The sequence below is a fragment of the Rhea pennata genome, unplaced genomic scaffold (assembly GCF_028389875.1).
Source record: "Rhea pennata isolate bPtePen1 unplaced genomic scaffold, bPtePen1.pri scaffold_23_2, whole genome shotgun sequence".
NCBI lineage: Eukaryota > Metazoa > Chordata > Aves > Rheiformes > Rheidae > Rhea > Rhea pennata.
In genome coordinates this window covers 1869598-2008565 of record NW_026907676.1, presented here as the reverse complement: position 1 = coordinate 2008565, position 138968 = coordinate 1869598, and positions in this window count along the sequence as shown.

Genomic DNA, 138968 nt, shown 5'->3' with positions numbered 1-138968 from the left:
TGCACAGCTTCCCTCGCAGGCAGATTCCCTCCTGGGACGCTTAGTTTTCTTGCCTTAGCGCCCTGCTTTGTTTGGAGGCTGTTTGCGGACAGCAGCACACACAGCGGGAAGGTGCGCGCTGGCCAGCTCCAAGTCTCGGCAGATAGAAGCGCAAGCGAGGCACCGGCTCGCAGTTTGTCCCGGGCATGGGAAGCAGCATGCTGCGTGCCCAGAAGACATCCCCCTGTATCCTGCCTGCCACGGGACTGTTTCTGAGCACGGAGGCACGCCTACAAGCCAGCTGAGATGGGCTTTGCCTAAGAGTGAGGGAAGTGTCGAGTGGAACAAGGGAGCTGCTGCACAGCTTCCCTCGCAGGCAGATTCCCTCCTGGGGAGCTTAGTTCTCTTGCCTTAGCGCCCTGCTTTGTTTGGAGGCTGTTTGCGGACAGCAGCACACACAGCGGGAAGGTGCGCGCTGGCCAGCTCCAAGTCTCGGCAGATAGAAGCGCAAGCGAGGCACCGGCTCGCAGTTTGTCCCGGGCATGGGAAGCAGCATGCTGCGTGCCCAGAACACATCTCGCACTGTCCTGCCTGCCACAGGGCTGTTTCTGAGCACGGAGGCACGCCTACAAGCCAGTTGAGATGGGCTTTGCCTAAGAGTGAGGGAAGTGTCGAGTGGAACAAGGGAACTGCTGCACAACTTCCCTCGCAGGCACATTCCCTCCTGGGACGCTAACTTCTCATGCCTTAGCGCCCTGCTTTGTTTGGAGGCTGTTTGCGGACAGCAGCACACACAGCGGGAAGGTGCGCGCTGGCCAGCTCCAAGTCTCGGCAGATAGAAGCGCAAGCGAGGCACCGGCTCGCAGTTTGTCCCGGGCATGGGAAGCAGCATGCTGCGTGCCCAGAAGACTTCCCCCTTTATCCTGCCTGCCACGGGACTCCTTCTGAGCACGGAGGCACGCCTACAAGCCAGCTGAGATGGGCTTTGCCTAAGAGTGAGGGAAGTGTCGAGTGGAACAAGGGAACTGCTGCACAGCTTCCCTCGCAGGCAGATTCCCTCCTGGGACGCTTAGTTTTCTTGCCTTAGCGCCCTGCTTTGTTTGGAGGCTGTTTGCGGACAGCAGCACACACAGCGGGAAGGTGCGCGCTGGCCAGCTCCAAGTCTCGGCAGATAGAAGCGCAAGCGAGGCACCGGCTCGCAGTTTGTCCCGGGCATGGGAAGCAGCATGCTGCGTGCCCAGAACACATCTCGCACTGTCCTGCCTGCCACAGGGCTGTTTCTGAGCACGGAGGCACACCTACAAGCAAGTTGAGATGGGCTTTGCCTAAGAGTGAGGGAAGTGTCGAGTGGAACAAGGGAACTGCTGCACAGCTTCCCTCGCAGGCAGATTCCCTCCTGGGACGCTTAGTTTTCTTGCCTTAGCGCCCTGCTTTGTTTGGAGGCTGTTTGCAGACAGCAGCACACACAGCGGGAAGGTGCGCTCTGATTGGCTCCAAGTCTCGGCAGATAGAAGCGCAAGCGAGGCACCGGCTCGCAGTTTGTCCCGAGCATGGGAAGCAGCATGCTGCGTGCCCAGAACACATCCCGCACTGTCCTGCCTGCCACAGGGCTGTTTCTGAGCACGGGGGCAAGCCTACAAGCAAGTTGAGATGGGCTTTGCCTAAGAGTGAGGGAAGTGTCGAGTGGAACAAGGGAACTGCTGCACACCTTCCCTCGCAGGCAGATTCCCTCCTGGGGCGCTTACTTCTCTTGCCTTACTGCCCTGCTTTGTTTGGAGGCTGTTTGCGGACAGCAGCACACACAGCGGGAAGGTGCGCTCTGATCGGCTCCAAGTCTCGGCAGATAGAAGCGCAAGCGAGGCACCGGCTCGCAGTTTGTCCCGGGCATGGGAAGCAGCATGCTGCGTGCCCAGAAGACATCCCCCTTTATCCTGCCTGCCACGGGACTGCTTCTGAGCACGGAGGCACGCCTACAAGCCAGTTGAGATGGGCTTTGCCTAAGAGTGAGGGAAGTGTCGAGTGGAACAAGGGAACTGCTGCACAGCTTCCCTCGCAGGCACATTCCCTCCTGGGACGCTTACTTCTCTTGCCTTACTGCCCTGCTTTGTTTGGAGGCTGTTTGCGGACAGCAGCACACACAGCGGGAAGGTGCGCTCTGATCGGCTCCAAGTCTCGGCAGATAGAAGCGCAAGCGAGGCACCGGCTCGCAGTTTGTCCCGGGCATGGGAAGCAGCATGCTGCGTGCCCAGAAGACATCCCCCTTTATCCTGCCTGCCACGGGACTGCTTCTGAGCACGGAGGCACGCCTACAAGCCAGCTGAGATGGGCTTTGCCTAAGAGTGAGGGAAGTGTCGAGTGGAACAAGGGAACTGCTGCACAGCTTCCCTCGCAGGCAGATTCCCTCCTGGGACGCTTAGTTTTCTTGCCTTAGCGCCCTGCTTTGTTTGGAGGCTGTTTGCGGACAGCAGCACACACAGCGGGAAGGTGCGCTCTGATCGGCTCCAAGTCTCGGCAGATAGAAGCGCAAGCGAGGCACCGGCTCGCAGTTTGTCCCGGGCATGGGAAGCAGCATGCTGCGTGCCCAGAACACATCTCGCACTGTCCTGCCTGCCACAGGGCTGTTTCTGAGCACGGAGGCACGCCTACAAGCAAGTTGAGATGCGCTTTGCCTAAGAGTCAGGGAAGTGTCGAGTGGAACAAGGGAACTGCTGCACAGCTTCCCTCGCAGGCAGATTCCCTCCTGGGACGCTTAGTTTTCTTGCCTTAGCGCCCTGCTTTGTTTGGAGGCTGTTTGCGGACAGCAGCACACACAGCGGGAAGGTGCGCGCTGGCCAGCTCCAAGTCTCGGCAGATAGAAGCGCAAGCGAGGCACTGGCTCACAGTTTGTCCCGGGCATGGGAAGCAGCATGCTGCGTGCCCAGAAGACATCCCCCTTTATCCTGCCTGCCACGGGACTGCTTCTGAGCACGGAGGCACGCCTACAAGCCAGCTGAGATGGGCTTTGCCTAAGAGTGAGGGAAGTGTCGAGTGGAACAAGGGAACTGCTGCACAGCTTCCCTCGCAGGCAGATTCCCTCCTGGGACGCTTAGTTTTCTTGCCTTAGCGCCCTGCTTTGTTTGGAGGCTGTTTGCGGACAGCAGCACACACAGCGGGAAGGTGCGCGCTGGCCAGCTCCAAGTCTCGGCAGATAGAAGCGCAAGCGAGGCACCGGCTCGCAGTTTGTCCCGGGCATGGGAAGCAGCATGCTGCGTGCCCTGAATACATCCCCCTGTATCCTGCCTGCCACGGGGCTGTTTCTGAGCACGGAGGCACGCCTACAAGCCAGCTGAGATGGGCTTTGCCTAAGAGTGAGGGAAGTGTCGAGTGGAACAAGGGAACTGCTGCACAGCTTCCCTCGCAGGCAGATTCCCTCCTGGGACGCTTAGTTTTCTTGCCTTAGCGCCCTGCTTTGTTTGGAGGCTGTTTGCGGACAGCAGCACACACAGCGGGAAGGTGCGCGCTGGCCAGCTCCAAGTCTCGGCAGATAGAAGCGCAAGCGAGGCACCGGCTCGCAGTTTGTCCCGGGCATGGGAAGCAGCATGCTGCGTGCCCAGAACACATCTCGCACTGTCCTGCCTGCCACAGGGCTGTTTCTGAGCACGGAGGCACGCCTACAAGCCAGTTGAGATGGGCTTTGCCTAAGAGTGAGGGAAGTGTCGAGTGGAACAAGGGAACTGCTGCACAACTTCCCTCGCAGGCACATTCCCTCCTGGGACGCTAACTTCTCATGCCTTAGCGCCCTGCTTTGTTTGGAGGCTGTTTGCGGACAGCAGCACACACAGCGGGAAGGTGCGCGCTGGCCAGCTCCAAGTCTCGGCAGATAGAAGCGCAAGCGAGGCACCGGCTCGCAGTTTGTCCCGGGCATGGGAAGCAGCATGCTGCGTGCCCAGAAGACTTCCCCCTTTATCCTGCCTGCCACGGGACTCCTTCTGAGCACGGAGGCACGCCTACAAGCCAGCTGAGATGGGCTTTGCCTAAGAGTGAGGGAAGTGTCGAGTGGAACAAGGGAACTGCTGCACAACTTCCCTCGCAGGCAGATTCCCTCCTGGGACGCTTAGTTTTCTTGCCTTAGCGCCCTGCTTTGTTTGGAGGCTGTTTGCGGACAGCAGCACACACAGCGGGAAGGTGCGCGCTGGCCAGCTCCAAGTCTCGGCAGATAGAAGCGCAAGCGAGGCACCGGCTCGCAGTTTGTCCCGGGCATGGGAAGCAGCATGCTGCGTGCCCAGAACACATCTCGCACTGTCCTGCCTGACACAGGGCTGTTTCTGAGCACGGAGGCACACCTACAAGCAAGTTGAGATGGGCTTTGCCTAAGAGTGAGGGAAGTGTCGAGTGGAACAAGGGAACTGCTGCACAGCTTCCCTCGCAGGCAGATTCCCTCCTGGGACGCTTAGTTTTCTTGCCTTAGCGCCCTGCTTTGTTTGGAGGCTGTTTGCAGACAGCAGCACACACAGCGGGAAGGTGCGCTCTGATTGGCTCCAAGTCTCGGCAGATAGAAGCGCAAGCGAGGCACCGGCTCGCAGTTTGTCCCGAGCATGGGAAGCAGCATGCTGCGTGCCCAGAACACATCCCGCACTGTCCTGCCTGCCACAGGGCTGTTTCTGAGCACGGGGGCAAGCCTACAAGCAAGTTGAGATGGGCTTTGCCTAAGAGTGAGGGAAGTGTCGAGTGGAACAAGGGAACTGCTGCACACCTTCCCTCGCAGGCAGATTCCCTCCTGGGGCGCTTACTTCTCTTGCCTTACTGCCCTGCTTTGTTTGGAGGCTGTTTGCGGACAGCAGCACACACAGCGGGAAGGTGCGCTCTGATCGGCTCCAAGTCTCGGCAGATAGAAGCGCAAGCGAGGCACCGGCTCGCAGTTTGTCCCGGGCATGGGAAGCAGCATGCTGCGTGCCCAGAAGACATCCCCCTTTATCCTGCCTGCCACGGGACTGCTTCTGAGCACGGAGGCACGCCTACAAGCCAGTTGAGATGGGCTTTGCCTAAGAGTGAGGGAAGTGTCGAGTGGAACAAGGGAACTGCTGCACAGCTTCCCTCGCAGGCACATTCCCTCCTGGGACGCTTACTTCTCTTGCCTTACTGCCCTGCTTTGTTTGGAGGCTGTTTGCGGACAGCAGCACACACAGCGGGGAGGTGCGCTCTGATCGGCTCCAAGTCTCGGCAGATAGAAGCGCAAGCGAGGCACCGGCTCGCAGTTTGTCCCGGGCATGGGAAGCAGCATGCTGCGTGCCCAGAAGACATCCCCCTTTATCCTGCCTGCCACGGGACTGCTTCTGAGCACGGAGGCACGCCTACAAGCCAGCTGAGATGGGCTTTGCCTAAGAGTGAGGGAAGTGTCGAGTGGAACAAGGGAACTGCTGCACAGCTTCCCTCGCAGGCAGATTCCCTCCTGGGACGCTTAGTTTTCTTGCCTTAGCGCCCTGCTTTGTTTGGAGGCTGTTTGCGGACAGCAGCACACACAGCGGGAAGGTGCGCTCTGATCGGCTCCAAGTCTCGGCAGATAGAAGCGCAAGCGAGGCACCGGCTCGCAGTTTGTCCCGGGCATGGGAAGCAGCATGCTGCGTGCCCAGAACACATCTCGCACTGTCCTGCCTGCCACAGGGCTGTTTCTGAGCACGGAGGCACGCCTACAAGCAAGTTGAGATGCGCTTTGCCTAAGAGTCAGGGAAGTGTCGAGTGGAACAAGGGAACTGCTGCACAGCTTCCCTCGCAGGCAGATTCCCTCCTGGGACGCTTAGTTTTCTTGCCTTAGCGCCCTGCTTTGTTTGGAGGCTGTTTGCGGACAGCAGCACACACAGCGGGAAGGTGCGCGCTGGCCAGCTCCAAGTCTCGGCAGATAGAAGCGCAAGCGAGGCACCGGCTCACAGTTTGTCCCGGGCATGGGAAGCAGCATGCTGCGTGCCCAGAAGACATCCCCCTTTATCCTGCCTGCCACGGGACTGCTTCTGAGCACGGAGGCACGCCTACAAGCCAGCTGAGATGGGCTTTGCCTAAGAGTGAGGGAAGTGTCGAGTGGAACAAGGGAACTGCTGCACAGCTTCCCTCGCAGGCAGATTCCCTCCTGGGACGCTTAGTTTTCTTGCCTTAGCGCCCTGCTTTGTTTGGAGGCTGTTTGCGGACAGCAGCACACACAGCGGGAAGGTGCGCGCTGGCCAGCTCCAAGTCTCGGCAGATAGAAGCGCAAGCGAGGCACCGGCTCGCAGTTTGTCCCGGGCATGGGAAGCAGCATGCTGCGTGCCCTGAATACATCCCCCTGTATCCTGCCTGCCACGGGACTGTTTCTGAGCACGGAGGCACGCCTACAAGCCAGCTGAGATGGGCTTTGCCTAAGAGTGAGGGAAGTGTCGAGTGGAACAAGGGAACTGCTGCACAGCTTCCCTCGCAGGCAGATTCCCTCCTGGGACGCTTAGTTTTCTTGCCTTAGCGCCCTGCTTTGTTTGGAGGCTGTTTGCGGACAGCAGCACACACAGCGGGAAGGTGCGCGCTGGCCAGCTCCAAGTCTCGGCAGATAGAAGCGCAAGCGAGGCACCGGCTCGCAGTTTGTCCCGGGCATGGGAAGCAGCATGCTGCGTGCCCAGAACACATCTCGCACTGTCCTGCCTGCCACAGGGCTGTTTCTGAGCACGGAGGCACACCTACAAGCAAGTTGAGATGGGCTTTGCCTAAGAGTGAGGCAAGTGTCGAGTGGAACAAGGGAACTGCTGCACAGCTTCCCTCGCAGGCAGATTCCCTCCTGGGGCGCTTACTTCTCTTGCCTTACTGCCCTGCTATGTTTGGAGGCTGTTTGCGGACAGCAGCACACACAGCGGGAAGGTGCGCGCTGGCCAGCTCCAAATCTCGGCAGATAGAAGCGCAAGCGAGGCACCGGCTCCCAGTTTGTCCCGGGCATGGGAAGCAGCATGCTGCGTGCCCAGAAGACATCCCCCTTTATCCTGCCTGCCACGGGACTGCTTCTGAGCACGGAGGCACGCCTACAAGCCAGCTGAGATGGGCTTTGCCTAAGAGTGAGGGAAGTGTCGAGTGGAACAAGGGAGCTGCTGCACAGCTTCCCTCGCAGGCAGATTCCCTCCTGGGGAGCTTAGTTTTCTTGCCTTAGCGCCCTGCTTTGTTTGGAGGCTGTTTGCGGACAGCAGCACACACAGCGGGAAGGTGCGCGCTGGCCAGCTCCAAGTCTCGGCAGATAGAAGCGCAAGCGAGGCACCGGCTCGCAGTTTGTCCCGGGCATGGGAAGCAGCATGCTGCGTGCCCAGAACACATCTCGCACTGTCCTGCCTGCCACAGGGCTGTTTCTGAGCACGGAGGCACGCCTACAAGCCAGTTGAGATGGGCTTTGCCTAAGAGTGAGGGAAGTGTCGAGTGGAACAAGGGAACTGCTGCACAACTTCCCTCGCAGGCACATTCCCTCCTGGGACGCTAACTTCTCATGCCTTAGCGCCCTGCTTTGTTTGGAGGCTGTTTGCGGACAGCAGCACACACAGCGGGAAGGTGCGCGCTGGCCAGCTCCAAGTCTCGGCAGATAGAAGCGCAAGCGAGGCACCGGCTCGCAGTTTGTCCCGGGCATGGGAAGCAGCATGCTGCGTGCCCAGAAGACTTCCCCCTTTATCCTGCCTGCCACGGGACTCCTTCTGAGCACGGAGGCACGCCTACAAGCCAGCTGAGATGGGCTTTGCCTAAGAGTGAGGGAAGTGTCGAGTGGAACAAGGGAACTGCTGCACAACTTCCCTCGCAGGCAGATTCCCTCCTGGGACGCTTAGTTTTCTTGCCTTAGCGCCCTGCTTTGTTTGGAGGCTGTTTGCGGACAGCAGCACACACAGCGGGAAGGTGCGCGCTGGCCAGCTCCAAGTCTCGGCAGATAGAAGCGCAAGCGAGGCACCGGCTCGCAGTTTGTCCCGGGCATGGGAAGCAGCATGCTGCGTGCCCAGAACACATCTCGCACTGTCCTGCCTGCCACAGGGCTGTTTCTGAGCACGGAGGCACACCTACAAGCAAGTTGAGATGCGCTTTGCCTAAGAGTGAGGGAAGTGTCGAGTGGAACAAGGGAACTGCTGCACAGCTTCCCTCGCAGGCAGATTCTCTCCTGGGACGCTTAGTTTTCTTGCCTTAGCGCCCTGCTTTGTTTGGAGGCTGTTTGCGGACAGCAGCACACACAGCGGGAAGGTGCGCGCTGGCCAGCTCCAAGTCTCGGCAGATAGAAGCGCAAGCGAGGCACCGGCTCCCAGTTTGTCCCGGGCATGGGAAGCAGCATGCTGCGTGCCCAGAACACATCTCGCACTGTCCTGCCTGCCACAGGGCTGTTTCTGAGCACGGAGGCACGCCTACAAGCAAGTTGAGATGGGCTTTGCCTAAGAGTGAGGGAAGTGTCGAGTGGAACAAGGGAACTGCTGCACAGCTTCCCTCGCAGGCAGATTCCCTCCTGGGGCGCTTACTTCTCTTGCCTTACTGCCCTGCTTTGTTTGGAGGCTGTTTGCGGACAGCAGCACACACAGCGGGAAGGTGCGCTCTGATTGGCTCCAAGTCTCGGCAGATAGAAGCGCAAGCGAGGCACCGGCTCGCAGTTTGTCCCGGGCATGGGAAGCAGCATGCTGCGTGCCCAGAAGACATCCCCCTTTATCCTGCCTGCCACGGGACTGCTTCTGAGCACGGAGGCACGCCTACAAGCCAGCTGAGATGGGCTTTGCCTAAGAGTGAGGGAAGTGTCGAGTGGAACAAGGGAGCTGCTGCACAGCTTCCCTCGCAGGCAGATTCCCTCCTGGGGAGCTTAGTTCTCTTGCCTTAGCGCCCTGCTTTGTTTGGAGGCTGTTTGCGGACAGCAGCACACACAGCGGGAAGGTGCGCGCTGGCCAGCTCCAAGTCTCGGCAGATAGAAGCGCAAGCGAGGCACCGGCTCGCAGTTTGTCCCGGGCATGGGAAGCAGCATGCTGCGTGCCCAGAACACATCTCGCACTGTCCTGCCTGCCACAGGGCTGTTTCTGAGCACGGAGGCACGCCTACAAGCCAGTTGAGATGGGCTTTGCCTAAGAGTGAGGGAAGTGTCGAGTGGAACAAGGGAACTGCTGCACAACTTCCCTCGCAGGCAGATTCCCTCCTGGGACGCTTAGTTCTCTTGCCTTAGCGCCCTGCTTTGTTTGGAGGCTGTTTGCGGACAGCAGCACACACAGCGGGAAGGTGCGCGCTGGCCAGCTCCAAGTCTCGGCAGATAGAAGCGCAAGCGAGGCACCGGCTCGCAGTTTGTCCCGGGCATGGGAAGCAGCATGCTGCGTGCCCAGAACACATCTCGCACTGTCCTGCCTGCCACAGGGCTGTTTCTGAGCACGGAGGCACGCCTACAAGCAAGTTGAGATGGGCTTTGCCTAAGAGTGAGGGAAGTGTCGAGTGGAACAAGGGAACTGCTGCACAGCTTCCCTCGCAGGCAGATTCCCTCCTGGGACGCTTAGTTTTCTTGCCTTAGCGCCCTGCTTTGTTTGGAGGCTGTTTGCGGACAGCAGCACACACAGCGGGAAGGTGCGCTCTGATTGGCTCCAAGTCTCGGCAGATAGAAGCGCAAGTGAGGCACCGGCTCGCAGTTTGTCCCGGGCATGGGAAGCAGCATGCTGCGTGCCCAGAAGACATCCCCCTTTATCCTGCCTGCCACGGGACTGCTTCTGAGCACGGAGGCACGCCTACAAGCCAGCTGAGATGGGCTTTGCCTAAGAGTGAGGGAAGTGTCGAGTGGAACAAGGGAACTGCTGCACAGCTTCCCTCGCAGGCAGATTCCCTCCTGGGACGCTTAGTTCTCTTGCCTTAGCGCCCTGCTTTGTTTGGAGGCTGTTTGCGGACAGCAGCACACACAGCGGGAAGGTGCGCGCTGGCCAGCTCCAAGTCTCGGCAGATAGAAGCGCAAGCGAGGCACCGGCTCCCAGTTTGTCCCGGGCATGGGAAGCAGCATGCTGCGTGCCCTGAATACATCCCCCTGTATCCTGCCTGCCACGGGACTGTTTCTGAGCACGGAGGCACTCCTACAAGCCAGCTGAGATGGGCTTTGCCTAAGAGTGAGGGAAGTGTCGAGTGGAACAAGGGAACTGCTGCACAGCTTCCCTCGCAGGCAGATTCCCTCCTGGGACGCTTAGTTTTCTTGCCTTAGCGCCCTGCTTTGTTTGGAGGCTGTTTGCGGACAGCAGCACACACAGCGGGAAGGTGCGCGCTGGCCAGCTCCAAGTCTCGGCAGATAGAAGCGCAAGCGAGGCACCGGCTCGCAGTTTGTCCCGGGCATGGGAAGCAGCATGCTGCGTGCCCAGAACACATCTCGCACTGTCCTGCCTGCCACAGGGCTGTTTCTGAGCACGGAGGCACACCTACAAGCAAGTTGAGATGGGCTTTGCCTAAGAGTGAGGGAAGTGTCGAGTGGAACAAGGGAACTGCTGCACAGCTTCCCTCGCAGGCAGATTCCCTCCTGGGGCGCTTACTTCTCTTGCCTTACTGCCCTGCTATGTTTGGAGGCTGTTTGCGGACAGCAGCACACACAGCGGGAAGGTGCGCGCTGGCCAGCTCCAAGTCTCGGCAGATAGAAGCGCAAGCGAGGCACCTGCTCGCAGTTTGTCCCGGGCATGGGAAGCAGCATGCTGCGTGCCCAGAACACATCTCGCACTGTCCTGCCTGCCACAGGGCTGTTTCTGAGCACGGAGGCACGCCTACAAGCAAGTTGAGATGCGCTTTGCCTAAGAGTCAGGGAAGTGTCGAGTGGAACAAGGGAACTGCTGCACAGCTTCCCTCGCAGGCAGATTCCCTCCTGGGACGCTTACTTCTCTTGCCTTACTGCCCTGCTTTGTTTGGAGGCTGTTTGCGGACAGCAGCACACACAGCGGGAAGGTGCGCTCTGATTGGCTCCAAGTCTCGGCAGATAGAAGCGCAAGCGAGGCACCGGCTCGCAGTTTGTCCCGGGCATGGGAAGCAGCATGCTGCGTGCCCAGAAGACATCCCCCTTTATCCTGCCTGCCACGGGACTGCTTCTGAGCACGGAGGCACGCCTACAAGCCAGCTGAGATGGGCTTTGCCTAAGAGTGAGGGAAGTGTCGAGTGGAACAAGGGAACTGCTGCACAGCTTCCCTCGCAGGCAGATTCCCTCCTGGGACGCTTAGTTCTCTTGCCTTAGCGCCCTGCTTTGTTTGGAGGCTGTTTGCGGACAGCAGCACACACAGCGGGAAGGTGCGCGCTGGCCAGCTCCAAGTCTCGGCAGATAGAAGCGCAAGCGAGGCACCGGCTCGCAGTTTGTCCCGGGCATGGGAAGCAGCATGCTGCGTGCCCTGAATACATCCCCCTGTATCCTGCCTGCCACGGGACTGTTTCTGAGCACGGAGGCACGCCTACAAGCCAGCTGAGATGGGCTTTGCCTAAGAGTGAGGGAAGTGTCGAGTGGAACAAGGGAACTGCTGCACAGCTTCCCTCGCAGGCAGATTCCCTCCTGGGACGCTTAGTTTTCTTGCCTTAGCGCCCTGCTTTGTTTGGAGGCTGTTTGCGGACAGCAGCACACACAGCGGGAAGGTGCGCGCTGGCCAGCTCCAAGTCTCGGCAGATAGAAGCGCAAGCGAGGCACCGGCTCGCAGTTTGTCCCGGGCATGGGAAGCAGCATGCTGCGTGCCCAGAAGACATCCCCCTTTATCCTGCCTGCCACGGGACTGCTTCTGAGCACGGAGGCACGCCTACAAGCCAGCTGAGATGGGCTTTGCCTAAGAGTGAGGGAAGTGTCGAGTGGAACAAGGGAACTGCTGCACAACTTCCCTCGCAGGCAGATTCCCTCCTGGGACGCTTAGTTTTCTTGCCTTAGCGCCCTGCTTTGTTTGGAGGCTGTTTGCGGACAGCAGCACACACAGCGGGAAGGTGCGCGCTGGCCAGCTCCAAGTCTCGGCAGATAGAAGCGCAAGCGAGGCACCGGCTCGCAGTTTGTCCCGGGCATGGGAAGCAGCATGCTGCGTGCCCAGAACACATCTCGCACTGTCCTGCCTGCCACAGGGCTGTTTCTGAGCACGGAGGCACGCCTACAAGCAAGTTGAGATGGGCTTTGCCTAAGAGTGAGGGAAGTGTCGAGTGGAACAAGGGAACTGCTGCACAGCTTCCCTCGCAGGCACATTCCCTCCTGGGGCGCTTACTTCTCTTGCCTTACTGCCCTGCTTTGTTTGGAGGCTGTTTGCGGACAGCAGCACACACAGCGGGGAGGTGCGCTCTGATCGGCTCCAAGTCTCGGCAGATAGAAGCGCAAGCGAGGCACCGGCTCGCAGTTTGTCCCGGGCATGGGAAGCAGCATGCTGCGTGCCCAGAAGACATCCCCCTTTATCCTGCCTGCCACGGGACTGCTTCTGAGCACGGAGGCACGCCTACAAGCCAGCTGAGATGGGCTTTGCCTAAGAGTGAGGGAAGTGTCGAGTGGAACAAGGGAGCTGCTGCACAGCTTCCCTCGCAGGCAGATTCCCTCCTGGGACGCTTAGTTTTCTTGCCTTAGCGCCCTGCTTTGTTTGGAGGCTGTTTGCGGACAGCAGCACACACAGCGGGAAGGTGCGCGCTGGCCAGCTCCAAGTCTCGGCAGATAGAAGCGCAAGCGAGGCACCGGCTCCCAGTTTGTCCCGGGCATGGGAAGCAGCATGCTGCGTGCCCAGAACACATCTCGCACTGTCCTGCCTGCCACAGGGCTGTTTCTGAGCACGGAGGCACGCCTACAAGCAAGTTGAGATGCGCTTTGCCTAAGAGTGAGGGAAGTGTCGAGTGGAACAAGGGAACTGCTGCACAGCTTCCCTCGCAGGCAGATTCCCTCCTGGGACGCTTAGTTTTCTTGCCTTAGCGCCCTGCTTTGTTTGGAGGCTGTTTGCGGACAGCAGCACACACAGCGGGAAGGTGCGCGCTGGCCAGCTCCAAGTCTCGGCAGATAGAAGCGCAAGCGAGGCACCGGCTCCCAGTTTGTCCCGGGCATGGGAAGCAGCATGCTGCGTGCCCAGAACACATCTCGCACTGTCCTGCCTGCCACAGGGCTGTTTCTGAGCACGGAGGCACGCCTACAAGCAAGTTGAGATGGGCTTTGCCTAAGAGTGAGGGAAGTGTCGAGTGGAACAAGGGAACTGCTGCACAGCTTCCCTCGCAGGCAGATTCCCTCCTGGGGCGCTTACTTCTCTTGCCTTACTGCCCTGCTTTGTTTGGAGGCTGTTTGCGGACAGCAGCACACACAGCGGGAAGGTGCGCTCTGATTGGCTCCAAGTCTCGGCAGATAGAAGCGCAAGCGAGGCACCGGCTCGCAGTTTGTCCCGGGCATGGGAAGCAGCATGCTGCGTGCCCAGAAGACATCCCCCTTTATCCTGCCTGCCACGGGACTGCTTCTGAGCACGGAGGCACGCCTACAAGCCAGCTGAGATGGGCTTTGCCTAAGAGTGAGGGAAGTGTCGAGTGGAACAAGGGAACTGCTGCACAGCTTCCCTCGCAGGCAGATTCCCTCCTGGGACGCTTAGTTTTCTTGCCTTAGCGCCCTGCTTTGTTTGGAGGCTGTTTGCGGACAGCAGCACACACAGCGGGAAGGTGCGCGCTGGCCAGCTCCAAGTCTCGGCAGATAGAAGCGCAAGCGAGGCACCGGCTCGCAGTTTGTCCCGGGCATGGGAAGCAGCATGCTGCGTGCCCTGAATACATCCCCCTGTATCCTGCCTGCCACGGGACTGTTTCTGAGCACGGAGGCACGCCTACAAGCCAGCTGAGATGGGCTTTGCCTAAGAGTCAGGGAAGTGTCGAGTGGAACAAGGGAACTGCTGCACAGCTTCCCTCGCAGGCAGATTCCCTCCTGGGGCGCTTACTTCTCTTGCCTTACTGCCCTGCTATGTTTGGAGGCTGTTTGCGGACAGCAGCACACACAGCGGGAAGGTGCGCGCTGGCCAGCTCCAAGTCTCGGCAGATAGAAGCGCAAGCGAGGCACCGGCTCGCAGTTTGTCCCGGGCATGGGAAGCAGCATGCTGCGTGCCCAGAAGACATCCCCCTTTATCCTGCCTGCCACGGGACTGCTTCTGAGCACGGAGGCACGCCTACAAGCCAGCTGAGATGGGCTTTGCCTAAGAGTGAGGGAAGTGTCGAGTGGAACAAGGGAGCTGCTGCACAGCTTCCCTCGCAGGCAGATTCCCTCCTGGGGAGCTTAGTTCTCTTGCCTTAGCGCCCTGCTTTGTTTGGAGGCTGTTTGCGGACAGCAGCACACACAGCGGGAAGGTGCGCGCTGGCCAGCTCCAAGTCTCGGCAGATAGAAGCGCAAGCGAGGCACCGGCTCGCAGTTTGTCCCGGGCATGGGAAGCAGCATGCTGCGTGCCCAGAACACATCTCGCACTGTCCTGCCTGCCACAGGGCTGTTTCTGAGCACGGAGGCACGCCTACAAGCCAGTTGAGATGGGCTTTGCCTAAGAGTGAGGGAAGTGTCGAGTGGAACAAGGGAACTGCTGCACAACTTCCCTCGCAGGCAGATTCCCTCCTGGGACGCTAACTTCTCATGCCTTAGCGCCCTGCTTTGTTTGGAGGCTGTTTGCGGACAGCAGCACACACAGCGGGAAGGTGCGCGCTGGCCAGCTCCAAGTCTCGGCAGATAGAAGCGCAAGCGAGGCACCGGCTCGCAGTTTGTCCCGGGCATGGGAAGCAGCATGCTGCGTGCCCAGAACACATCTCGCACTGTCCTGCCTGCCACAGGGCTGTTTCTGAGCACGGAGGCACGCCTACAAGCAAGTTGAGATGCGCTTTGCCTAAGAGTCAGGGAAGTGTCGAGTGGAACAAGGGAACTGCTGCACAGCTTCCCTCGCAGGCAGATTCCCTCCTGGGACGCTTAGTTTTCTTGCCTTAGCGCCCTGCTTTGTTTGGAGGCTGTTTGCGGACAGCAGCACACACAGCGGGAAGGTGCGCGCTGGCCAGCTCCAAGTCTCGGCAGATAGAAGCGCAAGCAAGGCACCGGCTCGCAGTTTGTCCCGGGCATGGGAAGCAGCATGCTGCGTGCCCAGAACACATCTCGCACTGTCCTGCCTGCCACAGGGCTGTTTCTGAGCACGGAGGCACACCTGCAAGCAAGTTGAGATGGGCTTTGCCTAAGAGTGAGGGAAGTGTCGAGTGGAACAAGGGAACTGCTGCACAACTTCCCTCGCAGGCAGATTCCCTCCTGGGGCACTTACTTCTCTTGCCTTAGTGCCCTGCTTTGTTTGGAGGCTGTTTGCAGACAGCAGCACACACAGCGGGAAGGTGCGCTCTGATCGGCTCCAAGTCTCGGCAGATAGACGCGCAAGCGAGGCACCGGCTCGCAGTTTGTCCCGGGCATGGGAAGCAGCATGCTGCGTGCCCAGAACACATCTCGCACTGTCCTGCCTGACACAGGGCTGTTTCTGAGCACGGGGGCACGCCTACAAGCAAGTTGAGATGGGCTTTGCCTAAGAGTGAGGGAAGTGTCGAGTGGAACAAGGGATGTGCTGCACACCTTCCCTCGCAGGCAGATTCCCTCCTGGGACACTAACTTCTCATGCCTTAGCGCCCTGCTTTGTTTGGAGGCTGTTTGCAGACAGCAGCACACACAGCGGGAAGGTGCGCGCTGGCCAGCTCCAAGTCTCGGCAGATAGAAGCGCAAGCGAGGCACCGGCTCGCAGTTTGTCCCGGGCATGGGAAGCAGCATGCTGCGTGCCCAGAACACATCTCGCACTGTCCTGCCTGCCACAGGGCTGTTTCTGAGCACGGAGGCACGCCTACAAGCAAGTTGAGATGCGCTTTGCCTAAGAGTCAGGGAAGTGTCGAGTGGAACAAGGGAACTGCTGCACAGCTTCCCTCGCAGGCACATTCCCTCCTGGGACGCTTAGTTTTCTTGCCTTAGCGCCCTGCTTTGTTTGGAGGCTGTTTGCGGACAGCAGCACACACAGCGGGAAGGTGCGCGCTGGCCAGCTCCAAGTCTCGGCAGATAGAAGCGCAAGCGAGGCACCGGCTCCCAGTTTGTCCCGGGCATGGGAAGCAGCATGCTGCGTGCCCAGAACACATCTCGCACTGTCCTGCCTGCCACAGGGCTGTTTCTGAGCACGGAGGCACGCCTACAAGCAAGTTGAGATGGGCTTTGCCTAAGAGTGAGGGAAGTGTCGAGTGGAACAAGGGAACTGCTGCACAGCTTCCCTCGCAGGCAGATTCCCTCCTGGGGCGCTTACTTCTCTTGCCTTACTGCCCTGCTTTGTTTGGAGGCTGTTTGCGGACAGCAGCACACACAGCGGGAAGGTGCGCTCTGATTGGCTCCAAGTCTCGGCAGATAGAAGCGCAAGCGAGGCACCGGCTCGCAGTTTGTCCCGGGCATGGGAAGCAGCATGCTGCGTGCCCAGAAGACATCCCCCTTTATCCTGCCTGCCACGGGACTGCTTCTGAGCACGGAGGCACGCCTACAAGCCAGCTGAGATGGGCTTTGCCTAAGAGTGAGGGAAGTGTCGAGTGGAACAAGGGAACTGCTGCACAGCTTCCCTCGCAGGCAGATTCCCTCCTGGGACGCTTAGTTTTCTTGCCTTAGCGCCCTGCTTTGTTTGGAGGCTGTTTGCGGACAGCAGCACACACAGCGGGAAGGTGCGCGCTGGCCAGCTCCAAGTCTCGGCAGATAGAAGCGCAAGCGAGGCACCGGCTCGCAGTTTGTCCCGGGCATGGGAAGCAGCATGCTGCGTGCCCTGAATACATCCCCCTGTATCCTGCCTGCCACGGGACTGTTTCTGAGCACGGAGGCACGCCTACAAGCCAGCTGAGATGGGCTTTGCCTAAGAGTCAGGGAAGTGTCGAGTGGAACAAGGGAACTGCTGCACAGCTTCCCTCGCAGGCAGATTCCCTCCTGGGGCGCTTACTTCTCTTGCCTTACTGCCCTGCTATGTTTGGAGGCTGTTTGCGGACAGCAGCACACACAGCGGGAAGGTGCGCGCTGGCCAGCTCCAAGTCTCGGCAGATAGAAGCGCAAGCGAGGCACCGGCTCGCAGTTTGTCCCGGGCATGGGAAGCAGCATGCTGCGTGCCCAGAAGACATCCCCCTTTATCCTGCCTGCCACGGGACTGCTTCTGAGCACGGAGGCACGCCTACAAGCCAGCTGAGATGGGCTTTGCCTAAGAGTGAGGGAAGTGTCGAGTGGAACAAGGGAACTGCTGCACAACTTCCCTCGCAGGCAGATTCCCTCCTGGGACGCTTAGTTTTCTTGCCTTAGCGCCCTGCTTTGTTTGGAGGCTGTTTGCGGACAGCAGCACACACAGCGGGAAGGTGCGCGCTGGCCAGCTCCAAGTCTCGGCAGATAGAAGCGCAAGCGAGGCACCGGCTCGCAGTTTGTCCCGGGCATGGGAAGCAGCATGCTGCGTGCCCAGAACACATCTCGCACTGTCCTGCCTGCCACAGGGCTGTTTCTGAGCACGGAGGCACGCCTACAAGCAAGTTGAGATGGGCTTTGCCTAAGAGTGAGGGAAGTGTCGAGTGGAACAAGGGAACTGCTGCACAGCTTCCCTCGCAGGCACATTCCCTCCTGGGACGCTTACTTCTCTTGCCTTACTGCCCTGCTTTGTTTGGAGGCTGTTTGCGGACAGCAGCACACACAGCGGGGAGGTGCGCTCTGATCGGCTCCAAGTCTCGGCAGATAGAAGCGCAAGCGAGGCACCGGCTCGCAGTTTGTCCCGGGCATGGGAAGCAGCATGCTGCGTGCCCAGAAGACATCCCCCTTTATCCTGCCTGCCACGGGACTGCTTCTGAGCACGGAGGCACGCCTACAAGCCAGCTGAGATGGGCTTTGCCTAAGAGTGAGGGAAGTGTCGAGTGGAACAAGGGAGCTGCTGCACAGCTTCCCTCGCAGGCAGATTCCCTCCTGGGACGCTTAGTTTTCTTGCCTTAGCGCCCTGCTTTGTTTGGAGGCTGTTTGCGGACAGCAGCACACACAGCGGGAAGGTGCGCGCTGGCCAGCTCCAAGTCTCGGCAGATAGAAGCGCAAGCGAGGCACCGGCTCCCAGTTTGTCCCGGGCATGGGAAGCAGCATGCTGCGTGCCCAGAACACATCTCGCACTGTCCTGCCTGCCACAGGGCTGTTTCTGAGCACGGAGGCACGCCTACAAGCAAGTTGAGATGCGCTTTGCCTAAGAGTGAGGGAAGTGTCGAGTGGAACAAGGGAACTGCTGCACAGCTTCCCTCGCAGGCAGATTCCCTCCTGGGACGCTTAGTTTTCTTGCCTTAGCGCCCTGCTTTGTTTGGAGGCTGTTTGCGGACAGCAGCACACACAGCGGGAAGGTGCGCGCTGGCCAGCTCCAAGTCTCGGCAGATAGAAGCGCAAGCGAGGCACCGGCTCCCAGTTTGTCCCGGGCATGGGAAGCAGCATGCTGCGTGCCCAGAACACATCTCGCACTGTCCTGCCTGCCACAGGGCTGTTTCTGAGCACGGAGGCACGCCTACAAGCAAGTTGAGATGGGCTTTGCCTAAGAGTGAGGGAAGTGTCGAGTGGAACAAGGGAACTGCTGCACAGCTTCCCTCGCAGGCAGATTCCCTCCTGGGGCGCTTACTTCTCTTGCCTTACTGCCCTGCTTTGTTTGGAGGCTGTTTGCGGACAGCAGCACACACAGCGGGAAGGTGCGCTCTGATTGGCTCCAAGTCTCGGCAGATAGAAGCGCAAGCGAGGCACCGGCTCGCAGTTTGTCCCGGGCATGGGAAGCAGCATGCTGCGTGCCCAGAAGACATCCCCCTTTATCCTGCCTGCCACGGGACTGCTTCTGAGCACGGAGGCACGCCTACAAGCCAGCTGAGATGGGCTTTGCCTAAGAGTGAGGGAAGTGTCGAGTGGAACAAGGGAACTGCTGCACAGCTTCCCTCGCAGGCAGATTCCCTCCTGGGACGCTTAGTTTTCTTGCCTTAGCGCCCTGCTTTGTTTGGAGGCTGTTTGCGGACAGCAGCACACACAGCGGGAAGGTGCGCGCTGGCCAGCTCCAAGTCTCGGCAGATAGAAGCGCAAGCGAGGCACCGGCTCGCAGTTTGTCCCGGGCATGGGAAGCAGCATGCTGCGTGCCCTGAATACATCCCCCTGTATCCTGCCTGCCACGGGACTGTTTCTGAGCACGGAGGCACGCCTACAAGCCAGCTGAGATGGGCTTTGCCTAAGAGTCAGGGAAGTGTCGAGTGGAACAAGGGAACTGCTGCACAGCTTCCCTCGCAGGCAGATTCCCTCCTGGGGCGCTTACTTCTCTTGCCTTACTGCCCTGCTATGTTTGGAGGCTGTTTGCGGACAGCAGCACACACAGCGGGAAGGTGCGCGCTGGCCAGCTCCAAGTCTCGGCAGATAGAAGCGCAAGCGAGGCACCGGCTCGCAGTTTGTCCCGGGCATGGGAAGCAGCATGCTGCGTGCCCAGAAGACATCCCCCTTTATCCTGCCTGCCACGGGACTGCTTCTGAGCACGGAGGCACGCCTACAAGCCAGCTGAGATGGGCTTTGCCTAAGAGTGAGGGAAGTGTCGAGTGGAACAAGGGAGCTGCTGCACAGCTTCCCTCGCAGGCAGATTCCCTCCTGGGGAGCTTAGTTCTCTTGCCTTAGCGCCCTGCTTTGTTTGGAGGCTGTTTGCGGACAGCAGCACACACAGCGGGAAGGTGCGCGCTGGCCAGCTCCAAGTCTCGGCAGATAGAAGCGCAAGCGAGGCACCGGCTCGCAGTTTGTCCCGGGCATGGGAAGCAGCATGCTGCGTGCCCAGAACACATCTCGCACTGTCCTGCCTGCCACAGGGCTGTTTCTGAGCACGGAGGCACGCCTACAAGCCAGTTGAGATGGGCTTTGCCTAAGAGTGAGGGAAGTGTCGAGTGGAACAAGGGAACTGCTGCACAACTTCCCTCGCAGGCAGATTCCCTCCTGGGACGCTAACTTCTCATGCCTTAGCGCCCTGCTTTGTTTGGAGGCTGTTTGCGGACAGCAGCACACACAGCGGGAAGGTGCGCGCTGGCCAGCTCCAAGTCTCGGCAGATAGAAGCGCAAGCGAGGCACCGGCTCGCAGTTTGTCCCGGGCATGGGAAGCAGCATGCTGCGTGCCCAGAACACATCTCGCACTGTCCTGCCTGCCACAGGGCTGTTTCTGAGCACGGAGGCACGCCTACAAGCAAGTTGAGATGCGCTTTGCCTAAGAGTCAGGGAAGTGTCGAGTGGAACAAGGGAACTGCTGCACAGCTTCCCTCGCAGGCAGATTCCCTCCTGGGACGCTTAGTTTTCTTGCCTTAGCGCCCTGCTTTGTTTGGAGGCTGTTTGCGGACAGCAGCACACACAGCGGGAAGGTGCGCGCTGGCCAGCTCCAAGTCTCGGCAGATAGAAGCGCAAGCGAGGCACCGGCTCGCAGTTTGTCCCGGGCATGGGAAGCAGCATGCTGCGTGCCCAGAACACATCTCGCACTGTCCTGCCTGCCACAGGGCTGTTTCTGAGCACGGAGGCACACCTGCAAGCAAGTTGAGATGGGCTTTGCCTAAGAGTGAGGGAAGTGTCGAGTGGAACAAGGGAACTGCTGCACAACTTCCCTCGCAGGCAGATTCCCTCCTGGGGCACTTACTTCTCTTGCCTTAGTGCCCTGCTTTGTTTGGAGGCTGTTTGCAGACAGCAGCACACACAGCGGGAAGGTGCGCTCTGATCGGCTCCAAGTCTCGGCAGATAGACGCGCAAGCGAGGCACCGGCTCGCAGTTTGTCCCGGGCATGGGAAGCAGCATGCTGCGTGCCCAGAACACATCTCGCACTGTCCTGCCTGACACAGGGCTGTTTCTGAGCACGGGGGCACGCCTACAAGCAAGTTGAGATGGGCTTTGCCTAAGAGTGAGGGAAGTGTCGAGTGGAACAAGGGATGTGCTGCACACCTTCCCTCGCAGGCAGATTCCCTCCTGGGACGCTAACTTCTCATGCCTTAGCGCCCTGCTTTGTTTGGAGGCTGTTTGCAGACAGCAGCACACACAGCGGGAAGGTGCGCGCTGGCCAGCTCCAAGTCTCGGCAGATAGAAGCGCAAGCGAGGCACCGGCTCGCAGTTTGTCCCGGGCATGGGAAGCAGCATGCTGCGTGCCCAGAACACATCTCGCACTGTCCTGCCTGCCACAGGGCTGTTTCTGAGCACGGAGGCACGCCTACAAGCAAGTTGAGATGCGCTTTGCCTAAGAGTCAGGGAAGTGTCGAGTGGAACAAGGGAACTGCTGCACAGCTTCCCTCGCAGGCAGATTCCCTCCTGGGACGCTTAGTTTTCTTGCCTTAGCGCCCTGCTTTGTTTGGAGGCTGTTTGCGGACAGCAGCACACACAGCGGGAAGGTGCGCGCTGGCCAGCTCCAAGTCTCGGCAGATAGAAGCGCAAGCGAGGCACCGGCTCCCAGTTTGTCCCGGGCATGGGAAGCAGCATGCTGCGTGCCCAGAACACATCTCGCACTGTCCTGCCTGCCACAGGGCTGTTTCTGAGCACGGAGGCACGCCTACAAGCAAGTTGAGATGGGCTTTGCCTAAGAGTGAGGGAAGTGTCGAGTGGAACAAGGGAACTGCTGCACAGCTTCCCTCGCAGGCAGATTCCCTCCTGGGGCGCTTACTTCTCTTGCCTTACTGCCCTGCTTTGTTTGGAGGCTGTTTGCGGACAGCAGCACACACAGCGGGAAGGTGCGCTCTGATTGGCTCCAAGTCTCGGCAGATAGAAGCGCAAGCGAGGCACCGGCTCGCAGTTTGTCCCGGGCATGGGAAGCAGCATGCTGCGTGCCCAGAAGACATCCCCCTTTATCCTGCCTGCCACGGGACTGCTTCTGAGCACGGAGGCACGCCTACAAGCCAGCTGAGATGGGCTTTGCCTAAGAGTGAGGGAAGTGTCGAGTGGAACAAGGGAACTGCTGCACAGCTTCCCTCGCAGGCAGATTCCCTCCTGGGACGCTTAGTTTTCTTGCCTTAGCGCCCTGCTTTGTTTGGAGGCTGTTTGCGGACAGCAGCACACACAGCGGGAAGGTGCGCGCTGGCCAGCTCCAAGTCTCGGCAGATAGAAGCGCAAGCGAGGCACCGGCTCGCAGTTTGTCCCGGGCATGGGAAGCAGCATGCTGCGTGCCCTGAATACATCCCCCTGTATCCTGCCTGCCACGGGACTGTTTCTGAGCACGGAGGCACGCCTACAAGCCAGCTGAGATGGGCTTTGCCTAAGAGTCAGGGAAGTGTCGAGTGGAACAAGGGAACTGCTGCACAGCTTCCCTCGCAGGCAGATTCCCTCCTGGGGCGCTTACTTCTCTTGCCTTACTGCCCTGCTATGTTTGGAGGCTGTTTGCGGACAGCAGCACACACAGCGGGAAGGTGCGCGCTGGCCAGCTCCAAGTCTCGGCAGATAGAAGCGCAAGCGAGGCACCGGCTCCCAGTTTGTCCCGGGCATGGGAAGCAGCATGCTGCGTGCCCAGAAGACATCCCCCTTTATCCTGCCTGCCACGGGACTGCTTCTGAGCACGGAGGCACGCCTACAAGCCAGCTGAGATGGGCTTTGCCTAAGAGTGAGGGAAGTGTCGAGTGGAACAAGGGAGCTGCTGCACAGCTTCCCTCGCAGGCAGATTCCCTCCTGGGGAGCTTAGTTCTCTTGCCTTAGCGCCCTGCTTTGTTTGGAGGCTGTTTGCGGACAGCAGCACACACAGCGGGAAGGTGCGCGCTGGCCAGCTCCAAGTCTCGGCAGATAGAAGCGCAAGCGAGGCACCGGCTCGCAGTTTGTCCCGGGCATGGGAAGCAGCATGCTGCGTGCCCAGAACACATCTCGCACTGTCCTGCCTGCCACAGGGCTGTTTCTGAGCACGGAGGCACGCCTACAAGCAAGTTGAGATGGGCTTTGCCTAAGAGTCAGGGAAGTGTCGAGTGGAACAAGGGAACTGCTGCACAGCTTCCCTCGCAGGCAGATTCCCTCCTGGGACGCTTAGTTTTCTTGCCTTAGCGCCCTGCTTTGTTTGGAGGCTGTTTGCGGACAGCAGCACACACAGCGGGAAGGTGCGCGCTGGCCAGCTCCAAGTCTCGGCAGATAGAAGCGCAAGCGAGGCACCGGCTCCCAGTTTGTCCCGGGCATGGGAAGCAGCATGCTGCGTGCCCAGAAGACATCCCCCTTTATCCTGCCTGCCACGGGACTGCTTCTGAGCACGGAGGCACGCCTACAAGCCAGCTGAGATGGGCTTTGCCTAAGAGTGAGGGAAGTGTCGAGTGGAACAAGGGAACTGCTGCACACCTTCCCTCGCAGGCAGATTCCCTCCTGGGACGCTAACTTCTCATGCCTTAGCGCCCTGCTTTGTTTGGAGGCTGTTTGCGGACAGCAGCACACACAGCGGGAAGGTGCGCGCTGGCCAGCTCCAAGTCTCGGCAGATAGAAGCGCAAGCGAGGCACCGGCTCGCAGTTTGTCCCGGGCATGGGAAGCAGCATGCTGCGTGCCCAGAACACATCTCGCACTGTCCTGCCTGCCACAGGGCTGTTTCTGAGCACGGAGGCACGCCTACAAGCAAGTTGAGATGGGCTTTGCCTAAGAGTGAGGGAAGTGTCGAGTGGAACAAGGGAACTGCTGCACAGCTTCCCTCGCAGGCACATTCCCTCCTGGGACGCTTACTTCTCTTGCCTTACTGCCCTGCTTTGTTTGGAGGCTGTTTGCGGACAGCAGCACACACAGCGGGGAGGTGCGCTCTGATCGGCTCCAAGTCTCGGCAGATAGAAGCGCAAGCGAGGCACCGGCTCGCAGTTTGTCCCGGGCATGGGAAGCAGCATGCTGCGTGCCCAGAAGACATCCCCCTTTATCCTGCCTGCCACGGGACTGCTTCTGAGCACGGAGGCACGCCTACAAGCCAGCTGAGATGGGCTTTGCCTAAGAGTGAGGGAAGTGTCGAGTGGAACAAGGGAGCTGCTGCACAGCTTCCCTCGCAGGCAGATTCCCTCCTGGGACGCTTAGTTTTCTTGCCTTAGCGCCCTGCTTTGTTTGGAGGCTGTTTGCGGACAGCAGCACACACAGCGGGAAGGTGCGCGCTGGCCAGCTCCAAGTCTCGGCAGATAGAAGCGCAAGCGAGGCACCGGCTCGCAGTTTGTCCCGGGCATGGGAAGCAGCATGCTGCGTGCCCAGAACACATCTCGCACTGTCCTGCCTGCCACAGGGCTGTTTCTGAGCACGGAGGCACGCCTACAAGCAAGTTGAGATGCGCTTTGCCTAAGAGTGAGGGAAGTGTCGAGTGGAACAAGGGAACTGCTGCACAGCTTCCCTCGCAGGCAGATTCCCTCCTGGGACGCTTAGTTTTCTTGCCTTAGCGCCCTGCTTTGTTTGGAGGCTGTTTGCGGACAGCAGCACACACAGCGGGAAGGTGCGCGCTGGCCAGCTCCAAGTCTCGGCAGATAGAAGCGCAAGCGAGGCACCGGCTCGCAGTTTGTCCCGGGCATGGGAAGCAGCATGCTGCGTGCCCAGAACACATCTCGCACTGTCCTGCCTGCCACAGGGCTGTTTCTGAGCACGGAGGCACGCCTACAAGCAAGTTGAGATGGGCTTTGCCTAAGAGTGAGGGAAGTGTCGAGTGGAACAAGGGAACTGCTGCACAGCTTCCCTCGCAGGCAGATTCCCTCCTGGGGCGCTTACTTCTCTTGCCTTACTGCCCTGCTTTGTTTGGAGGCTGTTTGCGGACAGCAGCACACACAGCGGGAAGGTGCGCGCTGGCCAGCTCCAAGTCTCGGCAGATAGAAGCGCAAGCGAGGCACCGGCTCGCAGTTTGTCCCGGGCATGGGAAGCAGCATGCTGCGTGCCCTGAATACATCCCCCTGTATCCTGCCTGCCACGGGACTGTTTCTGAGCACGGAGGCACGCCTACAAGCCAGCTGAGATGGGCTTTGCCTAAGAGTCAGGGAAGTGTCGAGTGGAACAAGGGAACTGCTGCACAGCTTCCCTCGCAGGCAGATTCCCTCCTGGGGCGCTTACTTCTCTTGCCTTACTGCCCTGCTATGTTTGGAGGCTGTTTGCGGACAGCAGCACACACAGCGGGAAGGTGCGCGCTGGCCAGCTCCAAGTCTCGGCAGATAGAAGCGCAAGCGAGGCACCGGCTCCCAGTTTGTCCCGGGCATGGGAAGCAGCATGCTGCGTGCCCAGAAGACATCCCCCTTTATCCTGCCTGCCACGGGACTGCTTCTGAGCACGGAGGCACGCCTACAAGCCAGCTGAGATGGGCTTTGCCTAAGAGTGAGGGAAGTGTCGAGTGGAACAAGGGAGCTGCTGCACAGCTTCCCTCGCAGGCAGATTCCCTCCTGGGGAGCTTAGTTCTCTTGCCTTAGCGCCCTGCTTTGTTTGGAGGCTGTTTGCGGACAGCAGCACACACAGCGGGAAGGTGCGCGCTGGCCAGCTCCAAGTCTCGGCAGATAGAAGCGCAAGCGAGGCACCGGCTCGCAGTTTGTCCCGGGCATGGGAAGCAGCATGCTGCGTGCCCAGAACACATCTCGCACTGTCCTGCCTGCCACAGGGCTGTTTCTGAGCACGGAGGCACGCCTACAAGCCAGTTGAGATGGGCTTTGCCTAAGAGTGAGGGAAGTGTCGAGTGGAACAAGGGAACTGCTGCACAACTTCCCTCGCAGGCAGATTCCCTCCTGGGACGCTAACTTCTCATGCCTTAGCGCCCTGCTTTGTTTGGAGGCTGTTTGCGGACAGCAGCACACACAGCGGGAAGGTGCGCGCTGGCCAGCTCCAAGTCTCGGCAGATAGAAGCGCAAGCGAGGCACCGGCTCGCAGTTTGTCCCGGGCATGGGAAGCAGCATGCTGCGTGCCCAGAACACATCTCGCACTGTCCTGCCTGCCACAGGGCTGTTTCTGAGCACGGAGGCACGCCTACAAGCAAGTTGAGATGCGCTTTGCCTAAGAGTCAGGGAAGTGTCGAGTGGAACAAGGGAACTGCTGCACAGCTTCCCTCGCAGGCAGATTCCCTCCTGGGACGCTTAGTTTTCTTGCCTTAGCGCCCTGCTTTGTTTGGAGGCTGTTTGCGGACAGCAGCACACACAGCGGGAAGGTGCGCGCTGGCCAGCTCCAAGTCTCGGCAGATAGAAGCGCAAGCGAGGCACCGGCTCGCAGTTTGTCCCGGGCATGGGAAGCAGCATGCTGCGTGCCCAGAACACATCTCGCACTGTCCTGCCTGCCACAGGGCTGTTTCTGAGCACGGAGGCACACCTGCAAGCAAGTTGAGATGGGCTTTGCCTAAGAGTGAGGGAAGTGTCGAGTGGAACAAGGGAACTGCTGCACAACTTCCCTCGCAGGCAGATTCCCTCCTGGGGCACTTACTTCTCTTGCCTTAGTGCCCTGCTTTGTTTGGAGGCTGTTTGCGGACAGCAGCACACACAGCGGGAAGGTGCGCTCTGATCGGCTCCAAGTCTCGGCAGATAGACGCGCAAGCGAGGCACCGGCTCGCAGTTTGTCCCGGGCATGGGAAGCAGCATGCTGCGTGCCCAGAACACATCTCGCACTGTCCTGCCTGACACAGGGCTGTTTCTGAGCACGGGGGCACGCCTACAAGCAAGTTGAGATGGGCTTTGCCTAAGAGTGAGGGAAGTGTCGAGTGGAACAAGGGATGTGCTGCACACCTTCCCTCGCAGGCAGATTCCCTCCTGGGACGCTAACTTCTCATGCCTTAGCGCCCTGCTTTGTTTGGAGGCTGTTTGCAGACAGCAGCACACACAGCGGGAAGGTGCGCGCTGGCCAGCTCCAAGTCTCGGCAGATAGAAGCGCAAGCGAGGCACCGGCTCGCAGTTTGTCCCGGGCATGGGAAGCAGCATGCTGCGTGCCCAGAACACATCTCGCACTGTCCTGCCTGCCACAGGGCTGTTTCTGAGCACGGAGGCACGCCTACAAGCAAGTTGAGATGCGCTTTGCCTAAGAGTCAGGGAAGTGTCGAGTGGAACAAGGGAACTGCTGCACAGCTTCCCTCGCAGGCAGATTCCCTCCTGGGACGCTTAGTTTTCTTGCCTTAGCGCCCTGCTTTGTTTGGAGGCTGTTTGCGGACAGCAGCACACACAGCGGGAAGGTGCGCGCTGGCCAGCTCCAAGTCTCGGCAGATAGAAGCGCAAGCGAGGCACCGGCTCCCAGTTTGTCCCGGGCATGGGAAGCAGCATGCTGCGTGCCCAGAACACATCTCGCACTGTCCTGCCTGCCACAGGGCTGTTTCTGAGCACGGAGGCACGCCTACAAGCAAGTTGAGATGGGCTTTGCCTAAGAGTGAGGGAAGTGTCGAGTGGAACAAGGGAACTGCTGCACAGCTTCCCTCGCAGGCAGATTCCCTCCTGGGGCGCTTACTTCTCTTGCCTTACTGCCCTGCTTTGTTTGGAGGCTGTTTGCGGACAGCAGCACACACAGCGGGAAGGTGCGCTCTGATTGGCTCCAAGTCTCGGCAGATAGAAGCGCAAGCGAGGCACCGGCTCGCAGTTTGTCCCGGGCATGGGAAGCAGCATGCTGCGTGCCCAGAAGACATCCCCCTTTATCCTGCCTGCCACGGGACTGCTTCTGAGCACGGAGGCACGCCTACAAGCCAGCTGAGATGGGCTTTGCCTAAGAGTGAGGGAAGTGTCGAGTGGAACAAGGGAACTGCTGCACAGCTTCCCTCGCATGCAGATTCCCTCCTGGGACGCTTAGTTTTCTTGCCTTAGCGCCCTGCTTTGTTTGGAGGCTGTTTGCGGACAGCAGCACACACAGCGGGAAGGTGCGCGCTGGCCAGCTCCAAGTCTCGGCAGATAGAAGCGCAAGCGAGGCACCGGCTCGCAGTTTGTCCCGGGCATGGGAAGCAGCATGCTGCGTGCCCTGAATACATCCCCCTGTATCCTGCCTGCCACGGGACTGTTTCTGAGCACGGAGGCACGCCTACAAGCCAGCTGAGATGGGCTTTGCCTAAGAGTCAGGGAAGTGTCGAGTGGAACAAGGGAACTGCTGCACAGCTTCCCTCGCAGGCAGATTCCCTCCTGGGGCGCTTACTTCTCTTGCCTTACTGCCCTGCTATGTTTGGAGGCTGTTTGCGGACAGCAGCACACACAGCGGGAAGGTGCGCGCTGGCCAGCTCCAAGTCTCGGCAGATAGAAGCGCAAGCGAGGCACCGGCTCGCAGTTTGTCCCGGGCATGGGAAGCAGCATGCTGCGTGCCCAGAAGACATCCCCCTTTATCCTGCCTGCCACGGGACTGCTTCTGAGCACGGAGGCACGCCTACAAGCCAGCTGAGATGGGCTTTGCCTAAGAGTGAGGGAAGTGTCGAGTGGAACAAGGGAACTGCTGCACAGCTTCCCTCGCAGGCAGATTCCCTCCTGGGACGCTTAGTTTTCTTGCCTTAGCGCCCTGCTTTGTTTGGAGGCTGTTTGCGGACAGCAGCACACACAGCGGGAAGGTGCGCGCTGGCCAGCTCCAAGTCTCGGCAGATAGAAGCGCAAGCGAGGCACCGGCTCGCAGTTTGTCCCGGGCATGGGAAGCAGCATGCTGCGTGCCCTGAATACATCCCCCTGTATCCTGCCTGCCACGGGACTGTTTCTGAGCACGGAGGCACGCCTACAAGCCAGCTGAGATGGGCTTTGCCTAAGAGTCAGGGAAGTGTCGAGTGGAACAAGGGAACTGCTGCACAGCTTCCCTCGCAGGCAGATTCCCTCCTGGGGCGCTTACTTCTCTTGCCTTACTGCCCTGCTATGTTTGGAGGCTGTTTGCGGACAGCAGCACACACAGCGGGAAGGTGCGCGCTGGCCAGCTCCAAGTCTCGGCAGATAGAAGCGCAAGCGAGGCACCGGCTCGCAGTTTGTCCCGGGCATGGGAAGCAGCATGCTGCGTGCCCAGAAGACATCCCCCTTTATCCTGCCTGCCACGGGACTGCTTCTGAGCACGGAGGCACGCCTACAAGCCAGCTGAGATGGGCTTTGCCTAAGAGTGAGGGAAGTGTCGAGTGGAACAAGGGAGCTGCTGCACAGCTTCCCTCGCAGGCAGATTCCCTCCTGGGGAGCTTAGTTCTCTTGCCTTAGCGCCCTGCTTTGTTTGGAGGCTGTTTGCGGACAGCAGCACACACAGCGGGAAGGTGCGCGCTGGCCAGCTCCAAGTCTCGGCAGATAGAAGCGCAAGCGAGGCACCGGCTCGCAGTTTGTCCCGGGCATGGGAAGCAGCATGCTGCGTGCCCAGAACACATCTCGCACTGTCCTGCCTGCCACAGGGCTGTTTCTGAGCACGGAGGCACGCCTACAAGCCAGTTGAGATGGGCTTTGCCTAAGAGTGAGGGAAGTGTCGAGTGGAACAAGGGAACTGCTGCACAACTTCCCTCGCAGGCAGATTCCCTCCTGGGACGCTAACTTCTCATGCCTTAGCGCCCTGCTTTGTTTGGAGGCTGTTTGCGGACAGCAGCACACACAGCGGGAAGGTGCGCGCTGGCCAGCTCCAAGTCTCGGCAGATAGAAGCGCAAGCGAGGCACCGGCTCGCAGTTTGTCCCGGGCATGGGAAGCAGCATGCTGCGTGCCCAGAACACATCTCGCACTGTCCTGCCTGCCACAGGGCTGTTTCTGAGCACGGAGGCACGCCTACAAGCAAGTTGAGATGCGCTTTGCCTAAGAGTCAGGGAAGTGTCGAGTGGAACAAGGGAACTGCTGCACAGCTTCCCTCGCAGGCAGATTCCCTCCTGGGACGCTTAGTTTTCTTGCCTTAGCGCCCTGCTTTGTTTGGAGGCTGTTTGCGGACAGCAGCACACACAGCGGGAAGGTGCGCGCTGGCCAGCTCCAAGTCTCGGCAGATAGAAGCGCAAGCGAGGCACCGGCTCGCAGTTTGTCCCGGGCATGGGAAGCAGCATGCTGCGTGCCCAGAACACATCTCGCACTGTCCTGCCTGCCACAGGGCTGTTTCTGAGCACGGAGGCACACCTGCAAGCAAGTTGAGATGGGCTTTGCCTAAGAGTGAGGGAAGTGTCGAGTGGAACAAGGGAACTGCTGCACAACTTCCCTCGCAGGCAGATTCCCTCCTGGGGCACTTACTTCTCTTGCCTTAGTGCCCTGCTTTGTTTGGAGGCTGTTTGCAGACAGCAGCACACACAGCGGGAAGGTGCGCTCTGATCGGCTCCAAGTCTCGGCAGATAGACGCGCAAGCGAGGCACCGGCTCGCAGTTTGTCCCGGGCATGGGAAGCAGCATGCTGCGTGCCCAGAACACATCTCGCACTGTCCTGCCTGACACAGGGCTGTTTCTGAGCACGGGGGCACGCCTACAAGCAAGTTGAGATGGGCTTTGCCTAAGAGTGAGGGAAGTGTCGAGTGGAACAAGGGATGTGCTGCACACCTTCCCTCGCAGGCAGATTCCCTCCTGGGACGCTAACTTCTCATGCCTTAGCGCCCTGCTTTGTTTGGAGGCTGTTTGCAGACAGCAGCACACACAGCGGGAAGGTGCGCGCTGGCCAGCTCCAAGTCTCGGCAGATAGAAGCGCAAGCGAGGCACCGGCTCGCAGTTTGTCCCGGGCATGGGAAGCAGCATGCTGCGTGCCCAGAACACATCTCGCACTGTCCTGCCTGCCACAGGGCTGTTTCTGAGCACGGAGGCACGCCTACAAGCAAGTTGAGATGCGCTTTGCCTAAGAGTCAGGGAAGTGTCGAGTGGAACAAGGGAACTGCTGCACAGCTTCCCTCGCAGGCAGATTCCCTCCTGGGACGCTTAGTTTTCTTGCCTTAGCGCCCTGCTTTGTTTGGAGGCTGTTTGCGGACAGCAGCACACACAGCGGGAAGGTGCGCGCTGGCCAGCTCCAAGTCTCGGCAGATAGAAGCGCAAGCGAGGCACCGGCTCCCAGTTTGTCCCGGGCATGGGAAGCAGCATGCTGCGTGCCCAGAACACATCTCGCACTGTCCTGCCTGCCACAGGGCTGTTTCTGAGCACGGAGGCACGCCTACAAGCAAGTTGAGATGGGCTTTGCCTAAGAGTGAGGGAAGTGTCGAGTGGAACAAGGGAACTGCTGCACAGCTTCCCTCGCAGGCAGATTCCCTCCTGGGGCGCTTACTTCTCTTGCCTTACTGCCCTGCTTTGTTTGGAGGCTGTTTGCGGACAGCAGCACACACAGCGGGAAGGTGCGCTCTGATTGGCTCCAAGTCTCGGCAGATAGAAGCGCAAGCGAGGCACCGGCTCGCAGTTTGTCCCGGGCATGGGAAGCAGCATGCTGCGTGCCCAGAAGACATCCCCCTTTATCCTGCCTGCCACGGGACTGCTTCTGAGCACGGAGGCACGCCTACAAGCCAGCTGAGATGGGCTTTGCCTAAGAGTGAGGGAAGTGTCGAGTGGAACAAGGGAACTGCTGCACAGCTTCCCTCGCAGGCAGATTCCCTCCTGGGACGCTTAGTTTTCTTGCCTTAGCGCCCTGCTTTGTTTGGAGGCTGTTTGCGGACAGCAGCACACACAGCGGGAAGGTGCGCGCTGGCCAGCTCCAAGTCTCGGCAGATAGAAGCGCAAGCGAGGCACCGGCTCGCAGTTTGTCCCGGGCATGGGAAGCAGCATGCTGCGTGCCCTGAATACATCCCCCTGTATCCTGCCTGCCACGGGACTGTTTCTGAGCACGGAGGCACGCCTACAAGCCAGCTGAGATGGGCTTTGCCTAAGAGTCAGGGAAGTGTCGAGTGGAACAAGGGAACTGCTGCACAGCTTCCCTCGCAGGCAGATTCCCTCCTGGGGCGCTTACTTCTCTTGCCTTACTGCCCTGCTATGTTTGGAGGCTGTTTGCGGACAGCAGCACACACAGCGGGAAGGTGCGCGCTGGCCAGCTCCAAGTCTCGGCAGATAGAAGCGCAAGCGAGGCACCGGCTCCCAGTTTGTCCCGGGCATGGGAAGCAGCATGCTGCGTGCCCAGAAGACATCCCCCTTTATCCTGCCTGCCACGGGACTGCTTCTGAGCACGGAGGCACGCCTACAAGCCAGCTGAGATGGGCTTTGCCTAAGAGTGAGGGAAGTGTCGAGTGGAACAAGGGAGCTGCTGCACAGCTTCCCTCGCAGGCAGATTCCCTCCTGGGGAGCTTAGTTCTCTTGCCTTAGCGCCCTGCTTTGTTTGGAGGCTGTTTGCGGACAGCAGCACACACAGCGGGAAGGTGCGCGCTGGCCAGCTCCAAGTCTCGGCAGATAGAAGCGCAAGCGAGGCACCGGCTCGCAGTTTGTCCCGGGCATGGGAAGCAGCATGCTGCGTGCCCAGAACACATCTCGCACTGTCCTGCCTGCCACAGGGCTGTTTCTGAGCACGGAGGCACGCCTACAAGCAAGTTGAGATGGGCTTTGCCTAAGAGTCAGGGAAGTGTCGAGTGGAACAAGGGAACTGCTGCACAGCTTCCCTCGCAGGCAGATTCCCTCCTGGGACGCTTAGTTTTCTTGCCTTAGCGCCCTGCTTTGTTTGGAGGCTGTTTGCGGACAGCAGCACACACAGCGGGAAGGTGCGCGCTGGCCAGCTCCAAGTCTCGGCAGATAGAAGCGCAAGCGAGGCACCGGCTCCCAGTTTGTCCCGGGCATGGGAAGCAGCATGCTGCGTGCCCAGAAGACATCCCCCTTTATCCTGCCTGCCACGGGACTGCTTCTGAGCACGGAGGCACGCCTACAAGCCAGCTGAGATGGGCTTTGCCTAAGAGTGAGGGAAGTGTCGAGTGGAACAAGGGAACTGCTGCACACCTTCCCTCGCAGGCAGATTCCCTCCTGGGACGCTAACTTCTCATGCCTTAGCGCCCTGCTTTGTTTGGAGGCTGTTTGCGGACAGCAGCACACACAGCGGGAAGGTGCGCGCTGGCCAGCTCCAAGTCTCGGCAGATAGAAGCGCAAGCGAGGCACCGGCTCGCAGTTTGTCCCGGGCATGGGAAGCAGCATGCTGCGTGCCCAGAACACATCTCGCACTGTCCTGCCTGCCACAGGGCTGTTTCTGAGCACGGAGGCACGCCTACAAGCAAGTTGAGATGGGCTTTGCCTAAGAGTGAGGGAAGTGTCGAGTGGAACAAGGGAACTGCTGCACAGCTTCCCTCGCAGGCACATTCCCTCCTGGGACGCTTACTTCTCTTGCCTTACTGCCCTGCTTTGTTTGGAGGCTGTTTGCGGACAGCAGCACACACAGCGGGGAGGTGCGCTCTGATCGGCTCCAAGTCTCGGCAGATAGAAGCGCAAGCGAGGCACCGGCTCGCAGTTTGTCCCGGGCATGGGAAGCAGCATGCTGCGTGCCCAGAAGACATCCCCCTTTATCCTGCCTGCCACGGGACTGCTTCTGAGCACGGAGGCACGCCTACAAGCCAGCTGAGATGGGCTTTGCCTAAGAGTGAGGGAAGTGTCGAGTGGAACAAGGGAGCTGCTGCACAGCTTCCCTCGCAGGCAGATTCCCTCCTGGGACGCTTAGTTTTCTTGCCTTAGCGCCCTGCTTTGTTTGGAGGCTGTTTGCGGACAGCAGCACACACAGCGGGAAGGTGCGCGCTGGCCAGCTCCAAGTCTCGGCAGATAGAAGCGCAAGCGAGGCACCGGCTCGCAGTTTGTCCCGGGCATGGGAAGCAGCATGCTGCGTGCCCAGAACACATCTCGCACTGTCCTGCCTGCCACAGGGCTGTTTCTGAGCACGGAGGCACGCCTACAAGCAAGTTGAGATGCGCTTTGCCTAAGAGTGAGGGAAGTGTCGAGTGGAACAAGGGAACTGCTGCACAGCTTCCCTCGCAGGCAGATTCCCTCCTGGGACGCTTAGTTTTCTTGCCTTAGCGCCCTGCTTTGTTTGGAGGCTGTTTGCGGACAGCAGCACACACAGCGGGAAGGTGCGCGCTGGCCAGCTCCAAGTCTCGGCAGATAGAAGCGCAAGCGAGGCACCGGCTCGCAGTTTGTCCCGGGCATGGGAAGCAGCATGCTGCGTGCCCAGAACACATCTCGCACTGTCCTGCCTGCCACAGGGCTGTTTCTGAGCACGGAGGCACGCCTACAAGCAAGTTGAGATGGGCTTTGCCTAAGAGTGAGGGAAGTGTCGAGTGGAACAAGGGAACTGCTGCACAGCTTCCCTCGCAGGCAGATTCCCTCCTGGGGCGCTTACTTCTCTTGCCTTACTGCCCTGCTTTGTTTGGAGGCTGTTTGCGGACAGCAGCACACACAGCGGGAAGGTGCGCGCTGGCCAGCTCCAAGTCTCGGCAGATAGAAGCGCAAGCGAGGCACCGGCTCGCAGTTTGTCCCGGGCATGGGAAGCAGCATGCTGCGTGCCCTGAATACATCCCCCTGTATCCTGCCTGCCACGGGACTGTTTCTGAGCACGGAGGCACGCCTACAAGCCAGCTGAGATGGGCTTTGCCTAAGAGTCAGGGAAGTGTCGAGTGGAACAAGGGAACTGCTGCACAGCTTCCCTCGCAGGCAGATTCCCTCCTGGGGCGCTTACTTCTCTTGCCTTACTGCCCTGCTATGTTTGGAGGCTGTTTGCGGACAGCAGCACACACAGCGGGAAGGTGCGCGCTGGCCAGCTCCAAGTCTCGGCAGATAGAAGCGCAAGCGAGGCACCGGCTCCCAGTTTGTCCCGGGCATGGGAAGCAGCATGCTGCGTGCCCAGAAGACATCCCCCTTTATCCTGCCTGCCACGGGACTGCTTCTGAGCACGGAGGCACGCCTACAAGCCAGCTGAGATGGGCTTTGCCTAAGAGTGAGGGAAGTGTCGAGTGGAACAAGGGAGCTGCTGCACAGCTTCCCTCGCAGGCAGATTCCCTCCTGGGGAGCTTAGTTCTCTTGCCTTAGCGCCCTGCTTTGTTTGGAGGCTGTTTGCGGACAGCAGCACACACAGCGGGAAGGTGCGCGCTGGCCAGCTCCAAGTCTCGGCAGATAGAAGCGCAAGCGAGGCACCGGCTCGCAGTTTGTCCCGGGCATGGGAAGCAGCATGCTGCGTGCCCAGAACACATCTCGCACTGTCCTGCCTGCCACAGGGCTGTTTCTGAGCACGGAGGCACGCCTACAAGCCAGTTGAGATGGGCTTTGCCTAAGAGTGAGGGAAGTGTCGAGTGGAACAAGGGAACTGCTGCACAACTTCCCTCGCAGGCAGATTCCCTCCTGGGACGCTAACTTCTCATGCCTTAGCGCCCTGCTTTGTTTGGAGGCTGTTTGCGGACAGCAGCACACACAGCGGGAAGGTGCGCGCTGGCCAGCTCCAAGTCTCGGCAGATAGAAGCGCAAGCGAGGCACCGGCTCGCAGTTTGTCCCGGGCATGGGAAGCAGCATGCTGCGTGCCCAGAACACATCTCGCACTGTCCTGCCTGCCACAGGGCTGTTTCTGAGCACGGAGGCACGCCTACAAGCAAGTTGAGATGCGCTTTGCCTAAGAGTCAGGGAAGTGTCGAGTGGAACAAGGGAACTGCTGCACAGCTTCCCTCGCAGGCAGATTCCCTCCTGGGACGCTTAGTTTTCTTGCCTTAGCGCCCTGCTTTGTTTGGAGGCTGTTTGCGGACAGCAGCACACACAGCGGGAAGGTGCGCGCTGGCCAGCTCCAAGTCTCGGCAGATAGAAGCGCAAGCGAGGCACCGGCTCGCAGTTTGTCCCGGGCATGGGAAGCAGCATGCTGCGTGCCCAGAACACATCTCGCACTGTCCTGCCTGCCACAGGGCTGTTTCTGAGCACGGAGGCACACCTGCAAGCAAGTTGAGATGGGCTTTGCCTAAGAGTGAGGGAAGTGTCGAGTGGAACAAGGGAACTGCTGCACAACTTCCCTCGCAGGCAGATTCCCTCCTGGGGCACTTACTTCTCTTGCCTTAGTGCCCTGCTTTGTTTGGAGGCTGTTTGCGGACAGCAGCACACACAGCGGGAAGGTGCGCTCTGATCGGCTCCAAGTCTCGGCAGATAGACGCGCAAGCGAGGCACCGGCTCGCAGTTTGTCCCGGGCATGGGAAGCAGCATGCTGCGTGCCCAGAACACATCTCGCACTGTCCTGCCTGACACAGGGCTGTTTCTGAGCACGGGGGCACGCCTACAAGCAAGTTGAGATGGGCTTTGCCTAAGAGTGAGGGAAGTGTCGAGTGGAACAAGGGATGTGCTGCACACCTTCCCTCGCAGGCAGATTCCCTCCTGGGACGCTAACTTCTCATGCCTTAGCGCCCTGCTTTGTTTGGAGGCTGTTTGCAGACAGCAGCACACACAGCGGGAAGGTGCGCGCTGGCCAGCTCCAAGTCTCGGCAGATAGAAGCGCAAGCGAGGCACCGGCTCGCAGTTTGTCCCGGGCATGGGAAGCAGCATGCTGCGTGCCCAGAACACATCTCGCACTGTCCTGCCTGCCACAGGGCTGTTTCTGAGCACGGAGGCACGCCTACAAGCAAGTTGAGATGCGCTTTGCCTAAGAGTCAGGGAAGTGTCGAGTGGAACAAGGGAACTGCTGCACAGCTTCCCTCGCAGGCAGATTCCCTCCTGGGACGCTTAGTTTTCTTGCCTTAGCGCCCTGCTTTGTTTGGAGGCTGTTTGCGGACAGCAGCACACACAGCGGGAAGGTGCGCGCTGGCCAGCTCCAAGTCTCGGCAGATAGAAGCGCAAGCGAGGCACCGGCTCCCAGTTTGTCCCGGGCATGGGAAGCAGCATGCTGCGTGCCCAGAACACATCTCGCACTGTCCTGCCTGCCACAGGGCTGTTTCTGAGCACGGAGGCACGCCTACAAGCAAGTTGAGATGGGCTTTGCCTAAGAGTGAGGGAAGTGTCGAGTGGAACAAGGGAACTGCTGCACAGCTTCCCTCGCAGGCAGATTCCCTCCTGGGGCGCTTACTTCTCTTGCCTTACTGCCCTGCTTTGTTTGGAGGCTGTTTGCGGACAGCAGCACACACAGCGGGAAGGTGCGCTCTGATTGGCTCCAAGTCTCGGCAGATAGAAGCGCAAGCGAGGCACCGGCTCGCAGTTTGTCCCGGGCATGGGAAGCAGCATGCTGCGTGCCCAGAAGACATCCCCCTTTATCCTGCCTGCCACGGGACTGCTTCTGAGCACGGAGGCACGCCTACAAGCCAGCTGAGATGGGCTTTGCCTAAGAGTGAGGGAAGTGTCGAGTGGAACAAGGGAACTGCTGCACAGCTTCCCTCGCATGCAGATTCCCTCCTGGGACGCTTAGTTTTCTTGCCTTAGCGCCCTGCTTTGTTTGGAGGCTGTTTGCGGACAGCAGCACACACAGCGGGAAGGTGCGCGCTGGCCAGCTCCAAGTCTCGGCAGATAGAAGCGCAAGCGAGGCACCGGCTCGCAGTTTGTCCCGGGCATGGGAAGCAGCATGCTGCGTGCCCTGAATACATCCCCCTGTATCCTGCCTGCCACGGGACTGTTTCTGAGCACGGAGGCACGCCTACAAGCCAGCTGAGATGGGCTTTGCCTAAGAGTCAGGGAAGTGTCGAGTGGAACAAGGGAACTGCTGCACAGCTTCCCTCGCAGGCAGATTCCCTCCTGGGGCGCTTACTTCTCTTGCCTTACTGCCCTGCTATGTTTGGAGGCTGTTTGCGGACAGCAGCACACACAGCGGGAAGGTGCGCGCTGGCCAGCTCCAAGTCTCGGCAGATAGAAGCGCAAGCGAGGCACCGGCTCGCAGTTTGTCCCGGGCATGGGAAGCAGCATGCTGCGTGCCCAGAATACATCCCCCTTTATCCTGCCTGCCACGGGACTGCTTCTGAGCACGGAGGCACGCCTACAAGCCAGCTGAGATGGGCTTTGCCTAAGAGTGAGGGAAGTGTCGAGTGGAACAAGGGAGCTGCTGCACAGCTTCCCTCGCAGGCAGATTCCCTCCTGGGGAGCTTAGTTCTCTTGCCTTAGCGCCCTGCTTTGTTTGGAGGCTGTTTGCGGACAGCAGCACACACAGCGGGAAGGTGCGCGCTGGCCAGCTCCAAGTCTCGGCAGATAGAAGCGCAAGCGAGGCACCGGCTCGCAGTTTGTCCCGGGCATGGGAAGCAGCATGCTGCGTGCCCAGAACACATCTCGCACTGTCCTGCCTGCCACAGGGCTGTTTCTGAGCACGGAGGCACGCCTACAAGCCAGTTGAGATGGGCTTTGCCTAAGAGTGAGGGAAGTGTCGAGTGGAACAAGGGAACTGCTGCACAGCTTCCCTCGCAGGCAGATTCCCTCCTGGGACGCTAACTTCTCATGCCTTAGCGCCCTGCTTTGTTTGGAGGCTGTTTGCGGACAGCAGCACACACAGCGGGAAGGTGCGCGCTGGCCAGCTCCAAGTCTCGGCAGATAGAAGCGCAAGCGAGGCACCGGCTCGCAGTTTGTCCCGGGCATGGGAAGCAGCATGCTGCGTGCCCAGAACACATCTCGCACTGTCCTGCCTGACACAGGGCTGTTTCTGAGCACGGAGGCACGCCTACAAGCAAGTTGAGATGCGCTTTGCCTAAGAGTCAGGGAAGTGTCGAGTGGAACAAGGGAACTGCTGCACAGCTTCCCTCGCAGGCAGATTCCCTCCTGGGACGCTTAGTTTTCTTGCCTTAGCGCCCTGCTTTGTTTGGAGGCTGTTTGCGGACAGCAGCACACACAGCGGGAAGGTGCGCGCTGGCCAGCTCCAAGTCTCGGCAGATAGAAGCGCAAGCGAGGCACCGGCTCGCAGTTTGTCCCGGGCATGGGAAGCAGCATGCTGCGTGCCCAGAACACATCTCGCACTGTCCTGCCTGCCACAGGGCTGTTTCTGAGCACGGAGGCACACCTGCAAGCAAGTTGAGATGGGCTTTGCCTAAGAGTGAGGGAAGTGTCGAGTGGAACAAGGGAACTGCTGCACAACTTCCCTCGCAGGCAGATTCCCTCCTGGGGCACTTACTTCTCTTGCCTTAGTGCCCTGCTATGTTTGGAGGCTGTTTGCGGACAGCAGCACACACAGCGGGAAGGTGCGCTCTGATCGGCTCCAAGTCTCGGCAGATAGACGCGCAAGCGAGGCACCGGCTCGCAGTTTGTCCCGGGCATGGGAAGCAGCATGCTGCGTGCCCAGAACACATCTCGCACTGTCCTGCCTGACACAGGGCTGTTTCTGAGCACGGAGGCACGCCTACAAGCAAGTTGAGATGGGCTTTGCCTAAGAGTGAGGGAAGTGTCGAGTGGAACAAGGGATGTGCTGCACACCTTCCCTCGCAGGCAGATTCCCTCCTGGGACGCTAACTTCTCATGCCTTAGCGCCCTGCTTTGTTTGGAGGCTGTTTGCAGACAGCAGCACACACAGCGGGAAGGTGCGCGCTGGCCAGCTCCAAGTCTCGGCAGATAGAAGCGCAAGCGAGGCACCGGCTCGCAGTTTGTCCCGGGCATGGGAAGCAGCATGCTGCGTGCCCAGAACACATCTCGCACTGTCCTGCCTGCCACAGGGCTGTTTCTGAGCACGGAGGCACACCTACAAGCAAGTTGAGATGGGCTTTGCCTAAGAGTCAGGGAAGTGTCGAGTGGGACAAGGGAACTGCTGCACAGCTACCCTCGCAGGCAGATTCCCTCCTGGGACGCTTAGTTCTCTTGCCTTAGCGCCCTGCTTTGTTTGGAGGCTGTTTGCGGACAGCAGCACACACAGCGGGAAGGGGCGCGCTGGCCAGCTCCAAGTCTCGGCAGATAGAAGCGCAAGCGAGGCACCGGCTCGCAGTTTGTCCCGGGCATGGGAAGCAGCATGCTGCGTGCCCAGAACACATCTCGCACTGTCCTGCCTGCCACAGGGCTGTTTCTGAGCACGGAGGCACGCCTACAAGCAAGTTGAGATGGGCTTTGCCTAAGAGTGAGGGAAGTGTCGAGTGGAACAAGGGAACTGCTGCACAGCTTCCCTCGCAGGCAGATTCCCTCCTGGGACGCTTAGTTTTCTTGCCTTAGCGCCCTGCTTTGTTTGGAGGCTGTTTGCGGACAGCAGCACACACAGCGGGAAGGTGCGCGCTGGCCAGCTCCAAGTCTCGGCAGATAGAAGCGCAAGCGAGGCACCGGCTCGCAGTTTGTCCCGGGCATGGGAAGCAGCATGCTGCGTGCCCAGAACACATCTCGCACTGTCCTGCCTGCCACAGGGCTGTTTCTGAGCACGGAGGCACACCTACAAGCAAGTTGAGATGGGCTTTGCCTAAGAGTGAGGGAAGTGTCGAGTGGAACAAGGGAACTGCTGCACAGCTTCCCTCGCAGGCAGATTCCCTCCTGGGGCGCTTACTTCTCTTGCCTTACTGCCCTGCTTTGTTTGGAGGCTGTTTGCGGACAGCAGCACACACAGCGGGAAGGTGCGCTCTGATCGGCTCCAAGTCTCGGCAGATAGAAGCGCAAGCGAGGCACCGGCTCACAGTTTGTCCCTGGCATGGGAAGCAGCATGCTGCGTGCCCAGAATACATCCCCCTGTATCCTGCCTGCCACGGACTGCTTCTGAGCACGGAGGCACGCCTACAAGCCAGCTGAGATGGGCTTTGCCTAAGAGTGAGGGAAGTGTCGAGTGGAACAAGGGAACTGCTGCACAGCTTCCCTCGCAGGCAGATTCCCTCCTGGGGCGCTTAGTTTTCTTGCCTTAGTGCCCTGCTTTGTTTGGAGGCTGTTTGCGGACAGCAGCACACACAGCGGGAAGGTGCGCTCTGATCGGCTCCAAGTCTCGGCAGATAGAAGTGCAAGCGAGGCACCGGCTCGCAGTTTGTCCCGGGCATGGGAAGCAGCATGCTGCGTGCCCAGAACACATCTCGCACTGTCCTGCCTGCCACAGGGCTGTTTCTGAGCACGGAGGCACACCTGCAAGCAAGTTGAGATGGGCTTTGCCTAAGAGTGAGGGAAGTGTCGAGTGGAACAAGGGAACTGCTGCACAACTTCCCTCGCAGGCAGATTCCCTCCTGGGGCGCTTACTTCTCTTGCCTTAGTGCCCTGCTTTGTTTGGAGGCTGTTTGCGGACAGCAGCACACACAGCGGGAAGGTGCGCTCTGATCGGCTCCAAGTCTCGGCAGATAGACGCGCAAGCGAGGCACCGGCTCGCAGTTTGTCCCGGGCATGGGAAGCAGCATGCTGCGTGCCCAGAACACATCTCGCACTGTCCTGCCTGACACAGGGCTGTTTCTGAGCACGGGGGCACGCCTACAAGCAAGTTGAGATGGGCTTTGCCTAAGAGTGAGGGAAGTGTCGAGTGGAACAAGGGATGTGCTGCACACCTTCCCTCGCAGGCAGATTCCCTCCTGGGACGCTAACTTCTCATGCCTTAGCGCCCTGCTTTGTTTGGAGGCTGTTTGCAGACAGCAGCACACACAGCGGGAAGGTGCGCGCTGGCCAGCTCCAAGTCTCGGCAGATAGAAGCGCAAGCGAGGCACCGGCTCGCAGTTTGTCCCGGGCATGGGAAGCAGCATGCTGCGTGCCCAGAACACATCTCGCACTGTCCTGCCTGACACAGGGCTGTTTCTGAGCACGGAGGCACGCCTACAAGCAAGTTGAGATGGGCTTTGCCTAAGAGTCAGGGAAGTGTCGAGTGGAACAAGGGAACTGCTGCACAGCTACCCTCGCAGGCAGATTCCCTCCTGGGACGCTTAGTTCTCTTGCCTTAGCGCCCTGCTTTGTTTGGAGGCTGTTTGCGGACAGCAGCACACACAGCGGGAAGGGGCGCGCTGGCCAGCTCCAAGTCTCGGCAGATAGAAGCGCAAGCGAGGCACCGGCTCGCAGTTTGTCCCGGGCATGGGAAGCAGCATGCTGCGTGCCCAGAACACATCTCGCACTGTCCTGCCTGCCACAGGGCTGTTTCTGAGCACGGGGGCAAGCCTACAAGCAAGTTGAGATGGGCTTTGCCTAAGAGTGAGGGAAGTGTCGAGTGGAACAAGGGAACTGCTGCACAACTTCACTCGCAGGCAGATTCCCTCCTGGGGCGCTTACTTCTCTTGCCTTACTGCCCTGCTTTGTTTGGAGGCTGTTTGCGGACAGCAGCACACACAGCGGGAAGGTGCGCTCTGATCGGCTCCAAGTCTCGGCAGATAGAAGCGCAAGCGAGGCACCGGCTCACAGTTTGTCCCTGGCATGGGAAGCAGCATGCTGCGTGCCCAGAATACATCCCCCTGTATCCTGCCTGCCACGGACTGCTTCTGAGCACGGAGGCACGCCTACAAGCCAGCTGAGATGGGCTTTGCCTAAGAGTGAGGGAAGTGTCGAGTGGAACAAGGGAACTGCTGCACAACTTCCCTCGCAGGCAGATTCCCTCCTGGGGCGCTTAGTTTTCTTGCCTTAGTGCCCTGCTTTGTTTGGAGGCTGTTTGCGGACAGCAGCACACACAGCGGGAAGGTGCGCTCTGATCGGCTCCAAGTCTCGGCAGATAGAAGCGCAAGCGAGGCACCGGCTCGCAGTTTGTCCCGGGCATGGGAAGCAGCATGCTGCGTGCCCAGAACACATCTCGCACTGTCCTGCCTGCCACAGGGCTGTTTCTGAGCACGGAGGCGCGCCTACAAGCAAGTTGAGATGGGCTTTGCCTAAGAGTGAGGGAAGTGTCGAGTGGAACAAGGGAACTGCTGCACAGCTTCCCTCGCAGGCAGATTCCCTCCTGGGACGCTTAGTTCTCCTGCCTTAGCGCCCTGCTTTGTTTGGAGGCTGTTTGCGGACAGCAGCACACACAGCGGGAAGGTGCGCTCTGATCGGCTCCAAGTCTCGGCAGATAGACGCGCAAGCGAGGCACCGGCTCGCAGTTTGTCCCGGGCATGGGAAGCAGCATGCTGCGTGCCCAGAACACATCTCGCACTGTCCTGCCTGCCACAGGGCTGTTTCTGAGCACGGAGGCACACCTGCAAGCAAGTTGAGATGGGCTTTGCCTTAGAGTGAGGGAAGTGTCGAGTGGAACAAGGGAACTGCTGCACAACTTCCCTCGCAGGCAGATTCCCTCCAGGGGCACTTACTTCTCTTGCCTTAGCGCCCTGCTTTGTTTGGAGGCTGTTTGCGGACAGCAGCACACACAGCGGGAAGGTGCGCTCTGATCGGCTCCAAGTCTCGGCAGATAGACGCGCAAGCGAGGCACCGGCTCGCAGTTTGTCCCGGGCATGGGAAGCAGCATGCTGCGTGCCCAGAACACATCTCGCACTGTCCTGCCTGACACAGGGCTGTTTCTGAGCACGGGGGCACGCCTACAAGCAAGTTGAGATGGGCTTTGCCTAAGAGTCAGGGAAGTGTCGAGTGGAACAAGGGATGTGCTGCACACCTTCCCTCGCAGGCAGATTCCCTCCTGGGACGCTAACTTCTCATGCCTTACTGCCCTGATTTGTTTGGAGGCTGTTTGCAGACAGCAGCACACACAGCGGGAAGGGGCGCGCTGGCCAGCTCCAAGTCTCGGCAGATAGAAGCGCAAGCGAGGCACCGGCTCGCAGTTTGTCCCGGGCATGGGAAGCAGCATGCTGCGTGCCCAGAACACATCTCGCACTGTCCTGCCTGCCACAGGGCTGTTTCTGAGCACGGAGGCACGCCTACAAGCAAGTTGAGATGGGCTTTGCCTAAGAGTCAGGGAAGTGTCGAGTGGAACAAGGGATGTGCTGCACAGCTTCCCTCGCAGGCAGATTCCCTCCTGGGGCGCTTAGTTTTCTTGCCTTAGTGCCCTGCTTTGTTTGGAGGCTGTTTGCGGACAGCAGCACACACAGCGGGAAGGGGCGCGCTGGCCAGCTCCAAGTCTCGGCAGATAGAAGCGCAAGCGAGGCACCTGCTCGCAGTTTGTCCCGGGCATGGGAAGCAGCATGCTGCGTGCCCAGAACACATCTCGCACTGTCCTGCCTGACACAGGGCTGTTTCTGAGCACGGAGGCACGCCTAGAAGCAAGTTGAGATGGGCTTTGCCTTAGAGTGAGGGAAGTGTCGAGTGGAACAAGGGATGTGCTGCACAGCTTCCCTCGCAGGCAGATTCCCTCCTGGGGCACTTAGTTCTCTTGCCTTAGTGCCCTGCTTTGTTTGGAGGCTGTTTGCGGACAGCAGCACACACAGCGGGAAGGTGCGCTCTGATCGGCTCCAAGTCTCGGCAGATAGAAGCGCAAGCGAGGCACCGGCTCACAGTTTGTCCCTGGCATGGGAAGCAGCATGCTGCGTGCCCAGAATACATCCCCCTGTATCCTGCCTGCCACGGACTGCTTCTGAGCACGGAGGCACGCCTACAAGCCAGCTGAGATGGGCTTTGCCTAAGAGTGAGGGAAGTGTCGAGTGGAACAAGGGAACTGCTGCACAACTTCCCTCGCAGGCAGATTCCCTCCTGGGACGCTAACTTCTCATGCCTTAGCGCCCTGCTTTGTTTGGAGGCTGTTTGCGGACAGCAGCACACACAGCGGGAAGGTGCGCTCTGATCGGCTCCAAGTCTCGGCAGATAGAAGCGCAAGCGAGGCACCGGCTCGCAGTTTGTCCCGGGCATGGGAAGCAGCATGCTGCGTGCCCAGAACACATCTCGCACTGTCCTGCCTGCCACAGGGCTGTTTCTGAGCACGGAGGCACACCTACAAGCAAGTTGAGATGGGCTTTGCTTAAGAGTGAGGGAAGTGTCGAGTGGAACAAGGGAACTGCTGCACAACTTCCCTCGCAGGCAGATTCCCTCCTGGGGAGCTTACTTCTCTTGCCTTACTGCCCTGCTTTGTTTGGAGGCTGTTTGCGGACAGCAGCACACACAGCGGGAAGGTGCGCTCTGATCGGCTCCAAGTCTCGGCAGATAGAAGCGCAAGCGAGGCACCGGCTCGCAGTTTGTCCCGGGCATGGGAAGCAGCATGCTGCGTGCCCAGAATACATCCCCCTTTATCCTGCCTGCCACGGACTGCTTCTGAGCACGGAGGCACGCCTACAAGCCAGCTGAGATGGGCTTTGCCTAAGAGTGAGGGAAGTGTCGAGTGGAACAAGGGAACTGCTGCACAACTTCCCTCGCAGGCAGATTCCCTCCTGGGGCGCTTAGTTTTCTTGCCTTAGTGCCCTGCTTTGTTTGGAGGCTGTTTGCGGACAGCAGCACACACAGCGGGAAGGTGCGCTCTGATTGGCTCCAAGTCTCGGCAGATAGAAGCGCAAGCGAGGCACCGGCTCGCAGTTTGTCCCGGGCATGGGAAGCAGCATGCTGCGTGCCCAGAACACATCTCGCACTGTCCTGCCTGCCACAGGGCTGTTTCTGAGCACGGAGGCACGCCTACAAGCAAGTTGAGATGGGCTTTGCCTAAGAGTGAGGGAAGTGTCGAGTGGAACAAGGGAACTGCTGCACAGCTTCCCTCGCAGGCAGATTCCCTCCTGGGAGGCTTAGTTTTCTTGCCTTAGCGCCCTGCTTTGTTTGGAGGCTGTTTGCGGACAGCAGCACACACAGCGGGAAGGTGCGCTCTGATCGGCTCCAAGTCTCGGCAGATAGAAGCGCAAGCGAGGCACCGGCTCGCAGTTTGTCCCGGGCATGGGAAGCAGCATGCTGCGTGCCCAGAACACATCTCGCACTGTCCTGCCTGCCACAGGGCTGTTTCTGAGCACGGAGGCACGCCTACAAGCAAGTTGAGATGGGCTTTGCCTAAGAGTGAGGGAAGTGTCGAGTGGAACAAGGGATGTGCTGCACACCTTCCCTCGCAGGCAGATTCCCTCCTGGGACGCTAACTTCTCATGCCTTAGCGCCCTGCTTTGTTTGGAGGCTGTTTGCGGACAGCAGCACACACAGCGGGAAGGTGCGCTCTGATCGGCTCCAAGTCTCGGCAGATAGAAGCGCAAGCGAGGCACCGGCTCGCAGTTTGTCCCGGGCATGGGAAGCAGCATGCTGCGTGCCCAGAACACATCTCGCACTGTCCTGCCTGCCACAGGGCTGTTTCTGAGCACGGAGGCACGCCTACAAGCAAGTTGAGATGGGCTTTGCCTAAGAGTGAGGGAAGTGTCGAGTGGAACAAGGGAACTGCTGCACAGCTTCCCTCGCAGGCAGATTCCCTCCTGGGAGGCTTAGTTTTCTTGCCTTAGCGCCCTGCTTTGTTTGGAGGCTGTTTGCGGACAGCAGCACACACAGCGGGAAGGTGCGCTCTGATCGGCTCCAAGTCTCGGCAGATAGAAGCGCAAGCGAGGCACCGGCTCGCAGTTTGTCCCGGGCATGGGAAGCAGCATGCTGCGTGCCCAGAACACATCTCGCACTGTCCTGCCTGCCACAGGGCTGTTTCTGAGCACGGAGGCACGCCTACAAGCAAGTTGAGATGGGCTTTGCCTAAGAGTGAGGGAAGTGTCGAGTGGAACAAGGGAACTGCTGCACAGCTTCCCTCGCAGGCAGATTCCCTCCTGGGACGCTTAGTTCTCCTGCCTTAGCGCCCTGTTTTGTTTGGAGGCTGTTTGCGGACAGCAGCACACACAGCGGGAAGGTGCGCTCTGATCGCCTCCAAGTCTCGGCAGATAGAAGCGCAAGCGAGGCACCGGCTCGCAGTTTGTCCCGGGCATGGGAAGCAGCATGCTGCGTGCCCAGAACACATCTCGCACTGTCCTGCCTGCCACAGGGCTGTTTCTGAGCACGGAGGCACGCCTACAAGCAAGTTGAGATGGGCTTTGCCTAAGAGTGAGGGAAGTGTCGAGTGGAACAAGGGAACTGCTGCACAGCTTCCCTCGCAGGCAGATTCCCTCCTGGGACGCTTAGTTTTCTTGCCTTAGCGCCCTGCTTTGTTTGGAGGCTGTTTGCGGACAGCAGCACACACAGCGGGAAGGTGCGCTCTGATCGGCTCCAAGTCTCGGCAGATAGAAGCGCAAGCGAGGCACCGGCTCGCAGTTTGTCCCGGGCATGGGAAGCAGCATGCTGCGTGCCCAGAACACATCTCGCACTGTCCTGCCTGCCACAGGGCTGTTTCTGAGCACGGAGGCACACCTGCAAGCAAGTTGAGATGGGCTTTGCCTTAGAGTGAGGGAAGTGTCGAGTGGAACAAGGGATGTGCTGCACACCTTCCCTCGCAGGCAGATTCCCTCCTGGGGCACTTAGTTCTCTTGCCTTAGTGCCCTGCTTTGTTTGGAGGCTGTTTGCGGACAGCAGCACACACAGCGGGAAGGTGCGCTCTGATCGGCTCCAAGTCTCGGCAGATAGAAGCGCAAGCGAGGCACCGGCTCACAGTTTGTCCCTGGCATGGGAAGCAGCATGCTGCGTGCCCAGAATACATCCCCCTGTATCCTGCCTGCCACGGACTGCTTCTGAGCACGGAGGCACGCCTACAAGCCAGCTGAGATGGGCTTTGCCTAAGAGTGAGGGAAGTGTCGAGTGGAACAAGGGAACTGCTGCACAACTTCCCTCGCAGGCAGATTCCCTCCAGGGGCACTTACTTCTCTTGCCTTAGCGCCCTGCTTTGTTTGGAGGCTGTTTGCGGACAGCAGCACACACAGCGGGAAGGTGCGCTCTGATCGGCTCCAAGTCTCGGCAGATAGACGCGCAAGCGAGGCACCGGCTCGCAGTTTGTCCCGGGCATGGGAAGCAGCATGCTGCGTGCCCAGAACACATCTCGCACTGTCCTGCCTGACACAGGGCTGTTTCTGAGCACGGGGGCACGCCTACAAGCAAGTTGAGATGGGCTTTGCCTAAGAGTGAGGGAAGTGTCGAGTGGAACAAGGGATGTGCTGCACACCTTCCCTCGCAGGCAGATTCCCTCCTGGGACGCTAACTTCTCATGCCTTACTGCCCTGCTTTGTTTGGAGGCTGTTTGCAGACAGCAGCACACACAGCAGGAAGGTGCGCGCTGGCCAGCTCCAAGTCTCGGCAGATAGAAGCGCAAGCGAGGCACCGGCTCGCAGTTTGTCCCGGGCATGGGAAGCAGCATGCTGCGTGCCCAGAACACATCTCGCACTGTCCTGCCTGCCACAGGGCTGTTTCTGAGCACGGAGGCACGCCTACAAGCAAGTTGAGATGGGCTTTGCCTAAGAGTGAGGGAAGTGTCGAGTGGAACAAGGGATGTGCTGCACAGCTTCCCTCGCAGGCAGATTCCCTCCTGGGGCGCTTAGTTTTCTTGCCTTAGCGCCCTGCTTTGTTTGGAGGCTGTTTGCGGACAGCAGCACACACAGCGGGAAGGTGCGCGCTGGCCAGCTCCAAGTCTCGGCAGATAGAAGCGCAAGCGAGGCACCTGCTCGCAGTTTGTCCTGGGCATGGGAAGCAGCATGCTGCGTGCCCAGAACACATCTCGCACTGTCCTGCCTGCCACAGGGCTGTTTCTGAGCATGGAGGCACGCCTACAAGCAAGTTGAGATGGGCTTTGCCTTAGAGTGAGGGAAGTGTCGAGTGGAACAAGGGAACTGCTGCACAGCTTCCCTCGCAGGCAGATTCCCTCCTGGGGCGCTTACTTCTCTTGCCTTAGTGCCCTGCTTTGTTTGGAGGCTGTTTGCGGACAGCAGCACACACAGCGGGAAGGTGCGCGCTGGCCAGCTCCAAGTCTCGGCAGATAGAAGCGCAAGCGAGGCACCGGCTCGCAGTTTGTCCCGGGCATGGGAAGCAGCATGCTGCGTGCCCAGAATACATCCCCCTGTATCCTGCCTGCCACGGGACTGCTTCTGAGCACGGAGGCACGCCTACAAGCCAGCTGAGATGGGCTTTGCCTAAGAGTGAGGGAAGTGTCGAGTGGAACAAGGGAACTGCTGCACAGCTTCCCTCGCAGGCAGATTCCCTCCTGGGACGCTTAGTTTTCTTGCCTTAGCGCCCTGCTTCATTTGGAGGCTGTTTGTGGACAGCAGCACACACAGCGGGAAGGTGCGCTCTGATCGGCTACAAGTCTCGGCAGATAGAAGCGCAAGCGAGGCACCGGCTCGCAGTTTGTCCCGGGCATGGGAAGCAGCATGCTGCGTGCCCAGAACACATCTCGCACTGTCCTGCCTGCCACAGGGCTGTTTCTGAGCACGGAGGCACGCCTACAAGCAAGTTGAGATGGGCTTTGCCTAAGAGTCAGGGAAGTGTCGAGTGGAACAAGGGAACTGCTGCACAGCTTCCCTCGCAGGCAGATTCCCTCCTGGGACGCTTAGTTTTCTTGCCTTAGCGCCCTGCTTTGTTTGGAGGCTGTTTGCGGACAGCAGCACACACAGCGGGAAGGTGCGCGCTGGCCAGCTCCAAGTCTCGGCAGATAGAAGCGCAAGCGAGGCACCTGCTCGCAGTTTGTCCCGAGCATGGGAAGCAGCATGCTGCGTGCCCAGAACACATCTCGCACTGTCCTGCCTGCCACAGGGCTGTTTCTGAGCACGGAGGCACGCCTACAAGCAAGTTGAGATGGGCTTTGCCTTAGAGTGAGGGAAGTGTCGAGTGGAACAAGGGATGTGCTGCACACCTTCCCTCGCAGGCAGATTCCCTCCTGGGACGCTTAGTTTTCTTGCTTTAGTGCCCTGCTTTGTTTGGAGGCTGTTTGCGGACAGCAGCACACACAGCGGGAAGGTGCGCGCTGGCCAGCTCCAAGTCTCGGCAGATAGAAGCGCAAGCGAGGCACCGGCTCGCAGTTTGTCCCGGGCATGGGAAGCAGCATGCTGCGTGCCCAGAACACATCTCGCACTGTCCTGCCTGCCACGGGGCTGTTTCTGAGCACGGGGGCACACCTACAAGCAAGTTGAGATGGGCTTTGCCTAAGAGTGAGGGAAGTGTCGAGTGGAACAAGGGAACTGCTGCACAGCTTCCCTCGCAGGCAGATTCCCTCCTGGGACGCTAACTTCTCATGCCTTAGCGCCCTGCTTCGTTTGGAGGCTGTTTGCGGACAGCAGCACACACAGCGGGAAGGTGCGCTCTGATCGGATCCAAGTCTCGGCAGATAGAAGCGCAAGCGAGGCACCGGCTCGCAGTTTGTCCCGGGCATGGGAAGCAGCATGCTGCGTGCCCAGAACACATCTCGCACTGTCCTGCCTGCCACAGGGCTGTTTCTGAGCACGGAGGCACGCCTACAAGCAAGTTGAGATGGGCTTTGCCTAAGAGTGAGGGAAGTGTCGAGTGGAACAAGGGATGTGCTGCACAGCTTCCCTCGCAGGCAGATTCCCTCCTGGGACGCTTAGTTTTCTTGCCTTAGCGCCCTGCTTTGTTTGGAGGCTGTTTGCGGACAGTAGCAAACACAGCGGGAAGGTGCGCTCTGATCGGCTCCAAGTCTCGGCAGATAGAAGCGCAAACGAGGCACCGGCTCGCAGTTTGTCCCGGGCATGGGAAGCAGCATGCTGCGTGCCCAGAACACATCTCGCACTGTCCTGCCTGCCACAGGGCTGTTTCTGAGCACGGAGGCACGCCTACAAGCAAGTTGAGATGGGCTTTGCCTAAGAGTCAGGGAAGTGTCGAGTGGAACAAGGGATGTGCTGCACAGCTTCCCTCGCAGGCAGATTCCCTCCTGGGACGCTTAGTTTTCTTGCTTTAGTGCCCTGCTTTGTTTGGAGGCTGTTTGCGGACAGCAGCACACACAGCGGGAAGGTGCGCGCTGGCCAGCTCCAAGTCTCGGCAGATAGAAGCGCAAGCGAGGCACCGGCTCGCAGTTTGTCCCGGGCATGGGAAGCAGCATGCTGCGTGCCCAGAACACATCTCGCACTGTCCTGCCTGCCACGGGGCTGTTTCTGAGCACGGGGGCACACCTACAAGCAAGTTGAGATGGGCTTTGCCTAAGAGTGAGGGAAGTGTCGAGTGGAACAAGGGAACTGCTGCACAGCTTCCCTCGCAGGCAGATTCCCTCCTGGGACGCTAACTTCTCATGCCTTAGCGCCCTGCTTCGTTTGGAGGCTGTTTGCGGACAGCAGCACACACAGCGGGAAGGTGCGCTCTGATCGGATCCAAGTCTCGGCAGATAGAAGCGCAAGCGAGGCACCGGCTCGCAGTTTGTCCCGGGCATGGGAAGCAGCATGCTGCGTGCCCAGAACACATCTCGCACTGTCCTGCCTGCCACAGGGCTGTTTCTGAGCACGGAGGCACGCCTACAAGCAAGTTGAGATGGGCTTTGCCTAAGAGTGAGGGAAGTGTCGAGTGGAACAAGGGATGTGCTGCACAGCTTCCCTCGCAGGCAGATTCCCTCCTGGGACGCTTAGTTTTCTTGCCTTAGCGCCCTGCTTTGTTTGGAGGCTGTTTGCGGACAGTAGCAAACACAGCGGGAAGGTGCGCTCTGATCGGCTCCAAGTCTCGGCAGATAGAAGCGCAAACGAGGCACCGGCTCGCAGTTTGTCCCGGGCATGGGAAGCAGCATGCTGCGTGCCCAGAACACATCTCGCACTGTCCTGCCTGCCACAGGGCTGTTTCTGAGCACGGAGGCACGCCTACAAGCAAGTTGAGATGGGCTTTGCCTAAGAGTCAGGGAAGTGTCGAGTGGAACAAGGGATGTGCTGCACAGCTTCCCTCGCAGGCAGATTCCCTCCTGGGACGCTAACTTCTCATGCCTTAGCGCCCTGCTTTGTTTGGAGGCTGTTTGCGGACAGCAGCACACACAGCGGGAAGGTGCGCTCTGATCGGCTCCAAGTCTCGGCAGATAGACGCGCAAGCGAGGCACCGGCTCGCAGTTTGTCCCGGGCATGGGAAGCAGCATGCTGCGTGCCCAGAACACATCTCGCACTGTCCTGCCTGCCACAGGGCTGTTTCTGAGCACGGAGGCACACCTGCAAGCAAGTTGAGATGGGCTTTGCCTAAGAGTGAGGGAAGTGTCGAGTGGAACAAGGGAACTGCTGCACAACTTCCCTCGCAGGCAGATTCCCTCCAGGGGCACTTACTTCTCTTGCCTTAGCGCCCTGCTTTGTTTGGAGGCTGTTTGCGGACAGCAGCACACACAGCGGGAAGGTGCGCTCTGATCGGCTCCAAGTCTCGGCAGATAGACGCGCAAGCGAGGCACCGGCTCGCAGTTTGTCCCGGGCATGGGAAGCAGCATGCTGCGTGCCCAGAACACATCTCGCACTGTCCTGCCTGACACAGGGCTGTTTCTGAGCACGGGGGCACGCCTACAAGCAAGTTGAGATGGGCTTTGCCTAAGAGTCAGGGAAGTGTCGAGTGGAACAAGGGATGTGCTGCACAGCTTCCCTCGCAGGCAGATTCCCTCCTGGGACGCTAACTTCTCATGCCTTAGCGCCCTGCTTTGTTTGGAGGCTGTTTGCAGACAGCAGCACACACAGCGGGAAGGGGCGCGCTGGCCAGCTCCAAGTCTCGGCAGATAGAAGCGCAAGCGAGGCACCGGCTCGCAGTTTGTCCCGGGCATGGGAAGCAGCATGCTGCATGCCCAGAACACATCTCGCACTGTCCTGCCTGACACAGGGCTGTTTCTGAGCACGGAGGCACGCCTACAAGCAAGTTGAGATGGGCTTTGCCTAAGAGTGAGGGAAGTGTCGAGTGGAACAAGGGATGTGCTGCACAGCTTCCCTCGCAGGCAGATTCCCTCCTGGGACGCTTAGTTTTCTTGCTTTAGTGCCCTGCTTTGTTTGGAGGCTGTTTGCGGACAGCAGCACACACAGCGGGAAGGGGCGCGCTGGCCAGCTCCAAGTCTCGGCAGATAGAAGCGCAAGCGAGGCACCGGCTCGCAGTTTGTCCCGGGCATGGGAAGCAGCATGCTGCGTGCCCAGAACACATCTCGCACTGTCCTGCCTGCCACGGGGCTGTTTCTGAGCACGGGGGCACACCTACAAGCAAGTTGAGATGGGCTTTGCCTAAGAGTGAGGGAAGTGTCGAGTGGAACAAGGGAACTGCTGCACAGCTTCCCTCGCAGGCAGATTCCCTCCTGGGACGCTAACTTCTCATGCCTTAGCGCCCTGCTTCGTTTGGAGGCTGTTTGCGGACAGCAGCACACACAGCGGGAAGGTGCGCTCTGATCGGATCCAAGTCTCGGCAGATAGAAGCGCAAGCGAGGCACCGGCTCGCAGTTTGTCCCGGGCATGGGAAGCAGCATGCTGCGTGCCCAGAACACATCTCGCACTGTCCTGCCTGCCACAGGGCTGTTTCTGAGCACGGGGGCACGCCTACAAGCAAGTTGAGATGGGCTTTGCCTAAGAGTCAGGGAAGTGTCGAGTGGAACAAGGGATGTGCTGCACACCTTCCCTCGCAGGCAGATTCCCTCCTGGGACGCTAACTTCTCATGCCTTAGCGCCCTGCTTTGTTTGGAGGCTGTTTGCAGACAGCAGCACACACAGCGGGAAGGGGCGCGCTGGCCAGCTCCAAGTCTCGGCAGATAGAAGCGCAAGCGAGGCACCGGCTCGCAGTTTGTCCCGGGCATGGGAAGCAGCATGCTGCGTGCCCAGAACACATCTCGCACTGTCCTGCCTGACACAGGGCTGTTTCTGAGCACGGAGGCACGCCTACAAGCAAGTTGAGATGGGCTTTGCCTAAGAGTCAGGGAAGTGTCGAGTGGAACAAGGGATGTGCTGCACAGCTTCCCTCGCAGGCAGATTCCCTCCTGGGACGCTTAGTTTTCTTGCTTTAGTGCCCTGCTTTGTTTGGAGGCTGTTTGCGGACAGCAGCACACACAGCGGGAAGGGGCGCGCTGGCCAGCTCCAAGTCTCGGCAGATAGAAGCGCAAGCGAGGCACCGGCTCGCAGTTTGTCCCGGGCATGGGAAGCAGCATGCTGCGTGCCCAGAACACATCTCGCACTGTCCTGCCTGCCACGGGGCTGTTTCTGAGCACGGGGGCACACCTACAAGCAAGTTGAGATGGGCTTTGCCTAAGAGTCAGGGAAGTGTCGAGTGGAACAAGGGAACTGCTGCACAGCTTCCCTCGCAGGCAGATTCCCTCCTGGGACGCTAACTTCTCATGCCTTAGCGCCCTGCTTCGTTTGGAGGCTGTTTGCGGACAGCAGCACACACAGCGGGAAGGTGCGCTCTGATCGGATCCAAGTCTCGGCAGATAGAAGCGCAAGCGAGGCACCGGCTCGCAGTTTGTCCCGGGCATGGGAAGCAGCATGCTGCATGCCCAGAACACATCTCGCACTGTCCTGCCTGCCACAGGGCTGTTTCTGAGCACGGAGGCACGCCTACAAGCAAGTTGAGATGGGCTTTGCCTAAGAGTGAGGGAAGTGTCGAGTGGAACAAGGGATGTGCTGCACAGCTTCCCTCGCAGGCAGATTCCCTCCTGGGACGCTTAGTTTTCTTGCCTTAGCGCCCTGCTTTGTTTGGAGGCTGTTTGCGGACAGTAGCAAACACAGCGGGAAGGTGCGCTCTGATCGGCTCCAAGTCTCGGCAGATAGAAGCGCAAACGAGGCACCGGCTCGCAGTTTGTCCCGGGCATGGGAAGCAGCATGCTGCGTGCCCAGAACACATCTCGCACTGTCCTGCCTGCCACAGGGCTGTTTCTGAGCACGGAGGCACGCCTACAAGCAAGTTGAGATGGGCTTTGCCTAAGAGTCAGGGAAGTGTCGAGTGGAACAAGGGATGTGCTGCACAGCTTCCCTCGCAGGCAGATTCCCTCCTGGGACGCTTAGTTTTCTTGCCTTAGCGCCCTGCTTTGTTTGGAGGCTGTTTGCGGACAGCAGCACACACAGCGGGAAGGTGCGCGCTGGCCAGCTCCAAGTCTCGGCAGATAGAAGCGCAAGCGAGGCACCGGCTCGCAGTTTGTCCCGGGCATGGGAAGCAGCATGCTGCGTGCCCAGAATACATCCCCCTGTATCCTGCCTGCCACGGGACTGTTTCTGAGCACGGAGGCACGCCTACAAGCCAGCTGAGATGGGCTTTGCCTAAGAGTGAGGGAAGTGTCGAGTGGAACAAGGGAACTGCTGCACAACTTCCCTCGCAGGCAGATTCCCTCCTGGGACGCTTAGTTTTCTTGCCTTAGCGCCCTGCTTCGTTTGGAGGCTGTTTGCGGACAGCAGCACACACAGCGGGAAGGTGCGCTCTGATCGGCTCCAAGTCTCGGCAGATAGAAGCGCAAGCGAGGCACCGGCTCGCAGTTTGTCCCGGGCATGGGAAGCAGCATGCTGCGTGCCCAGAACACATCTCGCACTGTCCTGCCTGCCACAGGGCTGTTTCTGAGCACGGAGGCACGCCTACAAGCAAGTTGAGATGGGCTTTGCCTAAGAGTGAGGGAAGTGTCGAGTGGAACAAGGGAACTGCTGCACAGCTTCCCTCGCAGGCAGATTCCCTCCTGGGACGCTTAGTTTTCTTGCCTTAGCGCCCTGCTTTGTTTGGAGGCTGTTTGCGGACAGCAGCACACACAGCGGGAAGGTGCGCGCTGGCCAGCTCCAAGTCTCGGCAGATAGAAGCGCAAGCGAGGCACCTGCTCGCAGTTTGTCCCGAGCATGGGAAGCAGCATGCTGCGTGCCCAGAACACATCTCGCACTGTCCTGCCTGCCACAGGGCTGTTTCTGAGCACGGAGGCACGCCTACAAGCAAGTTGAGATGGGCTTTGCCTTAGAGTGAGGGAAGTGTCGAGTGGAACAAGGGATGTGCTGCACAGCTTCCCTCGCAGGCAGATTCCCTCCTGGGACGCTTAGTTTTCTTGCTTTAGCGCCCTGCTTTGTTTGGAGGCTGTTTGCGGACAGCAGCACACACAGCGGGAAGGGGCGCGCTGGCCAGCTCCAAGTCTCGGCAGATAGAAGCGCAAGCGAGGCACCGGCTCGCAGTTTGTCCCGGGCATGGGAAGCAGCATGCTGCGTGCCCAGAACACATCTCGCACTGTCCTGCCTGCCACGGGGCTGTTTCTGAGCACGGGGGCACACCTACAAGCAAGTTGAGATGGGCTTTGCCTAAGAGTGAGGGAAGTGTCGAGTGGAACAAGGGAACTGCTGCACAGCTTCCCTCGCAGGCAGATTCCCTCCTGGGACGCTTAGTTTTCTTGCCTTAGCGCCCTGCTTTGTTTGGAGGCTGTTTGCGGACAGTAGCAAACACAGCGGGAAGGTGCGCTCTGATCGGCTCCAAGTCTCGGCAGATAGAAGCGCAAACGAGGCACCGGCTCGCAGTTTGTCCCGGGCATGGGAAGCAGCATGCTGCGTGCCCAGAACACATCTCGCACTGTCCTGCCTGCCACAGGGCTGTTTCTGAGCACGGAGGCACGCCTACAAGCAAGTTGAGATGGGCTTTGCCTAAGAGTCAGGGAAGTGTCGAGTGGAACAAGGGATGTGCTGCACAGCTTCCCTCGCAGGCAGATTCCCTCCTGGGACGCTTAGTTTTCTTGCCTTAGCGCCCTGCTTTGTTTGGAGGCTGTTTGCGGACAGCAGCACACACAGCGGGAAGGTGCGCGCTGGCCAGCTCCAAGTCTCGGCAGATAGAAGCGCAAGCGAGGCACCGGCTCGCAGTTTGTCCCGGGCATGGGAAGCAGCATGCTGCGTGCCCAGAATACATCCCCCTGTATCCTGCCTGCCACGGGACTGTTTCTGAGCACGGAGGCACGCCTACAAGCCAGCTGAGATGGGCTTTGCCTAAGAGTGAGGGAAGTGTCGAGTGGAACAAGGGAACTGCTGCACAACTTCCCTCGCAGGCAGATTCCCTCCTGGGACGCTTAGTTTTCTTGCCTTAGCGCCCTGCTTCGTTTGGAGGCTGTTTGCGGACAGCAGCACACACAGCGGGAAGGTGCGCTCTGATCGGCTCCAAGTCTCGGCAGATAGACGCGCAAGCGAGGCACCGGCTCGCAGTTTGTCCCGGGCATGGGAAGCAGCATGCTGCGTGCCCAGAACACATCTCGCACTGTCCTGCCTGACACAGGGCTGTTTCTGAGCACGGGGGCACGCCTACAAGCAAGTTGAGATGGGCTTTGCCTAAGAGTGAGGGAAGTGTCGAGTGGAACAAGGGATGTGCTGCACACCTTCCCTCGCAGGCAGATTCCCTCCTGGGACGCTAACTTCTCATGCCTTACTGCCCTGCTTTGTTTGGAGGCTGTTTGCAGACAGCAGCACACACAGCAGGAAGGTGCGCGCTGGCCAGCTCCAAGTCTCGGCAGATAGAAGCGCAAGCGAGGCACCGGCTCGCAGTTTGTCCCGGGCATGGGAAGCAGCATGCTGCGTGCCCAGAACACATCTCGCACTGTCCTGCCTGCCACAGGGCTGTTTCTGAGCACGGAGGCACGCCTACAAGCAAGTTGAGATGGGCTTTGCCTAAGAGTCAGGGAAGTGTCGAGTGGAACAAGGGATGTGCTGCACAGCTTCCCTCGCAGGCAGATTCCCTCCTGGGACGCTTAGTTTTCTTGCCTTAGCGCCCTGCTTTGTTTGGAGGCTGTTTGCGGACAGCAGCACACACAGCGGGAAGGTGCGCGCTGGCCAGCTCCAAGTCTCGGCAGATAGAAGCGCAAGCGAGGCACCGGCTCGCAGTTTGTCCCGGGCATGGGAAGCAGCATGCTGCGTGCCCAGAATACATCCCCCTGTATCCTGCCTGCCACGGGACTGTTTCTGAGCACGGAGGCACGCCTACAAGCCAGCTGAGATGGGCTTTGCCTAAGAGTGAGGGAAGTGTCGAGTGGAACAAGGGAACTGCTGCACAACTTCCCTCGCAGGCAGATTCCCTCCTGGGACGCTTAGTTTTCTTGCCTTAGCGCCCTGCTTCGTTTGGAGGCTGTTTGCGGACAGCAGCACACACAGCGGGAAGGTGCGCTCTGATCGGCTCCAAGTCTCGGCAGATAGAAGCGCAAGCGAGGCACCGGCTCGCAGTTTGTCCCGGGCATGGGAAGCAGCATGCTGCGTGCCCAGAACACATCTCGCACTGTCCTGCCTGCCACAGGGCTGTTTCTGAGCACGGAGGCACGCCTACAAGCAAGTTGAGATGGGCTTTGCCTAAGAGTCAGGGAAGTGTCGAGTGGAACAAGGGAACTGCTGCACAGCTTCCCTCGCAGGCAGATTCCCTCCTGGGACGCTTAGTTTTCTTGCCTTAGCGCCCTGCTTTGTTTGGAGGCTGTTTGCGGACAGCAGCACACACAGCGGGAAGGTGCGCGCTGGCCAGCTCCAAGTCTCGGCAGATAGAAGCGCAAGCGAGGCACCTGCTCGCAGTTTGTCCCGAGCATGGGAAGCAGCATGCTGCGTGCCCAGAACACATCTCGCACTGTCCTGCCTGCCACAGGGCTGTTTCTGAGCACGGAGGCACGCCTACAAGCAAGTTGAGATGGGCTTTGCCTTAGAGTGAGGGAAGTGTCGAGTGGAACAAGGGAACTGCTGCACAGCTTCCCTCGCAGGCAGATTCCCTCCTGGGACGCTTAGTTTTCTTGCTTTAGTGCCCTGCTTTGTTTGGAGGCTGTTTGCGGACAGCAGCACACACAGCGGGAAGGGGCGCGCTGGCCAGCTCCAAGTCTCGGCAGATAGAAGCGCAAGCGAGGCACCGGCTCGCAGTTTGTCCCGGGCATGGGAAGCAGCATGCTGCGTGCCCAGAACACATCTCGCACTGTCCTGCCTGCCACGGGGCTGTTTCTGAGCACGGGGGCACACCTACAAGCAAGTTGAGATGGGCTTTGCCTAAGAGTGAGGGAAGTGTCGAGTGGAACAAGGGAACTGCTGCACAGCTTCCCTCGCAGGCAGATTCCCTCCTGGGACGCTAACTTCTCATGCCTTAGCGCCCTGCTTCGTTTGGAGGCTGTTTGCGGACAGCAGCACACACAGCGGGAAGGTGCGCTCTGATCGGATCCAAGTCTCGGCAGATAGAAGCGCAAGCGAGGCACCGGCTCGCAGTTTGTCCCGGGCATGGGAAGCAGCATGCTGCGTGCCCAGAACACATCTCGCACTGTCCTGCCTGCCACAGGGCTGTTTCTGAGCACGGAGGCACGCCTACAAGCAAGTTGAGATGGGCTTTGCCTAAGAGTGAGGGAAGTGTCGAGTGGAACAAGGGATGTGCTGCACAGCTTCCCTCGCAGGCAGATTCCCTCCTGGGACGCTTAGTTTTCTTGCCTTAGCGCCCTGCTTTGTTTGGAGGCTGTTTGCGGACAGTAGCAAACACAGCGGGAAGGTGCGCTCTGATCGGCTCCAAGTCTCGGCAGATAGAAGCGCAAACGAGGCACCGGCTCGCAGTTTGTCCCGGGCATGGGAAGCAGCATGCTGCGTGCCCAGAACACATCTCGCACTGTCCTGCCTGCCACAGGGCTGTTTCTGAGCACGGAGGCACGCCTACAAGCAAGTTGAGATGGGCTTTGCCTAAGAGTCAGGGAAGTGTCGAGTGGAACAAGGGATGTGCTGCACAGCTTCCCTCGCAGGCAGATTCCCTCCTGGGACGCTTAGTTTTCTTGCCTTAGCGCCCTGCTTTGTTTGGAGGCTGTTTGCGGACAGCAGCACACACAGCGGGAAGGTGCGCGCTGGCCAGCTCCAAGTCTCGGCAGATAGAAGCGCAAGCGAGGCACCGGCTCGCAGTTTGTCCCGGGCATGGGAAGCAGCATGCTGCGTGCCCAGAATACATCCCCCTGTATCCTGCCTGCCACGGGACTGTTTCTGAGCACGGAGGCACGCCTACAAGCCAGCTGAGATGGGCTTTGCCTAAGAGTGAGGGAAGTGTCGAGTGGAACAAGGGAACTGCTGCACAACTTCCCTCGCAGGCAGATTCCCTCCTGGGACGCTTAGTTTTCTTGCCTTAGCGCCCTGCTTCGTTTGGAGGCTGTTTGCGGACAGCAGCACACACAGCGGGAAGGTGCGCTCTGATCGGCTCCAAGTCTCGGCAGATAGACGCGCAAGCGAGGCACCGGCTCGCAGTTTGTCCCGGGCATGGGAAGCAGCATGCTGCGTGCCCAGAACACATCTCGCACTGTCCTGCCTGACACAGGGCTGTTTCTGAGCACGGGGGCACGCCTACAAGCAAGTTGAGATGGGCTTTGCCTAAGAGTGAGGGAAGTGTCGAGTGGAACAAGGGATGTGCTGCACACCTTCCCTCGCAGGCAGATTCCCTCCTGGGACGCTAACTTCTCATGCCTTACTGCCCTGCTTTGTTTGGAGGCTGTTTGCAGACAGCAGCACACACAGCAGGAAGGTGCGCGCTGGCCAGCTCCAAGTCTCGGCAGATAGAAGCGCAAGCGAGGCACCGGCTCGCAGTTTGTCCCGGGCATGGGAAGCAGCATGCTGCGTGCCCAGAACACATCTCGCACTGTCCTGCCTGCCACAGGGCTGTTTCTGAGCACGGAGGCACGCCTACAAGCAAGTTGAGATGGGCTTTGCCTAAGAGTGAGGGAAGTGTCGAGTGGAACAAGGGATGTGCTGCACAGCTTCCCTCGCAGGCAGATTCCCTCCTGGGGCGCTTAGTTTTCTTGCCTTAGCGCCCTGCTTTGTTTGGAGGCTGTTTGCGGACAGCAGCACACACAGCGGGAAGGTGCGCGCTGGCCAGCTCCAAGTCTCGGCAGATAGAAGCGCAAGCGAGGCACCTGCTCGCAGTTTGTCCTGGGCATGGGAAGCAGCATGCTGCGTGCCCAGAACACATCTCGCACTGTCCTGCCTGCCACAGGGCTGTTTCTGAGCATGGAGGCACGCCTACAAGCAAGTTGAGATGGGCTTTGCCTTAGAGTGAGGGAAGTGTCGAGTGGAACAAGGGAACTGCTGCACAGCTTCCCTCGCAGGCAGATTCCCTCCTGGGGCGCTTAGTTCTCTTGCCTTAGTGCCCTGCTTTGTTTGGAGGCTGTTTGCGGACAGCAGCACACACAGCGGGAAGGTGCGCGCTGGCCAGCTCCAAGTCTCGGCAGATAGAAGCGCAAGCGAGGCACCGGCTCGCAGTTTGTCCCGGGCATGGGAAGCAGCATGCTGCGTGCCCAGAATACATCCCCCTGTATCCTGCCTGCCACGGGACTGCTTCTGAGCACGGAGGCACGCCTACAAGCCAGCTGAGATGGGCTTTGCCTAAGAGTGAGGGAAGTGTCGAGTGGAACAAGGGAACTGCTGCACAGCTTCCCTCGCAGGCAGATTCCCTCCTGGGACGCTTAGTTTTCTTGCCTTAGCGCCCTGCTTCATTTGGAGGCTGTTTGTGGACAGCAGCACACACAGCGGGAAGGTGCGCTCTGATCGGCTACAAGTCTCGGCAGATAGAAGCGCAAGCGAGGCACCGGCTCGCAGTTTGTCCCGGGCATGGGAAGCAGCATGCTGCGTGCCCAGAACACATCTCACACTGTCCTGCCTGCCACAGGGCTGTTTCTGAGCACGGAGGCACGCCTACAAGCAAGTTGAGATGGGCTTTGCCTAAGAGTCAGGGAAGTGTCGAGTGGAACAAGGGAACTGCTGCACAGCTTCCCTCGCAGGCAGATTCCCTCCTGGGACGCTTAGTTTTCTTGCCTTAGCGCCCTGCTTTGTTTGGAGGCTGTTTGCGGACAGCAGCACACACAGCGGGAAGGTGCGCGCTGGCCAGCTCCAAGTCTCGGCAGATAGAAGCGCAAGCGAGGCACCTGCTCGCAGTTTGTCCCGAGCATGGGAAGCAGCATGCTGCGTGCCCAGAACACATCTCGCACTGTCCTGCCTGCCACAGGGCTGTTTCTGAGCACGGAGGCACGCCTACAAGCAAGTTGAGATGGGCTTTGCCTTAGAGTGAGGGAAGTGTCGAGTGGAACAAGGGATGTGCTGCACAGCTTCCCTCGCAGGCAGATTCCCTCCTGGGACGCTTAGTTTTCTTGCTTTAGTGCCCTGCTTTGTTTGGAGGCTGTTTGCGGACAGCAGCACACACAGCGGGAAGGGGCGCGCTGGCCAGCTCCAAGTCTCGGCAGATAGAAGCGCAAGCGAGGCACCGGCTCGCAGTTTGTCCCGGGCATGGGAAGCAGCATGCTGCGTGCCCAGAACACATCTCGCACTGTCCTGCCTGCCACGGGGCTGTTTCTGAGCACGGGGGCACACCTACAAGCAAGTTGAGATGGGCTTTGCCTAAGAGTGAGGGAAGTGTCGAGTGGAACAAGGGAACTGCTGCACAGCTTCCCTCGCAGGCAGATTCCCTCCTGGGACGCTAACTTCTCATGCCTTAGCGCCCTGCTTCGTTTGGAGGCTGTTTGCGGACAGCAGCACACACAGCGGGAAGGTGCGCTCTGATCGGATCCAAGTCTCGGCAGATAGAAGCGCAAGCGAGGCACCGGCTCGCAGTTTGTCCCGGGCATGGGAAGCAGCATGCTGCGTGCCCAGAACACATCTCGCACTGTCCTGCCTGCCACAGGGCTGTTTCTGAGCACGGAGGCACGCCTACAAGCAAGTTGAGATGGGCTTTGCCTAAGAGTGAGGGAAGTGTCGAGTGGAACAAGGGATGTGCTGCACAGCTTCCCTCGCAGGCAGATTCCCTCCTGGGACGCTTAGTTTTCTTGCCTTAGCGCCCTGCTTTGTTTGGAGGCTGTTTGCGGACAGTAGCAAACACAGCGGGAAGGTGCGCTCTGATCGGCTCCAAGTCTCGGCAGATAGAAGCGCAAACGAGGCACCGGCTCGCAGTTTGTCCCGGGCATGGGAAGCAGCATGCTGCGTGCCCAGAACACATCTCGCACTGTCCTGCCTGCCACAGGGCTGTTTCTGAGCACGGAGGCACGCCTACAAGCAAGTTGAGATGGGCTTTGCCTAAGAGTCAGGGAAGTGTCGAGTGGAACAAGGGATGTGCTGCACAGCTTCCCTCGCAGGCAGATTCCCTCCTGGGACGCTAACTTCTCATGCCTTAGCGCCCTGCTTTGTTTGGAGGCTGTTTGCGGACAGCAGCACACACAGCGGGAAGGTGCGCTCTGATCGGCTCCAAGTCTCGGCAGATAGACGCGCAAGCGAGGCACCGGCTCGCAGTTTGTCCCGGGCATGGGAAGCAGCATGCTGCGTGCCCAGAACACATCTCGCACTGTCCTGCCTGCCACAGGGCTGTTTCTGAGCACGGAGGCACACCTGCAAGCAAGTTGAGATGGGCTTTGCCTAAGAGTGAGGGAAGTGTCGAGTGGAACAAGGGAACTGCTGCACAACTTCCCTCGCAGGCAGATTCCCTCCAGGGGCACTTACTTCTCTTGCCTTAGCGCCCTGCTTTGTTTGGAGGCTGTTTGCGGACAGCAGCACACACAGCGGGAAGGTGCGCTCTGATCGGCTCCAAGTCTCGGCAGATAGACGCGCAAGCGAGGCACCGGCTCGCAGTTTGTCCCGGGCATGGGAAGCAGCATGCTGCGTGCCCAGAACACATCTCGCACTGTCCTGCCTGACACAGGGCTGTTTCTGAGCACGGGGGCACGCCTACAAGCAAGTTGAGATGGGCTTTGCCTAAGAGTGAGGGAAGTGTCGAGTGGAACAAGGGATGTGCTGCACACCTTCCCTCGCAGGCAGATTCCCTCCTGGGACGCTTAGTTTTCTTGCCTTAGCGCCCTGCTTTGTTTGGAGGCTGTTTGCAGACAGCAGCACACACAGCGGGAAGGGGCGCGCTGGCCAGCTCCAAGTCTCGGCAGATAGAAGCGCAAGCGAGGCACCGGCTCGCAGTTTGTCCCGGGCATGGGAAGCAGCATGCTGCGTGCCCAGAACACATCTCGCACTGTCCTGCCTGACACAGGGCTGTTTCTGAGCACGGAGGCACGCCTACAAGCAAGTTGAGATGGGCTTTGCCTAAGAGTCAGGGAACTGTCGAGTGGAACAAGGGATGTGCTGCACAGCTTCCCTCGCAGGCAGATTCCCTCCTGGGACGCTTAGTTTTCTTGCTTTAGTGCCCTGCTTTGTTTGGAGGCTGTTTGCGGACAGCAGCACACACAGCGGGAAGGGGCGCGCTGGCCAGCTCCAAGTCTCGGCAGATAGAAGCGCAAGCGAGGCACCGGCTCGCAGTTTGTCCCGGGCATGGGAAGCAGCATGCTGCGTGCCCAGAACACATCTCGCACTGTCCTGCCTGCCACGGGGCTGTTTCTGAGCACGGGGGCACACCTACAAGCAAGTTGAGATGGGCTTTGCCTAAGAGTGAGGGAAGTGTCGAGTGGAACAAGGGAACTGCTGCACAGCTTCCCTCGCAGGCAGATTCCCTCCTGGGACGCTAACTTCTCATGCCTTAGCGCCCTGCTTCGTTTGGAGGCTGTTTGCGGACAGCAGCACACACAGCGGGAAGGTGCGCTCTGATCGGATCCAAGTCTCGGCAGATAGAAGCGCAAGCGAGGCACCGGCTCGCAGTTTGTCCCGGGCATGGGAAGCAGCATGCTGCGTGCCCAGAACACATCTCGCACTGTCCTGCCTGCCACAGGGCTGTTTCTGAGCACGGAGGCACGCCTACAAGCAAGTTGAGATGGGCTTTGCCTAAGAGTGAGGGAAGTGTCGAGTGGAACAAGGGATGTGCTGCACAGCTTCCCTCGCAGGCAGATTCCCTCCTGGGACGCTTAGTTTTCTTGCCTTAGCGCCCTGCTTTGTTTGGAGGCTGTTTGCGGACAGTAGCAAACACAGCGGGAAGGTGCGCTCTGATCGGCTCCAAGTCTCGGCAGATAGAAGCGCAAACGAGGCACCGGCTCGCAGTTTGTCCCGGGCATGGGAAGCAGCATGCTGCGTGCCCAGAACACATCTCGCACTGTCCTGCCTGCCACAGGGCTGTTTCTGAGCACGGAGGCACGCCTACAAGCAAGTTGAGATGGGCTTTGCCTAAGAGTCAGGGAAGTGTCGAGTGGAACAAGGGATGTGCTGCACAGCTTCCCTCGCAGGCAGATTCCCTCCTGGGACGCTTAGTTTTCTTGCCTTAGCGCCCTGCTTTGTTTGGAGGCTGTTTGCGGACAGCAGCACACACAGCGGGAAGGTGCGCGCTGGCCAGCTCCAAGTCTCGGCAGATAGAAGCGCAAGCGAGGCACCGGCTCGCAGTTTGTCCCGGGCATGGGAAGCAGCATGCTGCGTGCCCAGAATACATCCCCCTGTATCCTGCCTGCCACGGGACTGTTTCTGAGCACGGAGGCACGCCTACAAGCCAGCTGAGATGGGCTTTGCCTAAGAGTGAGGGAAGTGTCGAGTGGAACAAGGGAACTGCTGCACAACTTCCCTCGCAGGCAGATTCCCTCCTGGGACGCTTAGTTTTCTTGCCTTAGCGCCCTGCTTCGTTTGGAGGCTGTTTGCGGACAGCAGCACACACAGCGGGAAGGTGCGCTCTGATCGGCTCCAAGTCTCGGCAGATAGAAGCGCAAGCGAGGCACCGGCTCGCAGTTTGTCCCGGGCATGGGAAGCAGCATGCTGCGTGCCCAGAACACATCTCGCACTGTCCTGCCTGCCACAGGGCTGTTTCTGAGCACGGAGGCACGCCTACAAGCAAGTTGAGATGGGCTTTGCCTAAGAGTCAGGGAAGTGTCGAGTGGAACAAGGGAACTGCTGCACAGCTTCCCTCGCAGGCAGATTCCCTCCTGGGACGCTTAGTTTTCTTGCCTTAGCGCCCTGCTTTGTTTGGAGGCTGTTTGCGGACAGCAGCACACACAGCGGGAAGGGGCGCGCTGGCCAGCTCCAAGTCTCGGCAGATAGAAGCGCAAGCGAGGCACCGGCTCGCAGTTTGTCCCGGGCATGGGAAGCAGCATGCTGCGTGCCCAGAACACATCTCGCACTGTCCTGCCTGCCACGGGGCTGTTTCTGAGCACGGGGGCACACCTACAAGCAAGTTGAGATGGGCTTTGCCTAAGAGTGAGGGAAGTGTCGAGTGGAACAAGGGAACTGCTGCACAGCTTCCCTCGCAGGCAGATTCCCTCCTGGGACGCTAACTTCTCATGCCTTAGCGCCCTGCTTCGTTTGGAGGCTGTTTGCGGACAGCAGCACACACAGCGGGAAGGTGCGCTCTGATCGGATCCAAGTCTCGGCAGATAGAAGCGCAAGCGAGGCACCGGCTCGCAGTTTGTCCCGGGCATGGGAAGCAGCATGCTGCGTGCCCAGAACACATCTCGCACTGTCCTGCCTGCCACAGGGCTGTTTCTGAGCACGGAGGCACGCCTACAAGCAAGTTGAGATGGGCTTTGCCTAAGAGTGAGGGAAGTGTCGAGTGGAACAAGGGATGTGCTGCACAGCTTCCCTCGCAGGCAGATTCCCTCCTGGGACGCTTAGTTTTCTTGCCTTAGCGCCCTGCTTTGTTTGGAGGCTGTTTGCGGACAGTAGCAAACACAGCGGGAAGGTGCGCTCTGATCGGCTCCAAGTCTCGGCAGATAGAAGCGCAAACGAGGCACCGGCTCGCAGTTTGTCCCGGGCATGGGAAGCAGCATGCTGCGTGCCCAGAACACATCTCGCACTGTCCTGCCTGCCACAGGGCTGTTTCTGAGCACGGAGGCACGCCTACAAGCAAGTTGAGATGGGCTTTGCCTAAGAGTCAGGGAAGTGTCGAGTGGAACAAGGGATGTGCTGCACAGCTTCCCTCGCAGGCAGATTCCCTCCTGGGACGCTTAGTTTTCTTGCCTTAGCGCCCTGCTTTGTTTGGAGGCTGTTTGCGGACAGCAGCACACACAGCGGGAAGGTGCGCGCTGGCCAGCTCCAAGTCTCGGCAGATAGAAGCGCAAGCGAGGCACCGGCTCGCAGTTTGTCCCGGGCATGGGAAGCAGCATGCTGCGTGCCCAGAATACATCCCCCTGTATCCTGCCTGCCACGGGACTGTTTCTGAGCACGGAGGCACGCCTACAAGCCAGCTGAGATGGGCTTTGCCTAAGAGTGAGGGAAGTGTCGAGTGGAACAAGGGAACTGCTGCACAACTTCCCTCGCAGGCAGATTCCCTCCTGGGACGCTTAGTTTTCTTGCCTTAGCGCCCTGCTTCGTTTGGAGGCTGTTTGCGGACAGCAGCACACACAGCGGGAAGGTGCGCTCTGATCGGCTCCAAGTCTCGGCAGATAGAAGCGCAAGCGAGGCACCGGCTCGCAGTTTGTCCCGGGCATGGGAAGCAGCATGCTGCGTGCCCAGAACACATCTCGCACTGTCCTGCCTGCCACAGGGCTGTTTCTGAGCACGGAGGCACGCCTACAAGCAAGTTGAGATGGGCTTTGCCTAAGAGTCAGGGAAGTGTCGAGTGGAACAAGGGAACTGCTGCACACCTTCCCTCGCAGGCAGATTCCCTCCTGGGACGCTAACTTCTCATGCCTTAGCGCCCTGCTTTGTTTGGAGGCTGTTTGCGGACAGCAGCACACACAGCGGGAAGGTGCGCTCTGATCGGCTCCAAGTCTCGGCAGATAGACGCGCAAGCGAGGCACCGGCTCGCAGTTTGTCCCGGGCATGGGAAGCAGCATGCTGCGTGCCCAGAACACATCTCGCACTGTCCTGCCTGCCACAGGGCTGTTTCTGAGCACGGAGGCACACCTGCAAGCAAGTTGAGATGGGCTTTGCCTAAGAGTGAGGGAAGTGTCGAGTGGAACAAGGGAACTGCTGCACAACTTCCCTCGCAGGCAGATTCCCTCCAGGGGCACTTACTTCTCTTGCCTTAGCGCCCTGCTTTGTTTGGAGGCTGTTTGCAGACAGCAGCACACACAGCGGGAAGGTGCGCTCTGATCGGCTCCAAGTCTCGGCAGATAGACGCGCAAGCGAGGCACCGGCTCGCAGTTTGTCCCGGGCATGGGAAGCAGCATGCTGCGTGCCCAGAACACATCTCGCACTGTCCTGCCTGACACAGGGCTGTTTCTGAGCACGGGGGCACGCCTACAAGCAAGTTGAGATGGGCTTTGCCTAAGAGTCAGGGAAGTGTCGAGTGGAACAAGGGATGTGCTGCACACCTTCCCTCGCAGGCAGATTCCCTCCTGGGACGCTAACTTCTCATGCCTTAGCGCCCTGCTTTGTTTGGAGGCTGTTTGCAGACAGCAGCACACACAGCGGGAAGGGGCGCGCTGGCCAGCTCCAAGTCTCGGCAGATAGAAGCGCAAGCGAGGCACCGGCTCGCAGTTTGTCCCGGGCATGGGAAGCAGCATGCTGCGTGCCCAGAACACATCTCGCACTGTCCTGCCTGACACAGGGCTGTTTCTGAGCACGGAGGCACGCCTACAAGCAAGTTGAGATGGGCTTTGCCTAAGAGTCAGGGAAGTGTCGAGTGGAACAAGGGATGTGCTGCACAGCTTCCCTCGCAGGCAGATTCCCTCCTGGGACGCTTAGTTTTCTTGCTTTAGTGCCCTGCTTTGTTTGGAGGCTGTTTGCGGACAGCAGCACACACAGCGGGAAGGGGCGCGCTGGCCAGCTCCAAGTCTCGGCAGATAGAAGCGCAAGCGAGGCACCGGCTCGCAGTTTGTCCCGGGCATGGGAAGCAGCATGCTGCGTGCCCAGAACACATCTCGCACTGTCCTGCCTGCCACGGGGCTGTTTCTGAGCACGGGGGCACACCTACAAGCAAGTTGAGATGGGCTTTGCCTAAGAGTGAGGGAAGTGTCGAGTGGAACAAGGGAACTGCTGCACAGCTTCCCTCGCAGGCAGATTCCCTCCTGGGACGCTAACTTCTCATGCCTTAGCGCCCTGCTTCGTTTGGAGGCTGTTTGCGGACAGCAGCACACACAGCGGGAAGGTGCGCTCTGATCGGCTCCAAGTCTCGGCAGATAGAAGCGCAAGCGAGGCACCGGCTCGCAGTTTGTCCCGGGCATGGGAAGCAGCATGCTGCGTGCCCAGAACACATCTCGCACTGTCCTGCCTGCCACAGGGCTGTTTCTGAGCACGGAGGCACGCCTACAAGCAAGTTGAGATGGGCTTTGCCTAAGAGTGAGGGAAGTGTCGAGTGGAACAAGGGAACTGCTGCACAGCTTCCCTCGCAGGCAGATTCCCTCCTGGGACGCTTAGTTTTCTTGCCTTAGCGCCCTGCTTTGTTTGGAGGCTGTTTGCGGACAGCAGCACACACAGCGGGAAGGTGCGCTCTGATCGGCTCCAAGTCTCGGCAGATAGAAGCGCAAGCGAGGCACCGGCTCGCAGTTTGTCCCGGGCATGGGAAGCAGCATGCTGCGTGCCCAGAACACATCTCGCACTGTCCTGCCTGCCACAGGGCTGTTTCTGAGCACGGAGGCACGCCTACAAGCAAGTTGAGATGGGCTTTGCCTAAGAGTCAGGGAAGTGTCGAGTGGAACAAGGGAACTGCTGCACACCTTCCCTCGCAGGCAGATTCCCTCCTGGGACGCTAACTTCTCATGCCTTAGCGCCCTGCTTTGTTTGGAGGCTGTTTGCGGACAGCAGCACACACAGCGGGAAGGTGCGCTCTGATCGGCTCCAAGTCTCGGCAGATAGACGCGCAAGCGAGGCACCGGCTCGCAGTTTGTCCCGGGCATGGGAAGCAGCATGCTGCGTGCCCAGAACACATCTCGCACTGTCCTGCCTGCCACAGGGCTGTTTCTGAGCACGGAGGCACACCTGCAAGCAAGTTGAGATGGGCTTTGCCTAAGAGTGAGGGAAGTGTCGAGTGGAACAAGGGAACTGCTGCACAACTTCCCTCGCAGGCAGATTCCCTCCAGGGGCACTTACTTCTCTTGCCTTAGCGCCCTGCTTTGTTTGGAGGCTGTTTGCGGACAGCAGCACACACAGCGGGAAGGTGCGCTCTGATCGGCTCCAAGTCTCGGCAGATAGACGCGCAAGCGAGGCACCGGCTCGCAGTTTGTCCCGGGCATGGGAAGCAGCATGCTGCGTGCCCAGAACACATCTCGCACTGTCCTGCCTGACACAGGGCTGTTTCTGAGCACGGGGGCACGCCTACAAGCAAGTTGAGATGGGCTTTGCCTAAGAGTCAGGGAAGTGTCGAGTGGAACAAGGGATGTGCTGCACACCTTCCCTCGCAGGCAGATTCCCTCCTGGGACGCTAACTTCTCATGCCTTAGCGCCCTGCTTTGTTTGGAGGCTGTTTGCAGACAGCAGCACACACAGCGGGAAGGGGCGCGCTGGCCAGCTCCAAGTCTCGGCAGATAGAAGCGCAAGCGAGGCACCGGCTCGCAGTTTGTCCCGGGCATGGGAAGCAGCATGCTGCGTGCCCAGAACACATCTCGCACTGTCCTGCCTGACACAGGGCTGTTTCTGAGCACGGAGGCACGCCTACAAGCAAGTTGAGATGGGCTTTGCCTAAGAGTGAGGGAAGTGTCGAGTGGAACAAGGGATGTGCTGCACAGCTTCCCTCGCAGGCAGATTCCCTCCTGGGACGCTAACTTCTCATGCCTTAGCGCCCTGCTTTGTTTGGAGGCTGTTTGCGGACAGCAGCACACACAGCGGGAAGGGGCGCGCTGGCCAGCTCCAAGTCTCGGCAGATAGAAGCGCAAGCGAGGCACCGGCTCGCAGTTTGTCCCGGGCATGGGAAGCAGCATGCTGCGTGCCCAGAACACATCTCGCACTGTCCTGCCTGCCACAGGGCTGTTTCTGAGCACGGAGGCACGCCTACAAGCAAGTTGAGATGGGCTTTGCCTAAGAGTCAGGGAAGTGTCGAGTGGAACAAGGGATGTGCTGCACAGCTTCCCTCGCAGGCAGATTCCCTCCTGGGACGCTTAGTTTTCTTGCCTTAGCGCCCTGCTTTGTTTGGAGGCTGTTTGCGGACAGCAGCACACACAGCGGGAAGGTGCGCGCTGGCCAGCTCCAAGTCTCGGCAGATAGAAGCGCAAGCGAGGCACCGGCTCGCAGTTTGTCCCGGGCATGGGAAGCAGCATGCTGCGTGCCCAGAATACATCCCCCTGTATCCTGCCTGCCACGGGACTGTTTCTGAGCACGGAGGCACGCCTACAAGCCAGCTGAGATGGGCTTTGCCTAAGAGTGAGGGAAGTGTCGAGTGGAACAAGGGAACTGCTGCACAACTTCCCTCGCAGGCAGATTCCCTCCTGGGACGCTTAGTTTTCTTGCCTTAGCGCCCTGCTTCGTTTGGAGGCTGTTTGCGGACAGCAGCACACACAGCGGGAAGGTGCGCTCTGATCGGCTCCAAGTCTCGGCAGATAGAAGCGCAAGCGAGGCACCGGCTCGCAGTTTGTCCCGGGCATGGGAAGCAGCATGCTGCGTGCCCAGAACACATCTCGCACTGTCCTGCCTGCCACAGGGCTGTTTCTGAGCACGGAGGCACGCCTACAAGCAAGTTGAGATGGGCTTTGCCTAAGAGTCAGGGAAGTGTCGAGTGGAACAAGGGAACTGCTGCACACCTTCCCTCGCAGGCAGATTCCCTCCTGGGACGCTAACTTCTCATGCCTTAGCGCCCTGCTTTGTTTGGAGGCTGTTTGCGGACAGCAGCACACACAGCGGGAAGGTGCGCTCTGATCGGCTCCAAGTCTCGGCAGATAGACGCGCAAGCGAGGCACCGGCTCGCAGTTTGTCCCGGGCATGGGAAGCAGCATGCTGCGTGCCCAGAACACATCTCGCACTGTCCTGCCTGCCACAGGGCTGTTTCTGAGCACGGAGGCACACCTGCAAGCAAGTTGAGATGGGCTTTGCCTAAGAGTGAGGGAAGTGTCGAGTGGAACAAGGGAACTGCTGCACAACTTCCCTCGCAGGCAGATTCCCTCCAGGGGCACTTACTTCTCTTGCCTTAGCGCCCTGCTTTGTTTGGAGGCTGTTTGCAGACAGCAGCACACACAGCGGGAAGGTGCGCTCTGATCGGCTCCAAGTCTCGGCAGATAGACGCGCAAGCGAGGCACCGGCTCGCAGTTTGTCCCGGGCATGGGAAGCAGCATGCTGCGTGCCCAGAACACATCTCGCACTGTCCTGCCTGACACAGGGCTGTTTCTGAGCACGGGGGCACGCCTACAAGCAAGTTGAGATGGGCTTTGCCTAAGAGTCAGGGAAGTGTCGAGTGGAACAAGGGATGTGCTGCACACCTTCCCTCGCAGGCAGATTCCCTCCTGGGACGCTAACTTCTCATGCCTTAGCGCCCTGCTTTGTTTGGAGGCTGTTTGCAGACAGCAGCACACACAGCGGGAAGGGGCGCGCTGGCCAGCTCCAAGTCTCGGCAGATAGAAGCGCAAGCGAGGCACCGGCTCGCAGTTTGTCCCGGGCATGGGAAGCAGCATGCTGCGTGCCCAGAACACATCTCGCACTGTCCTGCCTGACACAGGGCTGTTTCTGAGCACGGAGGCACGCCTACAAGCAAGTTGAGATGGGCTTTGCCTAAGAGTCAGGGAAGTGTCGAGTGGAACAAGGGATGTGCTGCACAGCTTCCCTCGCAGGCAGATTCCCTCCTGTGACCCTTAGTTTTCTTGCTTTAGTGCCCTGCTTTGTTTGGAGGCTGTTTGCGGACAGCAGCACACACAGCGGGAAGGGGCGCGCTGGCCAGCTCCAAGTCTCGGCAGATAGAAGCGCAAGCGAGGCACCGGCTCGCAGTTTGTCCCGGGCATGGGAAGCAGCATGCTGCGTGCCCAGAACACATCTCGCACTGTCCTGCCTGCCACGGGGCTGTTTCTGAGCACGGGGGCACACCTACAAGCAAGTTGAGATGGGCTTTGCCTAAGAGTGAGGGAAGTGTCGAGTGGAACAAGGGATGTGCTGCACAGCTTCCCTCGCAGGCAGATTCCCTCCTGGGACGCTTAGTTTTCTTGCCTTAGCGCCCTGCTTTGTTTGGAGGCTGTTTGCGGACAGTAGCAAACACAGCGGGAAGGTGCGCTCTGATCGGCTCCAAGTCTCGGCAGATAGAAGCGCAAACGAGGCACCGGCTCGCAGTTTGTCCCGGGCATGGGAAGCAGCATGCTGCGTGCCCAGAACACATCTCGCACTGTCCTGCCTGCCACAGGGCTGTTTCTGAGCACGGAGGCACGCCTACAAGCAAGTTGAGATGGGCTTTGCCTAAGAGTCAGGGAAGTGTCGAGTGGAACAAGGGATGTGCTGCACAGCTTCCCTCGCAGGCAGATTCCCTCCTGGGACGCTTAGTTTTCTTGCCTTAGCGCCCTGCTTCGTTTGGAGGCTGTTTGCGGACAGCAGCACACACAGCGGGAAGGTGCGCTCTGATCGGCTCCAAGTCTCGGCAGATAGAAGCGCAAGCGAGGCACCGGCTCGCAGTTTGTCCCGGGCATGGGAAGCAGCATGCTGCGTGCCCAGAACACATCTCGCACTGTCCTGCCTGCCACAGGGCTGTTTCTGAGCACGGAGGCACGCCTACAAGCAAGTTGAGATGGGCTTTGCCTAAGAGTCAGGGAAGTGTCGAGTGGAACAAGGGAACTGCTGCACACCTTCCCTCGCAGGCAGATTCCCTCCTGGGACGCTAACTTCTCATGCCTTAGCGCCCTGCTTTGTTTGGAGGCTGTTTGCGGACAGCAGCACACACAGCGGGAAGGTGCGCTCTGATCGGCTCCAAGTCTCGGCAGATAGACGCGCAAGCGAGGCACCGGCTCGCAGTTTGTCCCGGGCATGGGAAGCAGCATGCTGCGTGCCCAGAACACATCTCGCACTGTCCTGCCTGCCACAGGGCTGTTTCTGAGCACGGAGGCACACCTGCAAGCAAGTTGAGATGGGCTTTGCCTAAGAGTGAGGGAAGTGTCGAGTGGAACAAGGGAACTGCTGCACAACTTCCCTCGCAGGCAGATTCCCTCCAGGGGCACTTACTTCTCTTGCCTTAGCGCCCTGCTTTGTTTGGAGGCTGTTTGCGGACAGCAGCACACACAGCGGGAAGGTGCGCTCTGATCGGCTCCAAGTCTCGGCAGATAGACGCGCAAGCGAGGCACCGGCTCGCAGTTTGTCCCGGGCATGGGAAGCAGCATGCTGCGTGCCCAGAACACATCTCGCACTGTCCTGCCTGACACAGGGCTGTTTCTGAGCACGGGGGCACGCCTACAAGCAAGTTGAGATGGGCTTTGCCTAAGAGTCAGGGAAGTGTCGAGTGGAACAAGGGATGTGCTGCACACCTTCCCTCGCAGGCAGATTCCCTCCTGGGACGCTAACTTCTCATGCCTTAGCGCCCTGCTTTGTTTGGAGGCTGTTTGCAGACAGCAGCACACACAGCGGGAAGGGGCGCGCTGGCCAGCTCCAAGTCTCGGCAGATAGAAGCGCAAGCGAGGCACCGGCTCGCAGTTTGTCCCGGGCATGGGAAGCAGCATGCTGCGTGCCCAGAACACATCTCGCACTGTCCTGCCTGACACAGGGCTGTTTCTGAGCACGGAGGCACGCCTACAAGCAAGTTGAGATGGGCTTTGCCTAAGAGTGAGGGAAGTGTCGAGTGGAACAAGGGATGTGCTGCACAGCTTCCCTCGCAGGCAGATTCCCTCCTGGGACGCTTAGTTTTCTTGCCTTAGCGCCCTGCTTTGTTTGGAGGCTGTTTGCGGACAGCAGCACACACAGCGGGAAGGGGCGCGCTGGCCAGCTCCAAGTCTCGGCAGATAGAAGCGCAAGCGAGGCACCGGCTCGCAGTTTGTCCCGGGCATGGGAAGCAGCATGCTGCGTGCCCAGAATACATCCCCCTGTATCCTGCCTGCCACGGGACTGTTTCTGAGCACGGAGGCACGCCTACAAGCCAGTTGAGATGGGCTTTGACTAAGAGTGAGGGAAGTGTCGAGTGGAACAAGGGAACTGCTGCACAGCTTCCCTCGCAGGCAGATTCCTTCCTGGGGCGCTTACTTCTCTTGCCTTAGCGCCCTGCTTTGTTTGGAGGCTGTTTGCGGACAGCAGCACACACAGCGGGAAGGTGCGCGCTGGCCAGCTCCAAGTCTCGGCAGATAGAAGCGCAAGCGAGGCACCGGCTCGCAGTTTGTCCCGGGCATGGGAAGCAGCATGCTGCGTGCCCAGAACACATCTCGCACTGTCCTGCCTGCCACAGGGCTGTTTCTGAGCACGGAGGCACGCCTACAAGCCAGCTGAGATGGGCTTTGCCTAAGAGTCAGGGAAGTGTCGAGTGGAACAAGGGAACTGCTGCACACCTTCCCTCGCAGGCAGATTCCCTCCTGGGACGCTTAGTTTTCTTGCCTTAGCGCCCTGCTTTGTTTGGAGGCTGTTGGCGGACAGCAGCACACACAGCGGGAAGGTGCGCGCTGGCCAGCTCCAAGTCTCGGCAGATAGAAGCGCAAGCGAGGCACCTGCTCGCAGTTTGTCCCGGGCATGGAAGCAGCATGCTGCGTGCCCAGAACACATCCCCCTGTATCCTGCCTGCCACGGGACTGTTTCTGAGCACGGAGGCACGCCTACAAGCCAGCTGAGATGGGCTTTGCCTAAGAGTGAGGGAAGTGTCGAGTGGAACAAGGGAACTGCTGCACAGCTTCCCTCGCAGGCAGATTCCCTCCTGGGACGCTTAGTTTTCTTGCCTTAGCGCCCTGCTTTGTTTGGAGGCTGTTTGCGGACAGCAGCACACACAGCGGGAAGGTGCGCGCTGGCCAGCTCCAAGTCTCGGCAGATAGAAGCGCAAGCGAGGCACCGGCTCGCAGTTTGTCCCGGGCATGGGAAGCAGCATGCTGCGTGCCCAGAACACATCTCGCACTGTCCTGCCTGCCACAGGGCTGTTTCTGAGCACGGAGGCACGCCTACAAGCAAGTTGAGATGGGCTTTGCCTAAGAGTGAGGGAAGTGTCGAGTGGAACAAGGGAACTGCTGCACAGCTTCCCTCGCAGGCAGATTCCCTCCTGGGACGCTTAGTTCTCCTGCCTTAGCGCCCTGTTTTGTTTGGAGGCTGTTTGCGGACAGCAGCACACACAGCGGGAAGGTGCGCTCTGATCGGCTCCAAGTCTCGGCAGATAGAAGCGCAAGCGAGGCACCGGCTCGCAGTTTGTCCCGGGCATGGGAAGCAGCATGCTGCGTGCCCAGAACACATCTCGCACTGTCCTGCCTGCCACAGGGCTGTTTCTGAGCACGGAGGCACACCTGCAAGCAAGTTGAGATGGGCTTTGCCTTAGAGTGAGGGAAGTGTCGAGTGGAACAAGGGATGTGCTGCACACCTTCCCTCGCAGGCAGATTCCCTCCTGGGGCACTTAGTTCTCTTGCCTTAGTGCCCTGCTTTGTTTGGAGGCTGTTTGCGGACAGCAGCACACACAGCGGGAAGGTGCGCTCTGATCGGCTCCAAGTCTCGGCAGATAGAAGCGCAAGCGAGGCACCGGCTCACAGTTTGTCCCTGGCATGGGAAGCAGCATGCTGCGTGCCCAGAATACATCCCCCTGTATCCTGCCTGCCACGGACTGCTTCTGAGCACGGAGGCACGCCTACAAGCCAGCTGAGATGGGCTTTGCCTAAGAGTGAGGGAAGTGTCGAGTGGAACAAGGGAACTGCTGCACAACTTCCCTCGCAGGCAGATTCCCTCCAGGGGCACTTACTTCTCTTGCCTTAGCGCCCTGCTTTGTTTGGAGGCTGTTTGCGGACAGCAGCACACACAGCGGGAAGGTGCGCTCTGATCGGCTCCAAGTCTCGGCAGATAGACGCGCAAGCGAGGCACCGGCTCGCAGTTTGTCCCGGGCATGGGAAGCAGCATGCTGCGTGCCCAGAACACATCTCGCACTGTCCTGCCTGACACAGGGCTGTTTCTGAGCACGGGGGCACGCCTACAAGCAAGTTGAGATGGGCTTTGCCTAAGAGTGAGGGAAGTGTCGAGTGGAACAAGGGATGTGCTGCACACCTTCCCTCGCAGGCAGATTCCCTCCTGGGACGCTAACTTCTCATGCCTTACTGCCCTGCTTTGTTTGGAGGCTGTTTGCAGACAGCAGCACACACAGCAGGAAGGTGCGCGCTGGCCAGCTCCAAGTCTCGGCAGATAGAAGCGCAAGCGAGGCACCGGCTCGCAGTTTGTCCCGGGCATGGGAAGCAGCATGCTGCGTGCCCAGAACACATCTCGCACTGTCCTGCCTGCCACAGGGCTGTTTCTGAGCACGGAGGCACGCCTACAAGCAAGTTGAGATGGGCTTTGCCTAAGAGTGAGGGAAGTGTCGAGTGGAACAAGGGATGTGCTGCACAGCTTCCCTCGCAGGCAGATTCCCTCCTGGGGCGCTTAGTTTTCTTGCCTTAGCGCCCTGCTTTGTTTGGAGGCTGTTTGCGGACAGCAGCACACACAGCGGGAAGGTGCGCGCTGGCCAGCTCCAAGTCTCGGCAGATAGAAGCGCAAGCGAGGCACCGGCTCGCAGTTTGTCCCGGGCATGGGAAGCAGCATGCTGCGTGCCCAGAATACATCCCCCTGTATCCTGCCTGCCACGGGACTGCTTCTGAGCACGGAGGCACGCCTACAAGCCAGCTGAGATGGGCTTTGCCTAAGAGTGAGGGAAGTGTCGAGTGGAACAAGGGAACTGCTGCACAGCTTCCCTCGCAGGCAGATTCCCTCCTGGGACGCTTAGTTTTCTTGCCTTAGCGCCCTGCTTCATTTGGAGGCTGTTTGTGGACAGCAGCACACACAGCGGGAAGGTGCGCTCTGATCGGCTCCAAGTCTCGGCAGATAGAAGCGCAAGCGAGGCACCGGCTCGCAGTTTGTCCCGGGCATGGGAAGCAGCATGCTGCGTGCCCAGAACACATCTCGCACTGTCCTGCCTGCCACAGGGCTGTTTCTGAGCACGGAGGCACGCCTACAAGCAAGTTGAGATGGGCTTTGCCTAAGAGTCAGGGAAGTGTCGAGTGGAACAAGGGAACTGCTGCACAGCTTCCCTCGCAGGCAGATTCCCTCCTGGGACGCTTAGTTTTCTTGCCTTAGCGCCCTGCTTTGTTTGGAGGCTGTTTGCGGACAGCAGCACACACAGCGGGAAGGTGCGCGCTGGCCAGCTCCAAGTCTCGGCAGATAGAAGCGCAAGCGAGGCACCTGCTCGCAGTTTGTCCCGAGCATGGGAAGCAGCATGCTGCGTGCCCAGAACACATCTCGCACTGTCCTGCCTGCCACAGGGCTGTTTCTGAGCACGGAGGCACGCCTACAAGCAAGTTGAGATGGGCTTTGCCTTAGAGTGAGGGAAGTGTCGAGTGGAACAAGGGATGTGCTGCACAGCTTCCCTCGCAGGCAGATTCCCTCCTGGGACGCTTAGTTTTCTTGCTTTAGTGCCCTGCTTTGTTTGGAGGCTGTTTGCGGACAGCAGCACACACAGCGGGAAGGGGCGCGCTGGCCAGCTCCAAGTCTCGGCAGATAGAAGCGCAAGCGAGGCACCGGCTCGCAGTTTGTCCCGGGCATGGGAAGCAGCATGCTGCGTGCCCAGAACACATCTCGCACTGTCCTGCCTGCCACGGGGCTGTTTCTGAGCACGGGGGCACACCTACAAGCAAGTTGAGATGGGCTTTGCCTAAGAGTGAGGGAAGTGTCGAGTGGAACAAGGGAACTGCTGCACACCTTCCCTCGCAGGCAGATTCCCTCCTGGGACGCTAACTTCTCATGCCTTAGCGCCCTGCTTTGTTTGGAGGCTGTTTGCGGACAGCAGCACACACAGCGGGAAGGTGCGCTCTGATCGGATCCAAGTCTCGGCAGATAGAAGCGCAAGCGAGGCACCGGCTCGCAGTTTGTCCCGGGCATGGGAAGCAGCATGCTGCGTGCCCAGAACACATCTCGCACTGTCCTGCCTGCCACAGGGCTGTTTCTGAGCACGGAGGCACGCCTACAAGCAAGTTGAGATGGGCTTTGCCTAAGAGTGAGGGAAGTGTCGAGTGGAACAAGGGATGTGCTGCACAGCTTCCCTCGCAGGCAGATTCCCTCCTGGGGCGCTTAGTTTTCTTGCCTTAGCGCCCTGCTTTGTTTGGAGGCTGTTTGCGGACAGTAGCAAACACAGCGGGAAGGTGCGCTCTGATCGGCTCCAAGTCTCGGCAGATAGAAGCGCAAACGAGGCACCGGCTCGCAGTTTGTCCCGGGCATGGGAAGCAGCATGCTGCGTGCCCAGAACACATCTCGCACTGTCCTGCCTGCCACAGGGCTGTTTCTGAGCACGGAGGCACGCCTACAAGCAAGTTGAGATGGGCTTTGCCTAAGAGTCAGGGAAGTGTCGAGTGGAACAAGGGATGTGCTGCACAGCTTCCCTCGCAGGCAGATTCCCTCCTGGGACGCTTAGTTTTCTTGCCTTAGCGCCCTGCTTTGTTTGGAGGCTGTTTGCGGACAGCAGCACACACAGCGGGAAGGTGCGCGCTGGCCAGCTCCAAGTCTCGGCAGATAGAAGCGCAAGCGAGGCACCGGCTCGCAGTTTGTCCCGGGCATGGGAAGCAGCATGCTGCGTGCCCAGAATACATCCCCCTGTATCCTGCCTGCCACGGGACTGTTTCTGAGCACGGAGGCACGCCTACAAGCCAGCTGAGATGGGCTTTGCCTAAGAGTGAGGGAAGTGTCGAGTGGAACAAGGGAACTGCTGCACAACTTCCCTCGCAGGCAGATTCCCTCCTGGGACGCTTAGTTTTCTTGCCTTAGCGCCCTGCTTCGTTTGGAGGCTGTTTGCGGACAGCAGCACACACAGCGGGAAGGTGCGCTCTGATCGGCTCCAAGTCTCGGCAGATAGAAGCGCAAGCGAGGCACCGGCTCGCAGTTTGTCCCGGGCATGGGAAGCAGCATGCTGCGTGCCCAGAACACATCTCGCACTGTCCTGCCTGCCACAGGGCTGTTTCTGAGCACGGAGGCACGCCTACAAGCAAGTTGAGATGGGCTTTGCCTAAGAGTCAGGGAAGTGTCGAGTGGAACAAGGGAACTGCTGCACACCTTCCCTCGCAGGCAGATTCCCTCCTGGGACGCTAACTTCTCATGCCTTAGCGCCCTGCTTTGTTTGGAGGCTGTTTGCGGACAGCAGCACACACAGCGGGAAGGTGCGCTCTGATCGGCTCCAAGTCTCGGCAGATAGACGTGCAAGCGAGGCACCGGCTCGCAGTTTGTCCCGGGCATGGGAAGCAGCATGCTGCGTGCCCAGAACACATCTCGCACTGTCCTGCCTGCCACGGGGCTGTTTCTGAGCACGGAGGCACACCTGCAAGCAAGTTGAGATGGGCTTTGCCTAAGAGTGAGGGAAGTGTCGAGTGGAACAAGGGAACTGCTGCACAACTTCCCTCGCAGGCAGATTCCCTCCAGGGGCACTTACTTCTCTTGCCTTAGCGCCCTGCTTTGTTTGGAGGCTGTTTGCGGACAGCAGCACACACAGCGGGAAGGTGCGCTCTGATCGGCTCCAAGTCTCGGCAGATAGACGCGCAAGCGAGGCACCGGCTCGCAGTTTGTCCCGGGCATGGGAAGCAGCATGCTGCGTGCCCAGAACACATCTCGCACTGTCCTGCCTGACACAGGGCTGTTTCTGAGCACGGGGGCACGCCTACAAGCAAGTTGAGATGGGCTTTGCCTAAGAGTGAGGGAAGTGTCGAGTGGAACAAGGGATGTGCTGCACACCTTCCCTCGCAGGCAGATTCCCTCCTGGGACGCTTAGTTTTCTTGCCTTAGCGCCCTGCTTTGTTTGGAGGCTGTTTGCGGACAGCAGCACACACAGCGGGAAGGGGCGCGCTGGCCAGCTCCAAGTCTCGGCAGATAGAAGCGCAAGCGAGGCACCGGCTCGCAGTTTGTCCCGGGCATGGGAAGCAGCATGCTGCGTGCCCAGAATACATCCCCCTGTATCCTGCCTGCCACGGGACTGTTTCTGAGCACGGAGGCACGCCTACAAGCCAGTTGAGATGGGCTTTGCCTAAGAGTCAGGGAAGTGTCGAGTGGAACAAGGGAACTGCTGCACAGCTTCCCTCGCAGGCAGATTCCTTCCTGGGGCGCTTACTTCTCTTGCCTTAGCGCCCTGCTTTGTTTGGAGGCTGTTTGCGGACAGCAGCACACACAGCGGGAAGGTGCGCGCTGGCCAGCTCCAAGTCTCGGCAGATAGAAGCGCAAGCGAGGCACCGGCTCGCAGTTTGTCCCGGGCATGGGAAGCAGCATGCTGCGTGCCCAGAACACATCTCGCACTGTCCTGCCTGCCACAGGGCTGTTTCTGAGCACGGAGGCACGCCTACAAGCCAGCTGAGATGGGCTTTGCCTAAGAGTCAGGGAAGTGTCGAGTGGAACAAGGGAACTGCTGCACACCTTCCCTCGCAGGCAGATTCCCTCCTGGGACGCTTAGTTTTCTTGCCTTAGCGCCCTGCTTTGTTTGGAGGCTGTTGGCGGACAGCAGCACACACAGCGGGAAGGTGCGCGCTGGCCAGCTCCAAGTCTCGGCAGATAGAAGCGCAAGCGAGGCACCTGCTCGCAGTTTGTCCCGGGCATGGGAAGCAGCATGCTGCGTGCCCAGAACACATCTCGCACTGTCCTGCCTGCCACAGGGCTGTTTCTGAGCACGGAGGCACGCCTACAAGCAAGTTGAGATGGGCTTTGCCTTAGAGTGAGGGAAGTGTCGAGTGGAACAAGGGATGTGCTGCACAGCTTCCCTCGCAGGCAGATTCCCTCCTGGGACGCTTAGTTTTCTTGCTTTAGTGCCCTGCTTTGTTTGGAGGCTGTTTGCGGACAGCAGCACACACAGCGGGAAGGTGCGCGCTGGCCAGCTCCAAGTCTCGGCAGATAGAAGCGCAAGCGAGGCACCGGCTCGCAGTTTGTCCCGGGCATGGGAAGCAGCATGCTGCGTGCCCAGAACACATCTCGCACTGTCCTGCCTGCCACGGGGCTGTTTCTGAGCACGGAGGCACGCCTACAAGCCAGCTGAGATGGGCTTTGCCTAAGAGTGAGGGAAGTGTCGAGTGGAACAAGGGAACTGCTGCACAGCTTCCCTCGCAGGCAGATTCCCTCCTGGGACGCTTAGTTTTCTTGCCTTAGCGCCCTGCTTTGTTTGGAGGCTGTTTGCGGACAGCAGCACACACAGCGGGAAGGTGCGCTCTGATCGGCTCCAAGTCTCGGCAGATAGAAGCGCAAGCGAGGCACCGGCTCACAGTTTGTCCCGGGCATGGAAGCAGCATGCTGCGTGCCCAGAATACATCCCCCTGTATCCTGCCTGCCACGGGACTGTTTCTGAGCATGGAGGCACGCCTACAAGCCAGCTGAGATGGGCTTTGCCTAAGAGTGAGGGAAGTGTCGAGTGGAACAAGGGAACTGCTGCACAGCTTCCCTCGCAGGCAGATTCCCTCCTGGGACGCTTAGTTTTCTTGCCTTAGCGCCCTGCTTTGTTTGGAGGCTGTTTGCGGACAGCAGCACACACAGCGGGAAGGTGCGCGCTGGCCAGCTCCAAGTCTCGGCAGATAGAAGCGCAAGCGAGGCACCGGCTCGCAGTTTGTCCCGGGCATGGGAAGCAGCATGCTGCGTGCCCAGAACACATCTCGCACTGTCCTGCCTGCCACAGGGCTGTTTCTGAGCACGGAGGCACGCCTACAAGCAAGTTGAGATGGGCTTTGCCTAAGAGTCAGGGAAGTGTCGAGTGGAACAAGGGAACTGCTGCACAGCTTCCCTCGCAGGCAGATTCCCTCCTGGGACGCTTAGTTCTCCTGCCTTAGCGCCCTGTTTTGTTTGGAGGCTGTTTGCGGACAGCAGCACACACAGCGGGAAGGTGCGCTCTGATCGGCTCCAAGTCTCGGCAGATAGAAGCGCAAGCGAGGCACCGGCTCGCAGTTTGTCCCGGGCATGGGAAGCAGCATGCTGCGTGCCCAGAACACATCTCGCACTGTCCTGCCTGCCACAGGGCTGTTTCTGAGCACGGAGGCACACCTGCAAGCAAGTTGAGATGGGCTTTGCCTTAGAGTGAGGGAAGTGTCGAGTGGAACAAGGGATGTGCTGCACACCTTCCCTCGCAGGCAGATTCCCTCCTGGGGCACTTAGTTCTCTTGCCTTAGTGCCCTGCTTTGTTTGGAGGCTGTTTGCGGACAGCAGCACACACAGCGGGAAGGTGCGCTCTGATCGGCTCCAAGTCTCGGCAGATAGAAGCGCAAGCGAGGCACCGGCTCACAGTTTGTCCCTGGCATGGGAAGCAGCATGCTGCGTGCCCAGAATACATCCCCCTGTATCCTGCCTGCCACGGACTGCTTCTGAGCACGGAGGCACGCCTACAAGCCAGCTGAGATGGGCTTTGCCTAAGAGTGAGGGAAGTGTCGAGTGGAACAAGGGAACTGCTGCACAACTTCCCTCGCAGGCAGATTCCCTCCAGGGGCACTTACTTCTCTTGCCTTAGCGCCCTGCTTTGTTTGGAGGCTGTTTGCGGACAGCAGCACACACAGCGGGAAGGTGCGCTCTGATCGGCTCCAAGTCTCGGCAGATAGACGCGCAAGCGAGGCACCGGCTCGCAGTTTGTCCCGGGCATGGGAAGCAGCATGCTGCGTGCCCAGAACACATCTCGCACTGTCCTGCCTGACACAGGGCTGTTTCTGAGCACGGGGGCACGCCTACAAGCAAGTTGAGATGGGCTTTGCCTAAGAGTGAGGGAAGTGTCGAGTGGAACAAGGGATGTGCTGCACACCTTCCCTCGCAGGCAGATTCCCTCCTGGGACGCTAACTTCTCATGCCTTACTGCCCTGCTTTGTTTGGAGGCTGTTTGCAGACAGCAGCACACACAGCGGGAAGGTGCGCGCTGGCCAGCTCCAAGTCTCGGCAGATAGAAGCGCAAGCGAGGCACCGGCTCGCAGTTTGTCCCGGGCATGGGAAGCAGCATGCTGCGTGCCCAGAACACATCTCGCACTGTCCTGCCTGCCACAGGGCTGTTTCTGAGCACGGAGGCACGCCTACAAGCAAGTTGAGATGGGCTTTGCCTAAGAGTGAGGGAAGTGTCGAGTGGAACAAGGGATGTGCTGCACAGCTTCCCTCGCAGGCAGATTCCCTCCTGGGGCGCTTAGTTTTCTTGCCTTAGCGCCCTGCTTTGTTTGGAGGCTGTTTGCGGACAGCAGCACACACAGCGGGAAGGTGCGCGCTGGCCAGCTCCAAGTCTCGGCAGATAGAAGCGCAAGCGAGGCACCTGCTCGCAGTTTGTCCTGGGCATGGGAAGCAGCATGCTGCGTGCCCAGAACACATCTCGCACTGTCCTGCCTGCCACAGGGCTGTTTCTGAGCATGGAGGCACGCCTACAAGCAAGTTGAGATGGGCTTTGCCTTAGAGTGAGGGAAGTGTCGAGTGGAACAAGGGAACTGCTGCACAGCTTCCCTCGCAGGCAGATTCCCTCCTGGGGCGCTTAGTTCTCTTGCCTTAGCGCCCTGCTTTGTTTGGAGGCTGTTTGCGGACAGCAGCACACACAGCGGGAAGGTGCGCGCTGGCCAGCTCCAAGTCTCGGCAGATAGAAGCGCAAGCGAGGCACCGGCTCGCAGTTTGTCCCGGGCATGGGAAGCAGCATGCTGCGTGCCCAGAATACATCCCCCTGTATCCTGCCTGCCACGGGACTGCTTCTGAGCACGGAGGCACGCCTACAAGCCAGCTGAGATGGGCTTTGCCTAAGAGTGAGGGAAGTGTCGAGTGGAACAAGGGAACTGCTGCACAGCTTCCCTCGCAGGCAGATTCCCTCCTGGGACGCTTAGTTTTCTTGCCTTAGCGCCCTGCTTCATTTGGAGGCTGTTTGTGGACAGCAGCACACACAGCGGGAAGGTGCGCTCTGATCGGCTCCAAGTCTCGGCAGATAGAAGCGCAAGCGAGGCACCGGCTCGCAGTTTGTCCCGGGCATGGGAAGCAGCATGCTGCGTGCCCAGAACACATCTCGCACTGTCCTGCCTGCCACAGGGCTGTTTCTGAGCACGGAGGCACGCCTACAAGCAAGTTGAGATGGGCTTTGCCTAAGAGTCAGGGAAGTGTCGAGTGGAACAAGGGAACTGCTGCACAGCTTCCCTCGCAGGCAGATTCCCTCCTGGGACGCTTAGTTTTCTTGCCTTAGCGCCCTGCTTTGTTTGGAGGCTGTTTGCGGACAGCAGCACACACAGCGGGAAGGTGCGCGCTGGCCAGCTCCAAGTCTCGGCAGATAGAAGCGCAAGCGAGGCACCTGCTCGCAGTTTGTCCCGAGCATGGGAAGCAGCATGCTGCGTGCCCAGAACACATCTCGCACTGTCCTGCCTGCCACAGGGCTGTTTCTGAGCACGGAGGCACGCCTACAAGCAAGTTGAGATGGGCTTTGCCTTAGAGTGAGGGAAGTGTCGAGTGGAACAAGGGATGTGCTGCACAGCTTCCCTCGCAGGCAGATTCCCTCCTGGGACGCTTAGTTTTCTTGCTTTAGTGCCCTGCTTTGTTTGGAGGCTGTTTGCGGACAGCAGCACACACAGCGGGAAGGGGCGCGCTGGCCAGCTCCAAGTCTCGGCAGATAGAAGCGCAAGCGAGGCACCGGCTCGCAGTTTGTCCCGGGCATGGGAAGCAGCATGCTGCGTGCCCAGAACACATCTCGCACTGTCCTGCCTGCCACGGGGCTGTTTCTGAGCACGGGGGCACACCTACAAGCAAGTTGAGATGGGCTTTGCCTAAGAGTGAGGGAAGTGTCGAGTGGAACAAGGGAACTGCTGCACAGCTTCCCTCGCAGGCAGATTCCCTCCTGGGACGCTAACTTCTCATGCCTTAGCGCCCTGCTTCGTTTGGAGGCTGTTTGCGGACAGCAGCACACACAGCGGGAAGGTGCGCTCTGATCGGATCCAAGTCTCGGCAGATAGAAGCGCAAGCGAGGCACCGGCTCGCAGTTTGTCCCGGGCATGGGAAGCAGCATGCTGCGTGCCCAGAACACATCTCGCACTGTCCTGCCTGCCACAGGGCTGTTTCTGAGCACGGAGGCACGCCTACAAGCAAGTTGAGATGGGCTTTGCCTAAGAGTGAGGGAAGTGTCGAGTGGAACAAGGGATGTGCTGCACAGCTTCCCTCGCAGGCAGATTCCCTCCTGGGACGCTTAGTTTTCTTGCCTTAGCGCCCTGCTTTGTTTGGAGGCTGTTTGCGGACAGTAGCAAACACAGCGGGAAGGTGCGCTCTGATCGGCTCCAAGTCTCGGCAGATAGAAGCGCAAACGAGGCACCGGCTCGCAGTTTGTCCCGGGCATGGGAAGCAGCATGCTGCGTGCCCAGAACACATCTCGCACTGTCCTGCCTGCCACAGGGCTGTTTCTGAGCACGGAGGCACGCCTACAAGCAAGTTGAGATGGGCTTTGCCTAAGAGTCAGGGAAGTGTCGAGTGGAACAAGGGATGTGCTGCACAGCTTCCCTCGCAGGCAGATTCCCTCCTGGGACGCTTAGTTTTCTTGCCTTAGCGCCCTGCTTTGTTTGGAGGCTGTTTGCGGACAGCAGCACACACAGCGGGAAGGTGCGCGCTGGCCAGCTCCAAGTCTCGGCAGATAGAAGCGCAAGCGAGGCACCGGCTCGCAGTTTGTCCCGGGCATGGGAAGCAGCATGCTGCGTGCCCAGAATACATCCCCCTGTATCCTGCCTGCCACGGGACTGTTTCTGAGCACGGAGGCACGCCTACAAGCCAGCTGAGATGGGCTTTGCCTAAGAGTGAGGGAAGTGTCGAGTGGAACAAGGGAACTGCTGCACAACTTCCCTCGCAGGCAGATTCCCTCCTGGGACGCTTAGTTTTCTTGCCTTAGCGCCCTGCTTCGTTTGGAGGCTGTTTGCGGACAGCAGCACACACAGCGGGAAGGTGCGCTCTGATCGGCTCCAAGTCTCGGCAGATAGAAGCGCAAGCGAGGCACCGGCTCGCAGTTTGTCCCGGGCATGGGAAGCAGCATGCTGCGTGCCCAGAACACATCTCGCACTGTCCTGCCTGCCACAGGGCTGTTTCTGAGCACGGAGGCACGCCTACAAGCAAGTTGAGATGGGCTTTGCCTAAGAGTCAGGGAAGTGTCGAGTGGAACAAGGGAACTGCTGCACACCTTCCCTCGCAGGCAGATTCCCTCCTGGGACGCTAACTTCTCATGCCTTAGCGCCCTGCTTTGTTTGGAGGCTGTTTGCGGACAGCAGCACACACAGCGGGAAGGTGCGCTCTGATCGGCTCCAAGTCTCGGCAGATAGACGCGCAAGCGAGGCACCGGCTCGCAGTTTGTCCCGGGCATGGGAAGCAGCATGCTGCGTGCCCAGAACACATCTCGCACTGTCCTGCCTGCCACGGGGCTGTTTCTGAGCACGGAGGCACACCTGCAAGCAAGTTGAGATGGGCTTTGCCTAAGAGTGAGGGAAGTGTCGAGTGGAACAAGGGAACTGCTGCACAACTTCCCTCGCAGGCAGATTCCCTCCAGGGGCACTTACTTCTCTTGCCTTAGCGCCCTGCTTTGTTTGGAGGCTGTTTGCGGACAGCAGCACACACAGCGGGAAGGTGCGCTCTGATCGGCTCCAAGTCTCGGCAGATAGACGCGCAAGCGAGGCACCGGCTCGCAGTTTGTCCCGGGCATGGGAAGCAGCATGCTGCGTGCCCAGAACACATCTCGCACTGTCCTGCCTGACACAGGGCTGTTTCTGAGCACGGGGGCACGCCTACAAGCAAGTTGAGATGGGCTTTGCCTAAGAGTCAGGGAAGTGTCGAGTGGAACAAGGGATGTGCTGCACACCTTCCCTCGCAGGCAGATTCCCTCCTGGGACGCTAACTTCTCATGCCTTAGCGCCCTGCTTTGTTTGGAGGCTGTTTGCAGACAGCAGCACACACAGCGGGAAGGTGCGCGCTGGCCAGCTCCAAGTCTCGGCAGATAGAAGCGCAAGCGAGGCACCGGCTCGCAGTTTGTCCCGGGCATGGGAAGCAGCATGCTGCGTGCCCAGAACACATCTCGCACTGTCCTGCCTGACACAGGGCTGTTTCTGAGCACGGAGGCACGCCTACAAGCAAGTTGAGATGGGCTTTGCCTAAGAGTGAGGGAAGTGTCGAGTGGAACAAGGGATGTGCTGCACAGCTTCCCTCGCAGGCAGATTCCCTCCTGGGACGCTTAGTTTTCTTGCCTTAGCGCCCTGCTTTGTTTGGAGGCTGTTTGCGGACAGCAGCACACACAGCGGGAAGGGGCGCGCTGGCCAGCTCCAAGTCTCGGCAGATAGAAGCGCAAGCGAGGCACCGGCTCGCAGTTTGTCCCGGGCATGGGAAGCAGCATGCTGCGTGCCCAGAACACATCTCGCACTGTCCTGCCTGCCACAGGGCTGTTTCTGAGCATGGAGGCACGCCTACAAGCAAGTTGAGATGGGCTTTGCCTTAGAGTGAGGGAAGTGTCGAGTGGAACAAGGGATGTGCTGCACAGCTTCCCTCGCAGGCACATTCCCTCCTGGGGCGCTTACTTCTCTTGCCTTACTGCCCTGCTTTGTTTGGAGGCTGTTTGCGGACAGCAGCACACACAGCGGGAAGGTGCGCGCTGGCCAGCTCCAAGTCTCGGCAGATAGAAGCGCAAGCGAGGCACCGGCTCGCAGTTTGTCCCGGGCATGGGAAGCAGCATGCTGCGTGCCCAGAATACATCCCCCTGTATCCTGCCTGCCACGGGACTGTTTCTGAGCACGGAGGCACGCCTACAAGCCAGTTGAGATGGGCTTTGACTAAGAGTGAGGGAAGTGTCGAGTGGAACAAGGGAACTGCTGCACAGCTTCCCTCGCAGGCAGATTCCTTCCTGGGGCGCTTACTTCTCTTGCCTTAGCGCCCTGCTTTGTTTGGAGGCTGTTTGCGGACAGCAGCACACACAGCGGGAAGGTGCGCGCTGGCCAGCTCCAAGTCTCGGCAGATAGAAGCGCAAGCGAGGCACCGGCTCGCAGTTTGTCCCGGGCATGGGAAGCAGCATGCTGCGTGCCCAGAACACATCTCGCACTGTCCTGCCTGCCACAGGGCTGTTTCTGAGCACGGAGGCACGCCTACAAGCCAGCTGAGATGGGCTTTGCCTAAGAGTCAGGGAAGTGTCGAGTGGAACAAGGGAACTGCTGCACACCTTCCCTCGCAGGCACATTCCCTCCTGGGACGCTTAGTTTTCTTGCCTTAGCGCCCTGCTTTGTTTGGAGGCTGTTTGCGGACAGCAGCACACACAGCGGGAAGGTGCGCGCTGGCCAGCTCCAAGTCTCAGCAGATAGAAGCGCAAGCGAGGCACCGGCTCGCAGTTTGTCCCGGGCATGGGAAGCAGCATGCTGCGTGCCCAGAATACATCCCCCTGTATCCTGCCTGCCACGGGACTGCTTCTGAGCACGGAGGCACGCCTACAAGCCAGCTGAGATGGGCTTTGCCTAAGAGTGAGGGAAGTGTCGAGTGGAACAAGGGAACTGCTGCACAACTTCCCTCGCAGGCAGATTCCCTCCTGGGACGCTTAGTTTTCTTGCCTTAGCGCCCTGCTTTGTTTGGAGGCTGTTGGCGGACAGCAGCACACACAGCGGGAAGGTGCGCGCTGGCCAGCTCCAAGTCTCGGCAGATAGAAGCGCAAGCGAGGCACCTGCTCGCAGTTTGTCCCGGGCATGGGAAGCAGCATGCTGCGTGCCCAGAACACATCTCGCACTGTCCTGCCTGCCACAGGGCTGTTTCTGAGCACGGAGGCACGCCTACAAGCAAGTTGAGATGGGCTTTGCCTTAGAGTGAGGGAAGTGTCGAGTGGAACAAGGGATGTGCTGCACAGCTTCCCTCGCAGGCAGATTCCCTCCTGGGACGCTTAGTTTTCTTGCTTTAGTGCCCTGCTTTGTTTGGAGGCTGTTTGCGGACAGCAGCACACACAGCGGGAAGGTGCGCGCTGGCCAGCTCCAAGTCTCGGCAGATAGAAGCGCAAGCGAGGCACCGGCTCGCAGTTTGTCCCGGGCATGGGAAGCAGCATGCTGCGTGCCCAGAACACATCTCGCACTGTCCTGCCTGCCACGGGGCTGTTTCTGAGCACGGAGGCACGCCTACAAGCCAGCTGAGATGGGCTTTGCCTAAGAGTGAGGGAAGTGTCGAGTGGAACAAGGGAACTGCTGCACAGCTTCCCTCGCAGGCAGATTCCCTCCTGGGACGCTTAGTTTTCTTGCCTTACTGCCCTGCTTTGTTTGGAGGCTGTTTGCGGACAGCAGCACACACAGCGGGAAGGTGCGCTCTGATCGGCTCCAAGTCTCGGCAGATAGAAGCGCAAGCGAGGCACCGGCTCACAGTTTGTCCCGGGCATGGAAGCAGCATGCTGCGTGCCCAGAATACATCCCCCTGTATCCTGCCTGCCACGGGACTGTTTCTGAGCATGGAGGCACGCCTACAAGCCAGCTGAGATGGGCTTTGCCTAAGAGTGAGGGAAGTGTCGAGTGGAACAAGGGAACTGCTGCACAGCTTCCCTCGCAGGCAGATTCCCTCCTGGGACGCTTAGTTTTCTTGCCTTAGCGCCCTGCTTTGTTTGGAGGCTGTTTGCGGACAGCAGCACACACAGCGGGAAGGTGCGCGCTGGCCAGCTCCAAGTCTCGGCAGATAGAAGCGCAAGCGAGGCACCGGCTCGCAGTTTGTCCCGGGCATGGGAAGCAGCATGCTGCGTGCCCAGAACACATCTCGCACTGTCCTGCCTGCCACAGGGCTGTTTCTGAGCACGGAGGCACGCCTACAAGCCAGCTGAGATGGGCTTTGCCTAAGAGTCAGGGAAGTGTCGAGTGGAACAAGGGAACTGCTGCACACCTTCCCTCGCAGGCACATTCCCTCCTGGGACGCTTAGTTTTCTTGCCTTAGCGCCCTGCTTTGTTTGGAGGCTGTTTGCGGACAGCAGCACACACAGCGGGAAGGTGCGCGCTGGCCAGCTCCAAGTCTCAGCAGATAGAAGCGCAAGCGAGGCACCGGCTCGCAGTTTGTCCCGGGCATGGGAAGCAGCATGCTGCGTGCCCAGAATACATCCCCCTGTATCCTGCCTGCCACGGGACTGCTTCTGAGCACGGAGGCACGCCTACAAGCCAGCTGAGATGGGCTTTGCCTAAGAGTGAGGGAAGTGTCGAGTGGAACAAGGGAACTGCTGCACAACTTCCCTCGCAGGCAGATTCCCTCCTGGGACGCTTAGTTTTCTTGCCTTAGCGCCCTGCTTTGTTTGGAGGCTGTTGGCGGACAGCAGCACACACAGCGGGAAGGTGCGCGCTGGCCAGCTCCAAGTCTCGGCAGATAGAAGCGCAAGCGAGGCACCTGCTCGCAGTTTGTCCCGGGCATGGGAAGCAGCATGCTGCGTGCCCAGAACACATCTCGCACTGTCCTGCCTGCCACAGGGCTGTTTCTGAGCACGGAGGCACGCCTACAAGCAAGTTGAGATGGGCTTTGCCTTAGAGTGAGGGAAGTGTCGAGTGGAACAAGGGATGTGCTGCACAGCTTCCCTCGCAGGCAGATTCCCTCCTGGGACGCTTAGTTTTCTTGCTTTAGTGCCCTGCTTTGTTTGGAGGCTGTTTGCGGACAGCAGCACACACAGCGGGAAGGTGCGCGCTGGCCAGCTCCAAGTCTCGGCAGATAGAAGCGCAAGCGAGGCACCGGCTCGCAGTTTGTCCCGGGCATGGGAAGCAGCATGCTGCGTGCCCAGAACACATCTCGCACTGTCCTGCCTGCCACGGGGCTGTTTCTGAGCACGGAGGCACGCCTACAAGCCAGCTGAGATGGGCTTTGCCTAAGAGTGAGGGAAGTGTCGAGTGGAACAAGGGAACTGCTGCACAGCTTCCCTCGCAGGCAGATTCCCTCCTGGGACGCTTAGTTTTCTTGCCTTACTGCCCTGCTTTGTTTGGAGGCTGTTTGCGGACAGCAGCACACACAGCGGGAAGGTGCGCTCTGATCGGCTCCAAGTCTCGGCAGATAGAAGCGCAAGCGAGGCACCGGCTCACAGTTTGTCCCGGGCATGGAAGCAGCATGCTGCGTGCCCAGAATACATCCCCCTGTATCCTGCCTGCCACGGGACTGTTTCTGAGCATGGAGGCACGCCTACAAGCCAGCTGAGATGGGCTTTGCCTAAGAGTGAGGGAAGTGTCGAGTGGAACAAGGGAACTGCTGCACAGCTTCCCTCGCAGGCAGATTCCCTCCTGGGACGCTTAGTTTTCTTGCCTTAGCGCCCTGCTTTGTTTGGAGGCTGTTTGCGGACAGCAGCACACACAGCGGGAAGGTGCGCGCTGGCCAGCTCCAAGTCTCGGCAGATAGAAGCGCAAGCGAGGCACCGGCTCGCAGTTTGTCCCGGGCATGGGAAGCAGCATGCTGCGTGCCCAGAACACATCTCGCACTGTCCTGCCTGCCACAGGGCTGTTTCTGAGCACGGAGGCACGCCTACAAGCAAGTTGAGATGGGCTTTGCCTAAGAGTGAGGGAAGTGTCGAGTGGAACAAGGGAACTGCTGCACAGCTTCCCTCGCAGGCAGATTCCCTCCTGGGACGCTTAGTTCTCCTGCCTTAGCGCCCTGTTTTGTTTGGAGGCTGTTTGCGGACAGCAGCACACACAGCGGGAAGGTGCGCTCTGATCGCCTCCAAGTCTCGGCAGATAGAAGCGCAAGCGAGGCACCGGCTCGCAGTTTGTCCCGGGCATGGGAAGCAGCATGCTGCGTGCCCAGAACACATCTCGCACTGTCCTGCCTGCCACAGGGCTGTTTCTGAGCACGGAGGCACGCCTACAAGCAAGTTGAGATGGGCTTTGCCTAAGAGTGAGGGAAGTGTCGAGTGGAACAAGGGAACTGCTGCACAGCTTCCCTCGCAGGCAGATTCCCTCCTGGGACGCTTAGTTTTCTTGCCTTAGCGCCCTGCTTTGTTTGGAGGCTGTTTGCGGACAGCAGCACACACAGCGGGAAGGTGCGCTCTGATCGGCTCCAAGTCTCGGCAGATAGAAGCGCAAGCGAGGCACCGGCTCGCAGTTTGTCCCGGGCATGGGAAGCAGCATGCTGCGTGCCCAGAACACATCTCGCACTGTCCTGCCTGCCACAGGGCTGTTTCTGAGCACGGAGGCACACCTGCAAGCAAGTTGAGATGGGCTTTGCCTTAGAGTGAGGGAAGTGTCGAGTGGAACAAGGGATGTGCTGCACACCTTCCCTCGCAGGCAGATTCCCTCCTGGGGCACTTAGTTCTCTTGCCTTAGTGCCCTGCTTTGTTTGGAGGCTGTTTGCGGACAGCAGCACACACAGCGGGAAGGTGCGCTCTGATCGGCTCCAAGTCTCGGCAGATAGAAGCGCAAGCGAGGCACCGGCTCACAGTTTGTCCCTGGCATGGGAAGCAGCATGCTGCGTGCCCAGAATACATCCCCCTGTATCCTGCCTGCCACGGACTGCTTCTGAGCACGGAGGCACGCCTACAAGCCAGCTGAGATGGGCTTTGCCTAAGAGTGAGGGAAGTGTCGAGTGGAACAAGGGAACTGCTGCACAACTTCCCTCGCAGGCAGATTCCCTCCAGGGGCACTTACTTCTCTTGCCTTAGCGCCCTGCTTTGTTTGGAGGCTGTTTGCGGACAGCAGCACACACAGCGGGAAGGTGCGCTCTGATCGGCTCCAAGTCTCGGCAGATAGACGCGCAAGCGAGGCACCGGCTCGCAGTTTGTCCCGGGCATGGGAAGCAGCATGCTGCGTGCCCAGAACACATCTCGCACTGTCCTGCCTGACACAGGGCTGTTTCTGAGCACGGGGGCACGCCTACAAGCAAGTTGAGATGGGCTTTGCCTAAGAGTGAGGGAAGTGTCGAGTGGAACAAGGGATGTGCTGCACACCTTCCCTCGCAGGCAGATTCCCTCCTGGGACGCTAACTTCTCATGCCTTACTGCCCTGCTTTGTTTGGAGGCTGTTTGCAGACAGCAGCACACACAGCGGGAAGGTGCGCGCTGGCCAGCTCCAAGTCTCGGCAGATAGAAGCGCAAGCGAGGCACCGGCTCGCAGTTTGTCCCGGGCATGGGAAGCAGCATGCTGCGTGCCCAGAACACATCTCGCACTGTCCTGCCTGCCACAGGGCTGTTTCTGAGCACGGAGGCACGCCTACAAGCAAGTTGAGATGGGCTTTGCCTAAGAGTGAGGGAAGTGTCGAGTGGAACAAGGGATGTGCTGCACAGCTTCCCTCGCAGGCAGATTCCCTCCTGGGGCGCTTAGTTTTCTTGCCTTAGCGCCCTGCTTTGTTTGGAGGCTGTTTGCGGACAGCAGCACACACAGCGGGAAGGTGCGCGCTGGCCAGCTCCAAGTCTCGGCAGATAGAAGCGCAAGCGAGGCACCTGCTCGCAGTTTGTCCTGGGCATGGGAAGCAGCATGCTGCGTGCCCAGAACACATCTCGCACTGTCCTGCCTGCCACAGGGCTGTTTCTGAGCATGGAGGCACGCCTACAAGCAAGTTGAGATGGGCTTTGCCTTAGAGTGAGGGAAGTGTCGAGTGGAACAAGGGAACTGCTGCACAGCTTCCCTCGCAGGCAGATTCCCTCCTGGGGCGCTTAGTTCTCTTGCCTTAGTGCCCTGCTTTGTTTGGAGGCTGTTTGCGGACAGCAGCACACACAGCGGGAAGGTGCGCGCTGGCCAGCTCCAAGTCTCGGCAGATAGAAGCGCAAGCGAGGCACCGGCTCGCAGTTTGTCCCGGGCATGGGAAGCAGCATGCTGCGTGCCCAGAATACATCCCCCTGTATCCTGCCTGCCACGGGACTGCTTCTGAGCACGGAGGCACGCCTACAAGCCAGCTGAGATGGGCTTTGCCTAAGAGTGAGGGAAGTGTCGAGTGGAACAAGGGAACTGCTGCACAGCTTCCCTCGCAGGCAGATTCCCTCCTGGGACGCTTAGTTTTCTTGCCTTAGCGCCCTGCTTCATTTGGAGGCTGTTTGTGGACAGCAGCACACACAGCGGGAAGGTGCGCTCTGATCGGCTCCAAGTCTCGGCAGATAGAAGCGCAAGCGAGGCACCGGCTCGCAGTTTGTCCCGGGCATGGGAAGCAGCATGCTGCGTGCCCAGAACACATCTCGCACTGTCCTGCCTGCCACAGGGCTGTTTCTGAGCACGGAGGCACGCCTACAAGCAAGTTGAGATGGGCTTTGCCTAAGAGTCAGGGAAGTGTCGAGTGGAACAAGGGAACTGCTGCACAGCTTCCCTCGCAGGCAGATTCCCTCCTGGGACGCTTAGTTTTCTTGCCTTAGCGCCCTGCTTTGTTTGGAGGCTGTTTGCGGACAGCAGCACACACAGCGGGAAGGTGCGCGCTGGCCAGCTCCAAGTCTCGGCAGATAGAAGCGCAAGCGAGGCACCTGCTCGCAGTTTGTCCCGAGCATGGGAAGCAGCATGCTGCGTGCCCAGAACACATCTCGCACTGTCCTGCCTGCCACAGGGCTGTTTCTGAGCACGGAGGCACGCCTACAAGCAAGTTGAGATGGGCTTTGCCTTAGAGTGAGGGAAGTGTCGAGTGGAACAAGGGATGTGCTGCACAGCTTCCCTCGCAGGCAGATTCCCTCCTGGGACGCTTAGTTTTCTTGCTTTAGTGCCCTGCTTTGTTTGGAGGCTGTTTGCGGACAGCAGCACACACAGCGGGAAGGGGCGCGCTGGCCAGCTCCAAGTCTCGGCAGATAGAAGCGCAAGCGAGGCACCGGCTCGCAGTTTGTCCCGGGCATGGGAAGCAGCATGCTGCGTGCCCAGAACACATCTCGCACTGTCCTGCCTGCCACGGGGCTGTTTCTGAGCACGGGGGCACACCTACAAGCAAGTTGAGATGGGCTTTGCCTAAGAGTGAGGGAAGTGTCGAGTGGAACAAGGGAACTGCTGCACAGCTTCCCTAGCAGGCAGATTCCCTCCTGGGACGCTAACTTCTCATGCCTTAGCGCCCTGCTTCGTTTGGAGGCTGTTTGCGGACAGCAGCACACACAGCGGGAAGGTGCGCTCTGATCGGATCCAAGTCTCGGCAGATAGAAGCGCAAGCGAGGCACCGGCTCGCAGTTTGTCCCGGGCATGGGAAGCAGCATGCTGCGTGCCCAGAACACATCTCGCACTGTCCTGCCTGCCACAGGGCTGTTTCTGAGCACGGAGGCACGCCTACAAGCAAGTTGAGATGGGCTTTGCCTAAGAGTGAGGGAAGTGTCGAGTGGAACAAGGGATGTGCTGCACAGCTTCCCTCGCAGGCAGATTCCCTCCTGGGACGCTTAGTTTTCTTGCCTTAGCGCCCTGCTTTGTTTGGAGGCTGTTTGCGGACAGTAGCAAACACAGCGGGAAGGTGCGCTCTGATCGGCTCCAAGTCTCGGCAGATAGAAGCGCAAACGAGGCACCGGCTCGCAGTTTGTCCCGGGCATGGGAAGCAGCATGCTGCGTGCCCAGAACACATCTCGCACTGTCCTGCCTGCCACAGGGCTGTTTCTGAGCACGGAGGCACGCCTACAAGCAAGTTGAGATGGGCTTTGCCTAAGAGTCAGGGAAGTGTCGAGTGGAACAAGGGATGTGCTGCACAGCTTCCCTCGCAGGCAGATTCCCTCCTGGGACGCTTAGTTTTCTTGCCTTAGCGCCCTGCTTTGTTTGGAGGCTGTTTGCGGACAGCAGCACACACAGCGGGAAGGTGCGCGCTGGCCAGCTCCAAGTCTCGGCAGATAGAAGCGCAAGCGAGGCACCGGCTCGCAGTTTGTCCCGGGCATGGGAAGCAGCATGCTGCGTGCCCAGAATACATCCCCCTGTATCCTGCCTGCCACGGGACTGTTTCTGAGCACGGAGGCACGCCTACAAGCCAGCTGAGATGGGCTTTGCCTAAGAGTGAGGGAAGTGTCGAGTGGAACAAGGGAACTGCTGCACAACTTCCCTCGCAGGCAGATTCCCTCCTGGGACGCTTAGTTTTCTTGCCTTAGCGCCCTGCTTCGTTTGGAGGCTGTTTGCGGACAGCAGCACACACAGCGGGAAGGTGCGCTCTGATCGGCTCCAAGTCTCGGCAGATAGAAGCGCAAGCGAGGCACCGGCTCGCAGTTTGTCCCGGGCATGGGAAGCAGCATGCTGCGTGCCCAGAACACATCTCGCACTGTCCTGCCTGCCACAGGGCTGTTTCTGAGCACGGAGGCACGCCTACAAGCAAGTTGAGATGGGCTTTGCCTAAGAGTCAGGGAAGTGTCGAGTGGAACAAGGGAACTGCTGCACACCTTCCCTCGCAGGCAGATTCCCTCCTGGGACGCTAACTTCTCATGCCTTAGCGCCCTGCTTTGTTTGGAGGCTGTTTGCGGACAGCAGCACACACAGCGGGAAGGTGCGCTCTGATCGGCTCCAAGTCTCGGCAGATAGACGCGCAAGCGAGGCACCGGCTCGCAGTTTGTCCCGGGCATGGGAAGCAGCATGCTGCGTGCCCAGAACACATCTCGCACTGTCCTGCCTGCCACGGGGCTGTTTCTGAGCACGGGGGCACACCTGCAAGCAAGTTGAGATGGGCTTTGCCTAAGAGTGAGGGAAGTGTCGAGTGGAACAAGGGAACTGCTGCACAACTTCCCTCGCAGGCAGATTCCCTCCAGGGGCACTTACTTCTCTTGCCTTAGCGCCCTGCTTTGTTTGGAGGCTGTTTGCGGACAGCAGCACACACAGCGGGAAGGTGCGCTCTGATCGGCTCCAAGTCTCGGCAGATAGACGCGCAAGCGAGGCACCGGCTCGCAGTTTGTCCCGGGCATGGGAAGCAGCATGCTGCGTGCCCAGAACACATCTCGCACTGTCCTGCCTGACACAGGGCTGTTTCTGAGCACGGGGGCACGCCTACAAGCAAGTTGAGATGGGCTTTGCCTAAGAGTCAGGGAAGTGTCGAGTGGAACAAGGGATGTGCTGCACACCTTCCCTCGCAGGCAGATTCCCTCCTGGGACGCTAACTTCTCATGCCTTAGCGCCCTGCTTTGTTTGGAGGCTGTTTGCAGACAGCAGCACACACAGCGGGAAGGGGCGCGCTGGCCAGCTCCAAGTCTCGGCAGATAGAAGCGCAAGCGAGGCACCGGCTCGCAGTTTGTCCCGGGCATGGGAAGCAGCATGCTGCGTGCCCAGAACACATCTCGCACTGTCCTGCCTGACACAGGGCTGTTTCTGAGCACGGAGGCACGCCTACAAGCAAGTTGAGATGGGCTTTGCCTAAGAGTGAGGGAAGTGTCGAGTGGAACAAGGGATGTGCTGCACAGCTTCCCTCGCAGGCAGATTCCCTCCTGGGACGCTTAGTTTTCTTGCCTTAGCGCCCTGCTTTGTTTGGAGGCTGTTTGCGGACAGCAGCACACACAGCGGGAAGGGGCGCGCTGGCCAGCTCCAAGTCTCGGCAGATAGAAGCGCAAGCGAGGCACCGGCTCGCAGTTTGTCCCGGGCATGGGAAGCAGCATGCTGCGTGCCCAGAACACATCTCGCACTGTCCTGCCTGCCACAGGGCTGTTTCTAGAGCATGGAGGCACGCCTACAAGCAAGTTGAGATGGGCTTTGCCTTAGAGTGAGGGAAGTGTCGAGTGGAACAAGGGATGTGCTGCACAGCTTCCCTCGCAGGCACATTCCCTCCTGGGGCGCTTACTTCTCTTGCCTTACTGCCCTGCTTTGTTTGGAGGCTGTTTGCGGACAGCAGCACACACAGCGGGAAGGTGCGCGCTGGCCAGCTCCAAGTCTCGGCAGATAGAAGCGCAAGCGAGGCACCGGCTCGCAGTTTGTCCCGGGCATGGGAAGCAGCATGCTGCGTGCCCAGAATACATCCCCCTGTATCCTGCCTGCCACGGGACTGTTTCTGAGCACGGAGGCACGCCTACAAGCCAGTTGAGATGGGCTTTGACTAAGAGTGAGGGAAGTGTCGAGTGGAACAAGGGAACTGCTGCACAGCTTCCCTCGCAGGCAGATTCCTTCCTGGGGCGCTTACTTCTCTTGCCTTAGCGCCCTGCTTTGTTTGGAGGCTGTTTGCGGACAGCAGCACACACAGCGGGAAGGTGCGCGCTGGCCAGCTCCAAGTCTCGGCAGATAGAAGCGCAAGCGAGGCACCGGCTCGCAGTTTGTCCCGGGCATGGGAAGCAGCATGCTGCGTGCCCAGAACACATCTCGCACTGTCCTGCCTGCCACAGGGCTGTTTCTGAGCACGGAGGCACGCCTACAAGCCAGCTGAGATGGGCTTTGCCTAAGAGTCAGGGAAGTGTCGAGTGGAACAAGGGAACTGCTGCACACCTTCCCTCGCAGGCACATTCCCTCCTGGGACGCTTAGTTTTCTTGCCTTAGCGCCCTGCTTTGTTTGGAGGCTGTTTGCGGACAGCAGCACACACAGCGGGAAGGTGCGCGCTGGCCAGCTCCAAGTCTCAGCAGATAGAAGCGCAAGCGAGGCACCGGCTCGCAGTTTGTCCCGGGCATGGGAAGCAGCATGCTGCGTGCCCAGAATACATCCCCCTGTATCCTGCCTGCCACGGGACTGCTTCTGAGCACGGAGGCACGCCTACAAGCCAGCTGAGATGGGCTTTGCCTAAGAGTGAGGGAAGTGTCGAGTGGAACAAGGGAACTGCTGCACAGCTTCCCTCGCAGGCAGATTCCCTCCTGGGACGCTTAGTTTTCTTGCCTTAGAGCCCTGCTTCATTTGGAGGCTGTTTGCGGACAGCAGCACACACAGCGGGAAGGTGCGCTCTGATCGGCTCCAAGTCTCGGCAGATAGAAGCGCAAGCGAGGCACCGGCTCGCAGTTTGTCCCGGGCATGGGAAGCAGCATGCTGCGTGCCCAGAACACATCTCACACTGTCCTGCCTGCCACAGGGCTGTTTCTGAGCACGGAGGCACGCCTACAAGCAAGTTGAGATGGGCTTTGCCTAAGAGTCAGGGAAGTGTCGAGTGGAACAAGGGAACTGCTGCACAACTTCCCTCGCAGGCAGATTCCCTCCTGGGACGCTTAGTTTTCTTGCCTTAGCGCCCTGCTTTGTTTGGAGGCTGTTGGCGGACAGCAGCACACACAGCGGGAAGGTGCGCGCTGGCCAGCTCCAAGTCTCGGCAGATAGAAGCGCAAGCGAGGCACCTGCTCGCAGTTTGTCCCGGGCATGGGAAGCAGCATGCTGCGTGCCCAGAACACATCTCGCACTGTCCTGCCTGCCACAGGGCTGTTTCTGAGCACGGAGGCACGCCTACAAGCAAGTTGAGATGGGCTTTGCCTTAGAGTGAGGGAAGTGTCGAGTGGAACAAGGGATGTGCTGCACAGCTTCCCTCGCAGGCAGATTCCCTCCTGGGACGCTTAGTTTTCTTGCTTTAGTGCCCTGCTTTGTTTGGAGGCTGTTTGCGGACAGCAGCACACACAGCGGGAAGGTGCGCGCTGGCCAGCTCCAAGTCTCGGCAGATAGAAGCGCAAGCGAGGCACCGGCTCGCAGTTTGTCCCGGGCATGGGAAGCAGCATGCTGCGTGCCCAGAACACATCTCGCACTGTCCTGCCTGCCACGGGGCTGTTTCTGAGCACGGAGGCACGCCTACAAGCCAGCTGAGATGGGCTTTGCCTAAGAGTGAGGGAAGTGTCGAGTGGAACAAGGGAACTGCTGCACAGCTTCCCTCGCAGGCAGATTCCCTCCTGGGACGCTTAGTTTTCTTGCCTTACTGCCCTGCTTTGTTTGGAGGCTGTTTGCGGACAGCAGCACACACAGCGGGAAGGTGCGCTCTGATCGGCTCCAAGTCTCGGCAGATAGAAGCGCAAGCGAGGCACCGGCTCACAGTTTGTCCCGGGCATGGAAGCAGCATGCTGCGTGCCCAGAATACATCCCCCTGTATCCTGCCTGCCACGGGACTGTTTCTGAGCATGGAGGCACGCCTACAAGCCAGCTGAGATGGGCTTTGCCTAAGAGTGAGGGAAGTGTCGAGTGGAACAAGGGAACTGCTGCACAGCTTCCCTCGCAGGCAGATTCCCTCCTGGGACGCTTAGTTTTCTTGCCTTAGCGCCCTGCTTTGTTTGGAGGCTGTTTGCGGACAGCAGCACACACAGCGGGAAGGTGCGCGCTGGCCAGCTCCAAGTCTCGGCAGATAGAAGCGCAAGCGAGGCACCGGCTCGCAGTTTGTCCCGGGCATGGGAAGCAGCATGCTGCGTGCCCAGAACACATCTCGCACTGTCCTGCCTGCCACAGGGCTGTTTCTGAGCACGGAGGCACGCCTACAAGCAAGTTGAGATGGGCTTTGCCTAAGAGTGAGGGAAGTGTCGAGTGGAACAAGGGAACTGCTGCACAGCTTCCCTCGCAGGCAGATTCCCTCCTGGGACGCTTAGTTCTCCTGCCTTAGCGCCCTGTTTTGTTTGGAGGCTGTTTGCGGACAGCAGCACACACAGCGGGAAGGTGCGCTCTGATCGCCTCCAAGTCTCGGCAGATAGAAGCGCAAGCGAGGCACCGGCTCGCAGTTTGTCCCGGGCATGGGAAGCAGCATGCTGCGTGCCCAGAACACATCTCGCACTGTCCTGCCTGCCACAGGGCTGTTTCTGAGCACGGAGGCACGCCTACAAGCAAGTTGAGATGGGCTTTGCCTAAGAGTGAGGGAAGTGTCGAGTGGAACAAGGGAACTGCTGCACAGCTTCCCTCGCAGGCAGATTCCCTCCTGGGACGCTTAGTTCTCCTGCCTTAGCGCCCTGCTTTGTTTGGAGGCTGTTTGCGGACAGCAGCACACACAGCGGGAAGGGGCGCGCTGGCCAGCTCCAAGTCTCGGCAGATAGAAGCGCAAGCGAGGCACCGGCTCGCAGTTTGTCCCGGGCATGGGAAGCAGCATGCTGCGTGCCCAGAACACATCTCGCACTGTCCTGCCTGCCACAGGGCTGTTTCTAGAGCATGGAGGCACGCCTACAAGCAAGTTGAGATGGGCTTTGCCTTAGAGTGAGGGAAGTGTCGAGTGGAACAAGGGATGTGCTGCACAGCTTCCCTCGCAGGCACATTCCCTCCTGGGGCGCTTACTTCTCTTGCCTTACTGCCCTGCTTTGTTTGGAGGCTGTTTGCGGACAGCAGCACACACAGCGGGAAGGTGCGCGCTGGCCAGCTCCAAGTCTCGGCAGATAGAAGCGCAAGCGAGGCACCGGCTCGCAGTTTGTCCCGGGCATGGGAAGCAGCATGCTGCGTGCCCAGAATACATCCCCCTGTATCCTGCCTGCCACGGGACTGTTTCTGAGCACGGAGGCACGCCTACAAGCCAGTTGAGATGGGCTTTGACTAAGAGTGAGGGAAGTGTCGAGTGGAACAAGGGAACTGCTGCACAGCTTCCCTCGCAGGCAGATTCCTTCCTGGGGCGCTTACTTCTCTTGCCTTAGCGCCCTGCTTTGTTTGGAGGCTGTTTGCGGACAGCAGCACACACAGCGGGAAGGTGCGCGCTGGCCAGCTCCAAGTCTCGGCAGATAGAAGCGCAAGCGAGGCACCGGCTCGCAGTTTGTCCCGGGCATGGGAAGCAGCATGCTGCGTGCCCAGAACACATCTCGCACTGTCCTGCCTGCCACAGGGCTGTTTCTGAGCACGGAGGCACGCCTACAAGCCAGCTGAGATGGGCTTTGCCTAAGAGTCAGGGAAGTGTCGAGTGGAACAAGGGAACTGCTGCACACCTTCCCTCGCAGGCACATTCCCTCCTGGGACGCTTAGTTTTCTTGCCTTAGCGCCCTGCTTTGTTTGGAGGCTGTTTGCGGACAGCAGCACACACAGCGGGAAGGTGCGCGCTGGCCAGCTCCAAGTCTCAGCAGATAGAAGCGCAAGCGAGGCACCGGCTCGCAGTTTGTCCCGGGCATGGGAAGCAGCATGCTGCGTGCCCAGAATACATCCCCCTGTATCCTGCCTGCCACGGGACTGCTTCTGAGCACGGAGGCACGCCTACAAGCCAGCTGAGATGGGCTTTGCCTAAGAGTGAGGGAAGTGTCGAGTGGAACAAGGGAACTGCTGCACAGCTTCCCTCGCAGGCAGATTCCCTCCTGGGACGCTTAGTTTTCTTGCCTTAGAGCCCTGCTTCATTTGGAGGCTGTTTGCGGACAGCAGCACACACAGCGGGAAGGTGCGCTCTGATCGGCTCCAAGTCTCGGCAGATAGAAGCGCAAGCGAGGCACCGGCTCGCAGTTTGTCCCGGGCATGGGAAGCAGCATGCTGCGTGCCCAGAACACATCTCACACTGTCCTGCCTGCCACAGGGCTGTTTCTGAGCACGGAGGCACGCCTACAAGCAAGTTGAGATGGGCTTTGCCTAAGAGTCAGGGAAGTGTCGAGTGGAACAAGGGAACTGCTGCACAACTTCCCTCGCAGGCAGATTCCCTCCTGGGACGCTTAGTTTTCTTGCCTTAGCGCCCTGCTTTGTTTGGAGGCTGTTGGCGGACAGCAGCACACACAGCGGGAAGGTGCGCGCTGGCCAGCTCCAAGTCTCGGCAGATAGAAGCGCAAGCGAGGCACCTGCTCGCAGTTTGTCCCGGGCATGGGAAGCAGCATGCTGCGTGCCCAGAACACATCTCGCACTGTCCTGCCTGCCACAGGGCTGTTTCTGAGCACGGAGGCACGCCTACAAGCAAGTTGAGATGGGCTTTGCCTTAGAGTGAGGGAAGTGTCGAGTGGAACAAGGGATGTGCTGCACAGCTTCCCTCGCAGGCAGATTCCCTCCTGGGACGCTTAGTTTTCTTGCTTTAGTGCCCTGCTTTGTTTGGAGGCTGTTTGCGGACAGCAGCACACACAGCGGGAAGGTGCGCGCTGGCCAGCTCCAAGTCTCGGCAGATAGAAGCGCAAGCGAGGCACCGGCTCGCAGTTTGTCCCGGGCATGGGAAGCAGCATGCTGCGTGCCCAGAACACATCTCGCACTGTCCTGCCTGCCACGGGGCTGTTTCTGAGCACGGAGGCACGCCTACAAGCCAGCTGAGATGGGCTTTGCCTAAGAGTGAGGGAAGTGTCGAGTGGAACAAGGGAACTGCTGCACAGCTTCCCTCGCAGGCAGATTCCCTCCTGGGACGCTTAGTTTTCTTGCCTTACTGCCCTGCTTTGTTTGGAGGCTGTTTGCGGACAGCAGCACACACAGCGGGAAGGTGCGCTCTGATCGGCTCCAAGTCTCGGCAGATAGAAGCGCAAGCGAGGCACCGGCTCACAGTTTGTCCCGGGCATGGAAGCAGCATGCTGCGTGCCCAGAATACATCCCCCTGTATCCTGCCTGCCACGGGACTGTTTCTGAGCATGGAGGCACGCCTACAAGCCAGCTGAGATGGGCTTTGCCTAAGAGTGAGGGAAGTGTCGAGTGGAACAAGGGAACTGCTGCACAGCTTCCCTCGCAGGCAGATTCCCTCCTGGGACGCTTAGTTTTCTTGCCTTAGCGCCCTGCTTTGTTTGGAGGCTGTTTGCGGACAGCAGCACACACAGCGGGAAGGTGCGCGCTGGCCAGCTCCAAGTCTCGGCAGATAGAAGCGCAAGCGAGGCACCGGCTCGCAGTTTGTCCCGGGCATGGGAAGCAGCATGCTGCGTGCCCAGAACACATCTCGCACTGTCCTGCCTGCCACAGGGCTGTTTCTGAGCACGGAGGCACGCCTACAAGCAAGTTGAGATGGGCTTTGCCTAAGAGTGAGGGAAGTGTCGAGTGGAACAAGGGAACTGCTGCACAGCTTCCCTCGCAGGCAGATTCCCTCCTGGGACGCTTAGTTCTCCTGCCTTAGCGCCCTGTTTTGTTTGGAGGCTGTTTGCGGACAGCAGCACACACAGCGGGAAGGTGCGCTCTGATCGCCTCCAAGTCTCGGCAGATAGAAGCGCAAGCGAGGCACCGGCTCGCAGTTTGTCCCGGGCATGGGAAGCAGCATGCTGCGTGCCCAGAACACATCTCGCACTGTCCTGCCTGCCACAGGGCTGTTTCTGAGCACGGAGGCACGCCTACAAGCAAGTTGAGATGGGCTTTGCCTAAGAGTGAGGGAAGTGTCGAGTGGAACAAGGGAACTGCTGCACAGCTTCCCTCGCAGGCAGATTCCCTCCTGGGACGCTTAGTTTTCTTGCCTTAGCGCCCTGCTTTGTTTGGAGGCTGTTTGCGGACAGCAGCACACACAGCGGGAAGGTGCGCTCTGATCGGCTCCAAGTCTCGGCAGATAGAAGCGCAAGCGAGGCACCGGCTCGCAGTTTGTCCCGGGCATGGGAAGCAGCATGCTGCGTGCCCAGAACACATCTCGCACTGTCCTGCCTGCCACAGGGCTGTTTCTGAGCACGGAGGCACACCTGCAAGCAAGTTGAGATGGGCTTTGCCTTAGAGTGAGGGAAGTGTCGAGTGGAACAAGGGATGTGCTGCACACCTTCCCTCGCAGGCAGATTCCCTCCTGGGGCACTTAGTTCTCTTGCCTTAGTGCCCTGCTTTGTTTGGAGGCTGTTTGCGGACAGCAGCACACACAGCGGGAAGGTGCGCTCTGATCGGCTCCAAGTCTCGGCAGATAGAAGCGCAAGCGAGGCACCGGCTCACAGTTTGTCCCTGGCATGGGAAGCAGCATGCTGCGTGCCCAGAATACATCCCCCTGTATCCTGCCTGCCACGGACTGCTTCTGAGCACGGAGGCACGCCTACAAGCCAGCTGAGATGGGCTTTGCCTAAGAGTGAGGGAAGTGTCGAGTGGAACAAGGGAACTGCTGCACAACTTCCCTCGCAGGCAGATTCCCACCAGGGGCACTTACTTCTCTTGCCTTAGCGCCCTGCTTTGTTTGGAGGCTGTTTGCGGACAGCAGCACACACAGCGGGAAGGTGCGCTCTGATCGGCTCCAAGTCTCGGCAGATAGACGCGCAAGCGAGGCACCGGCTCGCAGTTTGTCCCGGGCATGGGAAGCAGCATGCTGCGTGCCCAGAACACATCTCGCACTGTCCTGCCTGACACAGGGCTGTTTCTGAGCACGGGGGCACGCCTACAAGCAAGTTGAGATGGGCTTTGCCTAAGAGTGAGGGAAGTGTCGAGTGGAACAAGGGATGTGCTGCACACCTTCCCTCGCAGGCAGATTCCCTCCTGGGACGCTAACTTCTCATGCCTTAGCGCCCTGCTTTGTTTGGAGGCTGTTTGCAGACAGCAGCACACACAGCAGGAAGGTGCGCGCTGGCCAGCTCCAAGTCTCGGCAGATAGAAGCGCAAGCGAGGCACCGGCTCGCAGTTTGTCCCGGGCATGGGAAGCAGCATGCTGCGTGCCCAGAACACATCTCGCACTGTCCTGCCTGCCACAGGGCTGTTTCTGAGCACGGAGGCACGCCTACAAGCAAGTTGAGATGGGCTTTGCCTAAGAGTGAGGGAAGTGTCGAGTGGAACAAGGGATGTGCTGCACAGCTTCCCTCGCAGGCAGATTCCCTCCTGGGGCGCTTAGTTTTCTTGCCTTAGCGCCCTGCTTTGTTTGGAGGCTGTTTGCGGACAGCAGCACACACAGCGGGAAGGTGCGCGCTGGCCAGCTCCAAGTCTCGGCAGATAGAAGCGCAAGCGAGGCACCTGCTCGCAGTTTGTCCTGGGCATGGGAAGCAGCATGCTGCGTGCCCAGAACACATCTCGCACTGTCCTGCCTGCCACAGGGCTGTTTCTGAGCATGGAGGCACGCCTACAAGCAAGTTGAGATGGGCTTTGCCTTAGAGTGAGGGAAGTGTCGAGTGGAACAAGGGAACTGCTGCACAGCTTCCCTCGCAGGCAGATTCCCTCCTGGGGCGCTTAGTTCTCTTGCCTTAGTGCCCTGCTTTGTTTGGAGGCTGTTTGCGGACAGCAGCACACACAGCGGGAAGGTGCGCGCTGGCCAGCTCCAAGTCTCGGCAGATAGAAGCGCAAGCGAGGCACCGGCTCGCAGTTTGTCCCGGGCATGGGAAGCAGCATGCTGCGTGCCCAGAATACATCCCCCTGTATCCTGCCTGCCACGGGACTGCTTCTGAGCACGGAGGCACGCCTACAAGCCAGCTGAGATGGGCTTTGCCTAAGAGTGAGGGAAGTGTCGAGTGGAACAAGGGAACTGCTGCACAGCTTCCCTCGCAGGCAGATTCCCTCCTGGGACGCTTAGTTTTCTTGCCTTAGCGCCCTGCTTCATTTGGAGGCTGTTTGTGGACAGCAGCACACACAGCGGGAAGGTGCGCTCTGATCGGCTACAAGTCTCGGCAGATAGAAGCGCAAGCGAGGCACCGGCTCGCAGTTTGTCCCGGGCATGGGAAGCAGCATGCTGCGTGCCCAGAACACATCTCGCACTGTCCTGCCTGCCACAGGGCTGTTTCTGAGCACGGAGGCACGCCTACAAGCAAGTTGAGATGGGCTTTGCCTAAGAGTCAGGGAAGTGTCGAGTGGAACAAGGGAACTGCTGCACAGCTTCCCTCGCAGGCAGATTCCCTCCTGGGGAGCTTAGTTCTCTTGCCTTAGCGCCCTGCTTTGTTTGGAGGCTGTTTGCGGACAGCAGCACACACAGCGGGAAGGTGCGCGCTGGCCAGCTCCAAGTCTCGGCAGATAGAAGCGCAAGCGAGGCACCTGCTCGCAGTTTGTCCCGAGCATGGGAAGCAGCATGCTGCGTGCCCAGAACACATCTCGCACTGTCCTGCCTGCCACAGGGCTGTTTCTGAGCACGGAGGCACGCCTACAAGCAAGTTGAGATGGGCTTTGCCTTAGAGTGAGGGAAGTGTCGAGTGGAACAAGGGATGTGCTGCACAGCTTCCCTCGCAGGCAGATTCCCTCCTGGGACGCTTAGTTTTCTTGCCTTAGCGCCCTGCTTTGTTTGGAGGCTGTTTGCGGACAGCAGCACACACAGCGGGAAGGGGCGCGCTGGCCAGCTCCAAGTCTCGGCAGATAGAAGCGCAAGCGAGGCACCGGCTCGCAGTTTGTCCCGGGCATGGGAAGCAGCATGCTGCGTGCCCAGAACACATCTCGCACTGTCCTGCCTGCCACAGGGCTGTTTCTGAGCACGGAGGCACGCCTACAAGCAAGTTGAGATGGGCTTTGCCTAAGAGTGAGGGAAGTGTCGAGTGGAACAAGGGAACTGCTGCACAGCTTCCCTCGCAGGCAGATTCCCTCCTGGGACGCTTAGTTCTCCTGCCTTAGCGCCCTGTTTTGTTTGGAGGCTGTTTGCGGACAGCAGCACACACAGCGGGAAGGTGCGCTCTGATCGCCTCCAAGTCTCGGCAGATAGAAGCGCAAGCGAGGCACCGGCTCGCAGTTTGTCCCGGGCATGGGAAGCAGCATGCTGCGTGCCCAGAACACATCTCGCACTGTCCTGCCTGCCACAGGGCTGTTTCTGAGCACGGAGGCACGCCTACAAGCAAGTTGAGATGGGCTTTGCCTAAGAGTGAGGGAAGTGTCGAGTGGAACAAGGGAACTGCTGCACAGCTTCCCTCGCAGGCAGATTCCCTCCTGGGACGCTTAGTTTTCTTGCCTTAGCGCCCTGCTTTGTTTGGAGGCTGTTTGCGGACAGCAGCACACACAGCGGGAAGGTGCGCTCTGATCGGCTCCAAGTCTCGGCAGATAGAAGCGCAAGCGAGGCACCGGCTCGCAGTTTGTCCCGGGCATGGGAAGCAGCATGCTGCGTGCCCAGAACACATCTCGCACTGTCCTGCCTGCCACAGGGCTGTTTCTGAGCACGGAGGCACACCTGCAAGCAAGTTGAGATGGGCTTTGCCTTAGAGTGAGGGAAGTGTCGAGTGGAACAAGGGATGTGCTGCACACCTTCCCTCGCAGGCAGATTCCCTCCTGGGGCACTTAGTTCTCTTGCCTTAGTGCCCTGCTTTGTTTGGAGGCTGTTTGCGGACAGCAGCACACACAGCGGGAAGGTGCGCTCTGATCGGCTCCAAGTCTCGGCAGATAGAAGCGCAAGCGAGGCACCGGCTCACAGTTTGTCCCTGGCATGGGAAGCAGCATGCTGCGTGCCCAGAATACATCCCCCTGTATCCTGCCTGCCACGGACTGCTTCTGAGCACGGAGGCACGCCTACAAGCCAGCTGAGATGGGCTTTGCCTAAGAGTGAGGGAAGTGTCGAGTGGAACAAGGGAACTGCTGCACAACTTCCCTCGCAGGCAGATTCCCTCCAGGGGCACTTACTTCTCTTGCCTTAGCGCCCTGCTTTGTTTGGAGGCTGTTTGCGGACAGCAGCACACACAGCGGGAAGGTGCGCTCTGATCGGCTCCAAGTCTCGGCAGATAGACGCGCAAGCGAGGCACCGGCTCGCAGTTTGTCCCGGGCATGGGAAGCAGCATGCTGCGTGCCCAGAACACATCTCGCACTGTCCTGCCTGACACAGGGCTGTTTCTGAGCACGGGGGCACGCCTACAAGCAAGTTGAGATGGGCTTTGCCTAAGAGTGAGGGAAGTGTCGAGTGGAACAAGGGATGTGCTGCACACCTTCCCTCGCAGGCAGATTCCCTCCTGGGACGCTAACTTCTCATGCCTTACTGCCCTGCTTTGTTTGGAGGCTGTTTGCAGACAGCAGCACACACAGCAGGAAGGTGCGCGCTGGCCAGCTCCAAGTCTCGGCAGATAGAAGCGCAAGCGAGGCACCGGCTCGCAGTTTGTCCCGGGCATGGGAAGCAGCATGCTGCGTGCCCAGAACACATCTCGCACTGTCCTGCCTGCCACAGGGCTGTTTCTGAGCACGGAGGCACGCCTACAAGCAAGTTGAGATGGGCTTTGCCTAAGAGTGAGGGAAGTGTCGAGTGGAACAAGGGATGTGCTGCACAGCTTCCCTCGCAGGCAGATTCCCTCCTGGGGCGCTTAGTTTTCTTGCCTTAGCGCCCTGCTTTGTTTGGAGGCTGTTTGCGGACAGCAGCACACACAGCGGGAAGGTGCGCGCTGGCCAGCTCCAAGTCTCGGCAGATAGAAGCGCAAGCGAGGCACCTGCTCGCAGTTTGTCCTGGGCATGGGAAGCAGCATGCTGCGTGCCCAGAACACATCTCGCACTGTCCTGCCTGCCACAGGGCTGTTTCTGAGCATGGAGGCACGCCTACAAGCAAGTTGAGATGGGCTTTGCCTTAGAGTGAGGGAAGTGTCGAGTGGAACAAGGGAACTGCTGCACAGCTTCCCTCGCAGGCAGATTCCCTCCTGAGGCGCTTAGTTCTCTTGCCTTAGTGCCCTGCTTTGTTTGGAGGCTGTTTGCGGACAGCAGCACACACAGCGGGAAGGTGCGCGCTGGCCAGCTCCAAGTCTCGGCAGATAGAAGCGCAAGCGAGGCACCGGCTCGCAGTTTGTCCCGGGCATGGGAAGCAGCATGCTGCGTGCCCAGAATACATCCCCCTGTATCCTGCCTGCCACGGGACTGCTTCTGAGCACGGAGGCACGCCTACAAGCCAGCTGAGATGGGCTTTGCCTAAGAGTGAGGGAAGTGTCGAGTGGAACAAGGGAACTGCTGCACAGCTTCCCTCGCAGGCAGATTCCCTCCTGGGACGCTTAGTTTTCTTGCCTTAGCGCCCTGCTTCATTTGGAGGCTGTTTGTGGACAGCAGCACACACAGCGGGAAGGTGCGCTCTGATCGGCTCCAAGTCTCGGCAGATAGAAGCGCAAGCGAGGCACCGGCTCGCAGTTTGTCCCGGGCATGGGAAGCAGCATGCTGCGTGCCCAGAACACATCTCGCACTGTCCTGCCTGCCACAGGGCTGTTTCTGAGCACGGAGGCACGCCTACAAGCAAGTTGAGATGGGCTTTGCCTAAGAGTCAGGGAAGTGTCGAGTGGAACAAGGGAACTGCTGCACAGCTTCCCTCGCAGGCAGATTCCCTCCTGGGACGCTTAGTTTTCTTGCCTTAGCGCCCTGCTTTGTTTGGAGGCTGTTTGCGGACAGCAGCACACACAGCGGGAAGGTGCGCGCTGGCCAGCTCCAAGTCTCGGCAGATAGAAGCGCAAGCGAGGCACCTGCTCGCAGTTTGTCCCGAGCATGGGAAGCAGCATGCTGCGTGCCCAGAACACATCTCGCACTGTCCTGCCTGCCACAGGGCTGTTTCTGAGCACGGAGGCACGCCTACAAGCAAGTTGAGATGGGCTTTGCCTTAGAGTGAGGGAAGTGTCGAGTGGAACAAGGGATGTGCTGCACAGCTTCCCTCGCAGGCAGATTCCCTCCTGGGACGCTTAGTTTTCTTGCTTTAGTGCCCTGCTTTGTTTGGAGGCTGTTTGCGGACAGCAGCACACACAGCGGGAAGGGGCGCGCTGGCCAGCTCCAAGTCTCGGCAGATAGAAGCGCAAGCGAGGCACCGGCTCGCAGTTTGTCCCGGGCATGGGAAGCAGCATGCTGCGTGCCCAGAACACATCTCGCACTGTCCTGCCTGCCACGGGGCTGTTTCTGAGCACGGGGGCACACCTACAAGCAAGTTGAGATGGGCTTTGCCTAAGAGTGAGGGAAGTGTCGAGTGGAACAAGGGAACTGCTGCACAGCTTCCCTCGCAGGCAGATTCCCTCCTGGGACGCTAACTTCTCATGCCTTAGCGCCCTGCTTCGTTTGGAGGCTGTTTGCGGACAGCAGCACACACAGCGGGAAGGTGCGCTCTGATCGGATCCAAGTCTCGGCAGATAGAAGCGCAAGCGAGGCACCGGCTCGCAGTTTGTCCCGGGCATGGGAAGCAGCATGCTGCGTGCCCAGAACACATCTCGCACTGTCCTGCCTGCCACAGGGCTGTTTCTGAGCACGGAGGCACGCCTACAAGCAAGTTGAGATGGGCTTTGCCTAAGAGTGAGGGAAGTGTCGAGTGGAACAAGGGATGTGCTGCACAGCTTCCCTCGCAGGCAGATTCCCTCCTGGGACGCTTAGTTTTCTTGCCTTAGCGCCCTGCTTTGTTTGGAGGCTGTTTGCGGACAGTAGCAAACACAGCGGGAAGGTGCGCTCTGATCGGCTCCAAGTCTCGGCAGATAGAAGCGCAAACGAGGCACCGGCTCGCAGTTTGTCCCGGGCATGGGAAGCAGCATGCTGCGTGCCCAGAACACATCTCGCACTGTCCTGCCTGCCACAGGGCTGTTTCTGAGCACGGAGGCACGCCTACAAGCAAGTTGAGATGGGCTTTGCCTAAGAGTCAGGGAAGTGTCGAGTGGAACAAGGGATGTGCTGCACAGCTTCCCTCGCAGGCAGATTCCCTCCTGGGACGCTTAGTTTTCTTGCCTTAGCGCCCTGCTTTGTTTGGAGGCTGTTTGCGGACAGCAGCACACACAGCGGGAAGGTGCGCGCTGGCCAGCTCCAAGTCTCGGCAGATAGAAGCGCAAGCGAGGCACCGGCTCGCAGTTTGTCCCGGGCATGGGAAGCAGCATGCTGCGTGCCCAGAATACATCCCCCTGTATCCTGCCTGCCACGGGACTGTTTCTGAGCACGGGGGCACACCTGCAAGCAAGTTGAGATGGGCTTTGCCTTAGAGTGAGGGAAGTGTCGAGTGGAACAAGGGAACTGCTGCACAACTTCCCTCGCAGGCAGATTCCCTCCAGGGGCACTTACTTCTCTTGCCTTAGCGCCCTGCTTTGTTTGGAGGCTGTTTGCGGACAGCAGCACACACAGCGGGAAGGTGCGCTCTGATCGGCTCCAAGTCTCGGCAGATAGACGCGCAAGCGAGGCACCGGCTCGCAGTTTGTCCCGGGCATGGGAAGCAGCATGCTGCGTGCCCAGAACACATCTCGCACTGTCCTGCCTGACACAGGGCTGTTTCTGAGCACGGGGGCACGCCTACAAGCAAGTTGAGATGGGCTTTGCCTAAGAGTCAGGGAAGTGTCGAGTGGAACAAGGGATGTGCTGCACACCTTCCCTCGCAGGCAGATTCCCTCCTGGGACGCTAACTTCTCATGCCTTAGCGCCCTGCTTTGTTTGGAGGCTGTTTGCAGACAGCAGCACACACAGCGGGAAGGGGCGCGCTGGCCAGCTCCAAGTCTCGGCAGATAGAAGCGCAAGCGAGGCACCGGCTCGCAGTTTGTCCCGGGCATGGGAAGCAGCATGCTGCGTGCCCAGAACACATCTCGCACTGTCCTGCCTGCCACAGGGCTGTTTCTGAGCACGGAGGCACGCCTACAAGCAAGTTGAGATGGGCTTTGCCTAAGAGTGAGGGAAGTGTCGAGTGGAACAAGGGATGTGCTGCACAGCTTCCCTCGCAGGCAGATTCCCTCCTGGGACGCTTAGTTTTCTTGCCTTAGCGCCCTGCTTTGTTTGGAGGCTGTTTGCGGACAGCAGCACACACAGCGGGAAGGGGCGCGCTGGCCAGCTCCAAGTCTCGGCAGATAGAAGCGCAAGCGAGGCACCGGCTCGCAGTTTGTCCCGGGCATGGGAAGCAGCATGCTGCGTGCCCAGAACACATCTCGCACTGTCCTGCCTGCCACAGGGCTGTTTCTAGAGCATGGAGGCACGCCTACAAGCAAGTTGAGATGGGCTTTGCCTTAGAGTGAGGGAAGTGTCGAGTGGAACAAGGGATGTGCTGCACAGCTTCCCTCGCAGGCACATTCCCTCCTGGGGCGCTTACTTCTCTTGCCTTACTGCCCTGCTTTGTTTGGAGGCTGTTTGCGGACAGCAGCACACACAGCGGGAAGGTGCGCGCTGGCCAGCTCCAAGTCTCGGCAGATAGAAGCGCAAGCGAGGCACCGGCTCGCAGTTTGTCCCGGGCATGGGAAGCAGCATGCTGCGTGCCCAGAATACATCCCCCTGTATCCTGCCTGCCACGGGACTGTTTCTGAGCACGGAGGCACGCCTACAAGCCAGTTGAGATGGGCTTTGACTAAGAGTGAGGGAAGTGTCGAGTGGAACAAGGGAACTGCTGCACAGCTTCCCTCGCAGGCAGATTCCTTCCTGGGGCGCTTACTTCTCTTGCCTTAGCGCCCTGCTTTGTTTGGAGGCTGTTTGCGGACAGCAGCACACACAGCGGGAAGGTGCGCGCTGGCCAGCTCCAAGTCTCGGCAGATAGAAGCGCAAGCGAGGCACCGGCTCGCAGTTTGTCCCGGGCATGGGAAGCAGCATGCTGCGTGCCCAGAACACATCTCGCACTGTCCTGCCTGCCACAGGGCTGTTTCTGAGCACGGAGGCACGCCTACAAGCCAGCTGAGATGGGCTTTGCCTAAGAGTCAGGGAAGTGTCGAGTGGAACAAGGGAACTGCTGCACACCTTCCCTCGCAGGCACATTCCCTCCTGGGACGCTTAGTTTTCTTGCCTTAGCGCCCTGCTTTGTTTGGAGGCTGTTTGCGGACAGCAGCACACACAGCGGGAAGGTGCGCGCTGGCCAGCTCCAAGTCTCAGCAGATAGAAGCGCAAGCGAGGCACCGGCTCGCAGTTTGTCCCGGGCATGGGAAGCAGCATGCTGCGTGCCCAGAATACATCCCCCTGTATCCTGCCTGCCACGGGACTGCTTCTGAGCACGGAGGCACGCCTACAAGCCAGCTGAGATGGGCTTTGCCTAAGAGTGAGGGAAGTGTCGAGTGGAACAAGGGAACTGCTGCACAGCTTCCCTCGCAGGCAGATTCCCTCCTGGGACGCTTAGTTTTCTTGCCTTAGAGCCCTGCTTCATTTGGAGGCTGTTTGCGGACAGCAGCACACACAGCGGGAAGGTGCGCTCTGATCGGCTCCAAGTCTCGGCAGATAGAAGCGCAAGCGAGGCACCGGCTCGCAGTTTGTCCCGGGCATGGGAAGCAGCATGCTGCGTGCCCAGAACACATCTCACACTGTCCTGCCTGCCACAGGGCTGTTTCTGAGCACGGAGGCACGCCTACAAGCAAGTTGAGATGGGCTTTGCCTAAGAGTCAGGGAAGTGTCGAGTGGAACAAGGGAACTGCTGCACAACTTCCCTCGCAGGCAGATTCCCTCCTGGGACGCTTAGTTTTCTTGCCTTAGCGCCCTGCTTTGTTTGGAGGCTGTTGGCGGACAGCAGCACACACAGCGGGAAGGTGCGCGCTGGCCAGCTCCAAGTCTCGGCAGATAGAAGCGCAAGCGAGGCACCTGCTCGCAGTTTGTCCCGGGCATGGGAAGCAGCATGCTGCGTGCCCAGAACACATCTCGCACTGTCCTGCCTGCCACAGGGCTGTTTCTGAGCACGGAGGCACGCCTACAAGCAAGTTGAGATGGGCTTTGCCTTAGAGTGAGGGAAGTGTCGAGTGGAACAAGGGATGTGCTGCACAGCTTCCCTCGCAGGCAGATTCCCTCCTGGGACGCTTAGTTTTCTTGCTTTAGTGCCCTGCTTTGTTTGGAGGCTGTTTGCGGACAGCAGCACACACAGCGGGAAGGTGCGCGCTGGCCAGCTCCAAGTCTCGGCAGATAGAAGCGCAAGCGAGGCACCGGCTCGCAGTTTGTCCCGGGCATGGGAAGCAGCATGCTGCGTGCCCAGAACACATCTCGCACTGTCCTGCCTGCCACGGGGCTGTTTCTGAGCACGGAGGCACGCCTACAAGCCAGCTGAGATGGGCTTTGCCTAAGAGTGAGGGAAGTGTCGAGTGGAACAAGGGAACTGCTGCACAGCTTCCCTCGCAGGCAGATTCCCTCCTGGGACGCTTAGTTTTCTTGCCTTACTGCCCTGCTTTGTTTGGAGGCTGTTTGCGGACAGCAGCACACACAGCGGGAAGGTGCGCTCTGATCGGCTCCAAGTCTCGGCAGATAGAAGCGCAAGCGAGGCACCGGCTCACAGTTTGTCCCGGGCATGGAAGCAGCATGCTGCGTGCCCAGAATACATCCCCCTGTATCCTGCCTGCCACGGGACTGTTTCTGAGCATGGAGGCACGCCTACAAGCCAGCTGAGATGGGCTTTGCCTAAGAGTGAGGGAAGTGTCGAGTGGAACAAGGGAACTGCTGCACAGCTTCCCTCGCAGGCAGATTCCCTCCTGGGACGCTTAGTTTTCTTGCCTTAGCGCCCTGCTTTGTTTGGAGGCTGTTTGCGGACAGCAGCACACACAGCGGGAAGGTGCGCGCTGGCCAGCTCCAAGTCTCGGCAGATAGAAGCGCAAGCGAGGCACCGGCTCGCAGTTTGTCCCGGGCATGGGAAGCAGCATGCTGCGTGCCCAGAACACATCTCGCACTGTCCTGCCTGCCACAGGGCTGTTTCTGAGCACGGAGGCACGCCTACAAGCAAGTTGAGATGGGCTTTGCCTAAGAGTGAGGGAAGTGTCGAGTGGAACAAGGGAACTGCTGCACAGCTTCCCTCGCAGGCAGATTCCCTCCTGGGACGCTTAGTTCTCCTGCCTTAGCGCCCTGTTTTGTTTGGAGGCTGTTTGCGGACAGCAGCACACACAGCGGGAAGGTGCGCTCTGATCGCCTCCAAGTCTCGGCAGATAGAAGCGCAAGCGAGGCACCGGCTCGCAGTTTGTCCCGGGCATGGGAAGCAGCATGCTGCGTGCCCAGAACACATCTCGCACTGTCCTGCCTGCCACAGGGCTGTTTCTGAGCACGGAGGCACGCCTACAAGCAAGTTGAGATGGGCTTTGCCTAAGAGTGAGGGAAGTGTCGAGTGGAACAAGGGAACTGCTGCACAGCTTCCCTCGCAGGCAGATTCCCTCCTGGGACGCTTAGTTTTCTTGCCTTAGCGCCCTGCTTTGTTTGGAGGCTGTTTGCGGACAGCAGCACACACAGCGGGAAGGTGCGCTCTGATCGGCTCCAAGTCTCGGCAGATAGAAGCGCAAGCGAGGCACCGGCTCGCAGTTTGTCCCGGGCATGGGAAGCAGCATGCTGCGTGCCCAGAACACATCTCGCACTGTCCTGCCTGCCACAGGGCTGTTTCTGAGCACGGAGGCACACCTGCAAGCAAGTTGAGATGGGCTTTGCCTTAGAGTGAGGGAAGTGTCGAGTGGAACAAGGGATGTGCTGCACACCTTCCCTCGCAGGCAGATTCCCTCCTGGGGCACTTAGTTCTCTTGCCTTAGTGCCCTGCTTTGTTTGGAGGCTGTTTGCGGACAGCAGCACACACAGCGGGAAGGTGCGCTCTGATCGGCTCCAAGTCTCGGCAGATAGAAGCGCAAGCGAGGCACCGGCTCACAGTTTGTCCCTGGCATGGGAAGCAGCATGCTGCGTGCCCAGAATACATCCCCCTGTATCCTGCCTGCCACGGACTGCTTCTGAGCACGGAGGCACGCCTACAAGCCAGCTGAGATGGGCTTTGCCTAAGAGTGAGGGAAGTGTCGAGTGGAACAAGGGAACTGCTGCACAACTTCCCTCGCAGGCAGATTCCCTCCAGGGGCACTTACTTCTCTTGCCTTAGCGCCCTGCTTTGTTTGGAGGCTGTTTGCGGACAGCAGCACACACAGCGGGAAGGTGCGCTCTGATCGGCTCCAAGTCTCGGCAGATAGACGCGCAAGCGAGGCACCGGCTCGCAGTTTGTCCCGGGCATGGGAAGCAGCATGCTGCGTGCCCAGAACACATCTCGCACTGTCCTGCCTGACACAGGGCTGTTTCTGAGCACGGGGGCACGCCTACAAGCAAGTTGAGATGGGCTTTGCCTAAGAGTGAGGGAAGTGTCGAGTGGAACAAGGGATGTGCTGCACACCTTCCCTCGCAGGCAGATTCCCTCCTGGGACGCTAACTTCTCATGCCTTAGCGCCCTGCTTTGTTTGGAGGCTGTTTGCAGACAGCAGCACACACAGCAGGAAGGTGCGCGCTGGCCAGCTCCAAGTCTCGGCAGATAGAAGCGCAAGCGAGGCACCGGCTCGCAGTTTGTCCCGGGCATGGGAAGCAGCATGCTGCGTGCCCAGAACACATCTCGCACTGTCCTGCCTGCCACAGGGCTGTTTCTGAGCACGGAGGCACGCCTACAAGCAAGTTGAGATGGGCTTTGCCTAAGAGTGAGGGAAGTGTCGAGTGGAACAAGGGATGTGCTGCACAGCTTCCCTCGCAGGCAGATTCCCTCCTGGGGCGCTTAGTTTTCTTGCCTTAGCGCCCTGCTTTGTTTGGAGGCTGTTTGCGGACAGCAGCACACACAGCGGGAAGGTGCGCGCTGGCCAGCTCCAAGTCTCGGCAGATAGAAGCGCAAGCGAGGCACCTGCTCGCAGTTTGTCCTGGGCATGGGAAGCAGCATGCTGCGTGCCCAGAACACATCTCGCACTGTCCTGCCTGCCACAGGGCTGTTTCTGAGCATGGAGGCACGCCTACAAGCAAGTTGAGATGGGCTTTGCCTTAGAGTGAGGGAAGTGTCGAGTGGAACAAGGGAACTGCTGCACAGCTTCCCTCGCAGGCAGATTCCCTCCTGGGGCGCTTAGTTCTCTTGCCTTAGTGCCCTGCTTTGTTTGGAGGCTGTTTGCGGACAGCAGCACACACAGCGGGAAGGTGCGCGCTGGCCAGCTCCAAGTCTCGGCAGATAGAAGCGCAAGCGAGGCACCGGCTCGCAGTTTGTCCCGGGCATGGGAAGCAGCATGCTGCGTGCCCAGAATACATCCCCCTGTATCCTGCCTGCCACGGGACTGCTTCTGAGCACGGAGGCACGCCTACAAGCCAGCTGAGATGGGCTTTGCCTAAGAGTGAGGGAAGTGTCGAGTGGAACAAGGGAACTGCTGCACAGCTTCCCTCGCAGGCAGATTCCCTCCTGGGACGCTTAGTTTTCTTGCCTTAGCGCCCTGCTTCATTTGGAGGCTGTTTGTGGACAGCAGCACACACAGCGGGAAGGTGCGCTCTGATCGGCTCCAAGTCTCGGCAGATAGAAGCGCAAGCGAGGCACCGGCTCGCAGTTTGTCCCGGGCATGGGAAGCAGCATGCTGCGTGCCCAGAACACATCTCGCACTGTCCTGCCTGCCACAGGGCTGTTTCTGAGCACGGAGGCACGCCTACAAGCAAGTTGAGATGGGCTTTGCCTAAGAGTCAGGGAAGTGTCGAGTGGAACAAGGGAACTGCTGCACAGCTTCCCTCGCAGGCAGATTCCCTCCTGGGGAGCTTAGTTCTCTTGCCTTAGCGCCCTGCTTTGTTTGGAGGCTGTTTGCGGACAGCAGCACACACAGCGGGAAGGTGCGCGCTGGCCAGCTCCAAGTCTCGGCAGATAGAAGCGCAAGCGAGGCACCTGCTCGCAGTTTGTCCCGAGCATGGGAAGCAGCATGCTGCGTGCCCAGAACACATCTCGCACTGTCCTGCCTGCCACAGGGCTGTTTCTGAGCACGGAGGCACGCCTACAAGCAAGTTGAGATGGGCTTTGCCTTAGAGTGAGGGAAGTGTCGAGTGGAACAAGGGATGTGCTGCACAGCTTCCCTCGCAGGCAGATTCCCTCCTGGGACGCTTAGTTTTCTTGCTTTAGTGCCCTGCTTTGTTTGGAGGCTGTTTGCGGACAGCAGCACACACAGCGGGAAGGGGCGCGCTGGCCAGCTCCAAGTCTCGGCAGATAGAAGCGCAAGCGAGGCACCGGCTCGCAGTTTGTCCCGGGCATGGGAAGCAGCATGCTGCGTGCCCAGAACACATCTCGCACTGTCCTGCCTGCCACGGGGCTGTTTCTGAGCACGGGGGCACACCTACAAGCAAGTTGAGATGGGCTTTGCCTAAGAGTGAGGGAAGTGTCGAGTGGAACAAGGGAACTGCTGCACAGCTTCCCTCGCAGGCAGATTCCCTCCTGGGACGCTAACTTCTCATGCCTTAGCGCCCTGCTTCGTTTGGAGGCTGTTTGCGGACAGCAGCACACACAGCGGGAAGGTGCGCTCTGATCGGATCCAAGTCTCGGCAGATAGAAGCGCAAGCGAGGCACCGGCTCGCAGTTTGTCCCGGGCATGGGAAGCAGCATGCTGCGTGCCCAGAACACATCTCGCACTGTCCTGCCTGCCACAGGGCTGTTTCTGAGCACGGAGGCACGCCTACAAGCAAGTTGAGATGGGCTTTGCCTAAGAGTGAGGGAAGTGTCGAGTGGAACAAGGGATGTGCTGCACAGCTTCCCTCGCAGGCAGATTCCCTCCTGGGACGCTTAGTTTTCTTGCCTTAGCGCCCTGCTTTGTTTGGAGGCTGTTTGCGGACAGCAGCACACACAGCGGGAAGGTGCGCGCTGGCCAGCTCCAAGTCTCGGCAGATAGAAGCGCAAGCGAGGCACCGGCTCGCAGTTTGTCCCGGGCATGGGAAGCAGCATGCTGCGTGCCCAGAATACATCCCCCTGTATCCTGCCTGCCACGGGACTGTTTCTGAGCACGGAGGCACGCCTACAAGCCAGCTGAGATGGGCTTTGCCTAAGAGTGAGGGAAGTGTCGAGTGGAACAAGGGAACTGCTGCACAACTTCCCTCGCAGGCAGATTCCCTCCTGGGACGCTTAGTTTTCTTGCCTTAGCGCCCTGCTTCGTTTGGAGGCTGTTTGCGGACAGCAGCACACACAGCGGGAAGGTGCGCTCTGATCGGCTCCAAGTCTCGGCAGATAGAAGCGCAAGCGAGGCACCGGCTCGCAGTTTGTCCCGGGCATGGGAAGCAGCATGCTGCGTGCCCAGAACACATCTCGCACTGTCCTGCCTGCCACAGGGCTGTTTCTGAGCACGGAGGCACGCCTACAAGCAAGTTGAGATGGGCTTTGCCTAAGAGTCAGGGAAGTGTCGAGTGGAACAAGGGAACTGCTGCACACCTTCCCTCGCAGGCAGATTCCCTCCTGGGACGCTAACTTCTCATGCCTTAGCGCCCTGCTTTGTTTGGAGGCTGTTTGCGGACAGCAGCACACACAGCGGGAAGGTGCGCTCTGATCGGCTCCAAGTCTCGGCAGATAGACGCGCAAGCGAGGCACCGGCTCGCAGTTTGTCCCGGGCATGGGAAGCAGCATGCTGCGTGCCCAGAACACATCTCGCACTGTCCTGCCTGCCACAGGGCTGTTTCTGAGCACGGAGGCACACCTGCAAGCAAGTTGAGATGGGCTTTGCCTAAGAGTGAGGGAAGTGTCGAGTGGAACAAGGGAACTGCTGCACAACTTCCCTCGCAGGCAGATTCCCTCCAGGGGCACTTACTTCTCTTGCCTTAGCGCCCTGCTTTGTTTGGAGGCTGTTTGCGGACAGCAGCACACACAGCGGGAAGGTGCGCTCTGATCGGCTCCAAGTCTCGGCAGATAGACGCGCAAGCGAGGCACCGGCTCGCAGTTTGTCCCGGGCATGGGAAGCAGCATGCTGCGTGCCCAGAACACATCTCGCACTGTCCTGCCTGACACAGGGCTGTTTCTGAGCACGGGGGCACGCCTACAAGCAAGTTGAGATGGGCTTTGCCTAAGAGTCAGGGAAGTGTCGAGTGGAACAAGGGATGTGCTGCACACCTTCCCTCGCAGGCAGATTCCCTCCTGGGACGCTAACTTCTCATGCCTTAGCGCCCTGCTTTGTTTGGAGGCTGTTTGCAGACAGCAGCACACACAGCGGGAAGGGGCGCGCTGGCCAGCTCCAAGTCTCGGCAGATAGAAGCGCAAGCGAGGCACCGGCTCGCAGTTTGTCCCGGGCATGGGAAGCAGCATGCTGCGTGCCCAGAACACATCTCGCACTGTCCTGCCTGACACAGGGCTGTTTCTGAGCACGGAGGCACGCCTACAAGCAAGTTGAGATGGGCTTTGCCTAAGAGTCAGGGAAGTGTCGAGTGGAACAAGGGATGTGCTGCACAGCTTCCCTCGCAGGCAGATTCCCTCCTGGGACGCTTAGTTTTCTTGCTTTAGTGCCCTGCTTTGTTTGGAGGCTGTTTGCGGACAGCAGCACACACAGCGGGAAGGGGCGCGCTGGCCAGCTCCAAGTCTCGGCAGATAGAAGCGCAAGCGAGGCACCGGCTCGCAGTTTGTCCCGGGCATGGGAAGCAGCATGCTGCGTGCCCAGAACACATCTCGCACTGTCCTGCCTGCCACGGGGCTGTTTCTGAGCACGGGGGCACACCTACAAGCAAGTTGAGATGGGCTTTGCCTAAGAGTGAGGGAAGTGTCGAGTGGAACAAGGGAACTGCTGCACAGCTTCCCTCGCAGGCAGATTCCCTCCTGGGACGCTAACTTCTCATGCCTTAGCGCCCTGCTTCGTTTGGAGGCTGTTTGCGGACAGCAGCACACACAGCGGGAAGGTGCGCTCTGATCGGATCCAAGTCTCGGCAGATAGAAGCGCAAGCGAGGCACCGGCTCGCAGTTTGTCCCGGGCATGGGAAGCAGCATGCTGCGTGCCCAGAACACATCTCGCACTGTCCTGCCTGCCACAGGGCTGTTTCTGAGCACGGAGGCACGCCTACAAGCAAGTTGAGATGGGCTTTGCCTAAGAGTGAGGGAAGTGTCGAGTGGAACAAGGGATGTGCTGCACAGCTTCCCTCGCAGGCAGATTCCCTCCTGGGACGCTTAGTTTTCTTGCCTTAGCGCCCTGCTTTGTTTGGAGGCTGTTTGCGGACAGTAGCAAACACAGCGGGAAGGTGCGCTCTGATCGGCTCCAAGTCTCGGCAGATAGAAGCGCAAACGAGGCACCGGCTCGCAGTTTGTCCCGGGCATGGGAAGCAGCATGCTGCGTGCCCAGAACACATCTCGCACTGTCCTGCCTGCCACAGGGCTGTTTCTGAGCACGGAGGCACGCCTACAAGCAAGTTGAGATGGGCTTTGCCTAAGAGTCAGGGAAGTGTCGAGTGGAACAAGGGATGTGCTGCACAGCTTCCCTCGCAGGCAGATTCCCTCCTGGGACGCTTAGTTTTCTTGCCTTAGCGCCCTGCTTTGTTTGGAGGCTGTTTGCGGACAGCAGCACACACAGCGGGAAGGTGCGCGCTGGCCAGCTCCAAGTCTCGGCAGATAGAAGCGCAAGCGAGGCACCGGCTCGCAGTTTGTCCCGGGCATGGGAAGCAGCATGCTGCGTGCCCAGAATACATCCCCCTGTATCCTGCCTGCCACGGGACTGTTTCTGAGCACGGAGGCACGCCTACAAGCCAGCTGAGATGGGCTTTGCCTAAGAGTGAGGGAAGTGTCGAGTGGAACAAGGGAACTGCTGCACAACTTCCCTCGCAGGCAGATTCCCTCCTGGGACGCTTAGTTTTCTTGCCTTAGCGCCCTGCTTCGTTTGGAGGCTGTTTGCGGACAGCAGCACACACAGCGGGAAGGTGCGCTCTGATCGGCTCCAAGTCTCGGCAGATAGAAGCGCAAGCGAGGCACCGGCTCGCAGTTTGTCCCGGGCATGGGAAGCAGCATGCTGCGTGCCCAGAACACATCTCGCACTGTCCTGCCTGCCACAGGGCTGTTTCTGAGCACGGAGGCACGCCTACAAGCAAGTTGAGATGGGCTTTGCCTAAGAGTCAGGGAAGTGTCGAGTGGAACAAGGGAACTGCTGCACACCTTCCCTCGCAGGCAGATTCCCTCCTGGGACGCTAACTTCTCATGCCTTAGCGCCCTGCTTTGTTTGGAGGCTGTTTGCGGACAGCAGCACACACAGCGGGAAGGTGCGCTCTGATCGGCTCCAAGTCTCGGCAGATAGACGCGCAAGCGAGGCACCGGCTCGCAGTTTGTCCCGGGCATGGGAAGCAGCATGCTGCGTGCCCAGAACACATCTCGCACTGTCCTGCCTGCCACAGGGCTGTTTCTGAGCACGGAGGCACACCTGCAAGCAAGTTGAGATGGGCTTTGCCTAAGAGTGAGGGAAGTGTCGAGTGGAACAAGGGAACTGCTGCACAGCTTCCCTCGCAGGCAGATTCCCTCCTGGGACGCTTAGTTTTCTTGCCTTAGCGCCCTGCTTTGTTTGGAGGCTGTTTGCGGACAGCAGCACACACAGCGGGAAGGGGCGCGCTGGCCAGCTCCAAGTCTCGGCAGATAGAAGCGCAAGCGAGGCACCGGCTCGCAGTTTGTCCCGGGCATGGGAAGCAGCATGCTGCGTGCCCAGAACACATCTCGCACTGTCCTGCCTGCCACAGGGCTGTTTCTGAGCATGGAGGCACGCCTACAAGCAAGTTGAGATGGGCTTTGCCTTAGAGTGAGGGAAGTGTCGAGTGGAACAAGGGATGTGCTGCACAGCTTCCCTCGCAGGCACATTCCCTCCTGGGGCGCTTACTTCTCTTGCCTTACTGCCCTGCTTTGTTTGGAGGCTGTTTGCGGACAGCAGCACACACAGCGGGAAGGTGCGCGCTGGCCAGCTCCAAGTCTCGGCAGATAGAAGCGCAAGCGAGGCACCGGCTCGCAGTTTGTCCCGGGCATGGGAAGCAGCATGCTGCGTGCCCAGAATACATCCCCCTGTATCCTGCCTGCCACGGGACTGTTTCTGAGCACGGAGGCACGCCTACAAGCCAGCTGAGATGGGCTTTGCCTAAGAGTCAGGGAAGTGTCGAGTGGAACAAGGGAACTGCTGCACAACTTCCCTCGCAGGCAGATTCCCTCCTGGGACGCTTAGTTTTCTTGCCTTAGCGCCCTGCTTCGTTTGGAGGCTGTTTGCGGACAGCAGCACACACAGCGGGAAGGTGCGCTCTGATCGGCTCCAAGTCTCGGCAGATAGAAGCGCAAGCGAGGCACCGGCTCGCAGTTTGTCCCGGGCATGGGAAGCAGCATGCTGCGTGCCCAGAACACATCTCGCACTGTCCTGCCTGCCACAGGGCTGTTTCTGAGCACGGAGGCACGCCTACAAGCAAGTTGAGATGGGCTTTGCCTAAGAGTCAGGGAAGTGTCGAGTGGAACAAGGGAACTGCTGCACAGCTTCCCTCGCAGGCAGATTCCCTCCTGGGACGCTTAGTTTTCTTGCCTTAGCGCCCTGCTTTGTTTGGAGGCTGTTTGCGGACAGCAGCACACACAGCGGGAAGGTGCGCGCTGGCCAGCTCCAAGTCTCGGCAGATAGAAGCGCAAGCGAGGCACCTTCTCGCAGTTTGTCCCGGGCATGGGAAGCAGCATGCTGCGTGCCCAGAACACATCTCGCACTGTCCTGCCTGCCACAGGGCTGTTTCTGAGCATGGAGGCACGCCTACAAGCAAGTTGAGATGGGCTTTGCCTTAGAGTGAGGGAAGTGTCGAGTGGAACAAGGGATGTGCTGCACAGCTTCCCTCGCAGGCAGATTCCCTCCTGGGACGCTTAGTTTTCTTGCCTTAGTGCCCTGCTTTGTTTGGAGGCTGTTTGCGGACAGCAGCACACACAGCGGGAAGGTGCGCGCTGGCCAGCTCCAAGTCTCGGCAGATAGAAGCGCAAGCGAGGCACCGGCTCGCAGTTTGTCCCGGGCATGGGAAGCAGCATGCTGCGTGCCCAGAATACATCCCCCTGTATCCTGCCTGCCACGGGACTGTTTCTGAGCACGGAGGCACGCCTACAAGCCAGTTGAGATGGGCTTTGACTAAGAGTGAGGGAAGTGTCGAGTGGAACAAGGGAACTGCTGCACAGCTTCCCTCGCAGGCAGATTCCTTCCTGGGGCGCTTACTTCTCTTGCCTTAGCGCCCTGCTTTGTTTGGAGGCTGTTTGCGGACAGCAGCACACACAGCGGGAAGGTGCGCGCTGGCCAGCTCCAAGTCTCGGCAGATAGAAGCGCAAGCGAGGCACCGGCTCCCAGTTTGTCCCGGGCATGGGAAGCAGCATGCTGCGTGCCCAGAACACATCTCGCACTGTCCTGCCTGCCACAGGGCTGTTTCTGAGCACGGAGGCACGCCTACAAGCCAGCTGAGATGGGCTTTGCCTAAGAGTCAGGGAAGTGTCGAGTGGAACAAGGGAACTGCTGCACACCTTCCCTCGCAGGCACATTCCCTCCTGGGACGCTTAGTTTTCTTGCCTTAGCGCCCTGCTTTGTTTGGAGGCTGTTTGCGGACAGCAGCACACACAGCGGGAAGGTGCGCGCTGGCCAGCTCCAAGTCTCAGCAGATAGAAGCGCAAGCGAGGCACCGGCTCGCAGTTTGTCCCGGGCATGGGAAGCAGCATGCTGCGTGCCCAGAATACATCCCCCTGTATCCTGCCTGCCACGGGACTGCTTCTGAGCACGGAGGCACGCCTACAAGCCAGCTGAGATGGGCTTTGCCTAAGAGTGAGGGAAGTGTCGAGTGGAACAAGGGAACTGCTGCACAGCTTCCCTCGCAGGCAGATTCCCTCCTGGGACGCTTAGTTTTCTTGCCTTAGAGCCCTGCTTCATTTGGAGGCTGTTTGCGGACAGCAGCACACACAGCGGGAAGGTGCGCTCTGATCGGCTCCAAGTCTCGGCAGATAGAAGCGCAAGCGAGGCACCGGCTCGCAGTTTGTCCCGGGCATGGGAAGCAGCATGCTGCGTGCCCAGAACACATCTCACACTGTCCTGCCTGCCACAGGGCTGTTTCTGAGCACGGAGGCACGCCTACAAGCAAGTTGAGATGGGCTTTGCCTAAGAGTCAGGGAAGTGTCGAGTGGAACAAGGGAACTGCTGCACAACTTCCCTCGCAGGCAGATTCCCTCCTGGGACGCTTAGTTTTCTTGCCTTAGCGCCCTGCTTTGTTTGGAGGCTGTTGGCGGACAGCAGCACACACAGCGGGAAGGTGCGCGCTGGCCAGCTCCAAGTCTCGGCAGATAGAAGCGCAAGCGAGGCACCTGCTCGCAGTTTGTCCCGGGCATGGGAAGCAGCATGCTGCGTGCCCAGAACACATCTCGCACTGTCCTGCCTGCCACAGGGCTGTTTCTGAGCACGGAGGCACGCCTACAAGCAAGTTGAGATGGGCTTTGCCTTAGAGTGAGGGAAGTGTCGAGTGGAACAAGGGATGTGCTGCACAGCTTCCCTCGCAGGCAGATTCCCTCCTGGGACGCTTAGTTTTCTTGCTTTAGTGCCCTGCTTTGTTTGGAGGCTGTTTGCGGACAGCAGCACACACAGCGGGAAGGTGCGCGCTGGCCAGCTCCAAGTCTCGGCAGATAGAAGCGCAAGCGAGGCACCGGCTCGCAGTTTGTCCCGGGCATGGGAAGCAGCATGCTGCGTGCCCAGAACACATCTCGCACTGTCCTGCCTGCCACGGGGCTGTTTCTGAGCACGGAGGCACGCCTACAAGCCAGCTGAGATGGGCTTTGCCTAAGAGTGAGGGAAGTGTCGAGTGGAACAAGGGAACTGCTGCACAGCTTCCCTCGCAGGCAGATTCCCTCCTGGGACGCTTAGTTTTCTTGCCTTACTGCCCTGCTTTGTTTGGAGGCTGTTTGCGGACAGCAGCACACACAGCGGGAAGGTGCGCTCTGATCGGCTCCAAGTCTCGGCAGATAGAAGCGCAAGCGAGGCACCGGCTCACAGTTTGTCCCGGGCATGGAAGCAGCATGCTGCGTGCCCAGAATACATCCCCCTGTATCCTGCCTGCCACGGGACTGTTTCTGAGCATGGAGGCACGCCTACAAGCCAGCTGAGATGGGCTTTGCCTAAGAGTGAGGGAAGTGTCGAGTGGAACAAGGGAACTGCTGCACAGCTTCCCTCGCAGGCAGATTCCCTCCTGGGACGCTTAGTTTTCTTGCCTTAGCGCCCTGCTTTGTTTGGAGGCTGTTTGCGGACAGCAGCACACACAGCGGGAAGGTGCGCGCTGGCCAGCTCCAAGTCTCGGCAGATAGAAGCGCAAGCGAGGCACCGGCTCGCAGTTTGTCCCGGGCATGGGAAGCAGCATGCTGCGTGCCCTGAATACATCCCCCTGTATCCTGCCTGCCACGGGACTGTTTCTGAGCACGGAGGCACGCCTACAAGCCAGCTGAGATGGGCTTTGCCTAAGAGTCAGGGAAGTGTCGAGTGGAACAAGGGAACTGCTGCACAGCTTCCCTCGCAGGCAGATTCCCTCCTGGGACGCTTACTTCTCTTGCCTTACTGCCCTGCTATGTTTGGAGGCTGTTTGCGGACAGCAGCACACACAGCGGGAAGGTGCGCGCTGGCCAGCTCCAAGTCTCGGCAGATAGAAGCGCAAGCGAGGCACCGGCTCCCAGTTTGTCCCGGGCATGGGAAGCAGCATGCTGCGTGCCCAGAAGACATCCCCCTTTATCCTGCCTGCCACGGGACTGCTTCTGAGCACGGAGGCACGCCTACAAGCCAGCTGAGATGGGCTTTGCCTAAGAGTGAGGGAAGTGTCGAGTGGAACAAGGGAGCTGCTGCACAGCTTCCCTCGCAGGCAGATTCCCTCCTGGGGAGCTTAGTTCTCTTGCCTTAGCGCCCTGCTTTGTTTGGAGGCTGTTTGCGGACAGCAGCACACACAGCGGGAAGGTGCGCGCTGGCCAGCTCCAAGTCTCGGCAGATAGAAGCGCAAGCGAGGCACCGGCTCGCAGTTTGTCCCGGGCATGGGAAGCAGCATGCTGCGTGCCCAGAACACATCTCGCACTGTCCTGCCTGCCACAGGGCTGTTTCTGAGCACGGAGGCACGCCTACAAGCCAGTTGAGATGGGCTTTGCCTAAGAGTGAGGGAAGTGTCGAGTGGAACAAGGGAACTGCTGCACAACTTCCCTCGCAGGCAGATTCCCTCCTGGGATGCTAACTTCTCATGCCTTAGCGCCCTGCTTTGTTTGGAGGCTGTTTGCGGACAGCAGCACACACAGCGGGAAGGTGCGCGCTGGCCAGCTCCAAGTCTCGGCAGATAGAAGCGCAAGCGAGGCACCGGCTCGCAGTTTGTCCCGGGCATGGGAAGCAGCATGCTGCGTGCCCAGAACACATCTCGCACTGTCCTGCCTGCCACAGGGCTGTTTCTGAGCACGGAGGCACGCCTACAAGCAAGTTGAGATGCGCTTTGCCTAAGAGTCAGGGAAGTGTCGAGTGGAACAAGGGAACTGCTGCACAGCTTCCCTCGCAGGCAGATTCCCTCCTGGGACGCTTAGTTTTCTTGCCTTAGCGCCCTGCTTTGTTTGGAGGCTGTTTGCGGACAGCAGCACACACAGCGGGAAGGTGCGCGCTGGCCAGCTCCAAGTCTCGGCAGATAGAAGCGCAAGCGAGGCACCGGCTCGCAGTTTGTCCCGGGCATGGGAAGCAGCATGCTGCGTGCCCAGAACACATCTCGCACTGTCCTGCCTGCCACAGGGCTGTTTCTGAGCACGGAGGCACACCTGCAAGCAAGTTGAGATGGGCTTTGCCTAAGAGTGAGGGAAGTGTCGAGTGGAACAAGGGAACTGCTGCACAACTTCCCTCGCAGGCAGATTCCCTCCTGGGGCACTTACTTCTCTTGCCTTAGTGCCCTGCTTTGTTTGGAGGCTGTTTGCGGACAGCAGCACACACAGCGGGAAGGTGCGCTCTGATCGGCTCCAAGTCTCGGCAGATAGACGCGCAAGCGAGGCACCGGCTCGCAGTTTGTCCCGGGCATGGGAAGCAGCATGCTGCGTGCCCAGAACACATCTCGCACTGTCCTGCCTGACACAGGGCTGTTTCTGAGCACGGGGGCACGCCTACAAGCAAGTTGAGATGGGCTTTGCCTAAGAGTGAGGGAAGTGTCGAGTGGAACAAGGGATGTGCTGCACACCTTCCCTCGCAGGCAGATTCCCTCCTGGGACGCTAACTTCTCATGCCTTTGCGCCCTGCTTTGTTTGGAGGCTGTTTGCAGACAGCAGCACACACAGCGGGAAGGTGCGCGCTGGCCAGCTCCAAGTCTCGGCAGATAGAAGCGCAAGCGAGGCACCGGCTCGCAGTTTGTCCCGGGCATGGGAAGCAGCATGCTGCGTGCCCAGAACACATCTCGCACTGTCCTGCCTGCCACAGGGCTGTTTCTGAGCACGGAGGCACGCCTACAAGCAAGTTGAGATGCGCTTTGCCTAAGAGTGAGGGAAGTGTCGAGTGGAACAAGGGAACTGCTGCACAGCTTCCCTCGCAGGCAGATTCCCTCCTGGGACGCTTAGTTTTCTTGCCTTAGCGCCCTGCTTTGTTTGGAGGCTGTTTGCGGACAGCAGCACACACAGCGGGAAGGTGCGCGCTGGCCAGCTCCAAGTCTCGGCAGATAGAAGCGCAAGCGAGGCACCGGCTCCCAGTTTGTCCCGGGCATGGGAAGCAGCATGCTGCGTGCCCAGAACACATCTCGCACTGTCCTGCCTGCCACAGGGCTGTTTCTGAGCACGGAGGCACGCCTACAAGCAAGTTGAGATGGGCTTTGCCTAAGAGTGAGGGAAGTGTCGAGTGGAACAAGGGAACTGCTGCACAGCTTCCCTCGCAGGCAGATTCCCTCCTGGGGCGCTTACTTCTCTTGCCTTACTGCCCTGCTTTGTTTGGAGGCTGTTTGCGGACAGCAGCACACACAGCGGGAAGGTGCGCTCTGATTGGCTCCAAGTCTCGGCAGATAGAAGCGCAAGCGAGGCACCGGCTCGCAGTTTGTCCCGGGCATGGGAAGCAGCATGCTGCGTGCCCAGAAGACATCCCCCTTTATCCTGCCTGCCACGGGACTGCTTCTGAGCACGGAGGCACGCCTACAAGCCAGCTGAGATGGGCTTTGCCTAAGAGTCAGGGAAGTGTCGAGTGGAACAAGGGAACTGCTGCACACCTTCCCTCGCAGGCACATTCCCTCCTGGGACGCTTAGTTTTCTTGCCTTAGCGCCCTGCTTTGTTTGGAGGCTGTTTGCGGACAGCAGCACACACAGCGGGAAGGTGCGCGCTGGCCAGCTCCAAGTCTCGGCAGATAGAAGCGCAAGCGAGGCACCGGCTCGCAGTTTGTCCCGGGCATGGGAAGCAGCATGCTGCGTGCCCAGAACACATCTCGCACTGTCCTGCCTGCCACAGGGCTGTTTCTGAGCACGGAGGCACGCCTACAAGCAAGTTGAGATGCGCTTTGCCTAAGAGTCAGGGAAGTGTCGAGTGGAACAAGGGAACTGCTGCACAGCTTCCCTCGCAGGCAGATTCCCTCCTGGGACGCTTAGTTTTCTTGCCTTAGCGCCCTGCTTTGTTTGGAGGCTGTTTGCGGACAGCAGCACACACAGCGGGAAGGTGCGCGCTGGCCAGCTCCAAGTCTCGGCAGATAGAAGCGCAAGCGAGGCACCGGCTCCCAGTTTGTCCCGGGCATGGGAAGCAGCATGCTGCGTGCCCAGAATACATCCCCCTTTATCCTGCCTGCCACGGGACTGCTTCTGAGCACGGAGGCACGCCTACAAGCCAGCTGAGATGGGCTTTGCCTAAGAGTGAGGGAAGTGTCGAGTGGAACAAGGGAGCTGCTGCACAGCTTCCCTCGCAGGCAGATTCCCTCCTGGGGAGCTTAGTTCTCTTGCCTTAGCGCCCTGCTTTGTTTGGAGGCTGTTTGCGGACAGCAGCACACACAGCGGGAAGGTGCGCGCTGGCCAGCTCCAAGTCTCGGCAGATAGAAGCGCAAGCGAGGCACCGGCTCGCAGTTTGTCCCGGGCATGGGAAGCAGCATGCTGCGTGCCCAGAACACATCTCGCACTGTCCTGCCTGCCACAGGGCTGTTTCTGAGCACGGAGGCACGCCTACAAGCCAGTTGAGATGGGCTTTGCCTAAGAGTGAGGGAAGTGTCGAGTGGAACAAGGGAACTGCTGCACAGCTTCCCTCGCAGGCAGATTCCCTCCTGGGACGCTAACTTCTCATGCCTTAGCGCCCTGCTTTGTTTGGAGGCTGTTTGCGGACAGCAGCACACACAGCGGGAAGGTGCGCGCTGGCCAGCTCCAAGTCTCGGCAGATAGAAGCGCAAGCGAGGCACCGGCTCGCAGTTTGTCCCGGGCATGGGAAGCAGCATGCTGCGTGCCCAGAACACATCTCGCACTGTCCTGCCTGCCACAGGGCTGTTTCTGAGCACGGAGGCACGCCTACAAGCAAGTTGAGATGCGCTTTGCCTAAGAGTCAGGGAAGTGTCGAGTGGAACAAGGGAACTGCTGCACAGCTTCCCTCGCAGGCAGATTCCCTCCTGGGACGCTTAGTTTTCTTGCCTTAGCGCCCTGCTTTGTTTGGAGGCTGTTTGCGGACAGCAGCACACACAGCGGGAAGGTGCGCGCTGGCCAGCTCCAAGTCTCGGCAGATAGAAGCGCAAGCGAGGCACCGGCTCGCAGTTTGTCCCGGGCATGGGAAGCAGCATGCTGCGTGCCCAGAACACATCTCGCACTGTCCTGCCTGCCACAGGGCTGTTTCTGAGCACGGAGGCACACCTGCAAGCAAGTTGAGATGGGCTTTGCCTAAGAGTGAGGGAAGTGTCGAGTGGAACAAGGGAACTGCTGCACAACTTCCCTCGCAGGCAGATTCCCTCCTGGGGCACTTACTTCTCTTGCCTTAGTGCCCTGCTTTGTTTGGAGGCTGTTTGCGGACAGCAGCACACACAGCGGGAAGGTGCGCTCTGATCGGCTCCAAGTCTCGGCAGATAGACGCGCAAGCGAGGCACCGGCTCGCAGTTTGTCCCGGGCATGGGAAGCAGCATGCTGCGTGCCCAGAACACATCTCGCACTGTCCTGCCTGACACAGGGCTGTTTCTGAGCACGGGGGCACGCCTACAAGCAAGTTGAGATGGGCTTTGCCTAAGAGTGAGGGAAGTGTCGAGTGGAACAAGGGATGTGCTGCACACCTTCCCTCGCAGGCAGATTCCCTCCTGGGACGCTAACTTCTCATGCCTTAGCGCCCTGCTTTGTTTGGAGGCTGTTTGCAGACAGCAGCACACACAGCGGGAAGGTGCGCGCTGGCCAGCTCCAAGTCTCGGCAGATAGAAGCGCAAGCGAGGCACCGGCTCGCAGTTTGTCCCGGGCATGGGAAGCAGCATGCTGCGTGCCCAGAACACATCTCGCACTGTCCTGCCTGCCACAGGGCTGTTTCTGAGCACGGAGGCACGCCTACAAGCAAGTTGAGATGCGCTTTGCCTAAGAGTCAGGGAAGTGTCGAGTGGAACAAGGGAACTGCTGCACAGCTTCCCTCGCAGGCAGATTCCCTCCTGGGACGCTTAGTTTTCTTGCCTTAGCGCCCTGCTTTGTTTGGAGGCTGTTTGCGGACAGCAGCACACACAGCGGGAAGGTGCGCGCTGGCCAGCTCCAAGTCTCGGCAGATAGAAGCGCAAGCGAGGCACCGGCTCGCAGTTTGTCCCGGGCATGGGAAGCAGCATGCTGCGTGCCCAGAACACATCTCGCACTGTCCTGCCTGCCACAGGGCTGTTTCTGAGCACGGAGGCACACCTGCAAGCAAGTTGAGATGGGCTTTGCCTAAGAGTGAGGGAAGTGTCGAGTGGAACAAGGGAACTGCTGCACAACTTCCCTCGCAGGCAGATTCCCTCCTGGGGCACTTACTTCTCTTGCCTTAGTGCCCTGCTTTGTTTGGAGGCTGTTTGCGGACAGCAGCACACACAGCGGGAAGGTGCGCTCTGATCGGCTCCAAGTCTCGGCAGATAGACGCGCAAGCGAGGCACCGGCTCGCAGTTTGTCCCGGGCATGGGAAGCAGCATGCTGCGTGCCCAGAACACATCTCGCACTGTCCTGCCTGACACAGGGCTGTTTCTGAGCACGGGGGCACGCCTACAAGCAAGTTGAGATGGGCTTTGCCTAAGAGTGAGGGAAGTGTCGAGTGGAACAAGGGATGTGCTGCACACCTTCCCTCGCAGGCAGATTCCCTCCTGGGACGCTAACTTCTCATGCCTTAGCGCCCTGCTTTGTTTGGAGGCTGTTTGCAGACAGCAGCACACACAGCGGGAAGGTGCGCGCTGGCCAGCTCCAAGTCTCGGCAGATAGAAGCGCAAGCGAGGCACCGGCTCGCAGTTTGTCCCGGGCATGGGAAGCAGCATGCTGCGTGCCCAGAACACATCTCGCACTGTCCTGCCTGCCACAGGGCTGTTTCTGAGCACGGAGGCACGCCTACAAGCAAGTTGAGATGGGCTTTGCCTAAGAGTCAGGGAAGTGTCGAGTGGAACAAGGGAACTGCTGCACAGCTACCCTCGCAGGCAGATTCCCTCCTGGGACGCTTAGTTCTCTTGCCTTAGCGCCCTGCTTTGTTTGGAGGCTGTTTGCGGACAGCAGCACACACAGCGGGAAGGGGCGCGCTGGCCAGCTCCAAGTCTCGGCAGATAGAAGCGCAAGCGAGGCACCGGCTCGCAGTTTGTCCCGGGCATGGGAAGCAGCATGCTGCGTGCCCAGAACACATCTCGCACTGTCCTGCCTGACACAGGGCTGTTTCTGAGCACGGAGGCACGCCTACAAGCAAGTTGAGATGGGCTTTGCCTAAGAGTGAGGGAAGTGTCGAGTGGAACAAGGGAACTGCTGCACAGCTTCCCTCGCAGGCAGATTCCCTCCTGGGACGCTTAGTTTTCTTGCCTTAGCGCCCTGCTTTGTTTGGAGGCTGTTTGCGGACAGCAGCACACACAGCGGGAAGGTGCGCGCTGGCCAGCTCCAAGTCTCGGCAGATAGAAGCGCAAGCGAGGCACCGGCTCGCAGTTTGTCCCGGGCATGGGAAGCAGCATGCTGCGTGCCCAGAACACATCTCGCACTGTCCTGCCTGCCACAGGGCTGTTTCTGAGCACGGAGGCACACCTACAAGCAAGTTGAGATGGGCTTTGCCTAAGAGTGAGGGAAGTGTCGAGTGGAACAAGGGAACTGCTGCACAGCTTCCCTCGCAGGCAGATTCCCTCCTGGGGCGCTTACTTCTCTTGCCTTACTGCCCTGCTTTGTTTGGAGGCTGTTTGCGGACAGCAGCACACACAGCGGGAAGGTGCGCTCTGATCGGCTCCAAGTCTCGGCAGATAGAAGCGCAAGCGAGGCACCGGCTCACAGTTTGTCCCTGGCATGGGAAGCAGCATGCTGCGTGCCCAGAATACATCCCCCTGTATCCTGCCTGCCACGGACTGCTTCTGAGCACGGAGGCACGCCTACAAGCCAGCTGAGATGGGCTTTGCCTAAGAGTGAGGGAAGTGTCGAGTGGAACAAGGGAACTGCTGCACAGCTTCCCTCGCAGGCAGATTCCCTCCTGGGGCGCTTAGTTTTCTTGCCTTAGTGCCCTGCTTTGTTTGGAGGCTGTTTGCGGACAGCAGCACACACAGCGGGAAGGTGCGCTCTGATCGGCTCCAAGTCTCGGCAGATAGAAGTGCAAGCGAGGCACCGGCTCGCAGTTTGTCCCGGGCATGGGAAGCAGCATGCTGCGTGCCCAGAACACATCTCGCACTGTCCTGCCTGCCACAGGGCTGTTTCTGAGCACGGAGGCACACCTGCAAGCAAGTTGAGATGGGCTTTGCCTAAGAGTGAGGGAAGTGTCGAGTGGAACAAGGGAACTGCTGCACAACTTCCCTCGCAGGCAGATTCCCTCCTGGGGCGCTTACTTCTCTTGCCTTAGTGCCCTGCTTTGTTTGGAGGCTGTTTGCGGACAGCAGCACACACAGCGGGAAGGTGCGCTCTGATCGGCTCCAAGTCTCGGCAGATAGACGCGCAAGCGAGGCACCGGCTCGCAGTTTGTCCCGGGCATGGGAAGCAGCATGCTGCGTGCCCAGAACACATCTCGCACTGTCCTGCCTGACACAGGGCTGTTTCTGAGCACGGGGGCACGCCTACAAGCAAGTTGAGATGGGCTTTGCCTAAGAGTGAGGGAAGTGTCGAGTGGAACAAGGGATGTGCTGCACACCTTCCCTCGCAGGCAGATTCCCTCCTGGGACGCTAACTTCTCATGCCTTAGCGCCCTGCTTTGTTTGGAGGCTGTTTGCAGACAGCAGCACACACAGCGGGAAGGTGCGCGCTGGCCAGCTCCAAGTCTCGGCAGATAGAAGCGCAAGCGAGGCACCGGCTCGCAGTTTGTCCCGGGCATGGGAAGCAGCATGCTGCGTGCCCAGAACACATCTCGCACTGTCCTGCCTGCCACAGGGCTGTTTCTGAGCACGGAGGCACGCCTACAAGCAAGTTGAGATGGGCTTTGCCTAAGAGTCAGGGAAGTGTCGAGTGGAACAAGGGAACTGCTGCACAGCTACCCTCGCAGGCAGATTCCCTCCTGGGACGCTTAGTTCTCTTGCCTTAGCGCCCTGCTTTGTTTGGAGGCTGTTTGCGGACAGCAGCACACACAGCGGGAAGGGGCGCGCTGGCCAGCTCCAAGTCTCGGCAGATAGAAGCGCAAGCGAGGCACCGGCTCGCAGTTTGTCCCGGGCATGGGAAGCAGCATGCTGCGTGCCCAGAACACATCTCGCACTGTCCTGCCTGACACAGGGCTGTTTCTGAGCACGGAGGCACGCCTACAAGCAAGTTGAGATGGGCTTTGCCTAAGAGTGAGGGAAGTGTCGAGTGGAACAAGGGAACTGCTGCACAGCTTCCCTCGCAGGCAGATTCCCTCCTGGGACGCTTAGTTTTCTTGCCTTAGCGCCCTGCTTTGTTTGGAGGCTGTTTGCGGACAGCAGCACACACAGCGGGAAGGTGCGCGCTGGCCAGCTCCAAGTCTCGGCAGATAGAAGCGCAAGCGAGGCACCGGCTCGCAGTTTGTCCCGGGCATGGGAAGCAGCATGCTGCGTGCCCAGAACACATCTCGCACTGTCCTGCCTGCCACAGGGCTGTTTCTGAGCACGGAGGCACACCTACAAGCAAGTTGAGATGGGCTTTGCCTAAGAGTGAGGGAAGTGTCGAGTGGAACAAGGGAACTGCTGCACAGCTTCCCTCGCAGGCAGATTCCCTCCTGGGGCGCTTACTTCTCTTGCCTTACTGCCCTGCTTTGTTTGGAGGCTGTTTGCGGACAGCAGCACACACAGCGGGAAGGTGCGCTCTGATCGGCTCCAAGTCTCGGCAGATAGAAGCGCAAGCGAGGCACCGGCTCACAGTTTGTCCCTGGCATGGGAAGCAGCATGCTGCGTGCCCAGAATACATCCCCCTGTATCCTGCCTGCCACGGACTGCTTCTGAGCACGGAGGCACGCCTACAAGCCAGCTGAGATGGGCTTTGCCTAAGAGTGAGGGAAGTGTCGAGTGGAACAAGGGAACTGCTGCACAGCTTCCCTCGCAGGCAGATTCCCTCCTGGGGCGCTTAGTTTTCTTGCCTTAGTGCCCTGCTTTGTTTGGAGGCTGTTTGCGGACAGCAGCACACACAGCGGGAAGGTGCGCTCTGATCGGCTCCAAGTCTCGGCAGATAGAAGTGCAAGCGAGGCACCGGCTCGCAGTTTGTCCCGGGCATGGGAAGCAGCATGCTGCGTGCCCAGAACACATCTCGCACTGTCCTGCCTGCCACAGGGCTGTTTCTGAGCACGGAGGCACACCTGCAAGCAAGTTGAGATGGGCTTTGCCTAAGAGTGAGGGAAGTGTCGAGTGGAACAAGGGAACTGCTGCACAACTTCCCTCGCAGGCAGATTCCCTCCTGGGGCGCTTACTTCTCTTGCCTTAGTGCCCTGCTTTGTTTGGAGGCTGTTTGCGGACAGCAGCACACACAGCGGGAAGGTGCGCTCTGATCGGCTCCAAGTCTCGGCAGATAGACGCGCAAGCGAGGCACCGGCTCGCAGTTTGTCCCGGGCATGGGAAGCAGCATGCTGCGTGCCCAGAACACATCTCGCACTGTCCTGCCTGACACAGGGCTGTTTCTGAGCACGGGGGCACGCCTACAAGCAAGTTGAGATGGGCTTTGCCTAAGAGTGAGGGAAGTGTCGAGTGGAACAAGGGAACTGCTGCACAGCTTCCCTCGCAGGCAGATTCCCTCCTGGGACGCTAACTTCTCATGCCTTAGCGCCCTGCTTTGTTTGGAGGCTGTTTGCGGACAGCAGCACACACAGCGGGAAGGGGCGCGCTGGCCAGCTCCAAGTCTCGGCAGATAGAAGCGCAAGCGAGGCACCGGCTCGCAGTTTGTCCCGGGCATGGGAAGCAGCATGCTGCGTGCCCAGAACACATCTCGCACTGTCCTGCCTGCCACAGGGCTGTTTCTGAGCACGGGGGCAAGCCTACAAGCAAGTTGAGATGGGCTTTGCCTAAGAGTGAGGGAAGTGTCGAGTGGAACAAGGGAACTGCTGCACAACTTCACTCGCAGGCAGATTCCCTCCTGGGGCGCTTACTTCTCTTGCCTTACTGCCCTGCTTTGTTTGGAGGCTGTTTGCGGACAGCAGCACACACAGCGGGAAGGTGCGCTCTGATCGGCTCCAAGTCTCGGCAGATAGAAGCGCAAGCGAGGCACCGGCTCACAGTTTGTCCCTGGCATGGGAAGCAGCATGCTGCGTGCCCAGAATACATCCCCCTGTATCCTGCCTGCCACGGACTGCTTCTGAGCACGGAGGCACGCCTACAAGCCAGCTGAGATGGGCTTTGCCTAAGAGTGAGGGAAGTGTCGAGTGGAACAAGGGAACTGCTGCACAACTTCCCTCGCAGGCAGATTCCCTCCTGGGGCGCTTAGTTTTCTTGCCTTAGTGCCCTGCTTTGTTTGGAGGCTGTTTGCGGACAGCAGCACACACAGCGGGAAGGTGCGCGCTGGCCAGCTCCAAGTCTTGGCAGATAGAAGCGCAAGCGAGGCACCGGCTCGCAGTTTGTCCCGGGCATGGGAAGCAGCATGCTGCGTGCCCAGAACACATCTCGCACTGTCCTGCCTGCCACAGGGCTGTTTCTGAGCACGGAGGCACGCCTACAAGCAAGTTGAGATGGGCTTTGCCTAAGAGTGAGGGAAGTGTCGAGTGGAACAAGGGAACTGCTGCACAGCTTCCCTCGCAGGCAGATTCCCTCCTGGGACGCTTAGTTCTCCTGCCTTAGCGCCCTGTTTTGTTTGGAGGCTGTTTGCGGACAGCAGCACACACAGCGGGAAGGTGCGCTCTGATCGGCTCCAAGTCTCGGCAGATAGAAGCGCAAGCGAGGCACCGGCTCGCAGTTTGTCCCGGGCATGGGAAGCAGCATGCTGCGTGCCCAGAACACATCTCGCACTGTCCTGCCTGCCACAGGGCTGTTTCTGAGCACGGAGGCACGCCTACAAGCAAGTTGAGATGGGCTTTGCCTAAGAGTGAGGGAAGTGTCGAGTGGAACAAGGGAACTGCTGCACAGCTTCCCTCGCAGGCAGATTCCCTCCTGGGACGCTTAGTTTTCTTGCCTTAGCGCCCTGCTTTGTTTGGAGGCTGTTTGCGGACAGCAGCACACACAGCGGGAAGGTGCGCTCTGATCGGCTCCAAGTCTCGGCAGATAGAAGCGCAAGCGAGGCACCGGCTCGCAGTTTGTCCCGGGCATGGGAAGCAGCATGCTGCGTGCCCAGAACACATCTCGCACTGTCCTGCCTGCCACAGGGCTGTTTCTGAGCACGGAGGCACGCCTACAAGCAAGTTGAGATGGGCTTTGCCTAAGAGTGAGGGAAGTGTCGAGTGGAACAAGGGAACTGCTGCACAGCTTCCCTCGCAGGCAGATTCCCTCCTGGGACGCTAACTTCTCATGCCTTAGCGCCCTGCTTTGTTTGGAGGCTGTTTGCGGACAGCAGCACACACAGCGGGAAGGTGCGCTCTGATCGGCTCCAAGTCTCGGCAGATAGACGCGCAAGCGAGGCACCGGCTCGCAGTTTGTCCCGGGCATGGGAAGCAGCATGCTGCGTGCCCAGAACACATCTCGCACTGTCCTGCCTGCCACAGGGCTGTTTCTGAGCACGGAGGCACACCTGCAAGCAAGTTGAGATGGGCTTTGCCTTAGAGTGAGGGAAGTGTCGAGTGGAACAAGGGAACTGCTGCACAACTTCCCTCGCAGGCAGATTCCCTCCAGGGACGCTTAGTTTTCTTGCCTTAGCGCCCTGCTTTGTTTGGAGGCTGTTTGCGGACAGCAGCACACACAGCGGGAAGGTGCGCTCTGATCGGCTCCAAGTCTCGGCAGATAGACGCGCAAGCGAGGCACCGGCTCGCAGTTTGTCCCGGGCATGGGAAGCAGCATGCTGCGTGCCCAGAACACATCTCGCACTGTCCTGCCTGACACAGGGCTGTTTCTGAGCACGGGGGCACGCCTACAAGCAAGTTGAGATGGGCTTTGCCTAAGAGTCAGGGAAGTGTCGAGTGGAACAAGGGATGTGCTGCACACCTTCCCTCGCAGGCAGATTCCCTCCTGGGACGCTAACTTCTCATGCCTTACTGCCCTGCTTTGTTTGGAGGCTGTTTGCAGACAGCAGCACACACAGCGGGAAGGTGCGCGCTGGCCAGCTCCAAGTCTCGGCAGATAGAAGCGCAAGCGAGGCACCGGCTCGCAGTTTGTCCCGGGCATGGGAAGCAGCATGCTGCGTGCCCAGAACACATCTCGCACTGTCCTGCCTGCCACAGGGCTGTTTCTGAGCACGGAGGCACGCCTACAAGCAAGTTGAGATGGGCTTTGCCTAAGAGTCAGGGAAGTGTCGAGTGGAACAAGGGATGTGCTGCACAGCTTCCCTCGCAGGCAGATTCCCTCCTGGGGCGCTTAGTTTTCTTGCCTTAGCGCCCTGCTTTGTTTGGAGGCTGTTTGCGGACAGCAGCACACACAGCGGGAAGGGGCGCGCTGGCCAGCTCCAAGTCTCGGCAGATAGAAGCGCAAGCGAGGCACCTGCTCGCAGTTTGTCCCGGGCATGGGAAGCAGCATGCTGCGTGCCCAGAACACAT